Genomic DNA, 144,179 nt, shown 5'->3' on the forward strand with positions numbered 1-144,179 from the left:
ATAAATCAGAACCAACAAACCATAGATATCGATTAGTGGATTACAACTGAAATAGAAAGATAAGGGTTAGGGTTAAGGTTAGGGTTACAATTGGGTTTCAGTTAGGGTAAGGGTTGGGGTTGGGGTTGGGGTTAGAGTTATTGCTGTGGCTAGTGTTGTAGTTGGATTAGGGTTAGGTTAGGGCAGTGCTTCTCAATTATTTTCTGTCATGCCCCCCCTAGGAAGAAGAAAACATTTCGCGCCCCCCGCGCGACTGTAAATAGCATTTTCGCACCCCCCGCGCTCTAAGCTTTGGAAACTCTCGCCTTTCCTTACCACGGAGCCTTGGAAACTCTCCAGACAGAGACGCATCCTTGAAGCCTGGGTTTCGCTTCTCTCCGCCGGGGCCCCGCCTTACTCCCCACCCATTTAGCCGGCACTAGATCCGGTTCCCGTACGGCTCCAGCGGCCGATAAAGGTTCTGGGTCGGAGGCCTGATAAATGGGCGCTGCCACTGGCCGCGGGAGGAGCAGTCGCCTTGTTGTGGCTGCCCGAGATGGATAGGCTTGAGTAGCGACTGTGAGGGCCGGTCGGAAGAAGGAGAAAGAGAAGGGGCGGCTGAGGGAAGAGAGACGCAGGCTGGCTCAGCAATCCTGACGGGCAAACGAGCCCCCCTTAACGGAGCCTCGCGCCCCCCCTGGGGGGCGCGCCCCACTATTTGAGAAACACTGGGTTATGGTAAGGTTAAGGTTCACAGATATATTACGCTGATACATTCACACATCCTAAATTCTTGGGAAGAATTTGATGTGTATGAAGGCTAACACCAGCTAATGAACTGGCAGCTGTGACTTCACATTGTTGTGAACAGACAATAATAGTATTATGGGAACAACATAGGGAAGCAGTGGTGTGATCCTGCCAGTTTAACTACTGGTTCAGTGTTCGCACGCTTCACACGTGCCCGCACCTGACATGCGCTCTGTAAAACTTCACAAAACTTACCTTCCATGTTACTTCTGGGGAGTAACACAGCTGAGGCATGGCAATCCTTCCTGCCACGTGAATCAGCTGAGAGGATATTGGTAAGTAAAGCGCAGGGGCAAGGGAGCAGGCCAACCTGATCATTGGAGCGAACCAGTTTGTTCCCCAGCTAATTGTCAGAGCTCCCAGTTTGCCCAAATCGGTCCGAACTGGCTGAATTCCACCCCTGTAGGGAGGGCATCCTATATCTTGACTAATTCCCAGAGATAGTGAATGTTTAACTGGGAAAGAAGCTTATCAGTTCAACAACAAAATATTTTAACATTATGGAATGTTAAAATTAGAGGTTATGTTTCCCAAAATCTGTGTGACCTGCCTTACAGAACTGACTAATGATGATGCATTTAGCATTGCATTTTTAAAAGAGTTGACAAGCTGATCATTCTCACTCACTAATTTATTAAAAAGCCTGTTTTAGTCAAAGGTAACTTTATCACATCAGATATGCCAATGGGAGGGAATATTTGTAGCTTAGGTGTTGTAGCTTAAGTGTAGCTTAAGGTTTAAGTGTGGGGTCTGTGGCTCTCCCCTAGTATCAGATATAATTGCAGAGCAGATAAGTTGCATAATTAATGAAACCGGGAAGTCCTGGGTAGTTCTAAAGTTCAATTTATTATGCAGTTCACTTGTATACCCATAAAATGCACTCACAACAGCATTTGGACAGGAAGCCAGCTGTGCCAAAACACCTGGTGCCAACCTTTCTAGCATCAAGCGTTGGTTGAAAACATAAAAAAAAGCTCACCTTCTCACCTTTTTATTCCCAGTCCTCCACTGTTCCTGCCTGCCCTCTGTTTATTTGACCTTTGCCTATAGAGAGACTGTAGAGAATTCAAAAGCTTACCAGTATCATTTTAACTACAGAGTCCTGGAAGAAAACTACTCTAATTTTATGGAATTGGGGCAAATTAAAATCAGAGATAAAATCCAATAGTTTACATTTTAAAAGCTTGGGGCAGTAGAAAAATCTTCAGTTGCTATCTGTATGTATACAGAGATAGTGCTATGGGAGCTTTCTAAACACAATCTCTAAATAATCTTTTTCCAGGTGGATTCCATCTTTTATAGAGAAAATTAATTCAACTGTTAACATTACTTACATTCATCATTTACAGAATTCTTTCAATGGCTTTGGTTTTATGGGAAATTCTCCTAATCCATATTTTTTTTTCATATGCTCTGCTCTCAGATGCTGTTTATTGTATTTCAAACAATTAATTGCCTTTTTTTTTTAGATTTTTTTTAAAAAAATCTAAACCTTTCTTTTTTTTTATGTTGCTTTCTTCTCCTTAAAGATAAAAATAGGAAATGCGACTAAAAAAGAAAGTAAGATTAAAAAGGATGGTGATTGATGTAAATTAAGGATAAGCCACTATATATATCAGGGTACAAATGCTGAAATACAGTACTATAGTTGAAAAAGAAACACAATGTATCTCACCATAGTAATCAGTCTGTGACAAGAACCTCTGTATTTATTGAGCATATTGTCCAGGTGCAAACCATTAACAGACAACTTTAAAGTCCTTCCCTAAGATCATTTATCTTAAAAATCAGTTTGGGACTGGATAGCTCTTCAAAAAGAGACCTACCTCATGTAGAGTAGAAATCTATTATTGTTAACTGAAGGTAACATAAATCTTTTTTTGGTGTGGTTTAGTTTGATGTTGTTGTTTTTGGTTGGACTGCAGGTAGCTTTGTACAGCATAAAATAGGCTTTTACAGAAAAAAAACATTCAAGTTAACAATATAATTTTTGTATGAAAATTTATTGGAGAATGATGAAGGTGTGAAAGAAAATAAGGTTTAATTTAGGGCATGTCCTGATGATAGAAACGTCTAAAGTTTGTTAACCCAAGTAATTTAAGCTAAATTATTTAAAAGCCTGTTTTGTGCTCTCTTCCTGCATGGAAAAAGAGATGTCAGGTAAATTATCTGAGGTCAGAGTCAGAAGAAAAAGAAAAGATAAGCAATGGAAGACAGAAAATATTAAATAACCAGCATGGAATATATGTGATGTGAAGAATTACAAAGTAAGTCTTAAATGAAAAGAAAAATGCAAAATTCTTCTGCTAACTAACTGCATATCTATTTCCTTTAGTTATCAATATTTTTAGAGGTGCGCAAAGAGGAAGTCCAATAACTTCTCGATAACTTGCTCAAGTCCAACTTCTCGATAACTTGCTTCCTAACATCATCTCCCTTTATTTATTTATCAGTACAATTACAAAACACACACACACACACACACACACACACATATATATATATATATGTGTGTGTGTGTGTGTGTGTGTGTGTGTGTTTTATTTATATATATAAAATGGCTGTGTGTGTATATGTTCCAGCATAACTCTGGAATCCCTCAAGCAATTTCAACCAAACTTGGTACACAGATGACTTACTCTCTGGAAAAAAAATACTGTGGGAGTAAGACACCTTACCTAACCTCAGGGTGTGTATTCTGTTAAGATATAGCCTGTTGTGCCTTAAAATGGCTTTTACTGTACTGCCGTAAAATGGTTTCTACTGTACAGTGCAATGGAGTTGCCATGGTAATGGCTTCATAGTACTCTACAAAGGGGCTCCCCTACCAGAGGGGATACGTTTGGTCTGGATATTTCCCCCCTATAAATAAATACCCAAGCAATGATGGATTATCAGCTAGTATCACATAAAACTGCTTTCTCTCCTTGTAGAATTCATTCTACTGTCCTTCAGTTCTCTTTTAGTATATAAGCATTTGCCTTGGATCCAACTTTCATATACTTGCATTTGGTTTGGTCTCATTCTATACTTCATATGAATAAGACCTAAGTGGACAGCATTTCTTTCTCCTTCAGCATAATCTGTCCTTAGTTTCTGTTACTTGCAAAAGAAGCGATGTATCAAAACATGGTGAAATGTGAATTATTCCAAGGTTGACACGGTCAAGCTCTTGGTCTGCTAGATTTTTCTAGTCTTTCATACAAGGAACGCAATAAGATTAATCTTGCCTACATGCTATTAAATCAGGTCAAACAAAAGTGAAAATTAATTAGTTTCTCTTCCAAATTGTTGTGTGTCCTAATTTTTCTCACCTATTACAGATAGGAATAAGATCAGCTGAACACTAGGAGGCTACTTGTAACCATAGGCCTAAAGTGCCATTTAGTGGACAGAATTCCCTCATCCTATGCTGAGCAAAGTAATGAAATAAAAGGTAAAGAATAAGTAAAAACAAAATGCATGTTGTCAATTACATATTGTGTGTCTGACTTTGTGAATAATCTCATGGTAACAGATAAACCAAACTTTGGTTACGGAAATGAACACTTAGATCATCTAAAAAGGATACTCAGCCATGAAACTGGATGCCGGGATAATCTCTGGATTGTAATCCAAATTAAGGGTAAAAGTGAGATAGTGTTGGATACTTACTCTCAACTATCAGGCTATAAGTATAAATATTTTAAATTATGTAATTGCCCTTGGTCCTAAACATGTCTGCCTCATCAATGGGAAGGTGTTCTTCAAATGATGTTCTCGTTAGTAAGATAGGAATGTATTCCTATCCATCGTGATAGATCTCCATGCTCGTCCTGGAGATTCCTTGGGACTGTATCTTTGCCATCTTGTGTCTTCCCAACAAAGCATACCATTTCATAAAATGTGGACACTGAAGATACATTGCAACTCTTCTATGCCCTCACTAGAGCCCAAGCTAGATACCCAAATGTGACAATGTATTATGACAGCATAAATGCCACACTGGATAGTATCCAGTTGGCGATCATATTAAAGGGGAACAAACATTGGAATAGAGTATGGCTGAGGTAATATTGCTTGCATGGAGTCTTGGATCAATTAAAGGGCACCAGGAGTCTTGGACCTGCATGTTTACCTCTGTGGAAAGTAATTTTTGCTGCAATATTGGCTGCCCGCAGAACCAGTTTTCAGTGCAAAAGATGCTTTGCTTACTTTCATAAGGTGATGGCTGTGCATGGAAATAACAGCAAATTATCTTGCAAGTCAACAGTGGGGATATCTATAGATTATGGTGCATAGGACCACAACGCTTAGGGCAAAAAAATGTCAACTTGTGTACATAGGGCATTACTGTCAGCCAAATAACCAAATAACCACAATTGAATAACCAAAATCTTTTGGAAGAGTTAGGTCTCATGAGATCTTGCTGATTTAGGCCATTGGACAGGGTGGATCCACCAGAAATAAAGGAGTGACAAATATAGACAGGAAAGTTGCATAGGCAAACAGAAAAGCAATCAAAACCACTCCGTTTAAGAGATTTTCCCCCCACAGTTTCTATTTGGTGCAGTGACTAAAGTAAAGAGTCGAAAGAAAATATAGAGAGTGAGAAGTTTCTGTCATCAAAGTTAAAACGTCCAAATATTGTCTGGGGTATGCAATGTTCAAAAACACACATACACAACAAAGACACAGACACATATGACAGTAAACAAAATCACATCATGTATAGAAAAATCCCACTCTAAGGTGATATCATCTAGGCGGGATGTCCAATGTCCCATCTGGCTCGAGTGTTTGCGGAAAGACACGCTGCTGAATTGGAGAGATGACAGATCCGTAAAGATCAGACAGAAGGTCAACTGTGCTTGATAGCAAGACAAAGAGAAAAGTCATGATAGTTGATGACTCACTGCTACAAGGTAATAATCCAGCCCCCTCAGCTTAGGAAGTATGTTGTCTGCCAGGAACAAGTTTTAATTTATTTATTTCTTTATTTATTATTTATTTATTTCTTTAGATTTCTAAACCGCCCCCTCTCCCAAAAAGGGACTCGGGGAGGTGTACAGTCAAATAAAATGCAGATAAAATACATGAATAACAATATAAATAATATAAAACAATTGAATACTAAACATTTAGGTGGAGGAGATGAGACTGTACAAGAAATAAATATGCTATGGAAACCCTAAAAAACATCCCCAATTAAAATACCCAAACCTAGTTAAAATATATCCCCGGGAGGCAAAACTAAGAGAGTGCCAGGCCAGCTAATTGAAACAGGTGAGTCTTTAATTTTTGACGGAAGGAGCGGAGGTCGGTGGTGGTTCTGATATCGGGGGGGAGGTCATTCCAGAGGGTTGGGCCCATCACAGAGAAGGACCTACTCCTAGGTGTCGCCCGCTGGCATTGCCTAGCGGACGGCACCAGGAGGAGTCCCTCCCTGTGTGAGCGGATTGGTCGTAGGGACGTGTGTGGTAGGATGCGATCCTGCAGATAACTAGGTCCTATGCCATGGAGCGCTTTAAAGATGGTAATCAATACCTTGAAACGCACCCGAAAGGCCACAGGTAGCCAGTGCAGCTCGCGCAGGAGGGGTGTTACGTGGGAGTATCGTGTACTCCCCATGATGACCCGCGCGGCTGCGTTCTGGACTAGCTGCAGTCTCCGGATGCGTCCCAAGGGAAGCCCCATGTAGAAGGCATTGCAGTAGTCCAGGCGAGACGTCACCAGCACATGAGTGACCGTGCGCAGGGCACTCCGGTCCAGTAGGGGGCGCAATTGGCGCACCAGGCGGACCTGGTGGAACGCCCCCCTTGCCACGGCTGCCACATGGTCCTCCATTGACAGCCGGGCATCAAGGAGGACGCCCAAATTGCCCGCCCGTTCCACAGGGGACAGTTGTTCGCCCCTTATGGCCAGCGATGGTGTCAGCTGGCTGAACCGAGGTGCCGGTAGCCACAGCCACTCGGTCTTGGAGGGGTTGAGTTTGAGTCTGTTGTCCCCCATCCAGACCCCGACGGCTTCCAAACACCGGGACATCACTTCGACAGCCTCGTTGGGGTGGTTTGGGGTTGAAATGTACAGCTGAGTATCATCAGCGTACAGGTGGTACTCAACCCCAAAACCACGGATGATCTCACCCAGCGGCTTCACATATGCGTTGAACAGGAGAGGTGAGAGGACCGACCCCTGTGGCACCCCACAAGTGAGTGGCCTCAGGGTCGACCTCTGCCCCCCTGTCAACACACATTGCTTCCGGTCGGAGAGGTAGGAGCCGAACCACCGCAAAACGGTGCCTCCGACTCCCATCCCCTCTAACCGGCGCAATAAGATACCATGGTTGATGGTATCAAAAGCCGCCGAGAGGTCTAATAGGACCAGGATAGAGGAACAACCCCTATCTCTGGCCCTCCAAAGATCATCAACCAACGCGACCAAGGCTGCCTCTGTGCTGTGCCCGGGTCGGAAGCCGGACTGGCGTGGGTCTAGATAATCGGATTCGTCCAGGTGTCGTGGAAACTGCTGCGCCACCACATTCTCAACAACCTTCGCCAAAAAGGGGAGGTTGGAGACTGGACGGTAATTAGCTAGCTCCATTGGGTCGAGCGAAGGCCTCTTGAGCAAGGGTCTCACCACCGCCTCTTTCAAGGCGGTTGGTAAGTCTCCCTCACCCAATGAGGCGTTCACCAGGCCCAGAAGCCAGCCTCGTGTCACCTCCCAGGCTGCCAGTACCAGCCAGGAGGGACACGGGTCCATTGAACATGTAGTGGGCCGCAGCCGTCCACGCAACCTGTCCAAATCCTCGGGGGCAACAGTCAAACTCCTCCCAGAATGGCCTCTCAAGACTCGCTGTTGGCGGCTCGTCTGGTCCACTGACGGAGGTCCATCCGCTCCGGATCTGAGCAATTTTGTCCTGCAGATATTCCCCAAACTCCTCTGCTCTTCCCTGTAAGGGTGCCCCCCGCGTCCCCTGCGATAAAAGGGAGCGGGTCACCCGAAACAGGGCGGCAGGGCGGTTATCCGCGGATGCAATAAGGGCGGCACAATGCCTACGCTTGGCCACTCTTATTGCCACAAGGTAAGTCCGCAAATAGGCTCTTACCTGTGTTCGGTCAGATTCGGAGCGTGAGGACCTCCACCTGCTCTCTAGACGTCTCCTGTGGCGCTTCATCACCCTTAGCTCCTCAGTAAACCAAGGAGCCCGGGTGGATCGATGCCGCAGGAGAGGTCACAAAGGCGCAACCCGGTCCAAGGCCCCAGTCGTCGCCTTATTCCAGGCAGTCACTAGGTCCTCGGAGCGGGAGCGGGACAGGGCTACAGGTATTGGCCCAAGCTCCGTCTGGAATCTATCCGATTCCATCAGGTGCCTGGGGCGGTACCAGCTTGTAGAGTCTGGTTCCGCCTCCTCGCGGTGGGGGATAGCGCCAGGGAAGGCCAGCCGGAGGGATGAGTGATCTGACCATGACAGGGGCGTGATGACTAAGTCCCCTATTCCCAGATCACTCGTCCACTGTTCAGATACAAAAATGAGGTCCAGTGTGTGGCCCCCTTCGTGAGTGGGGCCCTGAACTAATTGGGTCAGGTCCATGGCCGTCATGGAAGCCATGAACTCCCGAGCCACCTCGGAAGCCGCTCCCGTCGACGGCAAGTTGAAGTCCCCCATGACCAAGAGTCTTATAATGATATAAGAGTACAAATTCCAATAATCTATCATGTCCCCTGACAATTATTTCTTACTGCTGATGTTGGTAGGGACAAACAATGCCAACAAAGAATAGCTATCATAGTATCACTACAAACTCTGAAGCTCAAAATGTTGGGGCTTCAGCTGCTTTTCTTATCTACCCATCCCGTTCATTGAAGAGGAAAGAATACCACACCCAGCCAGTGTCTTTGCAAGGGATGGGGACAGAGAGATTTTGTTTCTGAGGCAATGGCCTCATGACTGTTTACACAGAGTTATGCCTCACAAATAGTGATAGAAATATATCTGACCCAAGAATGAATGAGGGAAATTAGAAGGAGACGGTGGTAGAAACAAACATCTTGGTAAAGAGCTTGTTGATCAGAAAGGTCGGCAGCTCGAACCCTTAGTGTTGCGTAACGTAGTGAGCTCCCGTTACTTGTCCCAGGTTCTGCCAACCTAGCAGTTCAAAAGCATGTACAAATGCAAGTAGAAAAATAGGAACCACCTTTGGTGGGAAGGTAACAGCGTTTAGTCATGCTGGTCACATAACCACGGAGACATCTTCGGACAGCGCTGGCTCTTCGGCTTTGAAATAGAAATGAGCACCTCCCCCTAGAATCGGGAACAATTAGCACATATGTGCGAGGGGAACCTTTACCTTTACCTTTTTAAGAGTCAAAAAATGAAGATGTTAATGAAATCAGAAAAAAATGCCCATGTATGTTTATAGCCCTCATTGTCTATACATGAATGCCCAGAATATGGGAAATAAGCAAGATGTGCTTGATCAATCCAAGCAGAAGGGCTTCCTTGACTGAAGTGTAGCAATTTAAAATACACCTTGCTGAAAAGCATCAGAAACAATTGCCTGGGAGGAGCTGGTTCCATTGCTGCTCAGAAGTTGAAATGAATGATCGGGCAATGTTATATAGAGTAGGAGTTAAAAGAAACGGCAGAGTTCTTCCATCAACTATCACCCTTCCAAGGAAGCATATGTAGATCATGACTTCTAAAAGCAAATTATGCATCTTTCAAAGAGGCATGAAGTTGTATGGAGTGTGTGTGTGTGTGGGGGGGGGGGTGTATTTCAATTTTCCTAAGAACTGTTAGAAGGCAAACTCTGCCAACGATAATCTTAAGAAATCCGCCCGCTTTCAAAAAAGAAAGAAGCCGCTATGTTAAAAGAAAAGCTTATTAAAGATCTGCAAAGGATATATGCTGGAAATAGAGACGGGTTACAAAGGAAGAATACAGATATTCTACAGAACTGTAGAATAGATGAAGGAAAGCAGACGCTCAGAAGGAGCTGAGGTGAGTGAAGGATGCCGAGAATAATAAAAAAGGACTTCCTTAGATATAAAGGTAGTCCTTCACTTACATTCATTTAGTGACCATTCAAAGTTACAACATCATTGAAAAAGTGACGTATGACCATTTTTCACACTTACGACCGTTGTAGCAACCCCATGATCATGTGATCAAAATTCAGATGCATGACCATGGGTTCATATTTTATGACAGTTGCAGTGTCCCCGGGGTCATGGGATCACCTTTTGTGACCTTCCGACAAGCAAAGCTAATGGAGAAACCAGATTCGCTTAACAACCGTGTCACTAATTTAACAACTGCAATGATTGACTTAACATCTGTGGCAAGAAAGATCTTGAAAATGGGGCAAACTCTCCTAGCAACTATCTTGCTTAGCAACAGAAAGTTTGGGCTCAATTGTGGTCATACGTTGAGGACTACCTGTATTCCAAATAAAAGAGGTATTTGGCAGATCAGCTGCTACAGGAAAAAAGCAAAATGTTGAGAGGCAACTGTCAAGCCTGCAGCCGGTTCCTATTGGGATCTTTGGTCTGCCACACTAATATTCTATTCTACTATGCTGTTTCATTAGTGGGGAATTGGGAGGGGGAATAGTAAGGAGTAGAATGTGTTGCTGTCAAAAGAAAATTCCTTTCTAGAATCCAAGCTCATCCTTTTTCTCTACACCTCTGCACCTGACTGGAACTGGATGGGTGGAACTGCCAACATGGCAGTGGAAGATTGGACCATGTGATGGACCTGTGGGGGTGTGGCAAGATCATGAACTCTCAACTGGGTGGGGGAAACCCAGGAAGCTCAGATTTGGGTTTCCCCAGATGTGCCAACATGACTCTCTTAATAAATTGAAACTTAGAGCAATACTTTGCCTTGGACTCTTGATTTAATTTTGGATGTTATTTGGAATGCTGACAGCAACATCGGTAGAACTACAGAAGTAGTAAACGTTGTTTCCTCCAACAAAAACCAGGCATTTTACTTAAGGGACTAGTAGGATGATTGATTGAACCTGGAGATTTATAGAAATGCAATAAGGGACCATGGTATTTACTTACAGTAGAAGGAATTCAGGTGCAGATTAATTGCATCCTAAGGGACTGAAGGAATTAGAAGGTGGTAATGTATAGTTGAACTCTTACATGTTATTTTTGAGAAATCTTTTGAGAACAGATGAAGTGCCAGATGACTGGAGATGAGCAAATATTATCTCTAGGTTGCTTTCTCTCTCAATAATTTGCTAAAATAATGAAGATACCCAGTTCAAATGAGACTTGTGTGCGAAACTTGAAAAAGTAAACTATGGTACATTTTAGCTGTGAGCTGTTGAAGAAATTGAATTTAACCTGGTTCACACTAAAAACTAAAAAGCAGGAAAAACATGCTTTATAAGCCATAATGGCTAGGTACATAGTATTTACAGCTTATTATGCTGGCCAAATTATTGTTTCTTAATACTTACCCCCATACCTCAGCATAGGCACTACACTTTTTTGTGATGATGTTCATTTTAATTTCCACAGAAAAATTAAAATGAAGACATGTGGAGCAAGTTTTGAAAAGCAAGAAAAGTTAAGAAGCAATAATACAAGCGCTGAAAAACAGAACTCCAGTCACAAACCAGAAGGTGTTCAAAGTTCTTGAATAACAGGAATCATTTCACAAGAGACTTTACAAGAGATGCATCCACATGACTTGTATGATAAAGTGCATATACATTTCACCAATTGTAGGCTGAAGCGTTTAGAACTTGTGGCAAAAAAATATAAATTCTTCCCTTCATGTGCCATTGCAAAAGTTAATAGTCATCTGGACCATTGCTCTGATTGGGTTGGATAATGTCAGGTCCTGGGGGAATCAGGAGATTCAGGCAGTTCAACCAAGTATGTTGATTTATTGTAAGCTTGAGTTCTCTACAAGAATCTGACCAACTGTCAGTCAAGAGAAATGAGCGGGAGATAAGAGAGGCATTCAAGGTGGGCTGGACTTAGATCTCTTGCGGGAGCGCAGGGACTTGTGGTTAGCCTGGTCATCTCCTAAAGATAGTGTGTCACAATAAAAAAAAATCTTCATATAATCCTGGAGGACAAAAACAGATGCTTTTTCTTAAATCCCCCAATCTTCACAGAACTGCATTGGGAGGACTGCAGGCCCTGCAAAATAGGGTGTGGAGCTGGAGAGATAAAGAAATAAATACACAAAACATACCAGATTGCTTTCTCATCCAATGGGATGCTTTTACTAATTTTATTTTTTGTCTCCAACAACAGAAAGAATCCTTCAATTTGTGATTAGGCAATTCTAAATTTGGTGCATTATTCTACATAATAGATGGATCGGCTCCAAGACAGAATGTCTGTTCAAATGCAATTGGACAGAAAACAATTGGTTTTATACTGAGGGACTTAGAGAAACTACTTGTATTAAGAATAAAAGACATTGTAAACTGTCTTATATTCCAAAATAAGACTTTGAAAACCAGCTTAAATTTCAACTCTCATTATTTTATTACTGTTTTGGCTACATTCTCTACAATTTCAGCAGCATTTTGAAGAGACAGTTAATGTATCCTTATGTACAACAAAAACAAAATGGCTTGCAACATCAGAAACAAGAGCCACATTTTAACTGTACAATATTAAATGAAAAACCTGTGGTAATACAGCCTCCCTTTCTGCGACATGGACAAAGTTACATACAAGTATTCAGCATTATGAATATGACAAGAGGAATCTTGTATGGAAGAGAGATACTGCATTTGGAGAAAGGGGGGGAAAAAAACCTTACCATACAAGGCAGTTAGAAAATGTTTCACATTTCAAAATATCTGTACAAGCCACAAGAGACATCTCTTCAGAGGAACATCTTCCCACCTTGTAGACAGTACTTCCAGAAACCGAGAATAACCATAAACAACTTCTACATCTAGTATCCACGTGCTCCAGTTCAGGAAACTTGACTTGAACTGAACTGTATAGTTCCAACACAGATTGGTTTGACATGCCTTGATTGTTAATGAATTATCTACTTTCAGTCTCTCTAGGACTTTCAGCTGACTTGCACCTTAAGGAGGTTGTTTTGATTTTTTTTGTTTTGTTTTTGTTTTTTGCAAAAGCAAAAGCAACATCATTTAGCAGCAATTAAAAGCGCCTTCAATGAGACTTAAAAAAAATACAATATCCAATTAGAAAAAGCCATACTTTTAAACATTTGTACAGAAATAAGTTGCTGAATTTTTTTTTTTAAACTGAAAATATGACATCTGTACAATACATTTACAATAAAATTAGAAGGGAATTTGTCATTATCCTGCATAGAAACATTAAACATGACCAATTTGCTTTTGGTTACATACACGGCCTTGTAAATCCACCACAAAAAGCCTGGATAGCAGATAATCAGTTGACAACTCTGCTAAGTATCAAAATGCCACTTAAATAGTTGAGCTAGTTTCAAACTAGATTTTGCTCCCACTGGAACTGTTATTTTTATCCCTTTGAAAATACAGTCATTCAATCAACGAACACATTTTTAAAAACTTCGCACCAGCCCTACCCCCGCCCCACCCTGATATTAAATCCCTTCTATCCACTGAAATTAAGAAACAAAGCTGTGTCACTCAACTTGACTTTGGTTTTTGAAATGTTGACTTCTTGGGAAGAAAGATTCTTTTATTTAGCTTTTTTCTTTATCTTGTCCAGGCACTGAGTTGTTGTTCTGTGCTCCATTTTCTTCTTTATTGAAATAATGAAAACTACCCCTCTTTATAAGAACTCTCCAGTATCAACCAAAAGGTTTGTTTTTTTAAAGTAAAAAGATTATTTACAGTATTCCCTCCCTAGAAGTCCAAACACACATTTTCTTCAGTCTCAATAACACAGTACATCTGGTTGGGAGGCAGCGGGCAATGCTGTCCTTCCAAGTTTTCAAAGTGAACATTTAAAATAAAGGTACCCTTCTCAGATCATGATCCAGTCTCCTCAGAGAAACGACTTTTCTTTGAAGGGCCACAGTATAAAGACACCATCGTTCAATTTGTCCTGCTGTGTAAACAACGCTAACAGGATGCTTTCAAATGAAAGTCCACTGCAGCTAAATCTCATGAGGGTGTCAAGCGAACCATCTTGGTGAAGAAGCTTCAGTAAGGAATAATGCTTGATATAGGTGGTGTGGGAGAGGCTGCCAGTCCAGTCATATGCAAGTTTCCTGAAGAGTTTGATCTTCTCATGTGTGGAAGTAGGTAAGCATCGTTAGCTAGCTGATGGACATCAAACCTATCCTCCTTACGGTATGCCAAGCAACGCCTGATAAAGGCCTAGAAGGGGGACAAACAAACAGCATGGTGTGGAATTAAATGCAGTTTGCTGAAGAATGTCAACCAACAGAATATATCCCTCCTTTTTCTTCCGCCTCCCAAACGTGTCCTAGAGGCTGGGTCACCTCAATTTGAAGACTATATAGGTGAAAATCCCACTATTCTAGTGGAAACCCATTCATGTAAATGTTGAAGTAACATAACATCAAATTTGAAATCTCCGATTCAAATTTCAGTTTACATTGAATTTAGCAGATGTTTTCAACAAGCCACGCTTGGCTAGATTTGTTCAGCACCCTCTAACAAATTCAAAACTTGTGTTTCATTTATAGTCAACTATAATATGTTAAGTAATCAAGAGATGCTAATTATAAATAACATTTTCCCACTGAAGTATTATTAAAAACATACAAGCCAGCCATAAATGAATTGCTCAACAATGTTGTATTAGGAATTTTTAATAGCCACATTACAATAGTGGGAGTAACACTGTTCTAAAATCTACTAAATTCTAATTTAAGAGTAAACCATTGTAAAGAGATGGGAAATCAAAATCAGCTACTGAGGGGCATAATATTGTACTGCCAATTAATTTTTTAAACTTTTAATTCTATGTCATTTCTCCCTGTTTTTCCTTTTAAATGTTTTAAACTTGTTATTGGAAATATGTAGATAATGCTCAACAAGGCAGAAATTACTTACTTCTCCCCATCATCATTTACATAATAATCTTCAATGAAAATATAGAAAGCAAATTCAGAATAGCAATAAAGATTGTACGAAAAATGTATATTAGTATATTATATTAGTGTGCGTCTAAATTAGAAATTTAACTAGATTTCTAATTTATAGAAATCTCTTTGATTCAGGAGCAAAAGTCTCACTTTCTTAAACCCTTCTGGGTACAATTCATTTGATCTTGGGCAAGTGACTCTCTCTCAGTCCAATTCACCTCACAGGGTTGTTGTTATGGGGAAAATAGGAGGAAGGAGTGTTGGATACGTTCACCACCTTGAGTTATTTATAATAATAATAAAGAAGAATATAAAGCAATAAACAAGCAAATTTAAGAGGGATCTTGGGGATGGCAGGAAAGAACAAAGGCACTTGATAAGTCACTTTTTATAATTTAAAAACACCTTAAAGTATTTTGATTTAAAAGCAAAAATCTTAGCAAAATTGTCAATAGTTTGGATGCTTTTTATTTATTTATTTATTTTATTTCTTAGATTTTTAGACCGCCCCTCTCCCAAAAAGGGACTCGGGGCGGTGTACAGTCAATATAATAAAATCATTCATAATAATTAAATACATTTAAACTACATTTAAGATACATTTGGAGGGGGAAATAGGCTGTACTAAGAAATAAATAATTCTAATCTTAAAACATCACAATTAAAACCCCAAACCCTAAAATAAAATAAATCCCTGGGAGGTAAAACTAAGAAAGTGCCAGGCCAGCTGATTGAAACAGGTGAGTCTTTAACTTTTGCCGGAAGGAACGGAGGTCGGTGGTAGTTCGAATGTCTGGGGGGAGGTCATTCCAGAGGGTTGGGCCCATCACAGAGAAGGATCTACTCCTAGGTGTCGCCCGCTGGCATTGACTAGCAGACGGCACCAGGAGGAGCCCCTCTCTGTGTGAGCGAATAGGTCGCAGGGACGTGTGTGGTAGGATGCGATCCTGCAGGTAACTAGGTCCTCTGCCATGGAGCGCTTTAAAGATGGTGATCAATACCTTGAAACGCACCCGAAAGGCCACAGGTAGCCAGTGCAGCTCGCGCAGGAGAGGTGTTACGTGGGAGTAACGTGTACTTCCCATAATAACCCGCGCGGCTGCGTTCTGAACTAGCTGCAGTCTCCGGATGCGTCCCAAGGGAAGCCCCATGTAGAGGGCATTGCAGTAGTCCAGGCGAGACGTCACCAGCGCATGAGTGACCGTGCGCAGGGCACTCCGGTCCAGTAGGGGGCGCAATTGGCGCACCAGGCGAACCTGGTGGAACGCCCCCCTTGCCACGGCTGCCACATGGTCCTCCATTGACAGCCGGGCATCAAGGAGGACGCCCAAATTGCGCGCCCGCTCCACAGGGGACAATTGTTCGCCCCCTATGGCCAGCGATGGAGTCAGCTGGCTGAACCGAGGTGCCGGTAACCACAGCCACTCGGTCTTGGAGGGGTTGAGTTTGAGTCTGTTGTCCCCCATCCAGACCCCGACGGCTTCCAAACACCGGGACATCACTTCGACAGCCTCGTTGGGGTGGTTTGGGGCTGAAATATACAGCTGAGTATCATCAGCGTAAAGATGGTACTCAACCCCAAAACCACGGATGAAATAGTAACGGAAGAAGGATTTTCAGGGATTAAAAAAGGATATGAAAGAAGTTAAGACTGAAAAATTTGTAGGACAACTAGCTGAAAATGTAAAAACAATTAATGACAAAGTAGAAGTTCTCAAAAAGTAAGACAGAAGTCGTAACTAGAGAGGTGGAGAAAGATTTAGACAACTTGGCACAACTGGAACTGAGGGGAAAAGATTTTTGTTTAAGCTTTAGAACAGATCTGGGGATTCTATGGCCCATAGGCAACATCTGGTCTTTTGGTTGCTTCTGAGACCCACAATAATTCAAGATGATCATGGGTAAGATATCAGAAAGAAAAAAATTGTTACATTTCTGACTTTTTAGATTGGGATGCAGATGACACAGAAACAGTGATTGATAAGATTTACAGGATCAATATGAGACTTGCAAAATTAAGTAATGTTTCAAAGTATGTATATGTTGCCATGAAGACAACTAATGCTTTGCAATAATATTATAATACTCGATTGAAGATTGAGAATGGTAACACAGATGTACTTAAGGAAATTCCAATTAGAATACTATGTAAAAATAATAATTTTGGGGGTATGTGTGTGTTTCTGGTGTGATTTATAGTGAACCAATCTTCAAAGGAGTGGATATAGCATTGTGGCAGAAATCGACACCCAGAAGGCCAACACCGAACAATGAAATATCTCTGAATAAAGGAGAGATTGTAAGATAACCCACTTGTTATCTCACAGTGGCTCCTCATAGGTAATCAGTGGGAGGAACAATTTTTGCATTTTGCTTGCTAGCTGAGCAGCTGGGAAGCAAGAGATACAAGTTATAGAAAAAAAGAGAATTGTGATGTAATCTTGGATAGGTTTGATTAGAATTGCGCTATAGCTGCCAAAAGGAAGATTGGAAGCAATTTAGCTATATTTTCTTCTCATGTTTTCTGTTGTTTCTCCTATCTCCTTTTTTCATAGTTCATTTTTCCGTCTTCACTTTTACTATATCATATTTTGCTTTCTTTGAACATATTTATTATCAATGTAAAGACTGTTTTATTACATGCAGGTCTCCTGTAGTGATTAAGAACTGAATTTTCTTGGTTCAAAAACCCTGTTTCTTCTAAAACTGAAAGGTTTGATTCATTAAGAGGTTCTGTAATCATGCTCCCTTTTATTCGTACTATTATTATCTCCAGAATTCCTCTCCTGCAAAAATCTATCCAATAAGTACAACTATTCAGCGATTTGAACACTTGTAATATACATAGAACACTTTGCTTGCTGAGATGGGATAATGTAAGTGTGTAGTAAACCTAACTCCAGATATCAGCCTGTCACTTTAGATTATGATCATTCTGGATTAGTAAATTTCCAAATTTAGCATTCACAATACTTTATGTGTTCTTAGATGTGGAAGGTTGTTGGTTATATAGAGTATTACCAATTTTGTCAGGAGCAAAGAAACTACAGAAGGAAAGAATGGAAGTATGAATTAGGGTAGATAATAAACTACAGTGAAAAGGATGACATAGTTGGAAAGAAGCAGCGCTATATAATAACAAAATATTTAATCCAAGCCCAGGAAGCACCAGGCAAGCCCAGTCTTGCTAAGCTCACAGAACGTGTTTAACTTGGATGGGACTACAAACAAAAATAGTGTACCTGAAGACATTCTTCTGTGGAAAGTAGAGAGAAAATGCAATATTCTCCCTTCATGTGAAGAAGATAAAGAGGCCATTAATATGGAAAATTAAGCTAAGTAAGGAGGAATTCTATGAATAAGTTTTCACTTGCCTCCACACAAGGACTAATGGTTAAACAAGCCGAAACAAACTTTCTGTTTAGTCAGAAATTATGGCTAAACCAACCAGAATGCCATGGCTGATTTCTTTCCCAACCAACACCATTAAAACAAGCCATTTCATTAGGTTAGTTTGGAAGAAATAGATAAAACTTGTCCAGAACTATTTATATAAGCACCCCAATTAGATAAAACAAATTTTAGGTTGTATAATCCCTTATTCCTTTTTCAGGAGATTTGTAATTTCTTTTAAATCAGCAATGTTTGAAATAATCTATGATTAAATTTTAAATTAAAATTTTAAATTAAATTAAAGTTTATAATGCACTGCTCAAAGCTGGCTTGTCGGGAAAGGGGTAGTGTTCATTTTAAACCACGTTTGATTTAGCATTACATGATGCATAGTTCACAATAGCAAATATAATTTTAAAACAGATGAAAGTGATACTGTACTTTAGGATTTAGGACAATATAACCGTACTTTAGGATTTTCTTCTAAAATTGACAAATCGGCTTATCTGGTTAAGACTTCTGCAATTATTGATGTTCAAAGTATATTTAATGTCACTCATCTTTAGTTACATTTATTTTCTATTCAACAGGATCGATGTTTCAGGATTCCAGAGAATAATTTTCAGTATCTGATAATTTTCTCCAGCATCTGATAATAGATTTACATAAATTGGGGAATTCTCAGTCATCCAGGTCATTGTTGTCCCAAAGGTGCTTTTTCAAGAGGCAACTGGACTTTTTGTTTTTTCTTTGAGGACGTACAAACCTCCAGGTGGCCTCAACATCTCTCTAAAACAAGGGTATCGAAGTGGCAGCCCATGGGCAGGATGCATCATGCGCAGGCCGTGCCTACCCCAGCTCTGCAGGGGAAAAAGTCATGATATATCATGTGACGGCAATGTTTGACACCCGTACTCTAAAAGAATGGAAATCACCAGTTGTCTGTAAGGAGTATAAATCCTTCCATGCCCCACCAACCAGTCAGAGCTGAAGAAGCTTCTTGGATGAGAAGTGAAATGTCTTCAAAGCAAAAACAGAAATCCAGTTGCCTCTTGGGAAAAAAAGCACCTTTGGGACATAAATTAGGGAAACACAGAAACTGTTTGAAAAAAATTGCGTTTGGTTTTAAATGTATGAATTCCCACGTGAAATTTTAAAAAAATTCTTACAAAAATTAAAATACATTTGGTTTGTAGTTAGCTTTAAATGTTTTGTCTGACTGAACCTCTTGTGCCAGGATATGTTACATTCTACCAGAATTGATGGTTGAAACTCTTTACCTTGGCTTCATTGCTCACAACAGGCTTTACTGGGAATTGTACTTCAGTGGCTTTTAATATTGTGTTTTCTTGAAGTATATCTTGTTGTGATTGGTTATGGCCAAATGGCTGGAAAGAAGTAAAACATTCAGTTCATTATACCAAACATCCACATATTTATTTTAAAAAGATACCTTATTTTTTAAAATCTAAAATTGTGCTATTCTAAAATATTCTAAAGCATTTTAGAACAACGAGAAATGAAATCAGGTATAAGTTGATGGAGAGCATGATTGTTGTTAAAGCATTGGGCTAGAAACTGAGACATTGTGAGTTCTAGTTCCACCTTAGGCATAAAGCCAGCTGGGTGGCCTTTGGCCAGTCAACTCTCTCAGCTCTAGGAAGGAGGCAGTAAATTACTTGAATTTTTTTATGCCAGGGATTTGACCAGGCAGTCTCTTGAGATTTGGACACAATTGAACCGAAGGGGGGGAAAAAGTGTACTTGCCTGTACATATTTGATTAATGGAAGTATGATAGTCAAACTTTTCTGTACGGAAAATTGCAGCTACTGTACATGCTTACCTTTCGGCCATATAGACACTGGAAAAAGATTACTCCAACTGACCACACATCCACCTTGTTAGAAATTTTTGGTGGTTCTTTTCCTACAACAAAGCACTCTGGAGGCAAATACCTGAACGAAAACAAGGGGAAAAAAATCATTCAGGGTAAACAGGCATATGCTGTCCACCAGAATACTGATTTTTTTTTTAAAAAAAAAACCTAGTCAAAATGGTTAAGCACAAACATAAAAACTAAGTTATTTATTTATTATGTTTATATTAAGACTTTATTAAAAGCTTTCAGGATCTAATATTGTTAATCTAAACCTTTATTTCAATTATTATGAGTAGAAATATTATTATTTCAGTCAGAATATAGAAAAACAAACAAAAATATAGTATATATAAAATATATACAAATGCAAATACAAATGCATTTATATAAAAATGCAAAATCATTGCCTCATAAGCTTGTCATACTAGTAAGAAACAAACTGTCTTAAAATTAAAACATTCAAAATTTGCATCTTAGGATCAGTTATATCTTTCTTCTCTGATTTGTGAACGACACTACTACATAAAATTGTGCTACTTTTATGCATATCTCAATATCCAAGCTATAAAGTAAAATGAAGCAAGCAATTAGTTACCCAAATAAGTTATGAAATGTGGCAATTCGTATGGGGAACTAATACTATACTATTTGTTGCAAAGCTAACAGTACAGAGCATTGGAGCACAAGGTTTACTAACTCTACGGCTCCAGATCCACAAGGGTAGACTCTCTTAATTGAATTGAAATTTCCTGTTTTCTACACAGCATTGCAGAGGGTCAGGCATTTCATCTTACTAATGAGTGTGCTCTTCTATGTGTAGGAGTTGTTAAAAGACATAAACATACTAAGTTGCTTTATGTCAGCAATTTATTTCTTCGAAAGCAATTCAGAAGCAAAGAGGCCTATTTGGTGCTCTGAATCACTGACTTAATCCCGTTTAAAAGCCGTGTGAATGAGCTTAATGGTGGCACCATGAAGGAAAGCCAGTGTTTAAGGAACCACATTCGTATGGCTAGGCTTAATTTTAACAAACATAAGCAAACAGTCCAAATCCTTAGCTCTATTTTCAATAGTCTGGACATGGTATTCGGGGTCTTGAAAATAGTTCTTACAATTTAGATTGGACCAACAGGGGGGTTAGAATATAAATCACACTGGGCTCCACAGAAAACTATGTTAGGTTGCAGGAATGTACTGTATGAGCCACCTCTAGGTGAAAGTAAATTCAGTACTAGGGCACGGATGTACTGTACATTTTGAGTCACATATTTGGTGTTTCAGACTCTAGAATGAAGAAAAACATTTCCCAGATGTTTGAACTTTTGGACCTGTACAATATCTTGTTCATTTACAGACCAGTGATGCTGATGACATTTAAAGGTAAGGGTTCCCCCGCACATGTGTGCTAGTTGTTTCTGGTTCTAGAGGGTGGTGCTCATCTTAGTTTCAAAGCCGAAGAGTCAGCGCTGTCCGAAGACGTCTCCATGGTCATGTGGTCGGCATGACTAAACGCTGAAGGCGCACGGAACTCTGTTACCTTCCCAACAAAGCGGCCCCTATTTTTCTACTTGCATTTTTATGTGCTTTCGAACTGCTAGGTTGGCAGAAGCTGGGACAAGTAACGGGAGCTCACTCCGTTACGCGGCACTAGGGATTTGAACTGCTAAACTGTCAACCTATTAATCGATAAGCTCAGTGTCTTAGCCACTGAGCCACCGCATCCCTGACATTTAGGTCTCTACAAAAAGGAGCATACTGATCTTGAATTATTAATCTTCATCTAAATATCTGTATATTGTGTAAAACCATTAAACTCTCTCCTCAAAGTAATTTCTGTTCTATAACAAATGATATCATCTGTAAGGAATATGATTACAGCATATTTAATAGCTATTTTAGCAGAACGAAAATCCCATCCTTTAAATTTTTCTAGCGTACAAAGGCAAAACGCACCTGTTTTACTCGTCTCAGTGCAGGGAGGACAAATAAGGATATATCATAATATCTTATTACAAGCATTGGTTTCTAGTTCTGAATTAGCAAGCAAGCTCAATTAACTCAGAGAGTAAATTTACTGAATTGTAACAAATTATGGTAGACCAAACTAGAAATTGAATTGATAAAGATAATTCAAAACCCAGATTGGAAGTTGACAAGATACACAATTGAGATGAATACAAGCCATTCTGAATGTTCACAAATTACAACTTTATAGATCAAGTACATTTAAAACATGGCACACATTCATGCATTTGCAATCATGATACTTCCCCTCCCCCCCCCCATTATGGAAAATGGCTTTGCCTGTACATGTCATTTATGCACAGCTTACAATGTTCTATAACCTCAATACAATGCTGCTTTAAGGGTCTGGAAAAAACAACAATCCTGTCCTTCATATGCTCTTGTTTGTTGCAAAGCATTTTTCCCGAAGTATCTGCAGAGTACTAATACTGTTGAAACTTTGATAATTTCAACAGTGAAACATTAATGATCACAATTCACAAATCAAATGTATCTCCTTTGCCTTCCCTTTAGAACCAATTACATTTAAGAAATATACAGCAATAGCACTTATGTACCGCTTCATAGTACTTTCACAGCCCTCTCTAAGCGGTTTAGAGAGTCACCACATTGCCCCCCAAAAATCTGGATCTTCATTTTACCCAACTCGGAAGGATGGAAGGTTGAGTCAACCTTGAGCCGGTGAGGATCGAACTCCTGGCAGTCAGCAGAACTAGCCTGCCATACTGCATTTTAATCACAGCTCTATGTAAAAAGAAGGTGGCTGTCTTTCAGCCCAAATATATACTGTGTTTTCCCGAAAATAAGACAGGGTCTTATTTTCTTTTGGGTGGGGTGGGGGGCTTTTTGGTCTGGGGTTGCCGGGTGGCTGCTCTCTTGTGAGTGGGTGCCCAAAGAGCTGGGCACAGCCGCAGGGCAAACGGCTGAGTTGCACTGTCGCAGCAGCGCAACAAAGCCATCATGAGGTGACCACACTCATGAGCAGCCCCCCGGCAACCCCCCTTTCTAGCCGGGCAGAGCGCCACTCACTGACCCAGTAATATCCCAAAGGTGGTAAGCCGCGGGGTGCTCTGCCCAGCTGGAAAGAGAGGTTGCCTCCAGCTTGCGTGCCTCCCAGCCTCACCATGCACAGCTCTCCCTGCAGGACTGGGCCAGGGTGCCGTTGCCGGCATGGCCCCGCTGTCACTGCCGCAGCCCTGCTGTCGCCGCCATGCTGCGAGCATAACCGGATTCCAAACTCCGGAGATCCACTGCCGAGTCTTCCGGCAGCAGCCGCTCTGGGACTACACTCTATGGTTGTGGGCTGGCTACAGGAAGACTCTCTGTCCCACCAGAGTCTTCCAACAGCCAGCCCACAACAATAGAGCGTAGTCCCAGTGCGGCCGCTGCTGGAAGACTTGGCAGTGGATTTCCGGAGTTTGGACGCCTGTTATGATTGGAGAATAGCGGCAGCGGGGCCATGGCGGCAGCGGCGCCTCCCTGGCTCAGCCCTGCAGGGAGAGCTGGGCATGGTGAGGGTGGGAGGGAGGCATGCGAGCTGGAGGCAGAACAAGTGCTCGCGCAACCTCTCTTCCCAGCCGGGCAGAGCGCCACGCGGCTTAGCGCCTTTGGGATATTACTGGGTCGGTGAGTGGCGCTCTGCCCGGCTGGAAACGGGTGTTTCCGGGCAGCTGCTTGTGAGAGCAGCTGCCCAGCAACCCCCCGCTCCAGCTGGGCACAACGCCACCCACCAACCTAGCGGTATCCCAAAGACATCAAGCAATGTGAGCGCCTTTGCCCCCTCTCCCCCAGCTCCTGCAGCTTTACGCCTTCGGGATATCGCTAAGTTGGTGAGTGGCGCTCTGTCTGGCTGGAACGGGGGTTGTCCAGGGGGCTTATTATTGGGGGAGGGCATATAGTTTTGCCCACGGGAAAAATATGGCATGGTCTTATTATCAGGACATGTTGTAATTTCAGAGAAACACGGTATGTGGAATATTAGAATGTCTTCAGTGAATATTTCTCTGTTTGTATTTGCATATCAGGTTTTTTAATTCAACATGATGAAAGATAAATTCTGTACCATTAAGATATGAACTGAATTAGGCACGATACCAATCTCTTTAGTATAATTGTAGGGCAGCTGTACATAAACTTTGTTATTCATGAGAATAACTAAGATGTCATTTTAATTTTTTAATTTTTTTTGTTTAATAAAAGGAAAGAAAAGTTTGCAGAATGGAAAGTAATATACCAGTAAGTCCCAGCTCCTTGTGAAGTTAGGTCCATTCCATCAACACCATAGCTATCATCATCCATTATTTTAGACAGGCCAAAATCTGTGATTTTTATTTCTCCACATGCTGTTCCATCAACCAAAAGGATGTTTCCTATCAAAAGAAGAAAATTGGAACAACTTTTGAAGCAGCCACATGAACTCTAAAAGATGTGGGTATTTGAATGATTCAAAGAGAGGTGCTTTGTTCATAGTTCTGCAAATCATGAAACACATTTGTAGTCTTTGTTCAACCCTAAAAACTAGTACATTCTCAATGCGTATACACATTTGCTTAGCTACTTTGCTTCATTGGTGGACCCACGAAAAGTATTGTCTACACTTACACAGACCCACAGAGTAGCTTTCAAAGCAACCAATGAGTTTTACAACTTCAGTGTATCGCTTATTCTGTGATACTCCACTTTCAATTGCATTGCACAGCCCTAAAAATTTTACAGAACTGAAATATTTAACAGGCATGTTATAAATCACAAACTATTCATAGATCTATCCCATGTAGCAAACTATTCATTTGAAAGACAATTTATTTACTTTATTTATTAAATTTATGTGCTGCCCATCTCACCTGTCAGACGATGCTGGATGACTTACATCTGGGAAAAAGATAAAGTTCCCATATCTCAAACATCTTAAGTTCCTATATTTCAAGTCACAGAATGCATGCAAACTTAGTTATTTACCACTAAGCCTATAAAACTTTATATAAGAATTAGTATACATTTCATAAATTCAAATCCAAATTATGGATTTTTAAATAAATAAAGCACTTTTGGGTATTGTAACAATGTCATGCTATTTGTACTGAATTTTATCGTTTTCGTGTATTAAGCATTTCATAGAAAAACAAAAGTTTCAAGAACTGGAAAACAATGCCTGCAATTATATTTGCATTATAATTTTGTTACATTTCAGTTTTTCTTGATTGACTAAGCTCTGTAGCTGCTCTATTTTGTTATTTCTATTTGTACATTACATTGAGTATCCACTAAGAAGCAATCCAAAACTAAAGCAACAAAATAAAATTATTTCCTGCCTATTCAAAAACAAAAAGAAAATTATGTTTCTACACAGTGGAAGCAAATTAGGCTATTGTTATTTTATATTCCAGAATAAAACTCTAATGTTGAGTATATTACATAATAAAATAAGTAATATATGAAATAAATAAATATACATATACACATACATACATACATACATATATAAAATTTTCGTAGATTTTCATGGGTGTAGGTATGCTGGTCTTGTTGTATTTGGGTCTTTTCCCAGGTAAGATTGAGATTGTCTCGGCAACGTTTCAGCGAGGTCTCACTCACCATCTTCAGGCTGGAGTTTTTGTCTTAAAGCGTGGTCGGAGCTGCTGTCTTTCTATAAATCTTGGTGGGGGTGTGTGGAGTGCTGGCATTGTTTCAGTAAGTGGATTGATTGGCTGTTTCCAGACATCTGGAAACCAACCCTAGTCAACAAACGAGCCCCACCCACTACCCAGGCCCTTACAACACAAAACAACGGACACACAGCCAGCACCAATGAGCACCAATCTACCAATCATGATACAGCCACACAGCCAATCAACCCACTTACTGAAACGCCAGCACTCCACACACCCCCCACCAAGATTTATAGAAAGACGGCAGCTCCGACCACGCTTTAAGCCGAAAACCCCAAACTGAAGATGGCGAGTGAGACCTCGCTGAAATGTTGCCAAGACAATCTCAATCTTACACGGGAAAAGACCCGAATACAAAAAGCCCGAAAATAAGACAGGGTCTTATTTTCTTTTGCCCCACGAAATATGGCCTTGGGCTTATTATAGGGTTGGGCCTATTATTTTCTGGGGCAGGTGAGAAGCAAGGTGCGCCTTTTACCTTTCCAGCTCCGTTGTGTTCCTCGCTGTTGTGCTCAGGGAAGCGGCTGGTAAAAAAAAAAAACCTTCTCACGAGTTCAATCAAACTTCTTGAAGTCGCGAGAAGGTTTTTTTTTTTACCAGGTGCTTCCCTGAACACAATGGCGAGGAACGCGACGGAGCTGGAAAGGTAAGAGGTGCGCATCGCGGCCCAACACCGCTCACCTCGCTCCAATGATAAAGGCAGCCTGCCTGGTTCCCTTCCCCGCCGTCCCTTTAGCGAGGGGTGGCAGGTGGGGGGGGAGAAGCAAGGCACGCCTCTTACCTTTCCAGGTCTCTTGCATTCCTCTTCCTTTCGCCCATTGAATCCCCTTGTAAAAAAAGCCTCATGAGTTCAACTCGCGAGGGTTTTTTTACAAAGGGATTCAATGGGCAAAAGGGAGAGGAACGCAGCTAGCCCGTGCATCTCGCTTCTCTTCACCCACCTGCCACCCCTCGCTAAAGGGACGGCAGGGAAGGGAACCAGGCAGCTGCCTTTACCATTGGGGTGAGGTGGGCGGTACTGGGCCACGAGGCACGCCTCTTACCTTTCCAGGTCTGTTGCATTCCTCACCTTTTCGCCCATTGAATCACCTTGTAAACAAAACCTCGCGAGTTGAACTCATGGTTTTTTTAACAAGGGGATTCAATGGGCGAAAGGGCGAGGAACGCAACAGACCTGGAAAGGTAAGAGGCGTGCCTCGCTTCCCCCCCCCCCCACCTGCCACCCCTCGCTAAAGGGACGGCGGGGAAGGAAACCAGGCAGGCTGCCTTTACCATTGGAGTGGGCAGTGTTTTTTTGCGCGAGAAGGAACAGGCGGGAGGGGGTGATCGCATTGCTGGCCTGCTTTTTTGCGGCGGGCTCTTTTTGTGTGGGAGGGAAGGGCGGTAGGTGGAAGTACTTTGCTTCGCCTGCCGCTGTTTTTGCGGCGAGCCCTCTTTTTGCCCCAGAAGCTGTACCAGTAGGTGGTACAGTGGTAATGGCGGGGGGCGGTTGTGCATGGGTTTAAATAGTTGGGGGCAGGCTTATTTTCGGGGAGGGCTTATTATGGTGCATGCTCTGAAAAGCCTGATTGGGCTTATTAGCAGAGCATGTCTTATTTTTGGGGAAACAGGGCATATATAGTAATTCAAATTAGGTCATAATTTCAACAATGTTATATTTAGCAGCCCCTTCCAATGTTTCTATGTGGTAAGTTGGGTTGAGGGAATGATAGAACCAAGGTGAGACTCCATCTGCCTCTTCTTTTCCTAGTCTAACACTTTAAGCCCTGTCTTATGCCATTTTTAAACAAGGCAAACCTGATGGATTTAATAAGGACAAAAATAGAAAATTCCCTTGTTAATAAGCACGAAGCGAATGATATATTTTACAAAAATAAAGGAAGTTAATATTTTTGACTTACCTGGTTTAAGATCATAATGTATAATGGGCGGTTTAATTTCATTGAGATATCGCAGTGCATTTACAATCTGCATTACAATGGACCTAGCTTCCTTCTCTGTCATTAGTTTATGTTGTTTGAGATAGAAATCCAAATCATTGCCTTCACAATATTCTAACACTGTACAAAACCTACAAGAGTAGAAACGAAGATATATTTAAGCATAAAATAAAAATATGAAATAAACTGGATATTAAAAATATTAATATAATTCAAATTGCTCTTAAACAAAGAGGTATTATTTTATATACTTACGTATCTGTATCCAAGGAGAAGTAATCATAAAGTTTTACTATCCGTGGATGGTCCAACTCTTTGTGTATTCTGTACTCTCTGCAGGCATGCCTTTTGAAAAAAACAGGAATCATTAATCATAAATACCGGAGTATCATTTTAACTTGCCACAAGTAAGGTTTTAAAAAATGCTTACTTGTGATAGTTTTCCTTTTTCTCATCTCTCCAGCTTTTGTTAAGTTGATGTATCTTCACAGCAGCATATCTTTGCTCATAAAGATCAAATGCCTGCAAGACCCGTTAGATGACATTAGTAAACAGAAAAATACTGTTAAAGGTTCAAGGAAGCAGCTCCTAACACTTCCCTGTACCATATGAGTCTCTAGACTTTATTAATTAAAACATGTAAAATGGAGATAAGTTGAATTTGGAATGTTGAAAGAGCTCTGGAGATATTTTCTTCCAGTAATTATAATGGGGAAGAGGTTGACAATTTGCCATTTTTGTGTGCGTGTGCTATGATGATTCATCATAATTATAGGGCTCGTTTTGTAAACTGCTTTGCAACTATGATACCCCCCCTTTAATAACACTGTAATACCTTGCATGGGGTAGAGTAGAGGCGACATTATATTATTATTATTATTATTATTATTATTATTATTATTATTATTATTATTATTATTATTATTATTATTATTATTATTATTATGTATTTTGTTAAGCATGTATTAGACTATGTGTGTGTGTGTGTGTGTGTGTGTGTGTGTGTGTGTGTTGTATTTGTACTGATAAATAAATAAAGGGAGACTAGTATAGATCTATTTCGAGCTAATTAGCTCTCATCAGCTAGCCATACCCTTACTGGGATTTGAACCTGGGCTGTATTATATATTAGGCAGGAGTCTTAGCCACTAAGCCACAGGCTCTCCTCCTTATCAGTTGAGCCAGGGAAATTTAGGCATACCAGGGGTTATAACACAAATACATACATACATACATACATACATACATACATACATACACACACACACACACACACACACACAATGATTTTGGATACATGAAATGGATATGAATAAAAAGGAACATTAGGGACGGTAGGCATGTTGGTGCGCTTATACACCAACATGCCTACCCTTACAGGCCTCTTAGGAATGGGGTGAGGTCGACAGTAGACAGTCTAAGGTTAAAGTTTTGGGAGTTTGAGGAAGAAACCACAAAGTCAGGCATTGACCATTCTGTTGCAGAAGTCATATTTTCTGCAGTCAAGTTTGGAGCGGTTTACCTTAAGTTTGTATCTATTGTGTGCTTGTGTATTGTTGTATTGTTGTGGTTGAAGTAGTTAATTATATGATTAAAAATATGTTTAATTACCATCAATTGCATGTTTCATCTGAGATCATATACAATCTTAACTATAATTAACTGAACCAAGATAATTTTATAATCCATGGTCCAAAACTTAACAAACCACAGCTCTATACCATTGATAAGAGTAGCAGAAACAGCAGGAAATGAAAGTAAAAAGTTTTGAAGCATCTCAAAATAGTGCTAGAAGAAATATATTGCTTTAAACGTATTAACAATGCCTTAGGAGGATTTCTTTAGAAGCGTGTTGGCAATCAATGTATACTTATAACACAAAAAAAGGGAAGAGGTTACCTTATATACTTCACTAAATCCACCTCGACCAAGTAAATGAAGTAACAAGTATCTCTCATTTAATGTTGGATGGTCTTTGAACCTTAAAAAAATTAAGCACAAACGTGGTTTATAGACAGAGCTTTAAAGGCAGAGCTTTAAAGTTAGTGCTAACTACAGTAAGTGTTTAAACAAGCAAGGGGAAGAAAAGAAAAAGTTGAAGAAAGGTACTTATTGCAGATGTACTTATTTTCATCTGTATAATGCAGGGAGTCTAAGATGGATCACATTAGTATGCACCTGCCTGTGCCCCCGTTTAAAAATAAGAAGGAATCATAAGTTATGCAACAAATGGCATCTGGTAGGAGCCATTGATCTGGCTACTACAGAGGCAGATGGGGATCAGAGCCATTATGCTATGAGCTCAATCAGAAGACTGGCATTTAAGACACTATGGAAGGGACCTCAAATAACTGCTTCATGAATTGCTTCTACTTTTATCCAGAGATCCATGAATGGGGATTTTACAATATCCTTCTCCTGCCACGCCCACCAAGCCCACCCACAGAACTGGTAGTAAAACATTTTGAATCCCACCACTGGTACAATACCTGTAGGTTTGACTCTTTATGCTTAAAAAAAAACCCCTCAGCTAATCATTGCTATGGGTCATCCTTTCCACAAAAAGAACAGGATGCATATCTGTGGAATATAGTTTTGTCCACAGTCTCCTTTGCAGCCTCGAATACCTGATGACATTTGGGAGTGCTCTGCATGAAATTGGAGGAACTTAATCCAGTCCTTGCATGAAAGGAGGAGCCATTCCCACCAAAATCAAACACAGATGGTCAAATGCCAAATCAGTTTGGCAGCAAACAAGGACTATCTGAAAATAAGATATTATTTTCTACTACTTCAGAGGACTCTTGAGATGCATAAAAAGAAATAGGAAGCTTTTTTTTTTAATTACTATGAACTACCACACAAACTTTCAGGATACAAAGAATTTAATGGGGTAGGGATATTAGAAAGGGAAAAGGAATGAATTGGCTTGTTAAATCTCCTAATAGCGAATTTTCAAGTATCTTGAAGGAAGGAGGGTTGCGAGGTAAGAAAAGTCTGCTCCCTGCACTATTTAGAGATATTTTTAAGATGGTAAGAATGCAAATAAACAAGAGCACATTTTCCACTTTTCAAAATCATCATTAATAAGTGTATTCTGCTTTTTTAAGAAAAAAAAATCTCAGAATTATCTAAGGAAGTTAATATATATTTTGTGTTATTTTATGTTTACTTCAAGAAAAACAAGAGTGAAAAAGAAAGCCAAAAACTGGCTAAGTAGAATAACAGTATCTTTTGCTTATTTTTGTGTGACATTTTTCCAGAGCCAGTAAACATTGAGAAAATGGAATATGGAACATTAAAATCTAGAACCTTACTGAGAATTATCTTCGTTGTTTATTCTTTTGAGTTCTCGTATATGAAGATTTCTAACTCTTTCCAAACGTTCAAGTTCTGCTTGTATTTCAGCTTCTTCCTGCAGAATATGTTCAAAAATGAACAAGGAAAAAAAAACAATATTTTATCCACATCTCAACTGCAGTGGTGATAAAATAAAGCAACAAACTACTACTTTCATTTATTGGACCCATTTTTTTTTTACTGATCCCAATTAATAACTTTCAACCAATTTTGAGCACAAACTAACAGCAATATGGACTAGAGGAGAGCTAATGTTCCTCAAAAAAAGGTGAGAGAAAGTAGGACAAAGGTACAACAGACACATCTGCATTGATATTCAGGAAGATTCTTTTTTTAATATATATATATATATATATTATATATATATTATTTTTGAATAAACACAACGGACAAAACACAACAAACACTGTCCATTTCACGGTACAACGGTGATGGTGAACCTATGGCATGCATGGTGGCACGCAGAGCCCTTTCTGTGGGCCGCCAAACGTCACCCCAGCCCAGTTCCATTGCGCATGTGTGTGCGCCTCCTGCCGACCAGCTGGTCTTTTTTTCTAATATTTTTTTTCATTTTTGAATAACACAAACAAAATCATCTTCCATTACAAATTGTAAAAAGTGTATCAATTTATTACAAAGAGCTTTCGTGCATCCCTTCCACAGTAATCACCTACAATTCGTATCAAGTTATATATTTTAAATCAAATATATTTATATATATTACTATCATCATACCTCAGTCTTCATATGACTATAATTGTTTTTACGTCCCTTTATGTAAAATATTCCAAAATTTAAAGCAAGACCACATGGCATTCTGTTATCTATTTTCAATATCATCCAGCAACATTACATCTTTATAACACTTTCTAAATAAAAATTAATTATGTTTAATAACAAGGTTTCTAAACCTCCTTTCTTAATCACTGTTTACAATTTATATCCAATTTCCCTTTTATCATGTCAATACAAATATTACATTATTATCATTATCAATCATTTATTTAACAATATCTGTCATCATTTCATTTCATTTTATTTTTGGTCTTAGTTTAACTAAATTTAACTTACTTTTTAAAAAATATTATAAGCTTTGTTACATAACAGTTTCTAAACTTCCTTTTATGATCACCATTTAGAATTTATACCAAATTTCCTCTTATGAAACCAATACATATGTGTACATTATCATTATCAATTATTTATCTAACTATATCCATTATCACTTGATGTTTAACATAAAGCTCTAATTTTAACTAAATTTGACTAATATTTTGTTATTAGTTTTCATATCTTAACCTGTGTCTTTCCAGTAATAGTGCAGTCTTATGTCTTTTGCCATTTGTAGAATTAGTCTTCTGTTTATTTCCTTAATCAAATTTGTGTGGACTTCTCTTCGCAACTTGTTGCTTTTTACATATCTTGTAAAATCTCGAGACCCTCCGTCAGCTTCTTTAATCAGCTTATCTTTGGTTATTAGTAGTGCTTTTGTCAAAGTTTCTCTCCTTGAATCCATCAATTCTTCTCTTTTTTCTTCTTCTATACCTTGAAATCTGGGGTAGAGCTCCTTTCCATATATCTTCCCTTTCCATATTCCACTCGTTCCATTTCCAACCACACTCAGTTCACTGTCAGTATCCACAATTATCTTGCCTCTTTGTTCATTTCTCCCATGGGTTATTAGGACTCTAACCTCCACTTTTTCCATTTGTTGTATATCTTCAACTTTTCCATCGAATTTCACTGCATTACAATCTATATTTTCCAATCTCTTCTCAATTCTCTGTTTCTAATAATTTTTGAATTTCAAACATAATCTGTTGTAATGTTATGGTTTCTTTTTGGTGCTGTGCCATTCTTCCAACTAGTAAACACTGCCACTGTAGTTTCAAAACAAGGTTTTGTTTTCACTTCTCTCCAGCTGCCAAAGAAGCATCCAAAAAGCACCTGCATAAACAACCCATGCTCTTCTCCTTATCTCTTCTATAAACAAGCTGAAACCTTTGAAGTGCAAAGTCAAAATGATCAAAGAGAAAAAAGAGAAAGCAATATTTCCAGGACTCAACCTCCAAGTGGCAGTGCAACTTCTTTTCCCTCTGATATTACTACCCTATTTATATTCCTTTATGTTCTTTTATTCCAAGCTTAAAAGAAAAAAAAATTCTTAAATGGAGCAAAATAAAGAGAAAAAACCCATCCAAACCAATATTATAAAAATAAAGAGAAAGATTTAATCCATAGGTAAAAAAAGAAATAGAAGAAGAAAAACCAATACTTTCACTTTAAAAAGTAGGAAATATTTGCAAAACTTCCATCCATAAAAGAAAATGAAAAAAAGGATAACACACTGTCCAATACAGCTTAATTTTGCCACTTATTTTCTTTTCTTTACAAGTTTAATTTAGTTTTGATTTTTTTTTTTGAGCAGTCTCTTTTATAACAATAAAATTTCCTCACCAGATGGACACACTTTCTCTTTCTGCCTCCCGTTGCGGAGCTGTCCCAACTTCAGCAGCTTTTGGCTGCGCTTTTGTCACCAGCAAGAAGAGATTCTCTTGGATCAATCAGGGACTTTGTGATGTCCCTGAGATCAACAAGACGTACTCTTTCCTGTCACCGTCTCTTCGGGACGGTTTAGGTCCAAAAGGACCGTCCAGCGGCAAAAAAACCTGACTGCGATCTCGGAGCTCCGAAATCGCACGTCGTACCGTTGCGACGTCAGCGCCTGTCGATATTCAGAAAGATTCTAAAGTAGATAATACTAAATGGTTCTGTCAGGAACAAAACCTTGTCTTATCTTGTTTTTGATCAAGTAAATTCCTTCATTGATTGCCAAACTTCTTACCAAATTCATATGATATACTGATTAGCAAACTAATGAAGCAGGTTGACATTAAAATAAATGGATATAGACATTTTAGAAAAATATATTTATATTTTACATAAACACACACACACAATCATGTGTTTCATATTTACATTAAACGGGAACAAAAATGGAATGAAGTAATTTATTAATTACTTGGAGGAGGTGGTTGAAACCCTTTCAGTCTAATTTACAGATGGCATAAATTTTGGTGGCATAGCTAATTTATTGAAAGACAGAAATAAAATTCAAAATTGTAGTATCACCAAATAAATAGATTAGAGAGAAGAGTTATAAATAAAACAAAAATCAAATAAATGTAAATAGCAACTAATGCAAAATTAATTTAGGAAACAAAAATCAAATGCATGGGCATAGGATAGGGGATGCCTAATAGTAAATTACAAAAAATATGAAAAATTAAAAATATGACTATAAAAAAAGGCCAAACCAGTTTTAATTATATCAAGAGAAGCAAACTAGTTTCTGATTTCTGGGAAATGAAATAAGCATTCTACTTCAGTGGTCCCAATCTTTGCAGTTTGTGGCCCAGGTGTGGGGGGAGAGAGAGGGGAACTGGGTCACGTGAGTGGCAGGCCAGTGCACACGCAGCCCTTGTGTGAGTGGTGGGTTGGCCCACTCTCATGGCCCAATTCCAAATAGGCCACAGCCTGGCAGTTGGGGACCCCTGTTCTATTTTATTCTATCTTGATCATTCCTTCTCTGCCTATGAGCTCTGAATATTCTATTCAGTTGTCAGGATGAAACTTGCAAAAGGATTCAGACAAACAGATCTAGAAGTTAAACTACCTGATAAGAAAGTGAAGAAACTGAGAATGTTGATAAGGAAAGAATGAGAGGGGATATGATAACACTTTTTAAATAACTGATAGTATGTTACATAAAGGAAGCCCAAGACTTTTGGAGAACATGGAGTAATGGATTTATCTGGAGAAAGCTAAATTGCAACAGATTGTTAGAAAACATTTTCTAACAATAAAAACAGTTTTACTTTTGAACAAATTACAGAGAAAGAGTAGGCACTTGCTCACTGGGTGTGTTCAAGCAGATGTCAGACAGCATCTGTCAGGAATATTTTAATTTAGATAGCTGCATTGAACAAGAAGTTGTATTGAATAGCTTAAATCATTCTTTCCAGTTCTGTGGCTTTTTTCATAGTACAAAAATATAAATTAAACTGAATTGCAGCTAGTTTCAAACCTAAGTAAATGAAAAGCTTCCCTAACTGACTAATCAAAATTAGTCCTACTCATTGGGCATGACAAGGAAATATATACATTGCTATATGTGCCAATTTCTCCAGCATGTTTCTCATTTACAATCTTGGTATGACACAATGGATAATAAGTATCTACTTTGGACATCAATCCAAATAATACTGTAATAATCAATCCAAAAAACACTCTTTGCTTCAAATTGATCAAGATTTCTTCAAGAAATTAAAAATTAACCACTTTTAAACAATGAAAAAAGTAATGGATCTCTTTTAACTATTTTGATCTACATTTTCTTTGGATGTTGCTGATCTTAAAGAGCTCAGATAATATAAAAATGTAACATTAGTGGGAAACCTTTTATTCTTTCCACAAGCAAGGATACTATGATGGCCACAACTTTGAGGCCAGGTTATAAGTACCATTCATTAAGCATCATTGTAACTTTGAATAGTTGCTGAATAAGTGCTTGCTAACTACTATCTGCAGAGCAACGCATATATCTAATGTCAACAATATAGACTACATTCGTATCTAGACAGAAAACATTTATGCTCTATAATATTAAGTAGAGAGAAAAGGGTTCCAGTTATTCTGCAATTTAGAATCTTAAGCAGCTGTGCCTTATCTAGGAATGGGAAGAAGGAGATGTATGTACCCAAGCCTGCTATCACCAACTGTAAATAATCATGCCAGCTCTGCTAAGAAATGTGACTAGGAATTGAAAAGAAAATACAAGTGAATGCTAAAGAAATCCTTGCTTTTCTGAGTCTTTTGTATAAAATCTTGAGAAACTACAGTCAACCCCTATGACAAACTGTTTTGTGTTTTTCAATGACGTACTATGTTCATACCCATCCTTTATTTATCTAATTTCATGTATTCAAGTACCAATTCTCCTATTTGAAAATATTCATATTAAGGATGATTTGTGTTATTTATCATTCTTAGTTCTGAATATTCCAAAATGTTATTCTAACATTAAAGATCAGTAGTTCTTAAACTGGGGAAATTATCTCCCAAGGGTAATTTTGGCATATCCTAGGAGTAATGGAGCAATTGGAGTTGAAGATTCAGTATGGGACTGCTGCTACCGAGATGTTTGTATAAAACAACAGAGCCTGCTTGGCATTTTTGGAGACCAGCAAAGGCGGTAAATGGATCAAACAGTTTAGGAACTACTATCCTAGGTAGCTGCACCAATCCTGTCTGCCAGCTCATGGAACACTATAGCAACTATTAAAATGGATACCTTATGCTTCTTTATCTGTATCCAAATTTTCAAACATGCTCTGGAGGCCTAGAATATCTATAGCACAATTGGAATATGCATTCAAGTTAGAGGACAGGAAACCAAAAGAAAAAATGCAAACCGAAGCCCATTCAAACAACATAGCATATAGTTTTATATCAGGGACTATGGACACAGGTGTACAATCATCATCATATCAATGGTACAAAAATAACAAAGGAATCCAGTATGATTGGTTAAATTCTGCAAAACGTTTCATAATTTATTTTAAATATTGAAGGCACTTTAACCATATTTATCCATGTGTAGTGATACAAAACAGCAGAGAAAAAGAGGAAAATGAAAACGAATCCAAAAATGTTTCATTTTGTTTTGTTTTGTGCATATTGCTGGTTTGTTTGTTTGTTAATTCAAACTGATTATGACTAATAAAAGACTGATTAAATGAATTTTGGGGAAAAATGTGAGTTAGTATGTTCAAAAGAAAAAGAAGTGTAATCTAACATGGATTTCAAAACCATATCTTTTCTTTGAATTGTGGAACACATATTTTGAGGAAAATGTAGCTTTTTAAATTATTTAACGAAATCAGGTATCTGTGAAACACTGCAGGTTGGTTTGGTGACATTTATTTTTATTTGTCTATGTTCACTATACAGAGTCCTATGGATAATTGTGTTTTGTTGATACTTTTACAAGCATTTAAAATGAAATAACGATTACATGCACAACATGGAATGAAGGGAACAACTGATTTTCTAGAAAGGAACAAAAACACGGGAGATGGAAGTTTAATAGAGTGGTTTCTTGTGTGATTATAGGACTTCAAAATAATGAAAACTAAGAGAGGGTTAGGAAAAATTGAATACATTACATACCTTTTTGAGATGTCCTAATCTAAGCTTGAAAATTTCTTCTTGTTCATGATATTCTGCTAGTGTTAGCCTACAAGGGTAAATACAAGTAATACAATTTTAAAAATCAAATGGAAAATAATTGCATATAAAGACAAATTGCTCTTCTAAATATAAAGAAGCCTGTGCATGACTTGAAAATGATAGGTAACAAAGCTTGTGCTTTGATCTGATACAAATTAAGCACCTCCATGCAATTCATTAAAATAGTTTGACATTTTACAGACTTTGGTGTGGTTCTGCAATTGTTTTAGGAAATCTGCTTACTGAAGTTCAAGCAGTTTATAAAGCAGACGTAACTTTTGTTAGGTTCACTTAGAACCTTGACAGTGAACCTGTGGCATATGGAGCCATATCTGCCAACATGCAAGCCGTCAGCTCCAGCGCGCATATGTACACTGGTCAACTAATTTTCAGTCTTCCAGAGGGCCAGGGGAGGGCGAAAACAGCCTCCCCAGGCTTCAGGAAAGCCTCTGGAGCCTGGAGAGGTTGAAACACTGGCCCAACAGGCCAACCGGAAGTTCGCTTCCAAATAGAATGTAGAATAGAATATAGATCGTTTCCAAACTCCCAGTTGGCCCGTTGGCCCTGTTTTTCGTCCTCCCCAAGCTACGGAAGCTTTCCTGAAGCCTGGGGAAGGCGGAAACGGCCTCTCCTGCTCCCCCCGGAGGAAATACCAAGCTCAGCTTGGAGGAGATTAGTGCGGCGTGCGTGGGAGGGGGGGTGTTATGCACACATGTACATGTGGGGGCGTGTTTTCCATTATAGGTTCCAACATGTGCGTGCGCCCTTGCAATTTTGGCACCCAACAACAAAAAGGTTAGCCGTCACTGACCTAGAACACTGAAAAAGATCAGTGTGTTTTAACAAACTTGAGACAGCTATGCATTCTCCCCCCCGCCAAATCAATATTGAAGTGTACCCAGCCCCATTTTTCAGACTTTGCAGAAACAATTGCATTCTAAATAAGCAAGAGTTGAATATAGAATTCAAGCATCTGAGAATCCAAATTATTTTCCCTTTTCTCTCTCTGTCCTTCTCCCTTTCTCCCTCCCTTCCCTCCCCCCCCTTTCTCTCTCCAATACTGAGAAGTGGTACTGGAGTTCTAATAATGGTGACACTAGAATTTTAATCTAATCTAGAAGTGATCCTGGAAATCCAATAATACTGAAGATCTAATAATGTGGGATTACCCATTAAGAAGTATGCTTTATTTGAACACTAAACCACTGATTACCCTAAAAATAGTAGTTCCAAAGAGGTTACACTTTACAGATCAGGAACAAGATTTTAAGACTCGTCCAGAATAAAATCCTTCTATGAATTTGTTTTTAAAAGTATATTCAGATCTTGTATTTAACTGTATAAACATAATTCATCCACCATTAAAATCTAGTCCAAGTTATGCATTTCCTTAAATATGGGTAAAAATTTTATTACACATCTGCCACAAAATGATCATGTAGGAAACAAGTTCTTTTTCACAGGGGGTGGGAGAAGCTACAATTAGCATGATCAAAAGAATTAGTTCCTAGTCTCTTTGAGGTTTATGGGGAACTGGTACCGTTAATACTAATGAATTCCCACGCAGAGCTGAGTCCTGCTTTATCTATTTATACTGTATGTATTGACACATGCACATGTGGGGTATTATGTGTGTCAACAATACCAAAACTCTGGGCATGACCAGGTGATCAAACACCTTTCCTTTTCTAGAGCTTGTTAAAGGAGGGAGGGGGTCACTTTGATCTCTCGCTTATGCCTGCCATTTGGCATTGCTGACCCTGCCACAGATGCCCCTGTATACATCCATTTGTTTTTAAGTAAATGTTCTGAGCTTACAATTGTGGCAAATTGGGCCTAACAAATGGATCATTTTCTGCTCCATTGACGGCTTTGTTTTTCCTCTGTTTAGGCTCTGAATTGGCAGAAGGTGCTTGAGAATTATTGGTAGCTGGAGGTTTCCGTTTTGCAAGAAGTTTCCTTTGTCTTTCAATATCTTCTCTTTGTTGGTTTACCCACTCCTGTTGCCTGCAAATCAAAATATCGCCTTTAAACTGCAGAACTTCTAAAGAACAAGTTACATGTTTTATTAACTTCTGGCTTACTTGTTGCTTTTGGTTTATTGCAACCAGGCAGACTAATTACTTATAGACCTGCTATATTGTGGATTTGAGATCTTTTAACAAAAGACCAGCAAGTTATTTATAGACAATCACCAATCTGAAATCTGTGATCTACGTTTATAATAATCTTTATGGAAAGTGGTCAATACTCTCCTTTTGAATTACTCAACTAATGTTTGGTAGGTAGGTAGGTAGGTAGGTGGGTGGGTGGGTGGGGGAGGGAAGGAAGGAAGGAAGGAAGGAAGGAAGGAAGGAAGGAAGGAAGGAAGGAAGGAAGGAAGGAAGGTTGATTAAGTACTCTGTTTCTTTCATTTTCAAAACAGAATAATAATACTGTGTATAAAACTAGTCACAGCACTAGCTGTTTGAACTAATATAAATCAACCACTCCGGGGAACTGATGATTACTAGCAATTTAAAAACAAAACATTGACTAACTTTACAAGATTCTGAAATGCAAAGCCATCTGTCCACTGTTCAGTAAACGAAGCACCATGTCGAACAGTTGTAAAATGCCCAAGGCGTAATCTGTCTTGCATACTTTTTTCTCTGCTTGCCAGCTTTTCTTGCGTGCTCTAAAGAAACCAAAATATCCAAGAGGTGTGACTTAACTGTTTCTGAAAAGGCAATTTTATCTACTAATAAAATATAATCTAGATATGTTCCTGTGACATTTTTAAGGCATTTTGTAATGTTATACAATTATTTTTATTTTTCCTAAAACATTGACTTTAATGCTTTTATTTATTGTGTACGACTCAGCAATCTTTGTTCAAGCATTATTCAATATTTTCTTAGATTAGAAACAACAGCTTGCTTCTACCACTTAATATATCAGCTGAAATCACCAAGCTAAACAGAATATCCTGTTTCAGTAACACAAGTGCCATAGTACAGGGTCACACATTTTTTGAAAAACTTCAAAATCAGAATTGTTAAAAAATAATGGACTTCGCCACAATATGGCTGTCACAGGATACCCATTTATTCAGTCAAGGTAGCCACAAGTTTTATTCAATGATTGGAAACTGCTCCACCTATCAGCTGCCCTGATATTAGAGCATCTGACTGACTATGACAGAAAAGTGGAGAGCTCTCACAAGGTGTCAATCACAGCAATTCTGTCAGTATTTTGATCTAAGGATTCTCTTACTAACTCATTTTTGATTGAACTATTTCTGGTCCCATTCTCTATTTATAAGGTCAAAGCAAAGTTTCCTTTCTATAACATTCTAAATACAAATAAAATACAACCCAACTTACTTTTTCAATTAAAAGTTTCTTGCTCATTGAAATGCATTTATTTAATCTTTCTTTATATTTTTCAAGTAACTTTTGTTGTTCATCTATTTGCCGTCGTAAATCACAATTAGCCTAAGAATTAAATGAAAGTATGTACATATTTTGAATACAGATTATAAATTGCATATAAATAAAAGTACAGTTGTATCTCCTCTTGAAAACCTTGGCATTTATTTATAAAATAATTTGCAGCAGAAGTGAGGCTAAAGAATTAATTTTAAGCATATGGAAACGTGGGAGGACAATATATTTAGAACATGATAAGCAAATTTTATGCCATTTTGTTTTTGTATTTTGAGTCAAACACAACTATATAAGTTACCATTTTAAAACACGTATAATTTCTCCTACTCCATTAATTTAGCACAGGTAACCCAATATTTCTATTAATCTTATTATCACATTTACCCTGAGCAAATCATCTATACGACCTTCTTTTTTTTCCAAGTCTTGATTTTTATTACTTTCAAGTGCAGTTAATTTCAACATTGTGAGATCAGTCTGTATTAAAAAAAAATGGGGGTGGGGGAAGAGAGATGGGAGAATGTAAAAACCCAGCGAATTAAATGCATATCACAACAGACCATTCTAAGTAATTATTGGCCTCTTTAACCTAAGCAAAAGAACAATTTCCCTTAGGAAGACAAGAGAAAAAATGAGCACTGTATAAATTTCTGTGGTTTTATTCAGAAAGCACTGACTGATGCTTAGCTTATCCCTATGTATTAAAAACTACAAGCCTTAAAATTTACAAGAGAAAGTCCAAAACCTTCCAAACCCAAGGAAAAGAAAGGGCAATCTGTCTCCCGACACCCTATTAGTGCAAATGTATCTTAATGGTTTTTGTTACTCGAACAACCAATAAACAAATTAATGTGCCACAAATGATTTGGGTCCACAAAAAAGTCAGCTCAAGGTTCAGTCAAAAATTTAACTTTAACAGAAATTCCAGAGATTAAAAAAAATGCCAATGTACTTAATGAAGAGGATCCAAGATAAAATGTCCATTGACATAGATTTTTAGGTCTAATCTTTACCAAAAACGAAACGGCCTTGTAATCAGAGCTGGGTATGCTGTACAGACTCTGAAGGAAGGAGGCAAGTCAACATGATGCCATGACGCTCAATCCTAATCAATTGAGCCAACCCAGGATTATCATGATTGATGGCATCAAAAGTTGCCAAGAGGTCAAGTAGAGTAAGGATGGATGCACTATCCCCATCCTGCCCATACTAGAGGTTATCCAAAAGCATGGCCAATGCCATTTTCATCCTATACTCAGGTCTGATTCCTGACTGAAATGACTCAGATACTGTTTCCTCCAAGGTCCTCTGAAGTTGTACAATCATCTTCTCTACCGCCTTCTGCCCAGCCCCCAAAAGGGAGATGAGATTCTGGACAAAACTGTCTAGTATTGGTGGGATCTAGCTATGGCTTCTAGACGAGGGCGTGAACGGAGGACTCTTGAAGAGGTAAAGTAACAATCCCCTTCCTTAATGAAAAAATAATCAGTCCCAGAATCCACTCACACAACATCCCCCAGGTTGCTTTAACAAGCCAGGAGGGATATAGATCTAGAGAGCAGGTGGCTGAGCTCACAGTCCTGAGGACCCTGTCCACTTCCTCAGGTCCAACAGGTTCAAACCATTCCCAGATAACTGGGCAAGATTCCACCCTAGGAATCTCCTCTGGATCTGTAATAAGACTAGCATCCAACAGGGAATAAATCCAAATGTCTTTATCTGACAGATGCTGTGGAGGTTCCTCCACGGATTGAATTGCTGGGGATATCCCTTGTTAAGAGGTTCTCCTTTTTACCCAAGAGCATTTGTCTCACTTGAAACAGGGTTGCAGGACAGCAATCTGCAGATGCTATAAAGGCAGAGAAATTCTGAGACTTCACCACATTAACGACCAGGTAAGCGTTAACAGTGGCTCTAACTCATCTTCGATGAGTCTGTTCCTGGTTTTTGTTACTGTGAATAGATAATCCTGATAGAAATGACCAGAATTTTTTCACTCCCTTTCTTCCATTTCATTCATCACCTGATGTTTCCAGCTCTGAGTCGTGGAAACTTAAATCCCAAAGCAAATGTTTTGAAATATTTTCAATATTTTTAAAATAAATATCTCCTAGCAGATCACTTGATATTACAGTGGAGAAGGTTGAAACACGGACGTTAAGAATGCTTTGTTTCTAGGTATCGCCAGCATTTCACTGCACCAGGTGCTTCACTTTAGATATGGAGACCTACAGATTCATTGCAAAGGCGCTTTCAGAAATATGGAGATAGAAGTGGAGAAAAAAAGGTGAATGAAACTAATCAATGCCTTCATTTATTCATTTACTTAGCACTAAATAGATACTGAGAATTCAAGATAACACACCTGAGTGATTTTAAACGATAACTGTTTGGGTTGTATAACAGGGTGGTCCCCAAAAGACAATGCCGTAGGGGAGGGGCTGTTTTGCCGAACCTAGATATACAAACAGAATTTATCATATTATCAGAACACTGGAATAAATCTTTATAAATATTTGCATTAGGGTTTTCAATGGGTCAATGGGTGACAATTACACAACAGGCAAGAATTTTATTTTTCATTCTCTAAATATAAAGGTATCCATGATACACCAGGATCCATGAGATATTAATGCAAAGTGGGGGGTTTTTAATCAATAAAAATAAAGCATCTTAGAAACAGCACAGAAGATCAAGAAATTTACTTTATTTTTCTTGAATATAATCACTCCTGAAGAAAAAAAACACTTTACAGATCGCTATATAAATGTAATAACCCTGCCATGAAAGTTCCAAACACTGTTGGACAATGGCTTTCCCCATGGTACTGTTTTTTGTACAATAGCTGGTTGACTTACATTTCCCCTACTATCAAGGGACACAATGGAAAAAAACACTTGAGAGCATCTGCTAGTTTCAAATTCTTCCAGTAGCAACTATCGTCCATTACAGCAAGTAGAAATTGTGTTAAGTTTCAGTAAGCAATGCAGCAACTTCAAGTAGCTAAAACGGATGTGGGATGAAAGGCATTTACCACACAATAATCAGGAAACCTTATTATTGCTATTGATGAACTAGGTTGATTTGTCTATTTTTAGCTGTCTGAAGCTTTATGTAACCGCAACCCAAGGGACAGATAAGGACATCCAGAGAATTCACCAAAGAATAAGTGCTTGTCACTTTGCTAGATTGTTGGCGAGAAAGGATGCACTATCCATGGATACAGATATAGATGGTAACAATTTGTATGATTTTAAAATTTCTCCTGTTCATTAAAGTAGCTTGTCTAATTTCAGGCTTCTGGATGAATCTGAAAGAAAGCTAATGGTGCTCTAAGTAATTGGTAAAATATATAGTGAAATATAGTTTTCTTTTATGATAATAATGAAAGAGGAAATCTTTTATCAGTGCTGAATAAAATAACCAGGACAAGAAAAAAAATGGGATGGGGATTCTTCTCAGTGAATGTTTTTCCCCAAGTAAAACTGGAAACCACAATTATTATTTTTTAAATGGATACTTTCTCTTATATATAAGTGATATAAATGCAAAGAGTGTTTACCTCCCCTGGATATTGCAGCTTCTCTCTCTGAATTTTCAGTTTTTTTATTTTTTAATAGTTTATCAATGTTTTCCCCCAGTTGATGAAGCAAAAGTAATCACAAATTTCCTTGGTTAAAAAATGCTTTCATCTTCCAAGATTGTGCCACTGTGAAGTAGCAGTAGGACTCAATGGACCGCATTTGAACGTTCAGGACTTTAAATTTATTTAGGCTATGGAACAACATCTAGCATATCAGTTTATTTTTAGACTTCTTTCTTTACATTTCCTTGCAATGCCCCTTCATAATATGATTTTGGCATTTCTTATAAGCATTGAAACTTGCAAGTATCTCTAGCTAACTTCAGACCATCATAAACAAAGGAAATTAATTCTATTTCTGTACAGGTTTATTGCCAAGCAATTGGTCAGTAAAGACATAAAACAACAGGATAAACAATTTTCCCCAAACAACATAATATAAAAACAGTCTCTGTAATACTAGGTGCACGAGACATTCTGTATTGGATGCTGACTAATGATGTCTATAGATTACACTTACAGAAGAAGGGGCGGAATGTGAATTTTGAGGAGAACGAATGGCAGGAGGCATTCCTCTCACTGGACTAGACCCATTTCCACCTTGATACTAAGAGAGAGAGAAAAAAGATGCATATTTACTGAAGCATCAGATGATGGCAAACAATCAACTCTTATCTATTTATAATTCCCTATTTAAGGTAAAATGGTTGCTTTCCATGTATTGTTAGCTTTATTCTTAATATGATTATTAGATTATTGATGTTAATTTCTGCAAAAAGTAACACTAACAACAATAATGTGATCTGACAGCTTTGTACAACAGTTTTTGTTTTTTTTTTATCTTCACTTTTGCTAAATTCGGAGTGCTACTAAATTCTAGGCATGCCTAAACTATACATAGTAAAAGTATTAAAAGAAATTGTTTTGAGGAAACAAATATCTTCTCAAGAGATGTTAATAACCTGCCTTGTAAGGTTTTTTGTTTCTTTGATTTAGGTCTGACTCCAGAGTGACACTGGGCATTTCACTATATAACAGATATTATAAAGTACAATATAGGCAACCAGAAGCAACATAAACAAAGAAGTAATTATATATTGACATATAAATATGTATCAAAACACTTCTCACAAGGCGCCTCAGAGAGATCCTAGCTCAGGGCTTGAGGTTGAAACCAAATCTTTAAGGTCCTCTGGAATGCCATCTGTTCCAGTTCTTGCATTATGTAACATTTATTTATTTCTGTTTGTTTGTTTAAATCTGTATGGCTGCCCACTAGCTCTCATTGACTCTGGGTGGCTTACAAAAATAAAAACCCAATCTACAAACAGTATAAAAAACAACCCCCCCTATCCCTCCAGCGACAAAATCAGTCAGACAAGCCACTTGATAGGCTCCATTTCACTCCACCCCCAGGCCCATTGACAAAACCAGGTCTTCAGGGGCTTGGAAAAGAGTGTCAAAGTGGAGGGCAATTTAATCTCTGCAGGAATGTTGCAAAGGGAGGCAGCCACCACAGAGAAGGTCCTTCTTCTAGGTCCTACCAGATGTACCTTCTAAGGAGAAGGGACCTGCAACATTCCTTGCCTTACTGCTCCGGTGAGTCAGGTACTATTATTAAATAGTACAAAGGAGAAAGCTTTCGTTGCGGGCTGCAGGAGGAGGCTCAGGCACGCTGCTGGGGCGCCCGGCACACCCGAAGCCCGGGAACCAGTCCGGAGCATCTGGCCCGCAGGGAGGAGGGCAAGCTGCCCCACGGGGCTCCCCCTGCCTGCTGAGGACAGTAACAGGCTGTCCTACAGGGCGCAGCACTCAATTTAATTAATTTAGAGAATCCAATAAGTCAAATTGTATTTTTAGATGCAGAAGAAATAAGTCTCACTAGGAACCAAGCACAGTGCTTTGGACCAGACTGAGAGGAAACTGGGAACCAACAGGAGAAGCTGAAGGTTAAGAAGTTTTCTCTCAGTCTAATGGACCAATCAGGCTGTGTTAAACCCTCACGTGACCCCTCCCTCTACTCTACTCTAAAATAAAATGGAAGAAATTGCCAGAGATCAATGGCTACATAATGCATAAGGTTGAAGTAGAAGAGTTTTATCCACATTCTCTGCAAATCCCGTATTGGTAGGTTTCCCGTAAATACTCCCGTTAGAAATTTTTACTTTAGACCACATGTATAGTTTAAAACTCAAGAGTGGCTTATCAAACTTTCCATGGGCTCAACTTTATCACTGCTAGCATATGTGAGCCATCCAATGAACAAGCTTTTAGTTCTATGCCTTCAATTCATGTATGTTGAAAGGGCACCAATAGCACAAAATCAGAACTGTATGGTTAAAAACCCGAACACAAATTTGCCTTTCGGAAGCTTGCTATAGCTCAAGAAAGCCTTATTAAAATTAATATCAGATGTCCCATTTAAATTTTCTTTGAACACTACTGGGTAAATCAAGACCTATAATTTTTCATATCAAGTACCATCTGGATATGAAATAAGCACAATTAAAACATAGCTGAATTTTAATTACTAATAATATCATTCTACAGGAACACTGGATCCATCAATAGGAATATATTCCTTATATTCCTACTGATTTCAAAGTAGATACAGAGGGAAGGGAGTGGGAGAGAAAGATGAAAGGGAAACCACGTAGTGCAAAGGGAAGTCTGGTTATATACTATTGGATTCAGCCCAACACTATTAGGCTATCAATGACTAAATTGAAAAGTAAGCCATACATTTTTAATACACGCTCCTCTCTTAATGTGGGCACAGGAAGTTAACAGGAACATTTAGGTATGCTAATACTTTCTGTCAAACCATTTGTATATCAAGTCTTGGTAAAGCTGGAGGTTTCTAATGAATTTCATGCAGACAGTTGTGTTAATTTAGCCAGCTTCTCCACCAAACATCCATAGGTTGGATGCCTAATACAACTTCAGATTATTATTGTTTTCTCAGCTTGGGTAAGAGAGATGTTAGGGTTAGGGCGAGTTCTATCTGTATGAAAAATGTTGTGCCATAATTAAATCAAAGAGAAGCTGTATTTTTATCACCAGGAACCATAGCTTTTCAGGTGAGAAAATAATAATAATACAACTTGAACCCCAAATTGCTATAAGGACCTGGTTTTAAACAGGATAAAAAATGTAAGAAAATACCAACTTTTGGGAGAGAAAACTGAGAACATGTAGTGAAAGGGAAGGCATCAACAATCCCCAGGAACAATACACAAGCTCCTAAACTGTTATTCTAGCATAACATCTAGAATAACATCCAAGTTTAAAAAAAAAACCTCATTATGTACGGTCATTAAGATTGATAGGATCCTTGATTAATGTTTGCACGCTGGGATTACTGAAATAGAAAAGTAAAACTAAAACTACAAAAGTCTCTACAGCTTGCCTTTCATATTTTTATGCAGAAAAGATTGTCTATAATTAACATACATGATGAAAAGAAGACCATTAAGGAAGTTTGTTATCTTTTTCCAGCTTCCATAGTTGACTTAAAAATAGAGTGGAAGTAGATTTGATAATCTTTTTAATACAATCAGCATAAAACAACAAACTTTTAATCCTCCTTTTAATATTTGCTATTCAGACCAAAACAAACTAGAAGGTAGGTTCAAAATTGGCTACAATTCCTAATATACCTCTCAACTATGGAGCTGAATAATACAATTTGTGGTTCAGAATACCCAATCCACTCTCATCTGTTTTAGCATTATGTTGTAAGAAAGCCTTGGTTTTTAGCTTGCCTGTTTGAAAGCCAAAAAATAATTTCACAATTTTGGATTGTGAATGAAGATAAGCTAATTGAAAGAACCCCAAACAATTATTTGCACTAAGGGCTCCACTGCTATTATAAACAATAATGGAGTGCAATCAATTACATGCTTAATTATGGAAAAGTCATTAAAATGTACCAAGCAGATATCCTGAAAAAGAATGGGGGTGGAAGATATATACATTATTATTTAAATTCAAAGACACAACTCTAGGTAGCTTCAATAAACAAAAAACAAAAGATAAAGAACAAAAAATAAATAGCCCTTAAATAATCAGTAACTTAAAATTATTGTCTTATGATGGGAGATCCAACCATTTTGACTCCAATATACAAGGCTGGGCTTAAAAGATATTCTAATGGCCAAAAGAATTGGGAATCAATTGTATGTTGGTGGAGCAGACTGTTCTAGAGCAGGGGTCCCAAACCCCAGGTCCGTAGCCTGGTGTTGGACCGTGGTCCATTTAGAACTAGGCCATGGAAGTGGTGGGCGAATGCGTACAAAGCTGCATTTGTGAAACCATTCCCTCCCCCCCCCCAGTCCACTGTAGCGATTCACTTAACAACTGTGGCAAGAAAGGGTTACAACAACTGTATTGCTTAGCAATGGAAATATTGGGGTTAATTGTGGTTGTTAAGTCGAGGACTATCTACTGTGCTTACCGTTCTCTGATATGGCACAATAAATGTTAATAATGAAAAAATTTAGTCAGAAGGCAATAGTTTGAAGCCAGCAGGCAATGGTTTGGATTGATACTACTTAAAATAATAGGTATAATTTTGTATTCTAGGCACTTACTGCACATGAATATTTATGTCTGGTATGAAACCATATTACGAGCTCCATTTTTAAACTACTTTTTAAAAATAGATACCAGGCCATTTCCTATCAAATGAAGTACACTTTAATGTATGAATACGTTTTAATCAGAATCAAAATAAAAGATCATATCAACAAAATCATTTATATTAAAATTGAACTTACCTCAAAATAGTCACTAATTTTGTGCCCACGTCCCCCAATGTTTTTCCCTGAAACAAAGTCAAGATTAAGAAAAAACAGTGGGGAAAAAATTAAAAAAAAACATAAACAATGTCACTTATATTTCCTAAATGGTTCCTTACAGCATATTCTTTTAATTTCGCAAGTATTTAAATAAAATTTGCCTAAACATATCTTTTTGAGAAAGGGAAGCATGAGAAACAATCCAGTGCAGAAAACAAAAGAGCAATTCATGACTAGAATTTTTATATGGAGTCACTTACTGTTATTATATCTTCTAGTTATAATAATTATATTTAGCTTTTATTCATATTATTTTTTCAAACTGATTCTATGATTTTTCTATGATTCTAAATATATTTAGCAGAATCAATTTAGGAAGCAAAGAAAATGTCTTATCAACATTTCACTAGCTGAGGAAATTAGCAGCATGAAGAAAATAGATTAGTTATTTATTGTTATAGGTCTTACAACACTAAAACTTTGTAGTTTTAAAATATTTACCAATTATAAAATTAAAAATGTCTAATCAAAGTCCTTAATTTGAAAACATTTTATTCTGATACTAAGGAGTTCCCTTAAAAGGCCTGAAAGTCTATAAAGTAAGAACAATCTTTACTAAATACCATCATAATAAGCTTTTTTCCTAAGTTTTTATTTTGTCTCACAAAATATTTAAAACATGTGAAGGAAAAATATGAGCACAATGTTAATAATTTACCTGGCAACCATAAAAGTATAGAGCCTTTCAAACAATTACCGTATTTTTCGCCCTATAAGACGCACTTTTTTACTCCAAAAAAGAGGGTGAAAATCTGGGTGCGTCTTATAGGCCGAATGTAGCCACCTGGGCAGTGGTGGGTTTCTGCTGGTTGGTCAATGAACCTGGAAGCCCCGCCCCTGTAACTCACTCGCAAGTCCATGGCGTTTTTTTGCATCGGGGCTCGTCCTTCTTTTTAAGCAGGCAGCTATCAGAGAGAAGAAGGCAGCGCTTGTGCAGCCGAAGATCGCCTGCTTAAAGATCGCCTGCTTAAAAAGAAGCCTCGTCCTTCTTTTTAAGCAGGCAGCTATCAGAGAGAAGAAGGCAGCGCGGCTTTTGCAGCCGAAGATAGCCTGCTTAAAGATCGCCTGCTTAAAGATCGCCTGCTTAAAAAGAAGCCTCGTCCTTCTTTTTAAGCAGGCAGCTATCAGAGAGAAGAAGGCAGCGCGGCTTTTGCAGCCGAAGATCGCCTGCTTAAAGATCGCCTGCTTAAAAAGAAGCCTCGTCCTTCTTTTTAAGCAGGCAGCTATCAGAGAGAAAAAGGCAGCGAGGCTTCTTTTTAAGCAGGATCTTTAAGCAGGCGATCTTTAAGGGAGAGATTCTCTCTCTTCCTCCCCCCCCCCCCGTTTCTCCCCCCCCCTTCCTTCCTCCTCCTTTTCCTCTTTCCCAGTTTTTCACGCTGAGCCATCAGAGGGAGAGAGAGACAGATTGAAGGGTGCAAAGAGATGGGGGCCTCCCATTTTGAGAAGCCTCCCTTAGCAAAAGATCGCTGAGAGGAGGAACTGGAGGATTCCCCACCCCACTCAGTGCTGTTTTCAATGGGAGGATTCCCCACCTCACTTTTTCCTTCCCAAAAGATCCCTGAGAGGAGGAAAGCAAGGATTCCCCACCCCACTCAGCGCTGTTTTCAATGGGAGGCTTTTCCCCCTCTCAGCTCTTTCACTTCCCAAAATATCTCTGAGAGGAGGAAAGGGAGGATTCCCCACCCCACTTTTTCCTTCCCAAAAGATCCCTGAGAGGAGGAAAGCAAGGATTCCCCACCCCACTCAGCGCTGTTTTCAATGGGAGGCTTTTCCCCCTCTCAGCTCTTTAACTTCCCAAAAGATCTCTGAGAGGGGGAAAGGGAGGATTCCCCACCTCACTTTTTCCTTCCCAAAAGATCCCTGAGAGGAGGAAAGCAAGGATTCCCCACCCCACTCAGCGCTGTTTTCAATGGGAGGCTTTTCCCCCTCTCAGCTCTTTAACTTCCCAAAAGATCTCTAAGAGGGGGAAAGGGAGGATTCCCCACCTCACTCAGCGCTGTTTTCAATGGGAGGCTTTCCCCTCTCTCAGCTCTTTCACTTCCCAAAAGATCTCTGAGAGGGGGAAAGGGAGGATTCCCCACCCCACTCTGGCTTGGAGCCCATCTCCGAGGGGGGGAGGGAGGGATCCCCCTCGCGTTCCTCATCTTCCCGGATGGGCTGGTAAGGGGACAGAAAAGGTTGTTCTCCAGTTGGGACGGAGAGAGGGACAGACAGACAGAGACACACACACACACAGAGAGGGACACACACACACACACACACACACACAGAGTGAGTGATTGAGTGAGTGACAGACAGACACACACACGTACACACAGAGTGACAGACAGAGAGGAAGGGAGGAGAGAGAAACACAGAGAGAGGGGGGGAGGGGGGAGAGTGAGAGACAGACAGACACACACATACAGAGTGACAGATGGAAGAGGGAGGAGAGAGAGAGACAGAGATACAGAGACAGACAGACAGACACACAGAAAGAATGACAGAGAGAGCCAGAGAGGGGGGAGGGAGAGAGAGACAAAGAGCTACACAGAGAGAGAGAGACAGCCAGACAGACACACAGAGAAACAGAAAGAGAAAGAGAAAGAAAGGTAGAAAGAATGAAAAAAGAAAAGAAAAAAAAAGAAAGTGGGAGAGAGAGATGAAAGAAACAAACAAAGGAAGAAAACTTATGACCACAATTGAGCCCAAAATTGAGTGGCAATTGAGCCCCAAAATCTTTTTTTTTCTAGATTTTCCTCCTTTAAAAGTGCGTCTTATATTCCGGAGCGTCTTATAGGGCAAAAAATACGGTATCTTGTTCAAAATACTGTTAGCATCAATAACTTACTAACAACTCTAATAGATATCATTTTTGTTATAATATTAATTAATTAGAGGGGTGTTTGTTTTTGGCAGCTATGAAATGTGGATAATAATTAAAGGAACCACAAAACAGAAAGAGACTCACCATAATCTCTAATACTTCAAAAAGTTGAACCTTTACTGAAATTAGCATTCTGATCAACTGGCAACATTCATACTATCAAATTGATTCCATAGTAATATATTTTACCTTGACTACTTTCACTCTGGTTTTCTGCTTTCCTTTTTCTACCCCTTGAAGACTCCAATTGTTTTTTCTCAGGAGTCTGGCAAAAAAAAATATTAAAACATGTTTTTAAACAAATAAGAAGAGTTAGCAATTAATCTACATACTGTGTATCTGTACCAAAAAGAAGCAAAAAAGCATAATTTATTTCTATAACTCACATATTACTTTCGTAACACAAAACTATGTAATTACCTATTTACCATATGTGAGTAATTACATATTTACCAAGATTACATCATTGTATTAGAACACAGAATTTATCTCAGATAATTTAAACAAAAAAATAAAATGTTTGTATAGAAATACTGAATATATCCTTAAATATTGTCCTCTAAACAAATACATGTACTCTGTTATTTTAAAAAAACCCATTAAGGGCCTTTCCACAGAGTTCATTTAAAGTCCTTTCTGTTTGTTAATGAAATTATACATTAACTTTGACCAAGGAAAGAAAAAGTGGAAATATACCATATGGCAAAGTATGAAGCACCAGAATAGAGGTATTGCCAACATACAGACTGCACCACAGATATCAAACCACAAAGTAATGAAGGCATGAATAACTGTCCCTGAGAACCCCAGCTCTAAAAGTGGACATAATAGGCAGACCAGCTTGGAAATAAGCAGAGTGTTCCATAGCCACAGCCTCTACCTGGTGCTCCAATAGGAGCCATGAATCTATGAGAAACTTTGTCAGAGTTTTGGCAGCGTGACAAGTATTATGTATAAACCCAGGAGCATAACACAGCACAGAGTCTTTATGCAATTAACAGTGGTTTATATACAACTATATACAGACATATACATGCAGGAGATAAATTCCCTTACCATTTACTACAGACACAAGGAGAGAACTGAATACAGCAGAAGAAACACCCTCTAATGACCACCTATATATAGACTCCTCTTAAAACAGTAAATGACTTGTGTGGACCCCACCATCTGAGTCTTAAAAGGGTTGTACCATAGCTGCAATGAATCAGCCTCATTGCATCAGGCTTGCTGATTACAGCTTACAACCTTTCAGCAGATGGCAGCTATTAAATCCTCATTACCTTGACAACCCTCACGTTATGCACTTGTCCCTTTGAGAAGTAAGATACAACCCTTTTAGAGCCAGATACAAGCAAACTTACTAGATGAACAGCAACCAACTTTTTGGGAGTTAGTTACAGCTTCATATTTTACAGTTTCTAGATCAGGGGTGTCAAACTCAATGTCAACCCTGAAGTTGGCCAAGCTGTGACCATTTTCTTTTTGGTAGTTTTTTCTAGGGAGGTTTCTCTTCTCACTACTTCAGGGCTGAAACATCCTGGAGGGAAGGGGCCAGGGAGAAGGGTGTAGAGATAGCCGGGGTGTTGTAGCCTAAATAAAATTCTTTCCCCTAGGAATCAAGGACATTGGTGCAGGTGTTTGAAAGGTGGAGACAGGTCACCTAGCCACTGGACTGTATGCTGACTGGACCATGTGACTGGAGACTCTGGGGGGAAGTGACAAAGTTTTATTTTAATTGGGTGTAAAATTGGTGGGAACTTAGAGCTGGTTCTTCACCAGGAATGTGCTAATTTGATATGTCCCAATAAAATGTTATTTGAGGAATTTGTCTGCCTCGGAATTCTTAATGAATGTATTACTTGGAACCTTGGCACTCAATTCATTGAGGGCCGCAACAGGGCTGTGATTGACCTCGGGGGGCAGGGCAGGCATGGTTGACTGGGTGGCTATAGCCAACTGGGTGGGCATGGCCAGCTTGACGCCACTCACGGAGAGTGGCCAACTGGGTGGACATGACCGACTGAGTGGGTGTGACCAGCGTGATGCCACTCCCCAAACTGCTGGCATGTTTCCTCTTCGCATTGGATAGATCGGGCCGAAGCGACATGGGCTTACATTTTACATTTACATTTATATTTTCCAGGACGGTCCTGTGGGCAAGATCTGATCTGGCCCACGGACCTTGTGTTCGACACCCCTGTTCTAGATAATAAATCGAGATCTACTGTATTTCCTCCTTGGCCTACGATAGAGATATAATACAGGGTACCATCAGCGAACTAAGAATATCTCACCCTAAACTGATGGACAAGCTATCTCAGCATTTTAATATAGTTTTAAAAAAACACAGAGAACAAAAAAATGAAACTCTATAGAAGCTCATATAGGAGCAGCCAAGATCTTGTTCATTCATCCATCATTACCACTGTTTGAACTGTCCACTCAGGTAAGAGTAATCACTATAAAATTATGCCAATTTCAGCCCTTGCAGCTGATCCAGAAGAATACTATGATTGATGGTACTGAATGCCAATGAGAAATCTAATACCAAAATAGCTGTACTTCCTTTATTTAAGTCTTGACAGAGAACATCAACAAAAGGGAGCCATGTGCCTTCCATCCCACCTTCAGGTCTGAAAGCAGCAAATCAGGGTAATCCTTCTCTCACCCAGCACTCCTGTATCTGCATTCCAACCACCTTTTGCAAAATCTTCCCTAAAAGGCATTCCAAACATTGCATATATTGCCCAAGTCAGTCAGATATTTATATGGTCTCTTCCTGAAGGAGTACACCACCGCACCTTTCAAGTCTATAATATTCCTCTCTTAAAGAATCATTAATCATGTCCCAAATCCAATCATTCTCTCAACTTTCATTGCTTGACAGAACCAGGTGGCAGGTTTCCAGCCCACCGTTCACTAAATTCATAGTTCATCATGGAATCACCCAAGGAGTCAAGGAGAGGGCACAACTGGAGGCGGTATGTGAAGCTGTGTCAGATTTTATTTACTTAAAAGGTTTATATGGCTTCCATACAATTAAGACCATCAAGGCAACATAGCACTCTCATGCTGGTAGACAACTGTAGAGAATTAAGTAAGATGATCTTGACAGACCTAAACAAGAACAATTACCAAGGCAAAATGATTAAACTATTTTTTTAAGTCCAGAGTAAAGAAATAACATTCACAAGCAATTCAGGCAGGCACCTCTCAAATTCACTGGAGTAGAAGAAAAGTGATATGTATACCATAATCAGACTTGCACGATTCTATTCTAACAGCCAATCACAGTAGGAGTAGTTCTATTCCTCTGGTACAGTTTTCCTGGTCTGGTATACCTTACTTGGGCTCAACTCCTATCCTGGACAAGTGGGGGGGGGGGGGGGAGATTGTCTCCACATTTCAGAGGTCAACCATTATTCATGACAGAACTGCTACTGAGTTGTAGTCCCACCTTAGGCATGAAAGCCTGCTGGGTGACTTTTGTTGACCCCAACTCTCTCAGCCCAACTCATCTCAGAGGAGAAGAAAATTTTGTAGGTATATTTGCCTCCTTGAATTACTTATAAAAATATTAAAGGCAGTGTTAGATCTACTATCATACCACTTCAGCCAGCTTCGCTTTGATGGCAGCCTGCCATAAAGTATGGGAGGGAGGAAATAGAAAAGATGAATGGTAGGAACTAGAAGTGCCAACCAAAGACAATGACTGAATGATCCAAAGATATAGGCATGGGAATGGAATGTGATCGGAATGCGAACCAAAGAGGCACCAAACTTTTAAAACACCATCCAAAACCACCAGTTTGAACATTATTGAACATTAGCGCGGGGGCGGGGGCGAGAGAAGGGGAAAACTATCAGCTTTATGTGGGAATCCTCAGATCTGGCTTTGCATACACTGTAACCACTTGGCTTTAGTAAAAGTATACCGTTTGCTATGAACAGAGTTGAGGGCCCTTTCTTTCCTAAATCCCCAAGCTGGGACAGGTCTAACAGGCAGGATAAAAATAATCTTTTAAAAAATCCCCAAGTGCTGACTGGAACATAGGAGTTCCTTAAAATAAATCAAAGCCCTCCCAAGGCAAATAGAACTGGTTCCATTCTTCAAATGCAGTCCTTATCTACAGTTAATTTGCAGACAGTTTGAACATAATCATAAGTCATCAGAAAATTAATGTTCTTGCCATTTTAAAATTACTACTCTGGTTTGAATCTCAATGCTTCAACTCATAGAACTTTTTCTATCAGCTGAACTGGGATAAAGGGTGGTTGTCTCTTTTTCTACAACTTCACCAACAACATCAACATCTATTCCTACAGGATTTGGGAATTTGTCAGAACAAATCTGGAATAAAGAAACAGGAAGAAGAAAGTCTACCAAGGAAAGCAGCCTGATTTCTAAATCATGAAGATACAGGATATAATACCTTGTTTGCAGTTTTAGAAATGTGAAAATAAAGTTCCCTATAGTTAATAGGTTGAAAAAAAGTGTCAAATTATCACAACAGAAATGCAGGTATACAAAAGAACAGACCTCTCTTATTTACAACTCTTAAGGATAAAATGTTATCAATTTAAAATAAAATTTTCAGATATTTGATCAGATTGGATTGTATCCATAACAGTACCCTGAATAAATCAACAATCTTGTAAGCAACATATCCTTTTATTTACCTAATAGGTTAAAACAAGCTTAAGATATATGGCTTATTAATCTTATTCTCTCCACATGCTGTATGTGTATATTCTCTTTTACCTAACTATTAAGAAAATTTGAATGGCTCATAATTTCCAAAAATTTCATTTGCTTAAAAAAAATTATCAGTTCATTCACAATGAAACAATACATCATTTTGAAATAATCTTCCTGTAAGTGCATGAATTCTGACAGGATGTGCATCAGTTTTCTCCGTATCTTTAATGCAAATATTCTAATTATAATTAGCTAGGAAACCCTCCTAAATGTGTCGATCTTTTACTGAACTTAGTAATATAAATGACAGGTTAGAAATTCTCACTTAAGTATTTTAACTACTTCATACCTCAGATTCTTTGTCACTTAGAGATCCCAAGCTACCAAAACTGTGGTTGGAACTCTCATTATTAGTTGAAGCCTAAAGAATAAATAAAAGAAATAAATGTGTAAAATTGCTAATTATAAATCAAATTACTAATAAATCAATTACTAATAGATTTCATGGTTTGAAAAATGCACGATTATACACACATACTTTGGTTATCGCATATGTAGTGTTGTGGAACAAAAAGTAACAATTGCAACTGTTTACAGAGGATTATGTGAGAAATAAGATTTCAATCTGTCAAATTTAGTTAATTTATGTTTTACACTATTTTTCATTACAGAAGGAAAATTGTGTACAATAATGATAATAGATATAATGAAATATCATTTACTAACAATAAAAAACTAAGAGTTTAAAACCAACAATTAAAAATAAGCAAACAATTACGTCAACGAATACAATAATTTAAGGGCTAAGTAAATAAAAACATTTTAAGTTTCTTGTGAAGAACACTCCATAATAAGAGCAAGCTTAGTCTCACTGGAATTTTATCCAATAAGTTGGGCAGCAACTAATTGGATAAAATTCTCAACAATCACCCGTGGTTTGGCCAGCAGTGAAGTCTGCAACACACCAAAATGGTGCAAAAATGAGCACACACCCAATAATGCCTTGATAGAAAACCCCACTCTGACATATTTTGTACAGTTTCCCATTATTTGACGCAAGTATGAAAGTGTGGCATTTGTGTTACGATGTTCAAATTATTTCATTATCTGCTCACTTTACTACCGTCCTACAGAAACCAATGAAGATCACCAGATATCACACTTGCTCCTGTAGAGGAAGTAAATGTCTGAATGTGCTTCCTTTATCAACATCATGCAGCTGATCCAGGATGCCATGGTTAATAGTATTAAAAGCTGCTGAAATTATTTTAAAAAATACTAAGATCACAATCTTCTTACCCTCCTCCACTAAAGTGAGGTGTTGTTCACTGCATCATTTTGATTGATAAAGTGCTTCTAAATAATAAGACCTGATAATAGCAATAGTACTTAGATTTATATACTGCTTCATAGTGCTTTGCAGACTACTTTAAGTGGGTCCTCATTTTACCGACTTTGGAAGGATGGAACGCTGAGTCAACTTGAGCCGCGTCAGGATCGAACTCCTGGTTGTGAGCAGAATTAGCTTGCAATACTGCATTCTAACCACTGTGCCACCATGGTTCAGAGTTAGTTGCAATCACACACACAACTGCACACAATCCATATTAATTGTAATGCAAAGTATAAACCCTCTGAATTTATTTTGAATACAGTAGTCCACATTCCTTTTTACCTTGGCTCCAACGCTACAGCTTCCCGTACTTCCAGTACTGCCACTCACAACTCCAGTAAATCTAGCCTCTAACAGTTCTTGCCTTCTTGGATCCAGGCTATGAAGCTCATCCATTGCACCTATAAAACAGGTTTAATTTATTACACAACTGCAAATGATTTTATGTAATCATGAACTACTATTTCCCCCCAAATTTAAATGAAATTTTGCATTATGTAGTCCTCCTCCAGAAATACCTTTTTCCAGTAAAAATGCATGTGTTAAATGCAGAACACAAAGTTTAAGAAAAGAAAAGGATGCAAACTGGAAATTAGGAAATTCATAATAATATAAAATTCAGTAATTTATAAATCTTCAAATATATCAACAGTGGGAAGTAGGCAGTTGAACCAAGAAAAGCAAGACTATAGAAAAGGTAAGTACATTATCTGCATCTTCCTCTTTTGCAGAAGATGTAGTAGAGATCTCTAGTCACACAAATAATAATTGTTTTTTAATCAAAGAACTCCAAGGGCTTGAGGTAAATAACGTTTATAAATTCTAGAATTTACTGACAAATTGAAAACAAAATGGACCCAGATGGAATTTATTCATAGTTCTAAAAGCATTCAAACACAAAATTGCTGATCTAACAATTGTTCAAAATATATTTTTGAGAACTAGAAAGTGATTAATATGTCAAATTTTAAAAAAGGAATCCAGGAAATTACAGGCTGTTTAGCTTAAAATAGCTTTTTCATTGTGATTCACCTAGGCCCACTGTGCTCTATGCATTATGCACAAGTCTACAATTGGAGGCCCCACAAATTAATGACCCTCCCAAAAATCATGGAACACATCCCTAAACTCCAAATGTAATTTTAATGTGAAGAAAAAGAAAAATGAATAAAACATGAGAAACAATTCAAGATTAGCTAAATTTAAATAATGCAATGTCGTATATCTCCCATACTTCCAACTTAGATCTATACCTCAATACAGCAGTCTTACCTCTAGTTTCAAAAACTTACAACTTCAATCATATGTTTTCAAAGGAACAGAAGCAGATTGCTGATTTTTAATTTAGCAAGCTAACAAGACCTACAACCATCTATTCTCAAGGTATAATGGAAGTTTAACTTTTATTGACAAATATATACCCTTTTAAGCCAAATACTTCCATATATCTTAATTTTAGTGTTAAAAATACAATAAAGCCATCCACTTCAGTTTTAGAAAAGAGCATCATATCTATTAGTGTCCCACTATAAAAGTATCACTGCATCTGAAGCACTTAGGAGAATTGACAATAATTTAAAACACCAACAATATTAGTACTACTCTATTTTCACTAGGTACTTGCAAGTTTCTAAAGTTTATTATTGCAATTGAATTGTTATTTAATATCCAGAATAATGAATATTTGTTTTACAGAAAGCTCTTTCAAACATTTCAACATCTAATTATTGTCTTAAGGTCACAGATCTTCACTGGAACACTCAATATTGTTTGTACTAAATTTTCACACCACAACACTTTGATTTAAAAAAAGTTCATGTCTTATTTTTTTTAATTTATACACACAAAGCCAAGATTAAAATACACAAAACGTTTTCTATCTCACCTGTAACTATGCCAAAGCCTGCTACCCTGCCTGCCCCCCCCCCTCTCTCACACACACAGAATATAGCCCTGTACCAAATAGCTATTTGAACAATTATACTTATTTGTTTTTAATGCATGCTAGAATTATATTTTAACTTTCTCCCATGGGATCAAAACAATGTACACGGCATTCCTTTCCTAATTTTTTCTCTACAATTCAGAATAAGGTTGGGCTAAAGATAAGTGACTTTGAAACTCACTTTGTGTAAGTCTCATATATTCGATAAATTCAAGAAACACGAACCAATTCAGAAAGGCATATTTAATGCTATTTAAGGGGGAAAATAATATTAAAAACTTTCCCAGGCTATCCTAAAGCAAGTGAATTAAAATTGAGTCTCATTGAAATGTTTCCTTCTCACAGCCCACCTCTCAATTAAGCTGCCTCTTTAAACAGCTACTGAACGTGTTCTCTCATCCCTGCTTTCCACCATCTCTCACACCTAATGTGCTTCCATGGCTTATTACATGCCATCAGATGGATGTTAATTTTTAGTAATCACACATAGGCCTTTGTCGGCAGTCTGGCCCTTTAGATTTTTTAATAGTACACTCATTGTCATAGTAAACAAGCCCACCCACCTTGCTACTGGTCATCCTTCTCTTTCCTTCCACCTTTCCCAGCATTTTGAATTTCTAAGGGAGTTAAATTTAGATCTCACCAACCCCAGACCAACATCCAGTCTGGCAGGCTGGGGATGCCTTCAGTTCTGCCAGCTGAGGAATGCAGGCTGGCAAGGCACCGAAGACTTTTCTGCCATGATGCCCACAATTTGGAATATTCTCCAACTGGAGATTATATTGTCCCTGTCCTTTCATAAGATCTTGAAGGCCTGGCTTTGGGCTCAGTTCTATGGTCTCCAATAGGTAAATGGAGCTGTCTACTGGCTATGTGGGTGACAGCTTTCTCAGCTGCTGTAATATTATCTTGAGTGCTCATAGTTTCCTGATTGAAATTATGGTTAATGTCCATTTGTTACGAAATTAAGGAATTTTTGCCATGTCTTCTGCTGGTTGGCATGAGCACCCTAGACCAAGTCAAGTCCAAAAACACTAGAAAATTCCTTAATTGGCTGTTTTAAGACTGGTGGACTTCAATTCTCAGAATTCTGGGAGTTGAAGTCCACCAGTCTTAAGAGCCAATTTTGCAGATCCCTGGGCTAATATGATTGATGCCCTTGGTGGACTTCAATTCTCAGAATTCTGGGAGTTGAAGTCCACAAGTCTTCAAGCTGTCAGGTTTGAAGACCCCTTGGGGTTTTTTCCCTAAAAGGTTAGGGATGCAAGGATCTTGTAACTTGACAGTTTTAAGACTTGCGTGCTTCAAATGCCAGTTTATTGAAACTAAAAACAGTGTACCATCCTATGTATTTTCGGTTTTAAAAATGTGGCTCTCAAAATAAATTTCAATCGTGGTTTTGGCGAGATTTGGCTCAGTTGAAAAAAAAAGGTTGCCCACCACTGCACTAGACCAACAATCAAGAACTAAACAATACACCCATTAAGGAACTACCAACTCAGACAAACAAGCTAACAGTAAACAACAGCCTAATCAAAGAACCACTGAAACCACTCCCACCAATGCTGAAAGAACAAATCACTAGTGTATAAAATGAGAGCAAAACCTACTCCCTTCTAGCACTGAAGTTACTGGTGGTAATGAAATATCTACAAGAAAACCACCACATTCAGAAAGCATAAAGGATTCCACAATTATATTACATTAGCTTTATTTACCAATAGCACTATTGCCCTATAGCACTTTATAGCACTCTCTGGGTGGTTTACAATGTAAGCATTATTTGTATACTGCCTCCAACAATCTGTGTCCTCATTTTACCAACCTTAGAAACTAAGTCAACCTTGAGCCCCATCAGGATCAAACCCAGACTGTGCGCAGAGTTTGCCTGAAATACTACACTTTAACTACTGTGGTTAAACATATTTAAATGTTAATTAAATAACGTTTAAATGTTACCAAGATCTATCTGAAAGACAGCACTGCATTCTATATCATTGTTACAGGCTTAGAAGAAATAATTATTGAATGCTATGGTTCAAATGAGAAGTATCTCCGTTCAATCAATTTTCTTCCAATCAGGATTTCTTCTCATTTCAAACACCCACAATCACTGAAATGCAAGGCTCTAATAAATGAATCAATACTGCTTTATTTTTATGTATCTTCATGAAGCTTCATATGTATCATTTCTTCTTCTGAAGCCTTCTAACCTTTGAATGTCAAAAATAAGTAATATTGTTCAGAATGCATCCTACATATTCCAGAATCCTATTTTTAATTACTGCTTTTGTGTGTTAATTTTCAGCTAAATTTCAGCATTCCATGTATAAAAATTATTCTATCTGTCAGTATTTTCTAAACACTATGGCTTCTTTCAAGAGATAATATGACTAAACCTAAATATGAAACATTTCTTATCAAATCAAGGTCAACATGAACATGAAACACAATGAGGTATCAGATTATAGTACTTGAATATTGTTTTAAATGAGTTTCCCCTAAATATTCACTTGCTGTAATAAAATTGCAGAAAGTTGTGTTACAAAATAAATCCACTTTAATATATGGTTAACGCATCAGACTAAAAATTGTGAGGTTGAGAATTCTAGTCCCACCTAGAATCAGTCAGATGTTGACCTTGGGCCACTCACATTTTCTCAATCCTAGGAAGGAGACAATGATAAAGCATTTCTGAAAAACCTTGCCAAAAAAACTTTAGGAACTAATCCAGGTGGTCATTAGAAGTCAAAAGCCGAATTGAAAGCACCAATAAACTGTATATTTATATATCATATCTATATAAAAATTAGCACATGCATGAAGCTTGATACATTACAAAAATGTTAAACTCCTCCTAACACTGTCCCAGCAATCTGAATAAGTAGCTGAGAATTATATCAATTTTCACAAGATGCTAATTTAGCTACTATAATATTATTACTCTAGGCTGTGCAAATATTCTGTGTACACATCATGCAACAAATGGAATAGTCCATGCTCAAACCCAAGCAGTGCATTTGGTCTGTATGTGGCCTAAAACATGTGTTTTATCCAGGCTTGAACGAAAAATACACACAGGAGACAATGGAGAAAAAGTAATGGTAAGTACAATGACGTCACATACCTGAACAGACATGAAGGAAACGAAAACACTCAGAAGGTTGTGGGTTACGTATGCGATGCTTGAATTTAAGCACTGCAATGGCGGCTCAAGAGAAAGAAGATATTGCTTATCCTCCATTTTCAAATTTAGTAAAAATTATATATTTTCTTAATTAATTTTTCATCAAAAGTCAATAGTAGCTGATTGAAGGCTGTTTGTCCTTTATAAAAACCGTACATTTTTGTGTCTTTATCATATCTAGATTGCATTTGCAATTGAGGCCACCATAACTTAAAACCCTGGTCTTCAAGCTCTTGTTTAGATTTTAATTTCCCTTCAGTGTCCAAAATGTCTTTTTACGTCACAATTTTTTCAAACTTCACCAGACTTGGCTATGTAAACGCTTCCATCATTGACAGCCATTCTGGAATTCTCAAATAGATCTTAAGTTTTATTTTTTCCCATACAAATAATAGTGAGTTTCTTATGTAGTGATTTGAAAGTATCTGTGAATTTTATTCTTCTTATACCATAAGAAGGCATGTCATCCCAGTAGAAGATATTGTCAAGGCAGGGACGAGGAACAGGTGGGACAATCAATTACGCTATAGTGGAATTCAAGCATGGACACTAAGCAAAGGTCATGCAAAAGATGCAAAGGCCATATAAAAACAGCAAGGAGAAAGAAGTGATGTGCATCAGTCTTGTGCTAATCGCCGTGTTAAGACTCCTCTGGATTTTGATTCAGCTGAAAGCTGGAACCACCAAACGCCTTGGCTTTCAGTTTCCTGGATTGTGACCCAGTTGGAATAGCTGCCTTCACAATGTTTATTCTGTACACAAATAAACAATTTTTTCATGGACAAAACTATTTTACTGAACTTCAATTCAATAATTCTTAATTTAGCAAAAGTTCATTCTGCAGTGCTTTTGTGCAATTACAAAAGAACATTCTAGTGCTTACTGCTTACCTATATCCCAGGGGTGGGTTCCAGATCCCGTTGCAATTGGTACGCTGTGATGGGGCTAGGTTTCCACCACGTGCACGGGTACTGCACATGCATGCGCACCCACCGCCCTGTGACACTCCAGCTGCTTGGCGGAGCGCCACGCAGGAACCGTATGCTGCATGCACGTGCACAAATGGCCCATTTGGGTCAAATACAGGTAAGGAACGCGGGTGGGCGAGCCCTCCAAAGCATCGTACCAGAATGGTGTCTACTGCTCCCAGCAGGCACTGGTACGCCCGTACCGGGGCATACCGGCCGGAACCCACCACTGCTATATCCTCAAACAATCTCTCATCCTCGTTGATAAACGATCTTCGAAACCTATGGAGTAGTATAACGATCCATCAGAACTGCCTGCCAGATCAGCTATATCCAAATCAAAGGTGAAAAGGTATTTTATCATTATGCTTTATGTCCACAGGACCTTAAAGAGCGAACTGTCTCTCTGAAAGAGCAACTTATTTATAGCATTTTTTTATCCTGCTCTTCAGGCAGAAGTACTCTCAGAGCAGCTTATATAAAAATCAATGAAAAAAACTAATTCCTACCAACGGGGATATTATTTTAAGAAACATGACACAAAAAGTAAGAGAGATGAGGGAGGAGGAGAAAAATAACAAATCCAGGTTACAAAGGGAAATGTTAGTTCTTAAATAATGCCAGCTGTTTATAGTTCAGGGAGAGGCCAAGCCTGAGGGAGGTGCTGTATCTGCAAGACTGAAGAAGTCTTTCCCTTCCCAAGTGATTCTCTCCCTCTGAAACTAAAACTGTTATAGCTGCTGTGTACTGTAACAAGTGGATGTTGTTTCGATTTTCACAATAAACCACTAATATTCACAACACATGGTGTTTTTCCTGTCAGGATTTGCAACATTAATAGTTTTAATGTACAAAATATAGCTTATGAGTACAACAATCTTTCTTGGATTAATCCTCCTGATACTTTGTTTTACTTAGCTGAAAATACAAATGATCTGCAAACTCTAGGAACCAAAGTGAAGGAGTACAGCGAAATGGCCCTAATATTAAATATTTAAAAAATATGGAACTCATGACAACAAATACGCCAATCAACTTTAGAATTGAGAAGGAAGATACTGAAGTGGGGGATAGTTTCTGCCTTTTACATAAACTTTCAACAATATAGGAATCAGCAGTCAAGACACATGCCACAAATTAGCACTTGGTAGAGTAGCAAAGTTGATCTTGAAAAATATATTCAGATACCATGAATAATATAGTCAGATACCATACCTACAAAAATCAGAATCATGCAGGGAATGGTTTTCCCTATGACATTCTATGAAAGCAAAAGACGGACCCTGATGTAGCAGGATAGAAAGAGTATTAAAACTTTTAAATATAAACAACTTTTAAATATAAAAATGTATGGAGGAAGCAGATCTGGATCTTTTCCAGTCAAGACTCAGATAGGTTTATAATACCAACATTGGTTATGTTTATGGGTAACCTCTAGATAGATATGGAGCATCCATCCTTGCCCTTCTAGATTGATACCTCTTTGATGACCTGGCATTTTAACACTGGGACCTGCTCTTGAAGAATACTGAAAAGCTTCAACTGCAGAAGGTGGTCTTGTACAATCTTGGAGGCTTTGAAGTTTTCCCATATAACACTACTGCTGTGAGGTACTGTAGCTCACAGCAGAGGTCACTAACTGTTGGTCCCTGGACCACTGGTGGTCCGTAAGAAAAGTTTTGTGGTCCAAAGAAAAAGTATTTATATTTTTTATATTGCACTAAAACAGAGATCCTGAAACTACAGCCCCTGGGTCGGATATGTGCAATGAACTCTTGTTTTGCTGCAGTCTCCCCTCTCAGGGTCTTTTTGTGCAGATTGGAGGGGGTCAAAAATTCCAACTTGGGGGCTGCTTCAGCCTCCTGGTGTGGGGCTTTGAGCGAAGGCTGGAGGGAAGCGCTGCTGGTGGCGAACAGACAGAGGATTTTGTTCCAGTGGGAGGGGAGGGGCAAGGCTGGCGAGATGCCCCTTGATGTGAGTGACATCAAGTTGGCCACGCCCACCCAGCTGGTCATTAAGCAGATCATATTAGTGGTCCGTGGGATTTACAATTATTAATTTAGTGGTCCCTGAGGTCCGAAAGGTTGGTGACACCTGGCTCACAGCATGCTTCTTGATAGAGTTCCAGATTTTGGTTATTATTCTGAAAGGCTTACATGGTATGAACCTGGCTACTTTCAAGTCTTTTTCTCTGGATGTGTCTGCACATTCCTTCAAATCTAACAGCGAAGATACCTACACGGGCCCGTCTCTGAAAATAGTGTGATCTTGAGATAGGCTTATCAGCATGCAGATTTGTTGAAATTATCATTGTTTGCATGAGAAATTCCACAGATGCTTTCTCCACCAAAATGAACAGATATGAGGATTTCTAACATTCTCAATGGTAAAGTTCACGTATAAATCTATTTATTTTTATACAGTTTATACAACATGAAGCTTCTTTCTACTGATTCAATTTTACTTGGGGCCTAAGAGCTGCTGGACAGCATACAAATGTAATCAATAATTCATTCACAGATTTATTCTGAGCTAATGATTATTGAATTCAGATGTCACTACATTTTCTAGATTTAATTTTTTTAAATTAAGTTCTTTGACCACATCACATATATAAAACTGATACAAAAACACAACTAGATACAAAGAAAACAATAGAACATGTATATTTTCTAGACATGGATAAAATTATGTTTAATGCTTTTGCCAGCTTTCATACACAATTTTCAAGTATAATGAGCATTTAATCTCACGTAAGAGAACAAGATTTAAAGATCATAGTAATTTTTGTTTTAACTATACAAATAATTGGTACAGTTTTCTTAGTAGTAATTGTTCTGAAAAATTTGTGTTCTTATTCACCAAGGATTATCACAGCAACCTTTTTAAAGTTGTGACAATTTCTGTTCTTACATTCGGAAAATCTTAGCAAGCTTCTTTGCAACTAGCTGATTCAAAACGAGATTTATATTGAATTATGTACATACAAGCTTCAACCTATTTTCATTGTAACATTTTTAAATGCATGTTATTGATACATACATATTAAAATTTTCTGAAATCTGATTCATAACCAGATAATGTAGATAGAAATGGAATTTTAAAGCTTACTGTATTATTTTGGAACGTTTCCTAGCCATAGAGACTGAATCATATGTTTGTGCAGTTGTAGAATATTGTCCCAGAACAGCTTGAGCATAAATCCTTGTTTTCTGCTTTCATATCATTTGCAATATGAAATATTCCAATGTTCATTATTCAGAAAAATACTTTTTTTTCACAAGAACAGCTAAATAAGCCCCCTAAGGTGCTCCATCTCTAAGTACAGCTGATAATGTCCTAAAGCTACTGCTGTTGGGACTGAAGAAAGAAAGCTACTAATATTTTCACTAAGGATAAGGATATTTTCCATGACCCACAAAGCTAAACATTGACCTAGGTTCAATCCATGACCTTCACCATTATTTTTGTATGTAAGATTTGGTTCCTTGCACTCTCTTCACAGCTGGTTATATCAGGAATGAGAGAAATGAAACAATTATCGTACAGACTGTAAATAATTACTGCTGCATTAACTTACAAGAAAAGAAATGTAATTCCATTCTTGGAATACCAAACAGTATATTGTATTCTTTACTGAACAAAGTTTAGTGCTTCAAATACCAAACGGCATTTAAAAGTGAGTTCTCCTGTGCTCAGCAGCGTATTCCAAGCTAAGGAAGGATTAAATATTAAAAAGAATCAGTGTAGACATTTTAAATTTTGAATTGTAGAAGCAAATTTCTATTTGCCCTCCCTCCAAATAAGATACAAATTTAAAATGATAGGTACTATACTGGCATCTAGTTTTCAAATAACCATTTTTCCTATTTTTATATATAATATCGTGTTTTAACAGCCTTCCTATTGTTTTCATGATTTTGAATAGAAATGAATTTATTGTTTATATCCCTTTCCCTTGAGACAAAAAAAAAAAAATAGAAACTGTGGTGGAATGTAGTCTGGCTTCCCAGGAGGGAGGGGCGGAATTCGAGAGGACCAAGAGAGGGCAAAGTTTTGGTAGTCTGGTTGGGAGAAAAAGAGTTAAGATAGTTCTTCTCTAGAAGTCTCAGAGTGTATCTTTAATGTAGTATCGTGTTTCCCCGAAAATAAGACAAGGTCTTATTTTCTTGTGACACCCGAAATACGCGCTTGGCCTTATTTTCAGCGAGGTCTTATTATTTTTGAAGTGCAGGAGGCGGCAAGTGCGGTCACCTTGTGACTGCTGCTGCGTTGCAATATTTTCAGCAAGAGCTTATTTTGGGGAGATGACTTATTTTAGCACATGCGCTCAAAACCCTGATTGGACTTATTAACCGGGGAGATCTTATTTTTAGGGAAACAGGATAGTTGCTTTAATTTGGCAAGGTTTCTGTCTATAGGTGAGGAATAAGGGAAACTGCTTAGAAATAACTGCATGTCTTTGTTTCGTGGAGCCTGAGCAAACCACAAATAGTAACCAATATCAGTCTTTTATGATGACATGTATCGTCATATTCCTTAGCACAATTAACAGCTTACCTCATATTCTGAATCAAGAAAGCTTCTAGATAATGTTTTAAGGTGACTCTTAAACAGACTGAGTTATAGCATCCTAACCATGATGAAAACCATATTTGTGAAGAAATTAGTAGTAATAAGAGATAAAGAGGAAACCAAGAAAAAAACATGTAAGAAAATTAAGATAGAATAAATAGTAACATTGTGAGCTTTTTAATTTCTTTCCAAGTATAAAAGCAAGCATGGGAAACGTTACATCCTGACTCCTACTAGCTAGAGTAGCATTTGAAGGAGATAGTCAGTCACCTAACATTGAGTCTTGTTTATCATTAATATATCCCTTTTCATCATAGATAGGGCAATAGGATAATGTCCTCCACATAGTGATACCACCAGGCAGAGGCAATTCCAATAAATATTTACAAAATCTCCCTTCAAAGTATGTGGTGGCAGATGGTCTGCCAGTAAAGAAAGGTAAAATCCTTCTTCAAAGAAATGCTGGAAATGGTGACCCAATACTAGGAGAGGCTTCTATTTTTCTTTTAATGGCATCAAGATGAAAACTTTCAAATCATACCATCATCTCGACAGGTATCCCATTCAAACAAGTTTATCTCTGATGTACAGCTTTAAAACTAAGCTCTCCTAAAGGGGGAAGGGAGCCTTTGAAGTCTAAATCAGGACCAGGGCACAGACTAAAGTTTACTGATATCCAACTAGGATTCCATCTAGGGCATAGGATGCATCTTTTTGAAAACTACAAATATATTCCTTATTGGAAATTGGTCTATGTTCATTAGCTTGAATTACATTGATTTGTTGAATTGGTTTTGGCAACTATGACTAGATCATCACCCAGCTCCGTACTTCCGGAGACCTACATTCCGAGCCCTGGACAATGACTTCCAGCAGCAAAGATTCTTTCCAGCCCGAGCTGATAGGCAGTCTGACAGGTCTTCCTTTTGTGACAGGTCTAGATTCCACAGGGCAAACGGCCCTTTCGTGAAGCTGGCGGCCATCCTTTCCACAGGGGCAAGTGACTCGCAAGCAAGTCCTCCCATACGCCTAGCCTTATTCGCAGACCTATGGGAGAACATCACTATGGACTCCTGAGTCAATACAGTACGATTTGGCCTCAGACTAGAATGACTCTCCACCCCCCCGAACCACTTAAGAATCTTTCCTGCCTCCAAGAACAAAATAAAACGTGGACTTATGAGGACCGCAATCCAACACCTGTTGGAGAGTCAGGCCATTGAGGTAGTTCCAGAGGTCTGGAAGAGGGGGTTCTACTCCAACCTATTTGTGGTTCCGAAGAGTTAGGGGGGGTTGGAGGGCAATTCTAGATCTCAAAAATCTAAACACCTATTTGATCTACAATAGGTTCAATATGTCTTCTCTGCGATCAATCCTGGAAGGCCTCAGGGAGGGAGACCACCTGACCTCCAAAGACCTAACAGAGGCATATCTGCACATCATTTTTCTTCCGGAACACAGGAGGTTCCCTCCGGTTTTCTTATGCAGGGGTTTTCACTACCAATACAGGGCCCTGCCCTTGATTTAGATGAAGGTCCAGAAGTTCTCATATGTAGATTTTCCTTCATATTATTACTGATTTTTTTTCCTTGAACAATGTTTTCTCACTTTGTACAAACTACTATATCTTAGTTTGTTATGTTTGTTATTAATATTCATGAACATCTGTGAAGGAAATCAAAGGGAATCAGCTGATTGTTAAAGGGGAAAATGGCTAAATAAATAGCTTTCCTGGATGTAGTTCACTGCTGGTGAAGAAACTGGTACAAACCTTAGAAACCAAAATAGTTATAAAAAGTCCTAAACAGCTTGAGATCAGGATGCCTGAAAAAAAAAACCTTTCCCCATATAAATCTTGTATACCACCCACTTAAAAATAAACTATACATTGACTGTTCTACAATATAAACGTATGCCAAGATAATTTTATTCACCTTGGCATCTACCTGAAATCCTTGCATAATGCAATTGAACTTCTGTTATGTCTGCTTTTAATGTTTTCATCTTACTTTATTTATATTTGTGTAATTCGAATTCAATATTCCTCTCAAAACTGCATGACCAGTAATAAAATGTACATTAAAACATACCAGACAACCCATGCCCCACTGAATCGTTTCAGAGATATTTCCTTACCTAAATGACCAAAGACAGGCAAACAAGCAGTCGGAGTAACTTCCAATTTCCTGCCAGCTTCCCCATTGAATTTCATTTGCATGGAGCATCAGAAATCTTTCCTTCCTTCCTTCCTTCCCTTTCCGCATTTACTTTGCTTGTGAAAAACATGCAAGGAAAAAAATCAGTGGGGAAGCCAACAGGAAAAACAAGTTCAAAGCCAGCAGGCAGGTAAATGACTACTACTGGGCGGGGGAGCAGAGAGATGGTATACATCAGGAAGGATACATATGGCCCTGTGAGAGATGTCACATGGGTCAGGAAAGATGCATGAGGGTGCATGAAAAGTGCCTTGCAGATTAGGGACAGATGGGCTGCAAATGTCAGGAAGGTTGCCTAGGGATACCTGAGACTGGGTTTTTTAAGGTTTTGTAAGAGTCAAGGACAGCGCACAAGAGAACAATTTGCATCAGGGAGGGGACACAAGCGGTCAGGCAGCATGGATTACAAAGCCTTTCACGGGTATGAGAGAGGTGACATATAGATCAGAAAGGGGGTGTGTGCGTGCAGGGATGCACTAGAGATGCCAGGCAGCTCAGGGAGAATACATAGGGTGATGCAGATCAGAAAAGGTGCATGAGTGTTCAAGAGGTATCATGCAGATCAAAGGAATGATTGAGAGGTAGTGTAGGATAGGAAGATAAACAATGTTCTCCAGTGTTGGTTACAGGACGGTCCAGGAATGGAATTATCATGTCTTTATCTGCCCAGAGACTGAATCATAATTGTAGACATGCCGCTCTGACTCTCTCCTTGTCTCCAGTTTCGACTCAGTCTGGCCCGAGAGAGGACATTTTTCTTGGCTCAGGACAGTTCCTTTATTCCCGGAACCTTCTACAATCTTCAGAGAGTGGATAGCTTAAATAGAGTTGGTTAGTGGTGGTCATGCATCAATAGCCACCTGCAGCCTAGGAGCACCATCAGTGCCGCTCCGTGAGGTACTTAGCAAGCCGACACCATGTGGAGCGTCCAGACAACTTTCCACAACTAAGATTTACAATGCCACATGGACTACCTTTGTTAAGTGGTGCCAAGTGACTCACATGGACCCAACAAGGGCCTCTGTCCCGCAAATTCTAGAATTTCTCCAGGATGGCCTGGATAGGAGTCACTATCACAAAACTATCTGCAGGAAGGTGGCAGCACTGTCCACTGTGCTACCAGGTAACGGACGGCAGAGTTTGGCCCAGCACCCTATCATTAAAGAGATTCATCAAGCAGGCGGCCAATCTTAATCCCCGGTGATCCATAGATTTCCCACCTGGGACTTGACCACGGTTCTACAGGCTCTCACTGAGGAGCCTTTCGAACCTTTGAAAACTGTTAGCCTTCAGTTCCCCATGCTCAAGGTAGTGTTATTGGTAGCTATAACATCAGCTAGGTGTATTTCTGAGCTGGGAGCTCTTTCTGTCAGGGCGGACATTTATATATTCCACCTGAATACAGTGGTACTCTGCCTGGACCCATCCTTTATTTCAAAGGTCAATTCTCCTTTTCACAAAGCTCAGATCATCATCCTTCCTCACTTTTGCCCAGGATCTTCCCATGATAGGGAACAGATATAGCATAGACTAGATGTTAACAGGGCGCTCAGTATCTATATAAAGCAGAATGCTTCTCTCAGGAGAACAGAGACTCTTTTTGTCTCCTTACAAGATTCCAGCTTGGGTTCTAGGGTCACCTATGGTGATAGGTCGTTGGCTGAGGACATCCTACGAGGCTCAGGGATTGTCAGCGCCAAGTGGGATTATAGCCCTCTCTACCAGGACACAGCAACTTCTGCAGTGTGAGCCACTCAAGCCCCTATTACGGATATCTGCAGGGCAGCCACCTGGGCTTCACCATCGCCCTTCATAAGGGGCTATAGGCTGGACATGTTTGCGTCTGCAAAGGTATCTTCAGTCAAAGGGTACTTCAAAGAGTGCACACTACATCGGGAACTCCAGACCAGTCAGTTCCCTCCCCTTAGGACACCAGCTTTGGTATGTCCCATTTCTGGACCCTCCTGCAACCAACACTGGAGAAGAAATGTTAGTCCTACCTGACATGTTTTTTCTCAGTGGGTTGCAGGAGAGTCTGAACCCAGCCTTTAGTCAGTTGGTCTGTAGTTTGGCCCGATGGGGGAGGTTTTTTCTTCTTCTACCAGGTCTTTTTTACATAGCTGTGACCTAGTCGAAACTGAAGTGAAGGAGAGAATCTGAGAGGCGTGGCTACAATTATGATTCAGTCTCTGGGCAGATAAAGACATGATAATCCCATTCCTGGACCCTCCTGCAACCCACTGAGAAGCAACATGTCAGGTAGGACCAACGTTTCTTCCCTCGCTCCCTCTTCCTCCTTCTCCTCCCAGAAGACAGGTAAGCAACTACAGTTGGGCAGGAAAAAAGGAATTTTATGAGTGGTTGGAAAACATCACAGAAAATTAAAATTGATCATGTATTGCAGCTGGCAAAGAGCATTGAAGCCACAACTTTCCCAAATTTCATTTCTTCAGGAAGAATGAATCCCAACATTCTATAAGTCGGCCAATTTGAGGTACCTTTGTTGACAAAGTTTTGCCTTATTATGCACTGCTTCCCCCAGTTTAAGATTATGGACCGGATAATTTTAGGTAATACTACACAGATACAGTAATTTCCATGTATTGTTACTATTGTTCATCTACCTATATCTCAAAAATGTTTTTTAAGGATTCAGGTCAAAGCAAGCTTCAAAGTATTCATCATATGAAAACCTAATTATAGTGTAATTTAGTTTTAATAAATATTATCTAAATCAGAAAATTATTTACCCAGTTTAATTACTTCAATAGAACATTAACAATAAACACTGTTCTTCCTAAAAAATCAAGTAAGAATTGATCCTTCAAAATCTTGTCCCGTTTTTTATTATCTAGTTTTTAAAACAAAACAAAAAAAGGATTTAAATACGTTGATAGCAATGTAATCGTATGCCATTCAGATCAAATAAGACCAATTGTCCCCAAAATAGAACACATTCTCTCATATACAGTAATCAGGGTTAAATTTTTATTTAGTTCTGACTCCAGGTTCTCTTCACTTATAATCCCCAAATTTATTCTATAATGGAAAGGTATCCTAGATAGAACACACAAAAGATTAATTATGGAGTAATTTCAATTTTTTTTTAGTATGCCAAAGACTGTTTACACTGACTGGACAACAATTCCAGAAGGCACTGAGATGCAGTTTCTTCCAGTTACCCATTCTATGATAACTATCTCTTTCACCCACAGACATCTCTACTGGAACAGGTAACTTTACCAAGCAAACATTTGCATGATGAATATGCTGTTGTCTATAACGATAACAAGAGGCCAGTGATTCTATTACATCTTTTGTGACAAAGAAAACAACTAATTTCGATTTGCTGTTTTCTCAGAACTACACAGATAACTTAGTGAAACCAAATCACTACATGTTTCTCCCAAGTTGTAAAAATTTTATACGGAATTCTGGGCAAGCCAGTACAAGCTTGACTATAAGAAGGTTTATATTAACCTGCAAAAGCACTTATTATTTGCCAGCTTTGGAAAGCATGGAGCTGGAGTGATATATTTCACATACTATGTCTCATAGGAGAAGCCGCTGATTAATATTTATGTTCTTTGATCTTTGAAAGACGTATTTCCAAAGGAAATAATTGTAACACAGGGTAGCAATGGTTAGGAATGTTAGATATCTCAAAGTTAACTGTGTTATACCTTTTCTTGGCTGTGTGTCAGGCAGCAATCTAGTATTGGCTTCTTCCAGATTTAGCCATTCGTTAACACCTTCAATACTGCAGTAATTATCATACCGTGTTTCCCCGAAAATAAGACAGGGTCTTATTTTCTTTTGCCCCATGAAATATGGCCTTGGGCTTATTATAGGGGAGGGCTTATTATTTCTGGGGCACGAAGCTGAAAAGGTAAGAGGCGTACCTCACAGCCCAACACCGCCCACCTCGCCCCAATGATAAAGGCAGCCTGCCTGGTTCCCTTCCCCGCCATCCCTTTAGTGAGGGGTGGGAGGGGTGGGGGGGAGAAGCGAGATGCGTGTCCTAGCGCTACCAGAGACTGACAGCTCCATCGCGTTCCTCGCCTTTTCGCTCATTGAATCCCCTTGTAAAAAAAATCTCGCGAGTTGAATTCATGAGGTTTTTTTACAAGGGGATTCAATGGGCGAAAGGGCGAGGAACGCGACAGAGCTGGAAAGGTAGGAGGCACACCTCGCTTCCCCCCCCCACCTACCATCCCTCGTTAAAGGGACGGCAGGGAAGGGAACCAGGCAGGCTGCCTTTACCATTGGGGCAAAGTGGGCAGTGATGGGCCGCGAGGCATGCCTCTTACCTTTCCAGCTACGTCGCGTTCCTCGCCATTGTATTCAGGGAAGCCCCTGGTTTAAAAAAAAAACCTTCTCGCGATTTCAAGATGTTTGATTGAACTCGCGAGAAGGGTTTCTTTTTTCACCAGCTGCTTCCCTGAGCACAATGGCGAAGAACACAAGGAAGGGAACCAGGCAGGCTGCCTTTGCCATTGGGGTGGGCAGTGTTTTTTTGCGCAAGAAGGAACAGGCGGGAGGGGGTGATCACATTGCTGGCCTGCTGCTGTTTTTGCGGCAAGCCCTCTTTTTGCCCCGGAAACTGTACCGGTAGGTGGTACAGTGTTAATGGCGGGGACCAGTTGCGCATGCGCTTAAATAGTTGGGGCGGGCTTATTTTCAGGGGAGGGCTTATTATGGCGCATGCTCTGAAAAGCCGATTGGGCTTATTAGCAGGGCATGTCTTATTTTCGGGGAAACACGGTAGATAACTAATGAGATTTCTCTCTCGTTTTTCTCTGAATTTTTTGTTAATTTTTTCTTTTCCAAGCAGAAAGATTTATTTGATCAGCATATCCCACATTAAAAAAAGGCATCAGCGAATGCCTGATGAGCTCTTACATATTCTTATATTGTAGAGCATCAATGCAGCTACTATACAGGTATTCCTCAACTTACAGTTCATTTAGTGACCGTTTGAAGTTACGACACTGAAAAAGGGACTTGTGACCATTTTTCACACTTACACGGTTGCAACATCCCCATGGTCAAGTGATCAGACCAGGGTTGAAATGCTCTGAAGTCTGCTACTGGTTCGCTTCGTGCACATGCGCACCACAGATGCTAAGAAGCCTTTTCTGAATCTGTAAAGGTAAGTAGACTCAGCGGGGGGGGGGGAGCTGTGCTGCGCGATTTAGATTTGCTTTGGTGCGGCACAGCTGACTGTCGCAGTTGCTCATCAGAACTTTTTTTTACTTTTTTAAAGCATTTTTTTACTACCAGTTCGCCCAAAAGAAAGAAATAAAATCAAGAAGATAAATCATGTGTGTTACATACATTTTGGATACCCAACTACAATTTTCTTCTTGCTCTAGTGTCTTCTTCATCCATTTCCAAAATTTAATCAATCAATTAATTAATTTATATTGCCGCCTATTCACTCAAGGTGATTCAACGAGGCTTAGAGAATATGAACCTTCATTTAAAATAATCAAACTAATAAAAAGAATCAAATAAGTATATAATACAATAAAATCACCCCCCACAATAACTATTTAATTTATTGTTAAATAAACAAAACTGAACATTACAATAATAGTATTCTTTTTGAATGTTTCAACTGCTTATCAAGAAGTTTCTAACATAATGTATAGAATAAAAAAGAGCACTAGGATTTCAAATCTCCAAAACAGCATTATAAAATTTATGGAAGCCATCAAGAAAAAGCAAATCCTGGTATCTTGATATGATTTAACTGAGACTCAACTTTGATCCATGATATGGTGCTCTAAAATGTCCTAGTGGATTTATTCAATCCTTCCTTAACTTTTGGTTTTCACTCAATCATGATTTACTGAAATATTAAGATTAGCACTAGCTACAACTTGTCAAGTTTTCAAATGACATTTCATGTAACCATTTTAAATATGGATAGCAAAAGCTATACTTAACCTTCACCTAAAAGAAGACAGCAGCATTCTAGGGAAGCTTCCTGAAGAAACTACAATCTGATATCAAAACATTTCTATTTCTATAGGCAGAATTCAATTTAAACATTTTGCATATACACATTTTTGATGCATAGCCTTATCCTACTGCATTGATTTCCATGTTCTTTACTTCTTCCTGTTGCTTTCCAGTGTTGAATTTTAAATTATAAGTTCCTCAAGACAAGCCTGTATTTTTACTGATTCTGTAAACATATTCTATAGTACAGCAGCATTTAAAGCGATCAGATTATTAAATATATCTTCAAATGATCTAAGGGTACACAATAAAATGTTGACTTTAAGAATTTAAGTAAGCAACATAAAAAACTTCAAAAATGCTGTACACTAACCTCAGGGTCTGATGGCATTCACCATGCACCTTGCTCTATTGTTCTGAAAATCATGCAAACCAGGATAAATGTAACATTGTGTATTAAAATAGCACACCTATAGCCAACTATCACAAAGATAAATTCCCTTCACTGAAATTTGCACTGGGTAATAGAGTTTAATGTGCTGACATCACAATGTTCTTTTATGACATTCATATCTTTTTGCTCTTTCAGGATTCACCAAATATTCAGTAGTCAGAACTAGGTCTATTAAACAATTCAAGAAACGGTAATACAAACCGTACCACTAACTAAAAAGTTAATTGCCAAAAATTTCTTATTATGGCATACATTTTTAGACTCTAGCGGAGTTGCATTAGATGAGTGAAATGTCTATCTTAAAGTATAATCTTTCTTTGATTAGGAGCCACAGAGTGACAGACGGAGCAGCATCAGCAATATAACTGCAACTTTAGAGGAAGATAACTTTCTGTTGGGTCAGGTTGCTGGTCTTACTCAGAATTTAAGATTAAACTCCACAAAGTCAGACATAAGAATTAATTCCAATTCAATACTTTTCACATATATATGTTAAAATAGAAGACATTATTATCAAATCTACAGAAGTCATAGACCTAGGTATATTAAATCATTATTTAATCCTGATGTACTGTATAACCCATAATTAGTTGAGTTTATTGCATGTTACACCTTGTTTGGTTTACAGTATTATATGAATCAAGATTAAATATTTCAGATTATATTTTTTCCTAATCATTCTAACTACTTGTCCTCAATTGTTCCCTATATCTGACATGCTTTTTCTTTTTCTTTCTTTCTTTTCCTGTCCATGAGTTCTCTACTATTCTATATCAGTATCTGGGACCCTACAAAAGTTTTGGGTCACAGCTCCCCAAATCATGCTAAAAGTTACAATCTAACAGAAGCATACACACAAGTCCATATCTGTCATGAAGTTTTGATAAGTCTATTACAAGCAGCAGCAGCAGCAGCAATAGTCTTCCCATTGTTAAAATTGGACACAGAGAAAGAGGGAGAGAGAAAATAGACAGATACCTTTAAATTATAAATCTGAATATTATTATAATCACTATGAGTACAATGGATTACCACTGAGTCAATCCTGGAACAAATAAAGACTGGTTCTTCTTTTTTAGGGATGCTCAACAAGCAGGAACATATTGTGATGCAAGCAAATGATGGACTAGAAAGTTTGGTAAAGATTAGCAAGGTTCAATTCATTGACTAATAGAGTATGCTGGAAAATGGAACCATAATAGCATTTAAAATATAACAAAGTTCAATAGATTAGATATATTGAAAGTAATAAAATCAGATATACTGCAAACATGTGTTAACTTGAATAGAACATTTATAAACATAAAGGAAAAATACTGATTTAAATGTAGATACAATCCACCAGTTTCTACAACAATCAAGATATCAATATTGTTTGTACCAATAATCCAATATCTTTGGTGATGCAATTTGAGTATCAATTGTACTGCAAAATGTATGGCGGATTAAAAATATTTGTTTCACATGAAGTACACATCCAAAATGTCAGAGCCAAAGTCTCCCGTTCTCTTTTATAGCACAATAGCTCCTCTTCCATGGTCTGGCTAGGTGTTTCTGTAACATCTTATATGTCCATATAAGAAATTATTTACTTTGGCCCTAATTGGCACAACTGTTGGCAGACATATAAACATCACAACTAAAAGCCAACTGGTTTCTGTTCAGATTCAGAGGTAGAACCTGTCTCACAAATGCTATTAAAATGTCCATGGTACAAACCTAAATAACAATCAAGTTTAATACTTCCAATTGTTAACAACTCTAGTTGCCATTGTGACTAGGAGGCTGATTATCTTTGTTCTGAGTGACTTCTCTTCAGGAATTTCTAAGAAACTTCTAAGAATATTGTAAAAATTTTAGCAACAGCTATAGATATTAGAAACCCTCTGGTTCTTCCTTCATGCTATTAATTGTTAGCTGCTAATTGCTTTAGGATTTTCTTGCAATTTTAAAATTTCTTTTTATAGCGATTTTGTTCTATACTGGTCTTTTACTGTGTTTGGTTTCGGATCATAAATAAACGTTGCACGGAGATATTAAGAGATTTTAATATCCTACCATATTAAGTTATGCAAAAATATTAAGCAACATAATCAATCTGAAATCTCACAGTAGTTTTATCCATATTTATTTCTAAACAATCCCCAATGAATAAAATTAAATTTCTGCGCAGATATAAACATAGCTAAGTCATCAAGATTTTCAAGAATCAAGAATTGCTAAATATTGGGTAAAATGATGCTTTTTGTAATAGGAAAATATATCATAAATTAAAATATATATTTAAATTAAATACATTAATTGAAAAGTGACTGCATTTTGTAAGGCATAACATAAGAATATCAGAAAACATATGGCCTAATTATATTAAGATGTTCAACCTGTAATTAAGGACCATAGGTAGTCTGCAATGATCCAAGAGGGAGAGGGGGGAGATAATATAATACAGAAAGCAATACGATCTGTAGACTGTAATATATTTATGCTAAATTCTTGCTTTTTTTCTTAAGCTCGTTAAAAATGGTTTCTTGTAAGTAAAATTTGTAATGAATCCATTTAATGCTTAATACTAATGACTATTATCCTTGTGAACTAATTCTGCAGTGTTTTGAGGTACTGAATTCTCCCAGGACAAAAAAAAATAAGTTCAGCATATTGTATCTATGAAGAGTGAAAATATCTGCATACTTTCCCTCCATGCATGGCAACCACTGAAACTAAAAACATAATAGTCCCAATTTGTGTTCTTTTAACTAAGCAAATATCATCAACCAACCTAGCAAGCTTTCTTCACTTGGAACAAAGTTTAAGAGGGCAATAATCAAGAAGTTAAGCAACCTATGATTTGTTCATGTCTACCAATATTGGGAGAAATAAGCAGAGAGACAGTAGTCCTCAGGTCAAGGCAGGCATCATTCTAACACCACTGCTCAGCTTCATGAGCTTTGAGTGAATAATAAAAGTCCATTAAGTTGTAATAAGAATGGGAAGAAAAAGCTACAGTTTGACCTTCTTTAGGTATAAGAATATGGAAGCATAAGGCACTTATCATCCATACAGGAAATGGGCAATTAACTGTTTAGTTTGGCTTTATACTTGTTTGCAACAAAGCTAATTATCAAACCAAACTATGTATGAAAGACTTCAAATGATTCCCAAACAGGAGCTTGATTTAGGCAAGTAAAAATTATTTTTAAAGTCTATAAATTATTGCCAAGTCCTGTCTGGGGAGACTACCATTGTGCTAGAAGATGCATCTATCATGTTAGAATTGTAGCATTCTCCGGTGCACTGCTTGGAGTGTCCAATCAAGGGTTAAATTCTGTCCCACTGCCCAAGGACTGGATTGAAAATCTTTGGCCACGCCCTCTGGCTTCTTCCATCCTGTTTTTCAATTCAGTCCAAAGCCCATCGGATGTATTTACAGCCTGAGCTGAAAGAATTTCAAATACTATTTTCCTTAGCATAGCTCTATTGTTTTAACATCCTTTTTAGTTAGTTAGCCTTCCTTGCTTTGCCATCTCGTTTGCCTTGCTCAGAAAAGCCAGATTCGCTCCGGACGGAGCGGCGTGCTTCTTAGTCTCCCAGGAGGTCCGTCATCTCCACAGTGCTGCCGCCCAGCTGATCTTCACTGGTGGGACTGTCCGAAGCTTTGGCGGTCCGTCTGGCATTCGGGAGGCACATCTAGCGACTCCAGCGGCCGCACGGCAAAGAGATCGAACAGGAGCGGCCATCCATCTGCCGAAGCCATGCCACATGTCTCTCGCTGGCCGCAGCCATCTTGGAGGTGCTTTTTTTCCAGCCGAATTGCCACTCATTGCTGCCAGAGCTCCAGGACCCAGTGGATCCACTTCTCCTTCCTGCAGCAAGCTTCGGGCAGTGCTTGGGCGTTTGGAGGCCTTGGCAGCTGCCATCCTCCACGGGCCTTTCCCCCTACCAGTAGCAAGTTCCACCTGCGATCCCAACAGTCCTGCCCCTCTTCCTGACTACAGCGCCTCAGCCTGAGTGAGTGCATGGGAGGAATTCACCATCTGCCTCCAGGCCTACAATTTCCTCAGACTCGGCTGTCGGTATCTTGGGCAGCATGGATATGGATTCCATTGCCAAAGCTCCTGAGCAACGGCCCTCCACCGGGGTGGATAGGCCCTATAGCAGAAGGGCAGGCAGGGAGGCCAGGGAAGCTACAAGGGGGATTGGCAGACGCCCTTACTCCAGGAAGTAGGTCAGGATAAGGTGGATGCCAGGCACCAAAAAGCCCTAGAGAAGCAATTTGAGAGGGTGCAAAGGCAAATCATCACAGTGGCTCAGGTCCATCGTGCGGACCCACCTGAGTCCCCGGGGAGCCAGGGCCTTTCCCAACCAGCCCCTTCACCATCCTCCTGAAGGGGAGAACCACAGGAGTTCTCCTCAGATCAATCATATGGAGGGTCCAGGTCCCCTTCCCCTTCTATTGATGTGGGTGCAGATCTGTTTGACTGTGGGGTAGTGGAAGAAGAGAATTCTCCCCCTCCCCCTGCGCCCTGTAGGCCGGCCTCACGTTCTACTTCCAGGGCAGGGAACCGCCCAGTGGAAGACCTGGGACCATCTTTCTCAGCCGAAATGAGGGAGGTGATTGCTTCCGCAATATCCCAGGGCAATATCCCAGGGCACTGCCCAGAGCCTCAAGGAACGTGCTGGAAAATCAGGCCAGGTGCACAAGAGCAAGTCTAAGACTCCCAGCCTTCCTCGCCTCCCCACTCCGCGGTTAGTGCTGAATCAGTCTCGGTGGGGGAGGATCTGGCTGAACCAGATCTGTCTGAGGATGAGGGTTTGGTAACTGATAAGCCAGCCTTTACTAGGTTGTTCAAGCCTTCATTATTTAAGTCTATATTACACAAGGCAAAAATCATTACTCACCAAGAGGCGACTCCCACCATTACTCAGGAGTCTACCGACCCTGCTGACCCCAGTGGGGGGTTGTTTGACGAGACCATTCAAGCTCAAGACCTGATGCCTGCGCCCAAGTTATTCAAGGATGTTGTGCAACATCAGTGGGTGCATCCAGGGACCTGGGCGACCCCGGGGGGTAATGATAAGCAGCTTTATGCCATAGAGTCTGGCATGGAAGATCTTCTCAAATTACCGGAGGTCGATGCTCTGGTGGCAGCCCTGACCTCTAATTCCATCCTTCCCCCAGATCTCTTGGAAGGGCTCAAGGCGGAAGATAAGAGAACGGAAAGGGCTTGTCATAAGACCCACCAGGCTGCGGCATGGGGCCGTTAGGGCTTCCACCTTGGCCTCTTTCTTTAGCAGGGCTCTATTGCCTGGTTGCATCAACTGCTCACCCATATTCCCTAGGGTGATACCAGGCAATGGTTCCTCCTTCCATCGCAGAGAGCCAATGCCAGCAACTCCAGGGCCCGCGTTCACCCATCACCGAAAGTACTACGCTCCCTCAGGTGGTGGCAAACGCCAGCACTGATGAAGGGCTCGTTGTTCTGAGAACCCGAGCGCGTGATCCTCACGTCAGATGCCAGCATCTTCGGGTGGGGCGCTCACCTCTGCAACAAGGTAGTGCAGGGCAGGTGGTCCGCCAACGAGCTCGCCCACAACATCAACTGGCTGGAGTTGAGGGTGGTCCGCCTTGCTCTGCGCAAGTTCCAGTCAGACCTGCAGGGGCGCCATGTGTTTGTCCGGACAGACAATGTGGCGGTGAAGGCGCACATCAATTGCCAATGCGGCACCAGATCCAGCGCATTGATGGCGGAGGCGAAGGCGCTCAGACGGTGGGCAGAGTGTCATGTAAGTTCCATAAGAGCGGAACACATATCGAGGATAAACAACGTTCGGGCAGATTGGTTAGGCAGGGCCACTCTGGATCAGTCGGAGTGGCGCCTCCATCCGAACCCACTCAACTGTCAACTGTCTCAGATTCGGCACCCCACTAATCGACTTTTTTGCCACCCCAGAGAACACCCAACTGCCCCGCTTTTTCACCAGGTACAGCTCGCCCCAGGCGGAAGGGGTAGATGCACTCAACTGCCCTTGGCCCATGGGCCTGCTTTACGCTTTCCCGCCATTGCCTCTACTTCCTCGAGTCATCAGGAAGATTTTGCTGGAACAAGCGGAAGTGCTGCTGGTGGCCCCTTACTGTCCACGGAGATCTTGGTTTGCCAACCTCACCAACCTCTCAGTCAGCCAGCCTTGGAGAATTTCTCAGGAATTGGTCTCCCTCATCCAGGGGGTCATACAACACCCAGAGCCCCAGTGGCTCAATCTGACCGCCTGGCACTTGAGGGGGATCTCCTAGCTCAAGCCAAATTCTCGAGGCAGGTCATTCATACCATCCAGGCGGCCTGGCATCCTTCCACCACCAGGATCTACGGAGCCACATAGTCTGCGTTCTCCACCTGATGCAGCTCACATCACCTAGAGCCACTTTCTGTGTCTCTCCCTCAAGTACTGGACTTCCTCCAAGAGGGATTCGATAAAGGACTAGTTCCAAACACCTTACGACGCCAAGTCGCTGCACTGGCCACTGTAATATCTGTAGACTCTTCCCAATTGCTCAGCCGTAACCCCAGCGTACTGGCCTTCCTTAAGGGCGCATTGAACCTGCGGCCGCAAGTGATCCATCGATACCCATCCTGGGACCTTGCTGTTGTTCTCAGGGCTCTCTCAGAACCACCCTTTGAACCTCTCTGATCTTCTTCCATCAGGCACCTTTCCTTCAAGACGGCCTTCCTCGTCGCCATTACATTGGCGAGGAGGGTGTCAGAACTGGCAGCCCTGTCAGTCAGGGAGGATTTGTGCCTCATCGATAGAGACAGGGTCATTCTCCAGCTGGACCCGCCGTTTAGCCCGAAGATCAATTCCTACTTTCACAGGGCCCAGGAGCTCATTCTCCCAAACTTTTGCCTGAGACCCACGCATCCTAGAGAACATCATTGGCATATCCTCGACGTGCAGAGAGCATTAAAGTGGTACATCAAGCGTACATCCACCTTCCGACGCTCGGAGGTCTTATTTGTATCGTTTCAACTGGCGGCCATGGGCCGGAAAGTTTCATCTTCCACCATCAGCCATTGGCTTAAAGCTTGTATTTCCCTGGCCTACGAGCACCAGGGTAGGTCTGCACCTCCCAGACTGACAGCGCACTCAACCTAAAGTGCAGCGACTACTGCAGCCTGGGCTACCCAGCCTCGATTGAGGAGATATGCAAAGCCGCGACTTGGGCGACGCCATCCTTATTTGTTAGGCACTACAAGCTGGACAAACATGCCTCTGCAGATGCTGTCTTCGGAAGACGTGTCTTGCAGAGTGTGGTTTCTGCCGAATCTTGACATGGATTGTGGACCTCATTGGAGGCACCCGCCCTAGTGACATTTTGCTTGGGCATGTCCCTTGCTTGGACACTCCAAGCAGTGCACCAGAGAATGACCATTGGCTTACCTGGAGGGTCGTTCTCGGTGCACTGCAGGAGTGTCCAACCCCACCCTGGGGTATTATTTCCAGGATGTCCTGCTTTTCCATGTGAGGATCCTTTGCCAGGTGGACATTCGTCTCAGATGGACCATGCCTTCATTGAAAATCTGAGGATGGAAGGAGCCAGAGGGCGTGGCCAAAGATTTTCAATCCAGTCCTTGGGCAGTGGAACAGAATTTAACCCTTGCTTGGACACTCCTGCAGTGCACCAACAACGACCCTTCAGGTAAGCCAATGGTCAATCTGTGAAAAGAAATAATTACAGGATATATTTTAAATGTAAATGACTATACCCATGTTTTTCATTAAGAAAAAAATATGAAAATATGCTATTCTGCAGATTCACTCTGTATACCACAATTAGCCAAAATTGTTTTGAGAGTCCATTCTGAGTTCCAAATGTCATTATAATTGTTCATAATTCAAATTATGCAGCATTGTATCAATGAACTTGATTCAGATTTAAGTATAAGCGAAGACACTAACTATTCTATATTCTAGAACTTTTATTTGACAGGCAATCTAAACAGGTATGTGTTTGTTTACAAAAAAGCAACCTGAAAAACAATTTATAGAATTTAGTGAGATATGTTTTAATAGTTTAAAGAGAAAACCATATGCCAAAGATATAGAAAGATTTTTCCATAAAAGTGATCATGCAAGTAGATTCACGTGCTGTATAACTTGGGTTTTCAAGCTAAATAACAATGGACTGACACACAACAAACAATATACTAAACCATTAAATATTATTTACAAATCACATTGGTTGGGATCACAAGACTCTAAATCAAAACCAAGTTATATATCAGCTTAGTGCAATGTATGATTCAACCAACATCTTGCTTAAATGGGTTTTGCCAATTCCTGATAACAAATTAAAGGGATTCCTGTGACTCCATACATGGATTATGAGGTGACTACTGCAATATAGTTTAATAAAGAAATTTATCTAGTACTCACAACACAATAAAAATGTCATAGTTTAAATTCAAGATAAAAATATTTTTAAACATTCTAAGATGCACTGATCATTTTAGTGTTATGGGGTTTTGAATGTCAGTTATAACTTTACAATAACAATAGTTAAACCTTTCAACCAATAAATATATATCAGACCCCAAAGCAAACCACAGCTTACCACGGTTCATTAATCCCCCCTCTTTTTTCTGATCAGAACTCCAAAAAACTTTGCTTTGCCTGCACTCTTTTTTTGCAAATGTCTTTCCTTTGCAAGTATCAACTAATGTAGCCTGTGATGGACTGGTTGGCTGAAGCCACTTGACAATTTGGATAAGGACAGACTTGTTCTTCCCTCCATTCCCTTTGTTTACAAAACAAAACCATTGCATGTCCATGGGGAATGAAAATAAAGTAGGAGCAGCAAAGTCTTCAGATACTCATGCAATCTACGTGGATTTCCCAGTGGACTAGTGATTGCTTAACCTCAAATTACTATTACTCCTGATTTAGTTGACACACCCAAATAATCAACATACAATAAGGTTATACACTATGGTTAAGAAAAAGTAAGTAAATCACAATCTAATCTGAGCGTGAGGTTCATATACCATAATAAGGCTAACTAAAAGCATTGTCTAGCTTATAGTGTGACCTTTGATTACAGGATACAATTCAGATACCACATCCTAGTCATTCAAAAGGACCCTGCAGTTATACCATTTTGCCATGTACCTGTGAACACAATCTGCGGTTCTAGTATTACAACATGTGGCCAGCTTCTAATTTCCAAACCAGGCTTGAAATACAGGGCATTACATTAAAAAATGTAAAGTCAAAAATTATCTGTTTTCCTGCAACTTAAATCAATTATTTTATATTCTGCACTCCAGGGCAAGAGAAACAGTCTTGTCTTTCTTTTATATAACATTATTTCAAAGATTTAGGAGTGCTATCACATTCTGCTCAGTCATTGTTTCTCAAATTAAAACTTGCTCAGTTCCAATCTCTCTTCATAACACTTGTCATTTAGTCTTATAATTATCCTAGCTGCCCCTCTTCTGCATCTATTCCAGCCTGAGTCATTAAAATATGATGCCCAAAACAAAAATGATTAAATATGTAATATGCAAATCTAACTGTAATACAATATAGAGGAACAATTACTTCTTCTAATTTAGAAGTTTGTTTTTTGATCCAAAGTCAAATTGTTTTGATCTTTTTTGCAGTCACCTCACACTGCTGGCTTATATTTATATTGCAATCAACTATGATTTCAATAGTATTTCTCTCATATCATTACTAAAACAGGTTACTTTCTCTTTTGTACTTGCACATTTGCTTTGTTTCTTAAGTAAAGAATTATGCATGTGTCTCTTTTTAATTTCATTATGTTACTTTCAGCTTTTTCTATAAGCTATCACAATAATTTTAAATTGTATTAGTTACAGAAATGAGTGGCAAGTACAAACAGAATAAGTGCAACATATTCTATATGGAAATGTCCTTGAAAACCATGCAGAAATAACACCTGGTCCAGTATAAAGAAGTGCAAATAATTTTGGGTGCCCCATGTCTGCCCATGTTGCACTGCTGCTGCACAAGCTGCAGTTGTTTTTCAGTTTCTTTCTGGGTGCAATTCAAGGTACTAATTATCACTTTTAAAATTTGTGGGATCATTTCTTCCCTGAGGTTACCTGCCATTCTACCAGATCAGGTAGTATGGTCCCTGGTCCTTTTTCTTATATCCTTATACAATATTGTTGTTTTATAATATTGTAAGCCAGTGATGGCTAACCTTTTTGTTGTTTTTGCCTGCACCATACCCATAATGTAATGTAAGAGCTATCCCCCCATGCATACGCCCCCCGCCTCTGAGTATGCGCCCCCCCCTTGTACATTTTTGGCTTCCAGGTTGGTGCAGGAGGCCTTCCAGGCCCAAAATGCGGTTCAAGGAGCCCCCACTCGCACTGCATTTTGGGGGTTCGCGTGGCACCCCCATGCCTTGTTTTGGGCCTGGGAGGCCTACTGCACCAACCTGGAAGCCAAAACGGGAGCCGGAGTGACATGCGAACCCCCAAAATGCAATGCGAGCACCCCGCTGCGCCTGCAGACCACCCTTGTACATGCGCGCCCATGTCCCCCGCATGCACCCCGCCCCCTGCAACTGCACGGCAGAGACCTTAAGACCAGCTGGTCAGAGATGAAAGGAGCTGACGTCGCGACGGTACAACGTGCAACCTCAGAGCTCCGAGATAACAGTTGATACTTTTGCCGCTGGGCGGTCCATTTGGACCTAAACTGTCCCGAAGAGACAGTGACAGGGATGCACGAAAGTTCTTTGTAACCAATTGACATACTTTCTACAATTTGTAATGGAATATGATTTTATGTTTATTCAAAAATAAAATTTAAAAGGACCAGCTGGTCGGCAGGAGGCACACACACATGCGCAATGGAACTGGACTGGGGCAACGGCTGGCGGCCCACAGAGAGAGCTCTGCGTGCCACCTGTAGCATGCATGCCATAGGTTCACTATCACCGTTGTACAGTGAAATGGACAGCATATAAATTTAATAAATAATAAATGTTACCATCTAGCAAAAACTAGACACAATGTGCCTGCTTGGTAATGTTCCCTGCCCTTTGGAACACCATTCTCTTTGAGATCTGGGCCTTCTGATAAACCCTCAAGGCCTGTTTTTTCTTACAAGTACTAGGATACTCTATGGCTGAAGTGCAGAAAAATCATTTATAGATATTGTGATATTGTGTTGTTGCATTAGGAGTTTTAGGCTAGTTCTATGCTTTTATTATTGTTTGTAAATTGACCAAGATTATGCTGCATAATAGCAGTTATATAAATTTTAATACATTTTAAAATCACAATCCATAACATAAAATATCAAATAAATGTGCAACCCGTTTTCATCAAAAATAAATAAATAACATTCAGCCTTCTCATGGTACTATGGGTATCACTGAACCAGAAGATTCACAACAATAAAAACAATATGGCTGTCTTAGATAAATACAGATATATGATAAAAGAAATACTGTCCCTTACTAATGAGCATTAAGAGAAATGTTCTAGTGGTAAGAGATAATAAATACTGGCACACTCTGCCTAAAACAATGAAAACCGCATGTATGTACACAGCAATTATGCCAAAATGACATGTATGTGGATATGTCATCATGTAAAACCAACTCATGTACTTATATCCTGATTTCTAAATTGTCATTTACGTTTTTGTATGTTCACCTCCATACAAATGACCATAGAAAATAATTCCGCCCTGCAGAAGACTTTCAAAAAAGGGGATGGATAAACCAATAGAGAAGGTTCAATTGATTCCTGCTCAGGACTAGGTGAGCCATAAAGACAAGTTAAATGGATGCATTCTATAATTTTGTAGTATAAGATACAGCAGTTCTTATGACAACTTATAGGTTATAAATACCTGCTGATACTGTTGGCCAAGCATAATACATAGCCTCAACTGACCACATTCCTTTAAAAACAGTAGCACTAATTTTTGAGTAATCAGCATGGGATTAATATATAAGTATAAGTATAATCTTTATTGTCATTGTACTTAAATGCAATGAAATTGGTTGTATATATATTAAGAGATTGTCCGTCAGAATCCCAATTCTGACATTCAGTGAGAAAGTGGCCCATTTTGGACAGCATGATTTCCTTTTCTTCACAATCAAGAAATTAGTGTGGAAATAAAGCTCTCTGAAAGGAAAATCATTCAGATACATACCTTCAACTAACGCCCTCACAAAACATATCTAAATCATACAAAAATGCATGATTTTGAGGTACTTTAAAGGTGAGGACAAGAAGCAGTTTACCACTCATTTACCACTTCCCATTATACCTCTAAATGCTTCCCACAAGAAAACTTCCTTCAAAAATCAGATAAAAAAAATACCAGGATTAAAAAAACTATCATTGAAAGACATCCAGTGACATGCCAACAGAGTTGCAGGCCCTAGTCAAAAATGTACTGCATTCATAAAATTGTATGCTTTGTATTTTCAACACAATTATGTCACTTTTTAAAATACTACCTCTTTCTCAAAGTCTGGTATTTTACAATACTCTAAATCTTTACTTCTGCAGTTAGTGAAATATTTCATATTTGTTAAGTATCCCAATGACCTTCTTAGCAAATTGCATCTTCCAATCAAATATTTAATGATTTTTAGAAATCCTGAAGTAAAAGCTAGGCTTTATATGTATGTTCATTTTTGTTGAACATAGTCCTCGAATTACGACCACAAACAAAATGTATGTTGCTGAGCAAGAAAGTTATATGAGTTTTGCCTCATTTTGTGACATTTCTTGCCACAGTTGTTAAGTGAATCACTGCAATTAAATTAGTAACAAAGTTATTAAGTGAATCTGGCTTTCCCATTGCTTTTGCTTGTCAGAATGTTGCAAAAGGTGACCATATGATCCGTGACACTCCAACTCTCATAAATGTGAGTCAGTTGCCAAGCATCTGAATTTTGATCACGTGACCATGGGGATGCTGCAATGGTTGCGTGAAAAATGGTCATGTCACTTTTTAGCACTGTTGTAATCTCAAATGGTCACTACACGAATAGTTGTAAGTTGAGGACTGCCTGTATGTTTGTTTTATATTCATTACTTCAAATGCTTGAAGAGTGAATGCAGAGAGTTTAGAGGGTTATTGTCAGAGAACAACGAGAAAGAATTACAGTTTAAAAGCATGCTGCCCAACTTTAAAAATGACCCAGTAAAGGCAGGCAATTATTTTAGTTCAATGGCCACTTCCTCTGGAAGTGATCTATTGAGGATAGCATGTCAACAGTGGGTGAGGCCGAAGCAAGCAGTGGGCAGGGCCTAAGATAAAAGTTGGGGTTATCTATTTCTAAACCTCCTTTCTGTTTCTCATGTCCATTTGTTTCTTTTAAATATTTTATTCTGATTTTCTCTGTATCCCCCACCCACCCCACCAATCTGCAAGTTAGGACAAGATGCTCTTTTTATTGCCAAAGCATGAAATGACTGTTTGTAGAGAACTTTTGAATTTAGGCCAACATTATTACCGTACACTTACACCTATCCATGCAACCTGTTTTATGTTAATGAGTTTTATTATACATTGGTTATTGACCACAGTTAAAAAAAAACAATTTTTATTTCTTCTTCTAGTACAAGGCCTTTGTTAAATTAATCTGAGACCTCCATATGGTCTTAGTTCTGTTGATTGTTCACCCTGCTCTACAGTGTCACTTTTCTTTCCATAACGTTTATTATTTAAATGAAAGATGCAAGGGGAACTCATAGGTTTATAACAAGCACTAAAGGTCAGATGAGGGTGGATTAAAGTTCTCATGTGACATGGAAATTATCTTTGTATCTCTAAAGTAATATTTCTAGCTCCCAATGCCAGAGATAAACTTTAATGCCAGTAAATTGTCTTCTGAAAGAGTTACTGAAGCAATTAACTATCCATGATGGCCTTGCAAGTTGAATTAACAAAATGAGAAAACCAACATCTCAGCACAGTAGATAAATATTAGGTACAGCAAGTACTGCAAATAGGAAATGCAGCCAGAAAATGGGTAAGGTCTATTTATGTATTTCAAACAATATAAACAAGTAGTTAGACAGGTTTATTGATCTAAAAATAAAGACTGACCCAATATTAAAGATTACTATACATATTAATGGAGTTAACCAGTTATCCAACTGTGTGTTAGCAGCAGCTTAATAAACCTGGTTCAAACTGATACCTGATATTGTATAACTTTAGCTTTGCAAAGTTTAATTTTCCCAAAGAAACCAGAAAGAACCAAATGTCATACCATTCATGATATAAACCAAACAATTTCAGGTATTTTCTATACCACCTTCATTTCAAACAGCGCTTAGCATTTTCAGCTTCCTATCTAGGAACGTGTGCAAAAATGACATAATTCATACACGTCTAAATGGGGGAACAAGATAGATACTTCCACCATGTATGGCCAGGATTCTAATTATTTTCAGGTCAGACCTTTTAAGATGCTATTGACAAAAAAAATTCTTTATCATGTAAATGTATTTTGAACTGGAAATATCTACGGTAGTTTCTCAAAAACAATGTAATATTTCTCATATTTAAAGTTTATGTACTTCTCAGGAACTGCTTATTTTAGAAACACACATATACAACACAACACAAACAAAAGGCAAAAAAGGCACTGAATTCACTGGAGTAAGCACTGTGGTCAGAGAGCCATCAAAATCCAAAAATCATGAATATGCAGTATTCATTCTTCCAGTATACCATATGTTGTTGAATCAAAGTTCCTTTATATCCCCTGCTCACCAACATTTTAAGTAAAATTAATCATTTCATAAAGCAGTATAATTGCTACATCTTGTGGCAACACAGTTTAATGCAAGAAAGAAGGGGGGGAATGGACAAACAATAAAAAAGACTTGTTTGCACATAACCTTCATACAGATATTCCCTGCAAACACCCACAACACCCTGCTCTCTCACTGTCGTTCTGCTAAGAGAGGGTGGGGGAAGGAAAAGAGGGAGGGAAGAAAGGGGAAAAAATCGTCTAAGATGCAATGGAGAAAAGGGGGAAAGTTGCAGTTATTCTGCGCCCCGGATTTTAAACCCATCTCCCTTCACTTCTGCGAGAAACCTACGGCTGAAAAAAGTCTCTTCCCTGTATCAATAAGTGCGTCGATCTTTGTCTCTTTTCCACCATCCTGCACCTCCATGATGCCAGAACGATTCGGCCCTTTTTTTCCCCCATTTAAGCAACAGCCACGTTCATCACCATTATCACCATCAGCGGAGGAAAAGGGGGGGGGGGGAAGAGCCGCCTTTTTTTTTTAATTTGCAACAAGAAATAATTAACTACGGGGGAGGGGGGGTTTAAAGAAATTTGCAAAATTATTTCCCTTTTGTTAAAAAAAAATAAAGAAATCAGTTTAAAAACAAAGAGGAGGAAGGTTAGCCATCGAAGAGGCTTATTTGTCAAGGAACTGTTGGGAGGCATTAAAATCTACCTTCTTCCTAACAAGCACTGAAAAGTGAGAGGGGGGGGAGGAATTAAGTCGACCCCGAGGGGTGGGAGTCTGGAATAAATGGCTACATTAGGGCTGGAGTTTTCCCGAGGAGGCTGCCTTGGAGGGAGGAAGGGGGGGGAGCAGAGTCTAGACCTTCCACCCTCTGATGCAGAAGGAAGACATTTCTCGCCTCTTCTCGCTGCCCTCATCGCGCACTCGGCCTCGACAAGCCAGGCGCTGGCCCTCAGGCGGCGGCGGCGCCTGCCGAGGTTGCTGATGCTATTGACACCGCCGTGCCCCTCCCTCCCTAAGGGCCCATTCCCCACATCAGCCAGTCAGTCATCTTCCTCCTCCTCGCCTCCCCTTCCCCGCCGCGGAAGCGGAGCGCTTCCTCGCCTTCCCTCCCGTCTATTTACCTTCCTTGAGCGGCGTGTTGTTATGGAGCAGGGAGGCCGCCGCTGAGGCCGCCACGGCCGCCGCTGCTGCTGCCGCCGCTGCCGCCGCCGCCGCCGCGGAGCAGCCCTGCAGGCTCGGTGGGGACGTGGAGAGCCGGGACCAAGATGGCGGCCCCTCCAAACTTCCACTGCTACTTTGGACACTCATCAAGCTACTTTCTTGGAGCCCGGCGGCAGCCGCCGGGGGCAGCAGCACTTGGGGAAGAGGCGGCGCGGCGGCGGAGACGCGACCAGCAATCCGGCCGCCACTGCCACCGCCGCCGCCGCGGTCATGGCCGGGAGTGGGACGGAGGAAGCGGGAAGCGGGGATCCCCGGGCGCGGGAACACGGCGGCGGGGCTGCGGGGGAGGCCGCCGCGCGTTCGGGCAGGAGCTCCCGTGTCGCCCGACAGGCGGCCGAGGAAAGGCGGCGTCGGCGGCTCAGGCCGGAGCAACCTGCCCACACCTCTGCAGTGCGTCGCCTCGGAGCAGCCTCCGATGTAGAAGACGGAGGAGAATCCTCTCTCCACCTAACCTTCTCCCCTGCTAGGGAGCGGGAGGCAGGGAGGGGTCATGCGCAGAGACGACCGCGGGCTGGCAAATGGTGAGGGAACGGCGACGCCGGCGTGCCGCTCTCGCTGCTGCTGCTGCTGCTGCTGCTGTGCATCTCGGCGGTAGCGCTGGCGGCCCCTCCAGCTCGCCTGGGAGAAGGACGGCGCACGCAGTCGGCTGGGGCACCTGCTCCTCCCCCCTGCTCCTCCATACAGCAGGCCGTCGCGCCGCCCTGCGACGCGCCCTCTTTGGCCTGGTGGAGAGCGGCTCGGCGGCTGAGACGGTCCCGCAGTGCCTGGCCTGGCTCGCCTCCCACCCGGCGTGCGTCGCACTCTTTCCGTTCAGCCGCCGCAGGCGAAGCCGCTTCCTTGCTTGGATCCACCGGAGGAGTCGGTCGCCGTGTTGCCCGCGCGGCTCTCCCTGCGGGCAACTTTGGCAACGAGTTTTCCATAAAATGTGGCCGCCGCCCCCCTCACTCCCCCACCAGGGTGTTCAAAGTTGCTGTCCACATGGAGGAGAAAGTGCGTTCCAAGAAGGGATGGGGGGGACAAATCATTTTTTTTTAAATAAACACAAAAGCAGCGATGGGGAATCTGCCTTTCCAGAGATTGAATTGCTTTGCTGTTGGGTGGGACTTGATGTCCAGCAATTTCTGGAGGGCCCCACATTAAAAAAAAAAAGGGATTGTACGAATTAAAAGTAGATCGATCCATGAGTGGAGTGGCTATGTTCAGGAGCAGTATACCGTTGAATGCCATATGCTATGATCAATAAAAGCAGGCTGCCATTTCCTCTTTTTTCTGACCACCTAAAAATCTGTATGACAACTGCTAGGAACAGCATGCTTAATTAGATTTTGGGGCCTAGTTGGACAACAATTAGGATCATCTTGACACATCTTAACACACTGCCACCAACTATCTCAATAGTTATTTAGATGTATAGATATTATTCAGCCAACCTTTCACCTGATAATTTAGAAATCACTGCCGGATGACTGAACAATCTGGCTGATTTTGATAGGGCAAATATGATTCTCAATCGCATTGTTCTGCAATAATTAACTTGGAACAACAGGCACTTTTGCACTTTCATAATTCAGATTTTTACTAATTTCTGTGCCTATGTTGAAATGGGAAGATTTATTTATGTGCAAAAATTGACATTTTTCCTGTACCTCTTAAAACCACCGAATTCAACAGAAAATGGAACAAAAGGAGCTGAGAGTATTTCAGGGGGATTCTTTTGATAGAATCATAAAAAATAATTACATGCTCATAAGATTTTGCTGAGTGACTTAAAAATAGTAATTAATATCCCTGGTAAACATTACATTGCATTACATAAGTAAGAAATATTAGGGACCACTATGCAAAATATTCTTTCTCTAAAGCTCTCTTGCTCTGTCAAGCTTCAAGTGGCAGAAGGAGAAGTAATGTAACATGGGTGCCTTCTGGTCCCAAACCATATACAGGCAGTCCTTAACTTACAACCACAATTGAGCCCAAAATTTATGTTGCTAACTGACAAATTTGTTAAGTGAGTTTTGCTCTATTTTACGACTTTCCTTGCCACATTTTGTTAAGTGAATCACTGCAGTTATTAAATTATAAAACTGTTGTTAATTGAACCAGGGGTTTCCCATTGATTTTGCTTGTCAGAAGGTCACAAAAAGTTATCAAATGACCTTGGGATACAGCAATGGTCATAAATGTGAACCAGTTGTCAAGCATCTGAATGTAAATCTCATGACCATGGGGATGCTGCAAAGTGTAAACAATGGTCATAAGTTACTTTTTTCAGTGCCATTGCAACTTGAACAGTCACTAAATGAACTGTTGTAAGTCGAGGACTACCTGTAGTTCAAAGATGTTTGAACTGTATTCCCCAAGATATTTTTTCACAGAGCCTGCCGGCTAGGGCAAGTTCAATTATCATACCTCATTTGGATGTTTAAATATGAGATGAGATTCCATCCAAAGTTACGTGGTGGACTTACGTTCACAAATCTTCAAAATATAATTCCTCTCATTCCCTGTGCAGTCTCGATGTGCACTCCAAATAAGCTCCCAAGAGTCGCCTGAACGATATGTGTGTCTTCAGGGAAGAGAAGGAAAAAATAATAATTGCTCTACCAGTGAAATCCATTATGCTGTTAGAAAGAGAGTTAAATTGGATTTAAAAGCAGACCACTAGGTCACACAGATAGTTGGTTTATTTATGAGCCATGAAACTAGGGCTACCTGATTTGGGATACAAAAATCTGAATGGCTATTTTCTTCGCCATCATCTAACTGTCATCCAGGTTTTTGCAGCCCAGATTAGTAGCAATCCAATCCCATTAACATTGCCACATTTTAGATCAACTGCAGTTTTTGAACAGTCTTGATATGATAATATATAGCAATAAAAGAGCTGCTGGTTCAATTCTACAGAGGAATTATTTAGTCTGTCATCTGCACCTCTATAACTGTCTGGTTTAGCTCTGTAACCAAACAAGACAGATACAGACTTCAACTGATAATTAGAACTGCAGAAAAAACCATTGCTTCCAACCTGCCTTCCATTGAGGACTGTACATTGCACGAATGAAAAAAGGGCTGGGAAAATATCTACAGACCCTCACATCCTGGATATAAATTGTTTCAACGTCTACCCTCAAAACGACGCTATAGGGCACTGCACACCAGAACAACTAGACACAAGGACAGTTTTTTCCTGTATGCCATCACTCTGCTAAACAACTAATTCCCACAACAAACTATTTACTAAGACTGTATTACTATTATTCTCATCCTTCCTATTATCTATCTCCTCCCACTTATGACTATAACTACGTTGCTTGTATTTTTACAATTTATATTGTTTGTTTCCTATTATGATTTGATTGCTTATTAGTAACATGACTATCACTAAAAGTTGTATCTTATGGTTCTTGATGAATGTATTTTTTCTTTTTTCCTTTTATGTGCACTGAGAGCATATGCCCCAAAGACAAATTTCTTGTGTATCTCATCACATTTGGCCAATAAAGAATTCTATTCTGTTCTGTTCTATTCTATTCTATTATATAATCTAGTCTAAATACTACTAGTGTAGAGATGAGTAAAGTAAGAGAAGTCTCAACTGATGTACAAGCTACTGATGTTTTTTAAATATCCAAAGCAAAGCTTTGCCACTTATCACCTAGATAATAACAGCTGTTAAAACAAATTATAGGGCACGCAGTCTGTAAAATTACCTTGATTGTAAACCTGTAGATTCTACAACATGTTTGCGATTTGTTGTCCACAATTTGCTTTTTGATCCTGTTACATATATTAATTTTCAGATAGATTTGCCTTCTTTTTGTACAATCAGCATGAATCCGTGCCCATGCTCCCATACAAGTAGCCCAGTCTCCCATGTTGAGATAGAAATATCCACTTTTCCAGATACTTGGATGACCTACTAAATGAATCCATTCTAAGGACTTCCACAACTTGCTAAACTGCTAACTCCTATTGATTTCCAATATCATCCTGTCTGCTATATTTAGAGCCTTCTATAAGGCCTATAACAAGGTCTTCCATTAAATCCTTATTGACAACATGGTAAAATGTGGTCAAAACAAAATTAGTTTTAGGTGGCTTTGGCTCAACCTGCCAAAAGTTCTCAGATCAAATAGATTCTGTCCTTTTCATAAATGACAGGTGTGGGTATAGAGGTGATGTTTATTAAATGTGCAGATTAAGCAAAGCTGGACGGAAATGGTTACTTGGGAAACTATTGACAAGTTGAAGAATTCACTAATAGAATACATTCATTTGTCATAACAGGTTAAAAAACCCTGTCATGCTATGTCTAGGAATAAATAAATTTAATATGCAGAAAACTAGCATTTCTCATTGCCCAGAAGATATTTTCATGGAAATATTCATGGAAAATATTTTCTTTAGTTCTGGATGCAACTTTAGGATTTGGATATATTCCTGAATATTAAAATGGGTCAAAGCCATGATCTTTAATACATCATTTGTACGACACTATTTTCTTGTGATATTGTTTGCTTTAAAATTTGCTCCAGAAGTTTTTTTTATAGAAAAGTACAATATAGGATGAAGTTCCAGCTGTGAGAATAAATATATTCTGGTAGAAGCTAAAGTAAAGAAGAATATGATCAGATGTTATGACAAACTCTAGAGAGTTTGAGCAGACATTGAAATTTAAAAAGCAGTAATGTACATTCAGAATGAAAAAGACTCACCTACTTGGAGGAAATAATACTTGGAAAATGGGATGCAAATTGATCTAGTGAGAATAAGAGTAATCTGGAACACATCACTCCCAGCAAGTGGATATATTGAAATCCTGCCAAAGCACATAATAACTTTAGAATTCTCATTTAAAGAAAGAAAAGAACAAAAAACTAAATAAGAGGATGGATGCAAGGCTTTTGCAAAGCTAAAAAAGTTGTTTGAAACAACTGCCACTCTTAGGCAATTTGATAGCAATAGCAGATAGATCAAATTGTCCTTTGTCCTTTAAAAATAGTTTTCGAATAACATTCGTGTATAAATGATTATTGGAAGTTTGTAACATGCATAGAAATGTCACAAAGATGGAAACATGGACAACTGATTTCATCCTCAGCCTATGGATGGGAAAAGCGATACATTTGTGTAGTCACCTTTTTATATATTCAAGTTTGAAAATGGCCAGAGAAGCCTTTGGTAACTATGGTAAGAAAATGCCTACCTAGCATTTGTCTCAGATTTCACATAAATGTGTTCTCGGTTATAGTAGCTGAATTTTAATCCTGGTAAAGTTTGATAATTGTGGAACTTTGCCCAGTGAAGTTGATCAAATTAATTGATTGTTACATATAATGTCCATGACTAAACTACTCCGTCATATTTCAAGTAGGTTTAAATTTGTTTAGAGTCACCACTCTAGCTAGCCAGTGTATTGTCTTTATGTTCTGTTTTATTATGCATTGTAAATATTGGTAAAATCTTTAGTTAACAGACGATAGGGTGGGTGAGTTTCAATATGTTACATCCCAAATTGCTAATGAAAACAAGATGATATGATTCAGGAGGGTCATCAGGACCTGGTGGTCGCGTGGAATAATGCGACTACCGGGGCCTTGAACCGGGTGGCGCCTTTGCGGCCTCTCCGGCGGCAACGATCCACCCTGGCCCCTTGGTTTACCGAGGAGCTGAGGGTGATGAAATGCCGCAAGAGACGTCTAGAGAGTCGTTGGAGATCCTCTCGTTCCGAACTTGACCGAACACAAGCACGAGCCCATTTAAGGACGTACCTTGTGGCATTGAGAGTGGCCAAACGCCAATATTGTGCCACTCTCATTGCATCCGCAGAGAACCGCCCTGCCGCCCTGTTTCGGGTGTCCCGCTCCCTCTTGTTTCAGAGGCCGCGGGAGGCCCCTCTACAGGGCAGAGCAGAGGAATTTGGGAAATATCTGCAGGATAAAATCGCTCAAATCCGGAAGGATTGGGTCCCTGTTAGTGGTCCAATGGAGACGTCCGTGGCGAGTCTTGTGGAATCGACCTGGGAGGAGTTTGACTTGGTTGCCATCGAGGATTTGGACAGAATGCGTGGACGACTGCGACCCACCACATGTTTATTGGACCGGTGCCCCTCCTGGCTTGTACTGGCATCCTGGGAGGTTACACGAGACTGGCTCCTGGACCTAGTGAACGCTTCGTTGAGCGAGGGGTCTCTCCCGGCCGCTTTGAAAGAGGCGGTGGTGAGACCCTTGCTCAAGAAGCCTTCCCTGGATCCTTTGGAGCTGGCCAATTATCGTCCTGTCTCCAACCTTCCCTTTTTGGCGAAGGTTGTAGAGAGTGTGGTGGCTTACCAGTTTCCACGGCATCTGGAGGAAAATGATTATCTAGACCCGCGCCAGTCCGGCTTCCGCCCCGGTCACAGCACAGAGACGGCCTTGGTCGCGTTGGTGGATGATCTCTGGAGGGCCAGAGATAGAGGTTGTTCCTCTATCCTGGTCCTATTAGACCTCTCGGCGGCTTTTGATACCATCGACCATGGTATCCTGCTGCGCCGGCTGGAGGGGTTGGGGGTCCGGGGCACCATTTTGCGGTGGTTTGGCTCCTACCTTTCTGGCCGGACGCAGCGTGTGTTGGCAGGGGAGGAGAGGTCGACCCTACGCCCCCTTACTTGTGGGGTACCACAGGGGTCGGTCCTCTCGCCACTCCTGTTCAACACATATATGAAGCCGCTGGGTGAGATCATCCATGGTTTCGGGGTGGGATACCATCTGTACGCTGATGATACTCAGCTGTACTTTTCCACCCCGAACCACCCCAACAAGGCCATCGAAGTGATGTCCCGGTGTGTGGAAGCGGTACAGATCTGGATGGATGACAACCGACTCAAACTCAACCCCTCCAAGACGGAGTGGCTGTGGGTACCGGCTCCCCGGTTCAGCCAATTAATTCCATCATTGGCCATCGGGGGCATTCAACTTGCCCCCGTGGAGCGGGCGCGCAATTTGGGCGTCCTCCTGGATGCCCGGCTGTCCATGGATGACCATGTGACAGCCGTGGCAAGGGGGGCGTTCCACCAGGTTCGCCTGGTGCGCCAATTGCGCCCCCTACTGGACCGGGACGCCTTACGCACAGTCACTCATGCGCTGGTGACGTCTCGCTTGGACTACTGTAACGCTCTCTACATGGGGCTTCCCTTGAAATGCACCCGGAGGCTACAGTTGGTCCAGAACGCAGCCGCGCGGGTAATTATGGGGAGTACTAGGTACTCCCATGTGACACCGTTCCTGCGCGAGCTGCACTGGCTTCCTGTGGTCTATTGGGTGCGTTTCAAGGTTTTGATAACAATCTTTAAAGCGCTCCATGGCTCAGGACCTAGTTACTTGCGGGATCGTATTCTGCCCCATACATCCCTGCGACCAATCCGCTCGCACAGAGAGGGCCTCCTCCAGGTGCCGTCCACCAGACAGTGTCGAGGGGCGGCGCCTAGGAGTAGAGCCTTCTCTGTGGCGGGCCCAGCCCTGTGGAATGACCTCCCTCCGGATATTAGGAATACCTCTGACCTCAGCTCCTTTCGTATAAAGCTCAAGACCCACCTATTCCAAGTAGCTGGCCTGGCTCAACTTTGATCTAACTATATCGCTCCTGACGGGTTTTTATTTGGGTATTTTAATTGCATTCAATTACTTGGGGGTTTCTAAACATTGTATTTTATTGTTTTTATTCATTAGCCGACCTCCTCCTTGTACATGTCTTGGTATATGTTTTTGTAATATATATGTCTTGTCTACATATTTATTTCATATGTTTTATTGTACGCCGCCCCGAGTCCTTCGGGAGAGGGTGCGGCTAAGAAATAAATATTTATTATTATTATTATTATTATTATTATTATTATTATTATTATTATTATTATTATTATTATTATTATTATTAAAAAATACGAAAGGGAAACTCAGAAAGTCTTATACTGGTCAAACATTAGTACTGAATTTGAACATGTTCATTAATGTAAAATATGCTGAATAAATCAACCCTAGAACAAAAAAACCCAACTGTTAGTATGTGATGCAATATAATAACCATTGTATAGAATGATTGATTATATTTGCTCTAGCAGAAAGCAGTGTTCTAGATTATTTTTCTTACTATATCAAGATCACAGTGAGATTCTAATTACAGGTTAGAATAAGATATTCAGGCATGTTTTTCCTTAAACCTGGGATACCTTACAAAATTGCTTTAGAGAAACTATAAATTAAGGATGTCACCGTGTTCCTCTTCACCTGACCCACTTGATTGGGAGGTTAACCTGTTGTAGAAAGAAGAAGAAGGGGTTGATTGATGTATCCACTATCCCCACAGAAGTTAGATTTTCCTTCAAATAGACACAGTTTCTTTGAGGTTAAAGTAATTCCCCACTCCACTGAATAGCTATCATACAGACACGTGTTTAAGGAATTAACTCGTTCTTCCTGCTTGGGAAATCAAGACAGTATCCTAGAGAGGCCTTATAACAATGGGAAATAAGAGCATAATCTCTACTGTTATTGTGATTTTTGCCTCCCTTAACCTGCCTAGTGGGGAGGGTGGAAAATGGACAGCAATGGATGGAAACAGAAAGGATCCACAATTGTGACAGTATTTTGAAGTTCTTCTAGAAAAAGAAAATACAATCAAGACAGATCGTATCAAAGGCATGTGAGCCAGAAAGCAATGGTTTCCTAGGATTCCTTAGGATAGCTAGGAGCACTATAAAAGTGGCCAGCATTCAGAATCCAGGTATTGGGACTTAAAATGCCTGTTTACAAAGGTGAGTGAGTTAATTGGGAAAGGAGTGGCTGTATCATTGTGCCAAGGGGGGAAAAAACCACTGAGTGCAAGATTTCTGTAGCCTAATAGGCTTATCGAAAACAGAGTAAAAAAATCTTTTTTAATAATTCTGCAAAAAGTTACTGCTTTAAAGGAATAACATTAGCTTTAATATATATTCATATAAAGAGGAAGGGGGTGGGAGAGCTCAGTTGCAATGATATATAGCTCAAAACCTTTTTGAAAAAAATCAGGGCAGATAGAAACAGATGAAATGCTTTATGGATATAGGATGATAAATTGGGTGAAACAAAAATAATCCTTTGATAATTGTTCTGAAGTATTTTCATGCATTAAAAACCCATCTATATTTGTATTTTCAGAGGCAATTCCTGATTCAAAAAGCAGATGTGTTTTGTGAAGATCGTTCCTTAAACTCATGAGGTACTAATCAGAATGATGCTTCGTTGATATAACAAAGGTATTTGTAACTTATTCCTGAGGAATGTGAGACCTGAAGAAGCAACAACAAACTGGATGAGAGGCCTAAAAAAGGGTGAAATTGTTAGAAACCAGTGTTGATTGGTTCCACAGAGATCAAGCTCAATAGGCAGAGTAGAATACTAATTACTGAGTACTACTACTGTGAGGTTTACTTTTTTATAGGAAAGATAAAAATAGTACCCTATCCCTTTAAAACTTGAACATATAATGTATTAATGGGAATTGATTGAGACTGGTTTCAGAATTTAGCTGATTCTTGAGAGGCTGTTAGAGAGCAAAATCAACATATATACTATATGCAGTGTAAACTTTATAATAAATAAGGTTATTTCTTTTAAAAACTCAAATATAGTGCTGTTGCTTCTTAGGAAAACAGTACAACATACAAAAAACCAACAAAGCGGAAAGGAAGCAAATTTTAACTAAGCATTAGGGAAAATGTATTAATATTGAGCACTGTTTGACAGTCTAGAAAGTGCAAAATTTTCCTTTACTTTTTAGATACTTAAGCAGTGATTAATTACCCAGCTGCCAGGGATCACTTTCTCCGACTGGGTTCATACGTTTTGCTAAGCTTATACCACATAAACCACATTATGGCTTTCACATGAATTCAGTTTCTTTCTCTTTTTCCCTATAGTGTTTTTTTTTAATTTTTCAAAAGCCTTCACATTAAGACAACCTCTAAAACAAGGGAATTATCTCTATATAGTTCTCATGATTAACCCTCAAGGGAATCTGCTAATATCTGCCACTGATTAACTCCTTGTGAGAAAATATCAACTGCTGGCTATTAACAATCAGTCTTCCAAACAACTATAACATTTTGCACATATTCTCAGAAATTAAGTTCTTTTACAACAAAGAGCTTTTCCTGAGCTTGCGGCAGGAACATCAAGGACAAGCCTCAAATGGCTTAATTGTTTTTATTGCAGTAACAAGAAGTCCCAATAATAAAGCAATTCAGCTACTGCCAAATCCAGCTCAGTATATATAACAATCTCAGGGTTTAAATCTCAGACTATTTTTCCCCTGCTCTTGGTAATGTGTTTCCTTCTTTCTTGACATGGAAGCCACCTGCATTGTGTTTTGAAATGAACTGGTCTTAGGCTCTTCATTAGAGCCTCATTAACTTAAGCCTTCACAATGTTGTTTCATCTGCTAAAGTTGCACGTTCAGGGTTTAAATGCAGAAAGAAAGGAAGTAATTGTAAGCTAGAGGGGCTGCAATTTGGATAGCTGAGAGCAGAGGAAACACATCCCATGGAGGAAAATATGGGTAGTAGAGTAAAAATGCAAATGTGGACATCTCCCAACTGTTGGACTCAACTCCTGATGACTTCATAGGCTTATCTAGCCAGTTTCCTTGAAAACAGTACAAAAGTAATTGGCCATTGCCTTCATCCAGGATATCTAACTTTCTGTTCTTGTTCAAGGTGTGGCATTTCCTGACAGTGTCCCTTTCAACCTGAATAACCTGAACTTATTTGGCTTCTGACTCCGGACATGGTAAGATGTTGGGATACAAGATTGGCTCTGGACTGCTATCATCAAAAGCTGGAAAGAGCTCTTGTTTACCTATGTGAGATATATTACAAATTAATAGATTGGTAGAAGGGAGAGGAAAACGTACCTATACATTTGTGTGATTATGCGTGGGATAATAGTTTGTGTGTGACTAGTATGTTCAGAGGAGATTAATGACATATATGCAGATATGTTACAGGCAGGTCTTTTTAATAAATAGCCTTTTCAGATTCTCCCCCTTTTAAAACCAACTTCTAGTCACTATTTACACATACTTATTCAGCCACAGTTTATGGGGAGAGGCAAACACCCTAGAATTATTTGCATTGGCTGGATTTGGCAATTTTAGATTGACAAGGTGGAGAAACTTATATTTATAAGTTTATATCTTTTCAAGGTGGTTTTTTTTAATAAAAAAACACTCCAAAATTGCCTTTTTATGTAATTGTCCAACAGAAGTGTAGTGCCTTTATAGAAACCTCCCTACTATTGTAATAAAAAGGGAAACCCACCCTAAAATGTAGCCCCACCTATAACTGAATCAAAAGATGCCCCTACTTTGTCACACAGTTCAGAACTGCATTAACCTAAAACCTGATAGGAGGTGCTATTTTATATGTGGGTTGAATGGAAAGTAATCAATGGTGGGATTTAGCCAGTTCGCACCACTTCGGGAGAACTAGTTGTTAATTTTCTGAGCAGGTTAGTGAACTGGTTGTTGGAAGAAGCAGAGTTTTGTTACTTGTATCATCTGTCAACCTTTCAGGATAAACTTGGCCAGGAAACTGATACCACAACAAATACCAGAACTCTACTTTATTGATACAAGCTATAATAAAAGAGTATTGAAGGCTGTTTTGCGAGCTATCAAAATGCAGTAAAGAAATTCCTCAACTTTATAGCATAACAATTGCTGATGAATTTCAGATCTTGAAGGTTTCATTTCTGCTATCAGCATTCAAGGAATATATCTTATCAAAATCTTCCAATATTGAACAACATCAATGAAGTATAAGTAGTTCTTCATTTACAACCAGTCACTTAGCAACTGAAGTTACAACAGACCTCCAAAAACGATTTATGACCTGGTTCCAATGGCTGTTGCCACTCCATGTAGTCCCATGACCTCATTTAGGATATTTGGCAATCTGCCTTCATTTATACCTGTTTGCAGTATCCTATGGCCCCATGACTGTAATGTTTTTGCACAAACTAGCATATACTTCCAGTTTTCAGCAAAAATGCCCCAACAATTGGCTTGCTTAATGACTGCCACAAAAAACGGTTGTAAAGACAGATTGGTTGTATGATGACTTTGCAATCATCATGACTTAATGATCATAATGGCAGGGTTTATTATGGTCCTAAGTCGAGGACTATCTGTAAGCCATACTTTCCTGTGAAAAACCAAGCTTTCTAAAACTTCCCTTTTGAGTGAGCCACCAATTCTTAATCAGTTTACCAAACTTTTTCATGTCAAACTCATTGGCTTGTCACAAATTATCTACTTCATTCTTGATCATGTAATCAGGTCACCATCTTTATATTTTTGGGTCCAGGAAAACAGTATTCATGTCGTCATGCTCATCCCCATAAACCATTTGCATTCATGGGTGAATTTCAATTGGAGGAATCACTTTGGTTATCAATTCAATTGCAGTATGTCGCTTAAGGTTACGCTGACAAGCACTCACTGTGAGTTTCCATGTCACAAACAATAGCAACACAATGTTTTATCATAGCATTTTTTTGCCAGCTGAAGTAAAAACAGATGTAAAAGACTCCTCAAAGGTTCTACCTAGTGCATCAGTTGGCAATGTATAACATCAAGGGCATTGCTTTTCATTCAGCCCTTATCTGGTGATTAATCTGTATGGATGCCCAAGAAGATTGAGATACATGTAATAGCAAATTGGAAGCAAGCAAGATGTACTTTTCAGCATTTGATTTTCTTTAGCATGTGTTAATAAACTGATGTCAGTCTTCAGCAATTAGTTAACTCCTCAAGTCTGTAAGATATATATATTTTAGCTTATCTTGGAAGCATCTTGTGACATCCCCTCCATGCTCCCCTCAGCATATTTTGGGCCTAGCAGGCCTGCCTGAAGCCCCTGGGACCAAAAACTGGGCACCCGGTGGGCGGGCCCTGCCTCCTGCACATGCACACTGTGTCTCGTGCAGGTCCGTGCGGGCCCCCCCACACACATGCGCGTCTCCTGCAGGCATGGTAGAGACCAAAAACCAGCTGGCTAGCGAGAGGCACATGCACATGTGCAATGGAGCGGAGCTGGGGCAACAGCTCGCGTGCCCGCAGAGAGGGCTCCACATACCACCTGTGGCATGCATGCCATAGGTTCACCATCACGGATCTATTTGAATTGTTAATAATGCAGTTTTGGACCACTATATTTTTCACACAAACCGATTTTACAGACAAAAACATAGACACATAAGTAACAAATTAGGATATTTTTCAAAGCATCCAAGTTTTTCAGCAATTATATCTTCTCATTCTTTGTTTCAATCAATTATTGTATTATCACAAAAAAGTATAAGAGGGTTTTCCTCAATTCATGGGTAATTAAAATCTTGGTATAGGTAACTACCCTTATGAGACCCAGTTTGGTGTAATGGTTAAAACACCAGTTTAGAATTTAGGAGATGAGTTCTACTCCCATTTTAGGCACAAAGCCAGTTCCTCTCTCTCAGCCCTAGGGAGTAGCAAATCACTACCAAAAGTCTTACCAGGGACTTGTCCAAGCAATCGCCAGGAATCAAGGTTGACTTGAAGGCATCAAAAAACCCACCATCGCTCCATCTTTTATGCTCTTTGGTGGTGTTATTATTGACTTGTAATTCCAAATCATATTAATGCATCTTCTGTAGGCATTCATGCCTTATTTGAATATTGAGTTGTTGCTGTTATTTGTCATTCTATTTTACTTTGAACAATTTCCTCATATCACTGTCTTCCAAAATTGTTCAAAATTGTTACAAGTGAAAAGGTTTACAGGAACAACAAAAGAAGTTTATCATGATAAGCATTGTTACCAAGACGTATAGAAAGCTTTATGAAATAACTTATCTGCAAAATTATATCTCACATCATTGGTAAACTCATGGTAAAACACCAGATTTAATATGAAAGCAGAAACAGTTACTTTAGAGATGCTGGTTGTATTTTAACAGCTACAGCCATTAGTCCTAAATTGCAAGTCTTAAAGGAAGATAATAATGTCTTGAATTCTCCAGAGTTTGTAATCTGAGTTGGAATTAGATCTAATAGATTCACACTAGCTGTGTTTTCATCACACACTAAGCCAAAAAGCTCAGTTTAAAAGTATGTATACTGTTATTTTACTACCATCTCATCATTAACTGCCATTGGTTCAGATTTTGATAAGGTAGTAAAGCTAAACTTACCATATTCTCAAAATATGGAGCAACTACAGTTTTTGCTTTATGGGAAACAGAATTTGGAATCTAAGTTTATGGAACATATAAATTCTGAAAAACCAGACTGGTTGCTCTTCATTTTACTGAAGTAATAGCCCTAAAACTCTGAATTACAAATAGTTAAAATGGTGATGTGCATGTGCTTGTTAACTGGACTGTGGGGCATATTTCATAATATATGCAAAGCTACTTTTAGGCCAAATTGTGAGTGAACAGGGTGAAAAAATTAAAAAAGGATATATTCACTTACCTTCCCTCCCTTCCAGGAAATAAAAACCTTCACAATTGATGGTTGTTATAAAAACTCTTTAATCTAATCCCTAAATAGACTTTAAACACAGGTTAATTACTAAAAAATGCTTTTTGCTGCTTTGGCTGAGTTCACCGAAATTGTGAGTTTGTGTCCTCACCTGAAGACCTTTTAAATTAGAATCAAAAAACATATTTTTAGTGTGTGTGTTTTAGCCCCTTCTCCCTTTAAATTTCAAGACCCTTTATTTTGGGAGAATAATTCTAGCTGGAAGATAATATATAACAATTATAAAAAGACGGATAATAGAATTCTATAAAATAAAACAGATGGAGCTATGCCTTATCTAAGTTTGGAAATGAATCCGCCTAAAGGAAACCAGGAGAGATTTCTTTGAGGTGAATTAGGATCATTTGATTCCTCAATACGCCTTCTTTGAGTGTTGTGTTGTCTTGATTTAGAATGTGGCCTGAAGTTCACTCTTCTGTATAAACAACAACAACACAGAGATGGTTTAATGTTCAGTATAGGTCCCAATCTTTTTCTTTTTTCCCCAGATATCAAATGTTGAGTGAATTCATCAACTTAATTTGGCACTGTTTTTTTTTTTTATCTAGGCAAACCATTCCATGAATATTTCATAACATTTTTTCTTATAACTCCCAAATAGCTGTGCTTTGGAATGTCAAGTGTTTTATTGTCTGTAAAATATTGCTAAATGCTTTCCAAGAATTCCAACTAACAATTAAATTCTAATTCAGCTTCCTGCCGAAATTGGGAAGCCTACAAAAGAGAAAAATTTTGTATGCATACATATATGTTATGTATACATGTATGTGTATGCACAACAGGCATTTGTCATGTTTTTGTACTTACTGGATTCATAGTCCAAATGACAGTAAAAGAGAGATACCTAACTCAAAAGAAAAGATCTGTGTCCATAAAACTATGTTTTTCCAGAGGGACAATACAAATCTGCTTTTCATTATTTGTGTAATAGAAACTTTATATGAATAAGAATTCTGGTCACCTTTAGAAATTGGCACACTGAAATTCTACAAATGGCTTCAGCCCAATCTGATTTCTTTCTGCCAGCAGGAATAATCTAAAAAATCCTCAAATTCAAGCAAGAAGTATCTATTTTTGGATTAATTTGCCTCTTGCTTCTTCATGCTAGCTTTGAACTAAATTTGGTTCATTTTGTTATTTCACTCTTATTTCCCTTCCAGAAATTAGTTCTAGAGTTCTTTTTGTTATAAATTAAATTGTGGAATTGTTTATGTAGAGACTGGAAATTACCTGATTCCATATATTAATTTAAGAACTTTCCTGGAATAATATACAAATTTAAAAAAAGCAAAACAGAATCAATCAGAAGCCTGGAGACTGCCCCAGTATCAATTTTGTGAATGCATTATGGATGCGCAAGATTATAGTAGATAGCTGATAACCTGGCATTGCCCGGGTATTTATTTATAGGGGGAAAATGTCCAGACCAAATGTAATTTGTAATGTTGGATTTTTCCCCTTGCCAGACGGAGCCCCATACTGTGAAGCTATTACCATGGCAACGCCACTGCGCTGTACAGTAGAATCTATTTTACAGCAATACGGTAGAATCCATTTTAAGCTACAACATGCTGTATCTTAACAGAACACATACCCCGAGAGGTTTTAGGGGTGTCTTATCCCCACAATATTTATTTCCAGAGAGTAAGTCAACTGTGTACCAAGTTTGGTTGAAATTGCTCAAGGCGTTCCAGAGTTATGCTGGAACATACACACTCACAGAGAGAGCCATTTTTATATAGATAGATTCAGGGAGGCTTGCGTAATAAATAGCAAAATCTTCCTAAAGTGCCAAAGTATGGTGGGAGGAAAAAATATATATCCAAAGGGAAAAATATATTACCACACATTGTATAAATTGAAAGATGCTATTTGAAAAGAAAACCAAAAAATGTATAGGGTGAGGCACTGAGCATTGCAAGACTTCAGAAGACATCTGTTAGCAACTTTTTCAACTAATATCCATATTCTACTAGAACTCTCATTCCCATAACATTTAATTGGGTATAGAAGTGCATCATAGGGCAACAATTTTTGAACCAAAGTGCCTCAAACGAGCTAGCTTACAGAATGTGCCCAAAACCCGGGATCCATGACTCCTGTGGAATTTAAAATTGGCAAACACTTTATGACCTAAAATTATCATTAGACAGATTATGACCTAATACAAAATGCCATAATTTCCTACGCTGTGTATGTGCTATACAGTTCAACACGGACTATTTTCAAGGCAGATGCATCTCTGAACATATCCCAACTTTTCCAGGGAAGACAGCACATCAGAAGTCCTGTCATTTTTCAAAGCATTGAGGGACCTGGTAAGGAAATATCTCTGAAAGAATGACTGAGCAGATCATGAGTTGTCTAATTTGATTAAAAGCCATAAGCTTTTGTGAGTTGCAGCTTAGTTATTTATTACATATGCAAGGGACATGTGAGACAGATTACAAGTGCTTTATCCATGTCTTTTAATACAATTTGATAATTTTAAAAAAAAGTGCTACCAGACTCCTGATGTCTTACTATCAGAGACTAACACAGAATTCCTCCCACAACAATTTATATTGCTAAAGAAAAGAAAATGCATCGTTAAAAAGGAATAGGGTGTAGGCTTGCTTAATGTGTTTGTATATATTCATTTATAAGGATGCACCTGGACAAACATTTAACAATAATTAGCATAATTAAAAAATTAAATATAAAATACCAATCTAAGTTGGGTAAGAGTGTGTTTAGTTAATTGGCTACCTAGGTTATATCGTTTGATAGAAATTTCAAGAAGGTAGATTTCCCTCCTAATAGTACTTTATTGTAAAATCCCATTTGTCCCAGATAGTCCTTCAAATATAGGATGTTTTCATGCACAAGACTATTTTCTGATATGCATTCACATTCAAAAGACCACTTCCAGTAAAATGGGACATATTGCCATCACAGTCAAAGCAGTGCATGGTTCGCAAGGATATATATTTCATAACTGAACAGTTTTTGATATTTGTTACAATGGGCTTTTCTTTTCTTTTTCTCTGGGACCATTTTCCTTTAAAACTCTCTGTAGGAAAACAAAAATTAAAATCATGTTTAAAAGGTAGAAAATACATTAAAGAAGTTTTCCTAACCAAATTATTTTAGAATTTTAGGCAGACAATGCAAAATATTAAATGGGATCATAATTAGATCCAGATAAGAGCATATTTAAAATCTAGTAAGCTGTGACCATTGTTTTTTTCCCCCAAAAACATCTTTGGAGAAAAATAGGCTGGCTTTCATTTTCCATAATTCTTTGACTTAGAAAAAAAAATACCTTGTGAAAATTATTCCCCCCTCCCAATTAATTTTAAGATGAATAGATTTAGAATTTAAATCATGAGATAATGTTTCAGTGTTGGAAGGAAAAAATCGTCATTGAGAGTCTGTTTACCTAGGAAAAAGCTTAATTAGAGTCATTTGGATAGCTTTCTCTTAATAAGCAATAAAGAATTGAATTGTGAAGAACTCATATTCAAATTTACTTAGAGAAGTCATTTCTAAAAACAAGGCATTTTAAAATAAAATATATTCCTGGGTAAACTAGATAGGAGACATGACTAGATGAACAAAATCTACTTTATTATAAGTTTACATTAACAGAATCTTGCAAATCTGAAGGTACAAACTCCTTCCTGCCCCCACTTTTGATGGGCAGATCAATTAGGGTGGGTCCTTCCTAAATTTCTTCCTGTGAAAGTTAAGTGACTGCAGGCTCCTCCCTCTCTCATCTTGATTGTTCCCTAGGCAGCATCGTTGTTTTCCTCATCCCCCAAGGTCTTCCACACATTCCATTATACTTTTCCTGTGATGGATCAAATTAAAGGCATATCCAAACTGGCATTCTGTTTCTATAAAACCAATCAAATGCAAATGGAAGTAGTAACTATGGATACTCAGACCACACAAATCAAATAAATTATTTGCATTTTGGTGAAACCCCTTCACAGTGGCGACATATTCCCTACAAAATAATTTTACAAATCTTTCATACCTAACAATTTCAACAAGTCAAGAAAATAAAACTGTCGGATTGAAACATCTCAGAACTATAATGCAAATCTTACAATAAGGTAATTAGTCCAGAAGGAATTGGTGTTGTTTTTTTAACCTTTAAAATCTTTTGAGTCTTATATGGTTATTTCAAGGCATCTTTTACCATATCTACCTGATTATATAGTATGGTAATTGAAAGGGACTAGTATCTCATATTCCATAAGGGCGTTTCCTGCAATAGGTTCACCCTTCTGGAATTAATTGCCATTTGAGCCCATTAAGTTTCATCCTTATAGAAAGGACGAATATAAGAAATCTGGATAGGAATGAATGGATGAAAGAATGAATACCTAAGCTTCTCTTGACTTGTTTTTATACTAACAGTTCTGCGGTATAATTATGCTAGTGTTCTTTCATTGGACATTTGTTTTTCATTATTTATCAGGAAATCACCAAGGAAAACTGAGGCTGTAGGTTAATTAAATGATCCAAAAACTATCCTGCAAAAAAAACCAATGGCAAGCCATTTCCATATAGTTAAGCTACTAAAAACAAAGCTCCCAAAACATGGGGGGGAAAACCAATAGTAAAGAGGTATAAAACTCTCTTTACTACAATTGATTGCGTCTTCAAATGTTTGTAGCCCAAAGCTGGAGATTTTCATATTGATGCCCAAAAAAATCTAACAATGATTTTTTTCTAACATTCAATCATCAAGAGTCGAGGTTGTGTGAAAGAAGATTGGACTTTGATGTTAATTATTAGTTATTTAGTAAGATACTGGACTGCCAACATGTAAACAATTGTTAACAATTGCTAGTGTATAATGGGATTGTAGGCTTAATTATGGTTTGAAAACTTGGTTAGAGATTTGTATAGCCTTCCACAATTCTACGTGGTGTTCCTATATATTGTATAACATTTATGCTAGGTTTTGGCCTGTTGAGGTGTTATACAGTCATGAGGTTAGACATTCTAGGGAGACTGAAAAAAAAAGGGAATAGAAACAATTGATGTCTCTGACTTGACCCCACTTGATTAGGATTCAGAAAAATACCAAAAACATACTTCTATATTGGTAGTCCTTTTGTTTAGTGACCATTCTAAGTTACAATGCCAGTGAAAAAAATGATTTATGACCAGTTTTCACACTTAGGACTGTGGAAGCAGGGACGTGCGGTCAGGGGAGGCAGGGGAGACAGAGCATCACCGCTCTCATCATGAAAAGAAAAAAAAAGGGAAAAGGGAAAAGGCACACGTGGTCCGATTCCCTGCCTTCCTGAGTCAACATGAAGGGGACCGCGGAGCGTGCTCCGCCGGCTCGCGCTCCACGGTCCCCTTCATGTTGGCTCAGGGAGGCGGGGAATGGGACCACGTGTGCAGGAGGCTGAGGCTGCCTCAGCCTCCTGCACATGTGGTCCCACTCCCCGCCTTCCTGATGACGTCACCAGCCTCACCAGCCATAAACTTCACCGCATGTCACTGTGTGGAAGAAATATCCAGGTCCAGTTCCAAGCTGGGAGATAGGCACTGGAGACAAAATGGAGGCTGGAAGCTGTTCAGAAAGATGGTTTAATGATGAAGCAGAATCACATAGATGGTCCCGGGCAGCTGACCACATGGAGTTGAGAGTGGGGGGAATTTATAACTTGGGATTTGCACTTGAACTTCTTGTTCCTGTGCAAGAACCTGTATTCTATTGGCTGTTGTCAGACTCCCAAGAGGCCATGCACAAATCCTAGGAGTTTGTCTGAGCTAAGTTTGGTTGAGGTTTGGGCTAATGCAATGAAGAAGCTTGTTGGGCAATTCCTATTGTGGCTGAGGGCTAACCCTACCTTGTTTAGACCTTGCTGCAGGGAATTTCAAAATAACATGTCTTGAATGGATTTCTGCCTGCAGTATTTACCTGCAGTATTTTGCCTATGAATAGAGCTACCTAGGATAACTCTTCTATTAAGAAAGGTGGGAGCTATTAAGAGAGAATCTGCTTTCTGCCTCTAAAAAAAATGCTTTGCCAATTGTCATTCAGGGAAATATAATATTCTGCCTTTTTAATACTTCCTAAAGCATTTCATTCTTCTAGGAAGAGGGGTGGATGCTAACTTTCTACAGGACCATTGCAGCTTCCCCATGGTCATGTGATCAAAATTGGGGCGCTGGGAAACTGGCATGTATTTATGACAGCTGCAATGTCCTGTAGTCATGTGATTATCATCTGTAACCTTCTGACAAGCAATCAGTAAGGGAAGTCAGATTTGTTTTAACAACCGCATGATTCACCTAATAACTGCAGTGAGTTACTTAACAACTTTGGCAAAAAAATGGTAGTAAAATTGGGCACAATTCAGCAACTGTCTTGCTTAGCAAATTTTGGGCTCCATTGTAGTTGTAAGTCGAGGACTATCTATAATAAGATTCTAGATAAGAACCAAAGGCAATAAAAATGAAGCAAGCAAAACAGTTGACCATGACCTATGTAAACTGAGCCTTACATCCACAGTGATTCAAAGCTGCAGACATTTTTTTGCAGCTCCCCCCCTCCCCTCCCCCCACTGGTTGTGTCTGCAGGGGTATGTATTAAAAAAAAAGTTGGCACATGTGACATTGTGATGGAAGACCTTCCCTTTTTCTACTGCCACCAGTAGCCTCCCACCGTCTAGTACGATCACACAGTTGGCCTCCTCAGGGTGCCGTCGGCCAGACAGTGTCGGCTAGCGACCCCCAGGGGGAGAGCCTTCTCTGTGGGAGCGCCTTCCCTCTGGAATGAGCTGCCCCGGGGAGCTTCGCATAATCCCCGACCTCCGGTCCTTCCGACGCGTCCTAAAAAGTTGGCTTTTCCAGCAAGCCGGCCTGGCCTGAACAAAATAAAATAAATGATTGATGGAATTGTTAATTTTTAATCTAGTTTTTAAAATGTTATTGTTCATATTAATTGGGTTTGTTTTGGGATACTCTTATCTAATTTCTTTTTTAACTTTTGTAATATGTGTTTTTTTTTAATGTGGTACGCCGCCCTGAGTCCTTTGGGAGAAGGGCGGCATATAAATCCAATAAACAACAAACAAAAAAACATGCACTGCATGCTTGTAAAAAGGGGTGGGGTTTTTACCACAATGCTGCCATCACCACTTTGCCTTTTTTTAAATTCCCTACTCCCCCTGAATTAATGGATTCGTTCATTGCCTGGTGCTTACTAGCTTTGAAGCTGAGCAGTTGTCCAGTGTTTACATAACTACTAATTCTAACCTGAGATCTGTTGGCTCTCAGCCTGTTCCTCCTACCAAGCCATTTTTCTTGCGTAAAACCTGGTTCCAGTGTTTACCATCAATGCAAAGCACTGCCAGCAAGAAAAGCGGAGTTATTTTGCACCTTCTAATATTGCTACTCATTCCAGCTTCTTTACTCCTATTATGAATTAAAAGCTTTTCCTCCAGACTTTTTTTTTTCCATGTGGGTGCTATTATTCACCTTCCTATCTAGAATTCTTTAGTGGTATATTGAACTTTGGGTGTTAACTACAAAGACAGTATGTAAACACCAGCCTTTATCATTGTCAGGATGAGCAGCATAATTTAAAGGGAAGATTTCTATTAGCATTTACAGAATTGAGGCTCTGTTAAAACATAGGTATTCCATATGATGCCTGCCCTTGACTGAGTGCAAAAATCTGTAGATAAAGAAATATCGATGGCATTTACCGTTATTTCTTGTTGATGGTGTAGATGCTTCCAGTTATTTTTTCGCATCCCAGAGTGGCAATTAAACCTCCAGTTATTGTTGTGTACATGGGGAAGCAAATATGCGGTCTTAAGGGAATAATAATAAGAGGATTGATAATAAGCACTCCTTGTTCACATAAACACCCTTGTCAGAAGTTAATAACACCTGACATATAATAACAGTTTTATAATATAAAAAAGCCCAAGAAAGAGAAAAAATGTATATAAAAGGTTGTAAAAAAAAATCAGAAATAAAGTAAAAATTGAGAACATTCTAGCTGTTTTCACAAATCATACGAGTGACAAGTTAAATAATCAAATTACATATTCTTGCATAAAACACTAAACTTAATGAAAGATCACAGCAAACCGTAGCTTGATTTCTTAGTCTTATACCTGAATAATGTTATCTCCTTGTCAAAATTACCTACTTAAATCATGGACACATGCTCAGTATAGTTAAAACTCACTCTCTCTCTCTCTCTCTCTCTCTCTCTCTCTCTCTCTCTCTCTCTCTCTCTGTGTGTGTGTGTGTGTGTGTGTGTTTCTATTTCTTGTTTCTGTTTCTCGCTCTCTCTGTTTCTTTCTCACTGCCTCCCTGTCTCTTTCTCTCTGTGTGTGTTCTGTCAAAAAGCTCCTTGGAAAATATATCTTTAGCATGTATTATACCAGTCACATGATATAGATGTTATTTTTCCCTTTTTGCTGTAAAAATACGGGGAGGAAAGGAAATAGTAATAGAAATAAGAATGAAACAAATAAGAAAATAAAGGGACCTGCACCAGAGGTGGATTCCTACCAGTTAGGACCGGTTCAGCCGAGTAGGTAGTAACTCAGCCTGCCATGGCCCCAAACCGCCGTCTTGTTTTTTGCTTCTGCACATGCGCATAAGCTTTTTTTTAGTATTGTGCATGCACACATTGCACACATCAAGCATGCGCACGAAGCGCGTCCCTGAGTGAACCGGCAGTAGCAGCGGCCAGAACGCACCCCTGACCTGCATGTTTATCACAATTCTAGGCTTTCATTTTGAAAGCTAAAAGAAGAGCCTGTAATTTGAGACATATTTATAAAAACACTTTTAGCGTGGTTCTGACAGTTAACAATAGTCCTTCCCAACATACTCTTTTATGTGGACCACTACGTGGTCATCAAAAACATCTGATAACAAGTGAATAAGCAGGAGTTGGTAGTGTAGTTCTTGTGGGCACCATGGCAGAAGGAACTCACCAAGAGTTGGAATTCCTTTACAAACCCTTGCAGGATCTTGAGCAACACCACCCAAAATCTTCCTCAAGATTTGACAATATCATGAAATATTGCTACTTCAGACACAAGCTAGTTGCAATGTATGTATGTATCAGTGGTGGGTTCCGGATCGCGTTCCAACCAGTACGGTTGGAACGGGCCTGGCGTTGCCCACATGGACGTGAGCAGTGTGTGCACGCGTCATACCTGCCGTAGATGCCTCTACAAGCCTGTGTGACGCTCCAGCTGCTCGGCGGAGCGTTGCGCAGGCGCTGTGCCTGCATAGAAATGCCGAAGGCTTTAAAAGACAGGTAAGGAGCTCAGGTGTGCGGGTAGGGCCTCCGGAGCACCATACCAGAACGGTACCCGGTGCTCCGGGCAGGTTCTGGTACGCCCGTACTGGGGCGTACCACCTGCAACCCACCACTGGTATGTATGTATGTATGTATGTATGTATGTATGTATGTATGTATGTATGTATGTATGTATGTACGTATTATAGCTCAGGGTTGAAATGAGAGGTCCTTGGTGCTCTCTAAGCTTGGTTGTTTTCTTGCAGAGGTTTCATTACTCAAACTAAGTAACATTATCGGTGTTAGTCAAGCACTGATGATGTTTCCTAGTTTGGGAAATGAAACCTCTGCAAGAAAACAACCAAGCTCAGAGAGCACCAAGGATCCCTCAAAAGCTAGTTCTTTCTTTCTTTTTTTTCAAATTTTCACTTGTACCAACAATTATGGCACTTGCAGTAGCTGTCATGAGAGCATAAGCTGGGACATACTGATCAGTAAGAGAGCAAAATCTGTTCACTGTCTCTGTAATATAAGCACATGCATGATTTTCTTTCTGAATGAGTGGTAAATGCAACACTGTGTGTTTGTAAATTTGGATGAATTCATTCTGATTATCTCGTTGATGGTTAATTTATTCGAATCTGAGATTTTCCGAATCCCTTAATATAACATGCAAATTCTATTCCTGTGCATGAATAGAGAAGCAACAAGAAGAAACTGGATTAAGGGAAATTATCTCTGACTTGCAACATGAAGTATTTATATATCTGGAAAGGTGATTTTAAATGGCTTAAGGATGTAAATGCAACTCCAGTAAATTGGGCAGTGTCATGTGGCATCTATTAAGTCCCAACTCTACTACTACTCTTATTATCTTGCTGGAGAAAACAATGACCTATTGCTCCTCTGCATGTAGAAAAATAGGCCCCCGTTTTCTCCCGCAAGAGAAAAAGTCCAAATACAGGTCCATTTGAGGGAAAGAGACGGCCTCACTTGATGTCCTGTGGCGCAGTCATTCCCCATCTGTAGTTGAAGGCGATTAAGTTATCGTGGACTTGTATACAGCTTTCATTATGCAAAATAAATCAAAGGTCTTGAAAAATCCTGGCCTTTGATCCTCCTTAATCGTAGGGTCGATGGGGTGGAAGGTGATTGTATGCAGTTCTATATTCACAGAAGACCTAGATCTTTTTAGTGAGCAGAATGACACTTGTGGCCATGAGGGTCTTTGCTCAGGTCCATCTAGTGTGCTAGTTGCACCTATTCCTAGAGTAAGAGGTCCTTCAGGCAGTCATTCATGCCTTGGTGACCTCACAAGTGGATCTCACGGATGGACTGCTGTAATGCACTCTACATGGGGGCTGCTTTGGATACCGCTCAGAAACCACAGCAAGCAGTGATAGGCATACTGTGTGGCATTATTCCTTTTTAAGCTTCTAGATGCAATTAAAGGTGTTGATTATCACCTATAAATCCTTCATGGCATAGGGCCTCGGTACAAAAGACCGTTTTTCTCTGTCCTCCCCCTACAAATTGTGCTGCAAGACCCTGCAATTAACAGTATAATCTGTCGGGACCTAAGAAGTACATCTTCTCTGTCATGGTGCTTGCCTTGTGGAACATAAACTCCCCAGAGAGCCAGGCAATTTCTAGCCTGCAACTGTTTTACACATCTTTGAAAACCTGGTTTTGGTCCCAGGAATGATTGTTGAGCCTCCGTTAGTTTTCTTTTGATGTGTTGGATTGCCTGTTCTAGATGTACTTATTTTTTTTCCTCTCATTCGGTTGCTCCCTGCTTTTGTGAGGTAAGCCATTCAGAGTCATTGAGAGTTGACTGGCCTCTATAACCAATAATTCCTTCCTTTCTCATTAAATCTAATTTACCACATCGTCAATTAATGAGGTCTCTCAAAGCTTTTCAATAGAATGTAAAATCAAAATAACAGATTTTAGAAACGCCGTTAAATTTAAACTGTTTAACGAATAGTGCCTCAGACACTAATTTAAAGAGGTGGGATAATAGGTTTCTAACCTCTGATATTTTCCTACATCTTCCCTCTTTTTTCTCTTTCTTTTCTTATCCCTCAGAAATCTATTTGGCGGGAAAACACATATGGTCCAGCCTCACATGACTGAACAACTATCCTGCCTTGCTTTTCTTAAGCTGCCCTAAAGGTTGGGATGGGATGTCCTCATTTAGGCCAGGGTTAAAGCAAGATCTGACTCTAAAAGTGGAAGGGAGCAGGGCATCGACTCAACCTTCGTCCAAGAATCTCCGAAAAGTCTGAAAGAATAACTGCACAATGATAACATGAGGAGTTTCCCCCCTTGAAAGCACCCTGCATCACATAGTTTAATCACTACTAGGTGGCATTGAACTCGGCTGTCGCAGAACTGCAGGAGAATCTAGTGTCAAATATTCCCTGTGTCTGCTTTGTTGTCGTTGAAGAACAATAAAGCTCCTGGCTGGCTTGTCCTTCAAGCCTTTTGTGACAGTTGCTGTCAGAGGTCCTAATTAAACAAGATCTCTCTACATACGCAAACCAATTTCCTTTAGCTGCAGAATGTAAAGGTTAACTATATTCTTAAGCACCGTATTCAGACCCCTTCTTAGGTAGAGAAGAAATCTATTAATACATGTTGTATCAAATGTTGAATCCACCTGGAATCCCAGCTAAGGTAAGATGGTCATTACAGCTACAAGCGAATGACTAAGGAAATGTGTCGCATTCAGTTCAGAGTCCTGCACGACTGCCCTATTATGCTGCATTGAAATGTATTACATGCCAACTAGTTTCCAAGGGTTACTCTTTCATTTGGGGGAAAGGACTGCAGAGGTTCAATCCGTACAGCAATCGCCAACATCTAAAATGGATTCAGTAAACCCAATTAAACGAAAAGGACCACTCTCTCTAAATGCAAATTATTCAGGCTTTATTTGAGCTCTTTTAAAATTAGTTCTAGAATCCCTTTTCTCACTGATTAATGGGAATATAGAAAAAGTGCAGAATTTGTGTTTCTAGGGATGGGAGGGGGAGGAGGGTGTTAGATCATCCTGCTGTTGCTACATTATACCAGACTTTTATCAGCTGCAGTTTTATAAGCTGTGATGGCCCTTTTTTTTTGCAAGATCATTCCTCAGCAAAGGAAGAAAAAGGAAAGGAAGGACAGCTTAAAATACTACTGCATTACCAGATTTATGTTTGTTTGTTTGCATATTTATTTATATATCCTGCCTTCATTATTTTTTTATAAATAACTCAAGGATATGACCACATCTAGTATTTCTTCTTTTCTCAAAAACAGCAATCTGTGAAGTAGGTTGGACTGGCCCAAAGTAACTCAACCTAAATTAGGACTAGAACTCACATCGCCTGGTTTCTAGCCTGGTGCCTTAACCACTAGACCAAACTGGCTTTTCAATGGATTCTTATGCCCATACGGATCTGTTTCATACCTCACATTAAACTGTAATAAGTTTTCTTTGGTTTTACATTAGCATATTGTATTGTCCTTTTTGTGGTTTATAACTCTTGGTTTAAGGCTTACTACAGTGTCATATTCCAGCCAACTGTGTGTTAAGCAAATTGATTACCCAAACTATAGATTAGTGTGATATATGAATCCAACAGTAATTTTACACTATATACAGTAGTTGGATTTGCACATCATCCTAAACCACAAGTTGAAATTATACCATATTTCACTGTGTAAAGCATAATAAACTGGTACATGTCGAAGATATAGGCCATTCATTATAATCTGAAATGCCTGGGACAACACAACGTACTAAGCCAAGTCAAACAAACCATCTTAGGACTTTACAGTTAGTAGGCTTCAATCTCTCAATCCGTTAGGATCAGGACCTGTCTGACCTCATAATTGGGATATATGTTAGGATGAGATCATTCCCTTTTGTTATTTTATTATTTAAGTCTAGATAATTAGTGAATTGGATTCTTTGGAAAATACATTACCTTCATGTTGAAATTAATTATAGTTGTCATAGCCAAGGAGCCCCAGAGTTATCATCTAAAGCAGGGGTGTCAAAACTCATGGTGTCACGTTGATGTCACGTGACATATCAGGACTTTTCCCCCCTTCGCTAAATCAGGCGTGGGCGTGGCCAGAGCATGACGCATCCAACCCGCAGCCCTGATCTAAAGCATATGGATGGTACCCAGAGGTGGGTTCCCAATTTTTTTACTACCAGTTTGGCAACACTCCTGTGCACGCTTGTGAGTGCGCACGCGCAACACTTCTGTGTATGTGCAGAAGCATCCAGGTGGGTGGGCAGAGCCTTCTACCACTGCTACTACCAGTTCGGCCGATCCAGCAACCCACCTCTGATGGTACCAGTTTAGGAAAAACTGCTCTGGGGCTATAGTAGCTATTGTAGAGACTCCTGAGGTCTACAGTGAAGAATCAGCTAGGACTGCACACCTCACTCTTTCTTCCAGTTGGGATCCTTTATTGATGCTTTGTATTTTTAATGGTTGGAAAGGTATCTTGATCAACCCAGTGGTTCCTTTTCATTAAGCCCTATAGTTGTCAAACTACACTTTGTCAGATGTTTTTGGTAAAGCAAGCAGTATATCAATTGATGCAATGACTGGAATGAAATGCTGGGAAGGAATCCTTAAGAAGCTTGCTGCTAGAGAGAAACTATCAGTAGATCCTCCTTCTCAGCTGCCCATCAAAATTCATAACACCCTAGGCTGGCCTCAAAAAAATTGCTTGCAGATAGAGTGCACAAGTTTTTATATCCCACTTCCTGGAAGTGAAGCTTCAATAATAACATTTTTCATTCCTTATTGTGGCTTTTCTCTGATGCTTATGCTCTTCTGGTTTAACTGAAGTTTCTGATTTGGCTTTTAATTTTGTAAACTTGGGGTGTCTTGTGGTTATAAAAACAAATGGGATAGAAAGGTTGAAAATCAATATCGTTGATGGCTTAGCTAGAAGGGCTTTTCCGTTTGCCAGGATTTGTCCATTCTTCCTTTTCTTATGCTTGTACATCTCAGATTTAGCAATACCAGTCATCCCACGCAGGCAACAGAAGGCGCTCTGTTTCTAGAAGTAGAAAGCAACAGCCCCATTGGTTTTTGCTTTTCTTTGTTCAATGGCATTGCTTCATACTCTTTTGGCACAGAGATATTTCAAGACAGCTCACTGGGTAAAATATGCCATGTACAGAACTTCATTAACCAAGACATTAATATCTCCACTGAGCTGCATAGATCAGCAGTAAAGAGATTGGAATTCAGCATGGAGAAATCGGCTCACATTTCAGCTCAAGGCAGTCTGCAAAAGGACTTCTTCGATACTTATAATGCCTGTCCTTGAGGATCCTGCATACGTTCTGTGAAGTATACATAAATCCAGTAAAATTCCTCAAGGATTTTGGCACAGGATTATGAGAGATGGCTTTCTTATTCTGAGCCTTTGATGCAGTGGTGGGTTTCAAAATGTTTTAGAACCTATTCTGTAGGTGTGGCCTATTTTGTGGGCATGGCTTAGCAGTCATGTGACCAGGTGGGAGTGACCAACTTGTAAAATGTGGTGAAACTCATTTAACAACACTTGCTTAGCAACCAAAATTTTGGGCTCAATTGTGATCATAAGTTCTCTTTCTTTTTCTTTCTTTTCTTTCCTTCTTTCTTTTTTGTGTCTCTCCCTATTTCTTTCCTTCCTTCCTTCCTTCCTTTCTCTGCCTCATTCTTTCTTCCTTCTTCTTTCTTGTGTCTCTCTCCCCCACTTACTTTTTCTTCCTTCCTTCTGTCTTTCTTGTGAGTCTCTCTCTCCCTCTTTCTTTCTTTCTTTCTTTCTTTCTTTCCTTCCTTCCTTCCTTCCATTCTCTTCCTCTTTCTTCCTTCCTTCTTTCTTTCTTGTGTCTCTCTCTCCAACTTTCTTTCTCTTTCCTTCTTTCTCTTTTTCTCTTTTTTTCTTTCTCTCTTTCTCTTTCTATCTTTGTCTCTCTTTTTTTCTCTCCCTCCCTCCCTTCCTTCCTTTCTTTCTCTCTTACTCTTTCTTTCCCACTCTTTCCCCTCCATCTCTCTCTCTCTCACACACACATACATACCTTTCAGTTGGCGAAAATTTCTTTTTTTTCTAAACGTTTTTTATTTTATTTTTAATTTTCAAAACAAACACAACACATAAAACCTTCCTTCTTTACATACTGTAGAAAGTATATCAGTTGGTTACAAAAGACTTTTGTGCATCTCTTCCACAGTCATCAAGCATGATTCATATTAACTCAAGTATTTTAACTCAGATATATTTATACATGTTACCATCATCATACCTCCATTTTCATTTGACTATAATTGTTTCATAAAATATACCAAGATTTAATACATAACCACATACTGGCATTTCATTTACTATTTCTAAAATCCTCCAATGACACTAAATCCTTATGTCCTATTCTAGCTAAACATCCATAATATTTAATAAAGTTTTCTAATCCTTCTTTCCAAATCACTGTTTACAATTTACATCCCATTTCCTTATGTTGTACCCATATACGTTATTATCATTATCCCTTCTTTATTTGACTATATCCTGCATCATATCATTTTCCCCCCTAATAATCAAGTGAATCTAACTTATTTTTTTTATCTTTCACGGGTACCATTCAATATTCATATCCAGTTATTACTTATCATAACACTACACGTTGTATACATTATTATCATTATCAATTATTTATTTAACTATATCTATTGTCACTAAATTTCACTAAGTTTAGCTAGTTTTAAATTATACTCTTCCATCTATCTACCTGTATCTTTCCAGTAGCAAAACAGTCTCATATCTTGTGCCATTTGTGGTGTCAGTCCTCTAATCATCTCCTTAATCAACTTTGTATGGACTCCTCTTAGCAACTCCTTGCTTATAAAATCTCTCATGTAATTTCGACGCCCTTCTTCTGTTTCCTTATCAGCTTATCTTTGATTGTCGGTAGTGTTATCAATAATATTGCTAATAAAATTTCTCTCTTTAAATCCATAAATTCTTTTGTTTTCTCTTCTGTATCTTGCCATCTGGGGTAGATTTCCCCTCCATTTAATTCCTCTTTCAGTATTCCACTCTTTCTCTTTTCAGAGACAAACCAATCACTATAAATATCAGCAATTTTAATTTCTTTATATTCATTTTCCTCTTAGATTTTTAGGATTTTAACCGCCACTTTTTCCATTTGATTAGCATCTTCAACTTCTTCATCATATTTTGCTGTTAGGTGAACTAAGTCTTCCAACTTCTTCTCTATCCTCTCACGTGTATCTGATAATTTCTGTATTTCTGAGAGTATCTTTTGCAGACTTCTTTCTGCTGTTGAAATTGTACCATTATCTCCAGCTAACAAACACTGCTGCTCTAGCTTAGAAGGTTTTAACAGGATTAAACATAGATTCACAATAACATTTCACCTTTCTCTGGTTAAAAATATACTTCAAAGGAACATTTGTGTGCTTTTCTTCTTATCATTCTCTATAAACAAGCTGTGAGACCTTGAAGTGCCAAGCCAGAATAATCAGTGAAAAAAAATAAAAGTGTTTCGTTTCCAATAAATAAACCTCCAGCCCGAGTAGCAGTGTTACAATCTTACAAGGGGAGGAGGCTGGCAAAGAAGCCTCATTTTCCCTGCCACCCGTGGCACTTCACTTGCTGCAGCTCAGACATTGAGGAGGAGGGAGTAGCGCTGTCTGGGTTTGAGGAAGGGCCATTCCTTCTGCTCAGCTTATGCACTTGAAAAGACCCCACTGTTCCACATCCACAGCTGATCCCTTCCTGGCCAAAAGGGTGCCTTTTCAGTCCCAGCAGGGCTTTTGGAAGAAAGTGGCTGAAGTGGCTTCACTCTCCTCCTCCTGCCAGCTGAAGGAAAAGCCTCAGGAGACAGGCTCTGCACGCTGCTCTGCCGTGCTGCCGCAGCCAATCCTCCACTGACCCCTAAAGAAGAAGCGTGGTGGATCCTCTTCTTTAGGGGTCAGCGGATGATCGGCTACAGCAGCCTGGTGGCCAGCTGGGAAAGCATCCCCAGGAGCTGAGCGGGCCAAGTGTGGTTTTGGAGGCTGCGCTTCCCGCCAGGAGCCCCTCCCCTTCTTACTGAACTTTTGGAGCTTCTCACCAACTTGCTCCCCCACCTCGGCCACCCAGGACAAGTAGAATATGCCTGAGGGTGTTTCACCTCACTGTGATCCGAGGGATGTTCTTGCTTTGGTAGGACATCTTCCCCTCGAGGCTGTGCCTGCAGTGCGTCTGAAGCAGTCCATCCCCCTCCCCAACTTCCTTCTCTTTGAGAAGCGATTTGCAAAGTCCCAGTTTTATAAGGCGCTTGTCAAAGAGAAGGAAGTGCGGGCTGCTTTCAACAGCTGAGTTCTGCTCCGGCAAAGGAAGTGGATGGGAGGGGCAAGCATGATGCGGACAGCTGGGGCGAGAGAGAGAGAGAGAGAGTGGTGAGCAGGCGGGCGGGGGAGCTAACAGGGGGGGCAGGCCAGAAGAGCCATTCCGGTATGGGGCCTCCAGAGGACTCGTACGCAAACACACGCTGGATTTCTGCCACCTGTACCCGTGTACCGGACCGGACCCCCTGAAACCCACCTCTGCTTTGATGGACAGATGATTTTTCTTTATTGGTGCAATGATGAATGGTGATCATGTAACAATGAGTCGGTTTTCTTTTAAGATACTTTCATTTATTTAAAGCCTAGCATACAGTATTTTGTTACGCTAGGTACATTCCATTAAGCAGGGCTAATTCACTGATTGGTGGGCTAAACTCTTTCTTCTTATAGCTGCTTTCTACACTTATATATACAATCTGTCAGTATTTGTTGTTTGGGTTTTGAAGGTTTAGCCTACGACTCATCATACATGCTGAACTGTCATTATTGATCTGTTGGATGACAAGTACAGTTATGTAATATAATAATGTTCCATTTTAGTGACATGCACTCATTTTTAATTTCACTGTAGAGAAGAAAGTATATATTTAGTTCCACCCTTGGTGAGCATAGCATTTTATTAATCCAGAAGACTAGGCTTCTGCCCTTGTGAAGCAGGAAGGAAGAGGGGCTTTTAATTGTATCAATCAATTGATTGTATGTGCATAGATTGTGAACTTTCTAATATCCAAAATATCTAAGACAAATAAACATATGGTCATCTTGTTTTCTATCATGTACTAGTATGCAGTTTATTTAGCTATGGTGATCTAAATTTTAGAACACTAACCCATTATTTAGAAAGCTGACGGCCTGGGTTCGAGACCCAAGTGCCATGCAACGGGGTAAACTCCCATTACCTACCTCAGCTCCTGCCAACCTAGCAGTTTGAAAGCATGCCAAGTAGATAAATAGATACCACTTCGGTGGGAAGGTCAATGCGTCCTATATTTTTCTGCTGGCCACATTATGTCAGAAACGTCTCTCAGACAATGCAAGCTCCCTCGGCTGAGAATCAGAGATGAGCTTTGGTTGGCCAAGATTGGACAGGGAAACCTTTAAAACTTTAAAACCCATTATGTAGTCAGGGTTATTCAACTAAGATTTTCTATTAATATATCAACTGTCATTTCTTCAAGATTTTGGCAAACTGAAGGCAAGATTTACAAGACTGCAGTATGTAGACAACTACAGAAGATATGACTCAGGCATAGTTGCGTCGATATCGTTCGTTATAACATTACCAGCCCTTAAATTCAGACTGATTCTTCTGAAAGTGCATTAATGTTTAAGAATGTCAGATGCACTATATAGAATCTTGATTTTACCATTCTTAATAAGAGTGAAAAGATGGGCCCTTAGGATTCTACAGAGGTTACACATATGGGATACATCCATTGCATGTATATAATTTAATAGTATTCCTGATCTTCAAATTATTCCTCCCAATACATCTTTGTCTGTGAAGACACATCACAATCCTAATCCATCATCAGATAAAGGTATTTTGCTATCTGACATCATTAAATGCTTATTACATCCAGGTAGTCCTCAACTTACAACTGGTTGTTTAGCAACCGTCTGAAATGTTGGGTACTTGGCAACCAGCCCAAATTTATTACCATCTGCAGCACCCCATAGTCACTTGACTGCATTTCACAATGGTTTTGCCAAAATCCCGCATTTACTTCGTTTTTTGGCAAGACCGGCCCATAGCAAACCACTTAAACATGGCATTTGCTTAACAACTGCTGCAAAAAAGGTCATAAAATTGTGTTCGTCACGTGGGTGACTTGCTTTATGGACGTCATGACTTGCAACCAGGCTGGGTGGTAAGTCCAGCACTTCAATTCTTTTATAGCTGAACAAACAGACTTTAACCCTGCAGCTTTATCCGAGGTTGAAGAGCTTAAAGATTGTTTCCTACCCTGTTCTTTCAATATGAGAAGAATTCCTCTAAATGCCATTCAGGATCCAACCTATCATAAACCATTGCTTTGTTTCTGAGATCAGAAAACGAAAATTTTGGAAGGCCTTTTACGTTGACCTCGGTGTAGTGTAATTTGTGCTGCAAAGGATGTAATAGAACAGGACCATGACATCCTTGTCAGCCTAAGAAACAACAGTGATATTCCGGCCAACCAATCCTGTGATGATATCATTTCTGCCAACAGTGAGAACTGATCAGAAAAAAAATGTGTACATCAGGAGCCATCTCAAAAGAAACACAGCATCCAACTTCAGAGAGTTGAAAGAGTGCAGGATCAGACTAAGTGGGAGCTACCAAACCTTGACTACAAAAATCTGAGCAACCATTCCAAGACAGTAATGAGATCCAGAACACTTTGTGCCTGTCTAGTGCAGGGGTCTCCAACCTTGGCAACTTTAAGACTTGTGAACTTCAACTCCCAGAATTCCTCAGCCAGCTTTGCTGTCCACAAGTTTTAAAGTTGCCACGGTTGGAGACCCCTAGCCTAGTGGCTGCTTTGCAGATTTAATGAGTCATATTGACTCACACATCTGATGAAGACATTCATCCTTCTTTAAATCACTAAGCAAGATATAATCATTACTGACCTTTAGTGTTTCCCCAGTCTTTGATCCTCGAGATATGTTGAAACAGCAACTTCACATATGCCAACTATCCTGGCTGAATAATTTTTTTAAAAAAATATTGAAACATGTTACAGGGACTAGGCTGAGAAGGGCGGCTCTTATTGGGCCCAAAAGCACTGATCTAGTTAGTGTTCAAAGCCAGTCAATGCAGCTGCCAAGGCAGGAAAATGTTTGTCATCAGAAGCCAAAATCATTTCTCCCGTTTGACTGCAAGGTTTGCCAAGTGCTTTTTCTATCTGGTAGTTTAAGTGTTAATGTTTTTTTTTTTTAAAAAAGGATATTTTTTTTGTATGTTTTAATACTTTTTATTAATATAAAGGTTATTGACAGCTGCTGGTTGGGATTTATTATATCACTGCCAAACATAAGGCTTTACATTTTTAGGAAGTGCATGCTAAAAATGCAGGGTATAAATTTACCCTCAAGGAAAACATTTGTTGCTGCATAAACAACATTATTCCAAACCCAGCAACCTTCCTTTTCATTTTCCCAGATGCCAACAAGAACTCCGATTGGGAATATTTATAATTCACAACCAGTACTGTATATCTTCCAACTTAAATGATAGCAAACTTTAATGAGATTGATTTAATAATGTTCGGTGTTTCTGTCACAGCCCCAGGGCGAAGCTCCAAGACATGGGTGGATCAGGTGTTGTGTCCACAGATTCAGCAATTGCAGCCATCACTGGTTTCTTTGCCATCCCTGATGCCTGAGAGGTCCCTTTTGGGCCGGCACCAATGCCCTTTTGGCACATAGGGGTGCCAGGAGGAGAGAAGACCGCCAGGGTCTGAGTCTCCTTTGCCTCATCAGAGTTAGCACCTTGTATGTGGCAAGCCGCTGATGTTTCAAGCAAAGATCCTTTGATCCATCACCGTTGATCAAGGACAGCTTCGGCTGTGTTCGCTCAGCGGCTGAGGATTTAAATCATGCAGGGACTGCCTTCCATTGCTGAAAGCAACCGGCATCCAGGCTCCTGACTTGTGCTCCTTACTTGACCCCTCAGCATGTTATTGACCAAGTATTTGGCTCTTCCTTCAGCACTTTCAAGGTTTTTTTGGGGGGGTGGGGGTGGGATGCTGGAGTATCCAGTGTGGCTTTACTTCTCCTCTTCAGCCACCAATAATCTGTGATGTACAGGCACGCTCTTCCTTTTCCTTTCCTGACTCTGCTCCTGTTTTTGTCTGCTCCTGCCTCTCTATATCCTACTCTTCTGCTTTCTCTCCCTCACCTCCTGCTCCAGTCAAGAATTCTCCTGCTATGTACCCAGCTCATGCCACATGTGTAAGCCTGGCAGGAACTAGGTAGACAACAACCAACTGTGTACACCACTGGCGCCAGCACTCTACTTGCGGGTCTCCCTGGCTCCCATGCTGCTGCATCTTCCAAAGCCCAAGCATTCCCAAGATGCTTCATCTCTAGCACCTCTGTTAGCCTTGTCTGCATTTGCTTGAATCTTGCATGCCTGCTGCATGGTATTTGTCCCCTCCATTGGAGCCAGGGCACCACGTGTCATTTTGGTGGCATGCTTAGAGACCGCAATGACAGTCTCTGGAGTCTGTGAGAAGACGACATGCTTTCCCGCTCTTTTTGGAGGCTCCAAGGCCACACAAGAGCATTCTCTGAAGTTTCTAGGCCTCGTGTGACCTACAGCAGTGATGGCGAATCTTTTCGGCACCGAGTGCCAAAAAGGTCTCACGGAAACGTTGTATACCCGTGCTCGTCAGGGCCACGCTCCGGAAAAGCCAAATTATTTGGTTCTAGAGCACATGCAAACACTGGTTTTTGGCAGTGCCGTATGCTCAAAGGACAGCTAATCGACACGCGTGCATGCGTGCCAGAAACCCGGGAGACAAAAGGCAAGGCTGGGCGTGACGGGTGACATGGCTTCGTGTGCCACTTTGAGCACAAGTGCCAAAGGTTCCCCATCATGGACTTAGAGCAACCTTATTTTTTCTGAGAGACAAAAACAGATTGAAAAATACTTACGATTTATAACTTTGTTATTTACTAAATTTACATGCCGTCCATCTCACTATCCAAAGTGACTCTTTGTTATGCTTTGTTTCTCTTCTGTCCAGGGGAAGGGGTGGAGGTGAGTGACCCACCAGCAGAGTCAAGTTAGGCATTTAAAAAAAGAATTCTGACACACCAAGTGCAAAAGAGTGGTCGTGACTAGCATGCAGTTCCTCTTAAGTACACATTAGTCACATAACTAAAGGACAGCAATCAGTAGGCCAGGGGGATTTAATTAAAGTTCAAAACTCATGGGTGATTCAGAAGCAAGTTTTAGATTACGACTTTCGTGGTCTTTCACCCCTGACCATCTGAAATGATTGGAGATTGGTCCTATGTACTTGAGGAAATCTGTCTTGCTATCCTCAAGTTAACTTTTGGCATGTCACTTTGCGTGATTGTTATAAGATTGCAGAATCGCATACTACCACAGCTACTCAGATGAAAAATTGTGTTTATACTTTAAGTATACTTAAAAGCTTACACTATTCTGTTCTCCACTGAAATTTTCAACTCTGCTATTCTATTCTATTCTATTCTATTCTATTCTATTCTATTCTATTCTATTCAGTTAATAGGTTTCTCAGGATGGAAAATTATCTTTATTGCTATCTAATGTACAAGAAAATAAGCACAATGTTATTACTTAATATATTATTCCTTATTAATGTACAATAGCTATCAGTACAGTAGACATCCATATGTCTTATAATCTACAAATATCAGAAATTGAAAACATGTTTTGGTTTAAAATATATTTGCAAAGGCCACAAACTAAACATTACTTTCAGGATATTTTACTCAATGTGCCCACATCGCGTTTTATTTGTTTATATTTATTTTGCCCTTCGTTCTTTTTTTAAAAAAAAAAAGATTTCAGGGCAAAGCAAAAACCAATACCCTAAATAAATAAAACTAATTAAAAATTGATTTACAACAAATTAAAATGCTTGGGTATTGATAGGGCTGTGTGATTTGGAGGACAGAAACAGCTTCACGATATTGTTAATAGTCAAGCCTGCTATTTCTTAAGTGTATACACAAATTCCAGTTCACTTTGTATTTTTCCCAGCAAAACGAAATATGTTCATGCAGATGTACAGGGAAATAGATGGCAGAGCTTCCAAAGAAGTCATGTGAGCGTGGGGAAAGGAAAGGGTTAATTTACTGATCAGAACAGCAGTGCTTTGAATGTCCTCCCACGTATTGCCAAGAACTTCTGACAAAAGACTGGGGCCTCCTTATTAGCTACATCAGATTTATTTTGAAAGTACTGTTGCCCAGAATGTCATGCATGACATTAGAACTGTTTTTATTAGGTATTTATAAAAGAACTGAAGCTATTGAGGGGTTTAAATTGGCAGGCACCAATGGCTGCAGTTAATGATGATGCTAAGATTGTGGTCAGATTTTACCAGCATCTGATAAAATTATAAGAAAAAAGATTTTTATTGAAAAGTCTTTCGGACTTTTTCATGATTGACACAGGACATCCGAAAAGGAAAACTCTAAACACGGTGTTTACAAGGAGTATCTATGTGCTCCCAGTTGTCAGCTGATACACTTTTCAAACTTCCTTTATATCCAAATCTCATTTATCATCAATTATTATTTTTTCTTTCTGTTTACTTGCAGACATTGAGCAAGCAGGTCTGGCACTTCAGTTAAGCCGGCCCAAAAGAATACACTGTGTATTTTACCTGTACATAAGATTTTTAAAAAAACAAAATTACACATATCAGTTAATATAAAAATACAAATCTACTTTGGAAGCTACTTGTAGATGCTGCTATGTGGATGCATGAAAATTGTAAGAGATCAGTACTGAATTTCTGTGCAGGATTTCGCCCTTTTAATGGGGTTTGGGTCCCGGCACGTTCACTTTTCCCAATCCTCTTCCTTAAAAAAACAACAAAAGCAAAATGCCACCAATGAGTTGAAAAGAGATTGACTCTTTCTGTCGCCCTGCGAATAGATGGAAATGGATAGAGCTTCATCCAGGTCATCAGAACACAAGATTTAAATCACGTAAGTGGCCCAAATTATTGCAAAATGCCAGTTTATGGGATTGTAAATTTGTACTCATATTAAATCTGTTGTTATGATTTATTAATGTCTGTTTCACCTGGCAGCAGCTCCGGGCTTCTACTGTATATGGTAGCCCTCCCAGCTTCACTACCCCACTATTTTAACTAAACAAGGAATCTTGAAATGCCTCTATAAAAAGCATGTGGCTCTGCATACGCATTTCAACCCCTCCCCTCCCCTCTCACTATGTCCCTTTGCTAAAGCAGTCAGTGTAGTGAAGCAACTGAAATGACATTCTCCTTCAACAAAAACAATGACAAGGGCAGTCTCTCTCCCACAAAGTCCATTCACACCTCTAAATTTCAATTTGTAGCATTTAAAGATGAATTAGTCCCATCTTCCCCCAAATGAGGGATCCTGCCATGTTTTTACTCCCTCAAACTTAGTTTTTTTTTTCCTGGAGTCTTCATTATAATTAACACACTTAAAAATATTGTAGGAGAGCTCTTTTAGCCAAAAATCAGAAGTAGTACAGGGCCATTTCCCCCCCAAACTCACACCTTTTATTAAAAGGCATACACTTTCCCATGAATGCTTGCATCTTTTAATAAAACGTGTTAGTCCAAGAAGGTGTTGCCAGAAACCTTCTGACATTTTAAAAGTGTGATTCGCAGTCCTCCAATTCACTGTTCTTCTGAGATACCTGTGACCTGAAACCAAAGGATACTATGTCAGATCAGGAGAGAAGAGGCTGTGCCTGTGATGGAGAACCTATGGCATCTATCCCAGAGGTTACACGCAGAGCCCTCTCTGTGGGCATGCATGCCATTGCCAGCTGCTCTTCTGGTTTCCGGTCATTACAAGTGCTGGAGCACCAGAAAATGGCATGAAAACAGCTCCAAAAATGCCCCAAAATGCCCTGAAAGTGGCCCATAAAACAGCCTGAAGATGCCCCCCAAAATGGCCTGAAAATGGCCCAACAAATGGCCACAAATGGCCAAAAAACAGGCATGCGCACATCAGCCAACTGGTCTTCGGGTTTCTGGTGCTCAGCGCGTGCGTGTTGCAATTTGGGCACTCAATGCCGAAAAGGTTGGCCACCAATGGGCTATGCCATCAAGTTCTGTAGCAGAAACTTCTTTGCCTCCTGAGTCACTAGAAATATAATAATATAAGTACTACAAGAAGATGATAGAGCTACTTTGACCACAAGGGGCATATTAACTTATTCCAAAATGATGCACTCTACAATGCTCAACAGACATGAGACAGAAAAATGTTCAACAGTTCCACCAGCAGGACTCCTAACTCCCAGTAAATGTTTGCTAATGTTGGCAAACTTGCAACTTTTGAACAATTCATAGAATTTTAGAGTTGGGGTTTATGTTGGTATTTGGGACCATAGAAGAATTCACATGATGATCACAAAAAGTTGCTGATCTTTGGACTGAGGTAACTATCAAATCTTAAAGTTATTCTTTGGGCTGTTTCAAATGTGTTGTGGTATCTACAGCAGGAGAGTAACAGCTACTAAGGCTACTGTAGTCATTCCAGAAACTGAGCCTCAACTTAACACAAGTTCTTTTTTCCTCTTTTGACATGGAGAGTAGGAGCAAGTCTATGTGCCCTTCTGGACTGTCTATGCCCTGACGTGAGTGCAAAAAGGAGCTGGTAAAGGTCTCAATAAAACATACTTTTTTTCAGGAATCCATGTGACAATCAGATCAAAGCTGTAGTGTTCTCATCCTTATCTGTTGCCCAGAAGGCAGGAACAAGCTTTAACTAGTATTACAGTCTTCTATTCACAATGCAGCAAATGAAGCATTAATGCTCAAGGCTGCTTAGGCTTTTAGAAATTCAGCATTCAAAAGGTCTGGCTTTAAGTAACTTGCTACCCTTTAATTCATATAGTAATTGTTTAATAATCATTTATGTAAGAGTCACACATCCCCTCTAGAAAGTCACAATTCTTTCACTCACTGACCCTACAACTAAGGAAGTAATTCCTAGAAAAGGTTGTGTATGCGCCATTTGAATTTCTTTTTAGAAACTCAGGTCAACCAATGCATAAAATTCAAATTCCAGTCATATAGGACTCAAAAACCTTGATTGCAGATACTTTCCTTTCTCCCTTTTCTCACAAGGTTTCATAGCTAATATTACATATTATAGAAGTATATATGAATTTGGTGCCACTTCAAAGTCTAAAAGAATAGTTCTTTATAAATAATAAATAATAATAATAATAAAGAAAACCCTTGCTAATTCAGAATCCCAAACAAACTATATAGCACGAGAAGAAGGATTTCTGACATGCCTGCTTAAAAACAGGAACATCATGCAAGTCAGCAGTCTTTCATGGTAAAGTTGATGCTAATGCATCACTCTCAAGAATTGAGAGCCATGACAGCTTAAAGAAGCAAGAAAATTCAGTATATCCTAAAGAAACATGGAAGACAGCTCTTGGAGAACATTCTCCTTGGCAATTTATAACACTACCAACCTATCACTGTGGTGATACATTGCACTAATGCAGATAAGCTTTATATCATAACAGCAGCTGAGAGATGTTATAAATTGCTAATGTGAAAGTCTTAACCATCTTTAGAAGAAAACGTGAATGATTAATCATCATGGCTGCTGCTTATTTATTTATTTATTTTGCAGATTTTTTTTTAAAAAAAGTTCTTTAATTGGTTTATCATTTTAAAATTGTAAGCTACCCAGAGACACTTGATTTGAGTTAGGCAGCTATAAAAATTGAATGAATGAATGAATGAATGAAGGAAGGAAGGAAGGAAGGAAGGAAGGAAGGAAGGAAGTAGAATAGGTACATTCCAATCCAATGTTGATATTAAATTAATTATATTTATTTTTTCTATTCATTACTTGTGTAAACAAATATTTCTACTCATCCAAAATTTATAGGAAAGAATATATTAGTAATTCATTATTTTTTTTAAAAAAAGATATTTCTGTTTATTAACCCTCCTGGTAAGGAAAATGAATCGCCACTCACAAGCTTTCTTGGTTGAACTGCTGTTTCTGTAATAACTGTGATTTAAAAGTAAAACTATTGCAAAATAAATGCGGGCAGAGGAGGAGGGAGTGCATGAGATTGAGTCTACTTCAGCGGCGGAATTAATAATAATAATAATAATTTTATTTGATTAGCCGCAACCCTCTCCCGAAGGACTCGGGGCGGCGTACAATCAAACAGATAAAAAATACACATAAGACAAACATATATACAAAAGAGCAGAGACATATACATATGTGCATGGAGGAGGATGGACTTAAGTGAAAGACAGTTAAAAATACAATTTAAAATCCCCTAATAAAATTACCAAATTAAAAAACCCATCAGGAGCGTTACTAAGTTATGGTCGAGCCAGGCCAGCTATTTGGAAAAGGTGGGTCTTGAGCTTGACACGGAAGGAGCGGAGGTCAGTAGTAGTCCTAATATCCGGGGGGAGGTCATTCCACAGGGCTGGGCCCGCCACAGAGAAGGCTCTGCTCCTAGGCGCCGCCCCATGGCACTGTCTGGTAGACGGCACCTGGAGAAGTCCCTCTCTGTGCGAGCGGATGGGTCGTAGGGATGTATGGGGCAGAATACGATCCCGCAGGTAACTAGGTCCTGAGCCATGGAGCGCTTTAAAGATCGTAATCAAAACCTTGAAACGCACTCGATAGACCACAGGAAGCCAGTGCAGCTCGCGCAGGAGAGGTGTCACATGGGAGTACTTGGTACTCCCCATAATCACCCGCGCGGCCGCATTCTGGACCAACTGCAGTCTCCGAGTGCATTTCAAGGGGAGCCCCATGTAGAGAGCGTTACAGTAGTCCAGGCGAGACGTCACCAGCGCATGGGTGACTGTGCGTAAGGCGTCCCGGTCCAATAGGGGGCGCAATTGGCGCACCAGGCGAACCTGGTGGAACGCCCCCCTGGCCACGGCTGTCACATGTTCATCCATGGACAGCCTGGCATCCAGGAGGACGCCCAAATTGCGCGCCCGCTCCACGGGGGCAAGTTGAATGCCCCCAATGGCCAGAGATGGAATTATCTGGTTGAACCGGGGGGCCGGAACCCACAGCCACTCCGTCTTGGAAGGGTTGAGCCTGAGTCGGTTGTCATCCATCCAGACCCGTACGGCTTCCACACACCGGGACATCACTTCGATGGCCTCGTTGGGGTGGTTCGGGGTGGAAATGTACAGCTGAGTATCATCAGCGTACAGATGATATCCCACCCCGAAACCACGGATGATCTCACCCAGCGGCTTCATGTATGTGTTGAACAGGAGCGGCGAGAGGACCGACCCCTGTGGCACCCCACAAGTAAGGGGGCTTAGGGTCGACCTCTGCCCCCCTGCCAACACACGTTGCGTCCGGCCGGAGAGGTAGGAGCCGAACCACCGCAAAACGGTGCCCCGGACCCCCAACCCCTCCAGTCGGTGCAACAGGATACCATGGTCGATGGTATCAAAAGCCGCCGAGAGGTCTAATAGGACCAGGATAGAGGAGCAACCCCTATCTCTGGCCCTCCAGAGATCGTCTACCAACGCGACCAAGGCCGTCTCAGTGCTGTGCCCAGGGCGAAAGCCGGACTGGCACGGGTCTAGATAATCATTCTCCTCCAGATGTCGTGGGAACTGAGAAGCCACCACACTCTCTACAACCTTCGCCAAAAGGGAAGGTTGGAGACAGGACGATAATTGGCCAGCTCCGTAGGGTCCAGGGAAGGCTTCTTGAGCAAGGGTCTCACCACCGCCTCTTTCAAGGCGGCCGGGAGAGACCCCTCACCCAACGAAGCGTTCACTAGGCCCAGGAGCCAGTCGCGTGTAACCTCCCAGGAAGCCAGTACAAGCCAGGAGGGACACGGGTCCAGCAAACATGTGGTAGGTCGCAGTCGTCCACGCAATCTGTCCAAATCCTCGATGGCAACCAAGTCAAACTCCTCCCAAAAAGGTTTCTCAAGACTCGCCACTGGCGTCTCGACTGGGCCACTGAAGGGGACCCAATCCTTCCGGATTTGAGCGAATTCACTTACTTTCCCTACCAGTTCGCAAATGTGAGCGTGCTCGTGTGCACACTCGCTTCCCTCACACGTGCCTTGTCTGTGCATGTACATCGCCTTGTACGCATGCGCAGTGCTTGTGCATTACATTGGGGTGGTGGGGCGGAGCCTCCCATAGCTGCCGCTACTGGTTCCCCCGAACTGGAGAGAACCAGATAAATACCAGCTCTGGTCTACTTCACCTATACTTGAATTTCATGTTTGTATCTGGATGCATGGAGCAAAGCAATAACTTTCCAACAGATCCATAATGTATTTTTAATATCATCCCAAAATTATTATTCCAAAGACTGCAAATAAAATTAACAAACCTGCCAGTGGTTTTCCCTCCGTTTTAATGTTCCAGACGATAGCAAGTCATTCTGAAACAAAAACTTGAACAGATGTCTACTAATTAGCTGCAGTACACATTTTAGAAACCACCAGTATATGTGTAGTGATTTTAATGGCAGCATTATTGATTCTGAAATAGTCTAACAATCCACTTTTAGTGTCTTGCTGTGCTAAATACAGTACTCAGTTATTAATTAGATTTCAAATCATTATCTAAAAGTGTTGCATTACTGGACAGCCCTCAAATCCACATAAATGATTCATCCAGATGGGAAGGTTATTTATTTTTCAACCACAGAATATATTTGTTAATTATAGAAATGCCAATTATTAGATACGGTAGAATAAAGTCATAAATCTGTAAGATCAGTCCAACTTGGAAAAATATTGCCTCTAAACATATACAGTTGTTTAATATAGTTATTACAGTTCAGGTCTGCCCAAAGGTATTCAACTTGAATAGGAAATTTTGGCCCAGTCTTTTCTTTCAGCTTAACCTATTCATGGGGTTATTGTTGTGGGCAAATATATATATTGCCTGGAGCTTGTAGGAGGAGAGGCAGAATATAAATCTAACACATAAATAACTGGATATTTTGGTAGCCATCAATTACTGGCTTGTATAGAGAAAATAAACATTTTCAAAACTGAAAACACAGTTTAGCAATAAACAAGGCTGATTAAGGAAGTTTTATTTTAGATATACAATTTCCCTAAAATCATCATGGCTAAATAGTTTTTTTTTTTAAATTAATTACTGTAATCTGTAGAATGCAGAGGAACAAAGTACAGAAATAACGTACACCTAAAGTAGGAGAACTAGAATTCGCTAGGAGTTCTCAGACTCTGTTCCAATGATCACAGCTAATAATTGCATGTTTATAATAATATTAATTGTAATAATAATGATAATTATATGTTTTAATTGGCTTCCAGATGAGGAGGGGGTATGGAAATTATACTATGCTACAACAGTAGAAAGTAAGCCTGATTTTTCATTTGTGGGGAAGCGCCTAGCGTACATATTGCATATTGCTTTGGTAAATAACCCTGACATTACATACACCGCTACTGAATTTTGGTGTTTTGCAATCAGTTTCAGAACACCACCTAAGAGTGCCCAAGAAGCTGTGAAAAGGGGGTGGAGGTAAGATGTGCTAAGCCTAATGGCCCCCCATGGTTGAATTAGCTCATAGGTAATACGATGAAAAAAAGGGACAAACTGCAAAAGGAGAAAGTTGTTATTATTTGGTCTTCAAGTTGCCATTTTTCCCAACTCCCATTAGCCTCAAATTATTTGTTCCAGTGGTCTGAATTGAGGCTGAAGGGAACAGAGAGTCAGCAACAACACAAAGGCATCAGCTGTCGTTTCTTTTCTTAAATTATAATGAGGAAAACTTTGAATATTCATGGTGCGCCAGAAGATTCAGGTATTTATTTTGCCTACCTGCAAAATTCAGGTTTGGCACAGAATTCTTTTTCACAAGCTTGGCCCTAAGCCAGCAGGAAGGAGATATAGCCTAAGTGGAGAATGCATTCTTTTTTGGACAAGAAAATCAGCATTTACCCCAGCTGTTTGGAAAACAAAGTAGGCAATTTCCTCAGAGCATGATGGTGAGAACAACTGGGCTTCTGATTGCAAATTCTGGCTGTTGCTGGTTTGGAAAAAAAAAACCATTTTTAATAAACACATCTTACCACAAAGTGACTAACGAAGCACTATTTTGATCAGTTCAAATTAGGAGAAGGAGATACGAATGGTAATACAAGAGAGCTTAAGTTTGTTTAACAGTCCAATCTCTCTCTTTAAAAAAAAAAATTGGAACACCAAAGATATCCATGAGTGCATCCACCCATCTACCCAATCTCCCAACATTTCAGTCCTTTATGTCCTAAAATGTATAGAGCAAAGAAAACAAAAGGCCAGGAGAATTTCCAGGCTCCCATTTTAGAAAGGATAAAGCAACACATCATCGTGTGCAAAAACAAAGCACCAGGCAGAATTGAAGAATGAGCACATCTATTACAGAGCCACCCATTAAAAAAACAAGGGGGAAAAAGACAAGAGATCTGAACTGATTGGAAGGTTTCCAATCACACAGAAATGATTAAGCTGCCTCCCTCCGGTGGCTTAGCTTGAGAACGTCTTCTGAGAGAGAGACATATCTGAGGTAGAAGATTAAAAAAATTAAATAAATATTATATTTCTGTGGACCAGGTTATTCTTTTTTTTCTTCAAAAACAAAGAATTACAACAATATTAGCTATTATTTTCCAACTAGCCTTCAGTAACTTGGAGTCAAGTTACTGAAGGCTAGTTGGAGTGAAGTAATTATTAGTATTGCTAATAATATTTCACCACACATCAAAGGAACTTCATGTTGTACCTTTTTCACTGTGGACCATCATCACCAGATAAAAAAGGACATAGCAATAGGGATACTAGCTCCTACTCCAACCTCTGGTTTTATAATTTTAAAGACAAGATGAAAGTAAAGTTTTGCTGAGACCTAAGAAAATGTGCCACCATGAGGCCAAGTGAGCTTCATAGGTTAGTACTACAAAGGGGTGAAATTCAGCAGGTTCTGACAGGTTGTGGAGAACCAGTAGCAGAAATTTTGAGTAGTTTGAAGAATTGCCAAATATCACCTGTGGCTGGCCCCAGAGTGGGGAGGGAATGGAGATTTTGCAGTATCCTTCCCTTGCCACTCCCACCAAGCCACGCCCAAAGAACCAGTAGTAAAAAAATTGCATTTCACCACTGGTACTACATATCAAAAGTCATTATAATCTCAGAGAGGTTGTATTCCCCAGTCTCAATGACTTAACTCTATAACCCTTTCCTTATTTTTTTGAAAGCAATTATTTTTCAAGATCAAGAAACCCATTCCACGAAGACATTGTCTTAGAAATGTATCCACCTACCCAAGTGAGGAAATGCCATACATTCTTCAAGAACCTCTGTTTATAAAGTATACATATCAGTTCCACTGCTCCTAAAGCAAAATCGTGGGAATAGAATACCCTATACCACCAGGCTTAAAATTTTGGGCTTGGACAACCTAGAACTACGCTGCCTATGGTTGGACTTAAGTGTAGTACACAAAATTGTCTGCTACAATGTCCTACCAGTCAGTGACTACTTCAGCTTCAACCACAATAATACAAGAGCGCACAACACATGCAAACTCAAGGTGAACTGCTCCAAACTTGATTGCAGAAAATATGACTTCAGCAACAGAGTGGTCAATGCCTGGAATGCACTACCTCACTCTCTTGTTACATCTTCAAATCCCCATAACTTTAACCTTAAACTGTCTACTATTGACCTCACCCCATTCCTAAGAGGTCTGTAAGGGGGGGGGGGGGTGCATAAGCACACCATCGTGCCTACCATCTCTGTCCTACTGCCCCTGTTTATTTGTACCCATTTCTTTCATACTCATGTTTATTCTTATGCCTATTATATTGTAAATGATTGACAAATAAAATAAATAAATAAAAATAAATAAAATAAATAAAATAAAATAAAATAAAATAAATAAAATAAATAAAATAAAATAAAATAATAAATAAAATAAAATAAATAAAATAATAAAATAAAATAAAATAAAATAATAAATAAAATAATAAATAAAATAAAAAAAATAAAATAAAAAAATAAAATAAAATAAAATAAAATAAATAAAATAAAAAAATAAAATAAAAAAATAAAATAAGAAATAAAATAAAATAAAATAAAATAAAATAAAATAATAAATACATACATACATACATACATACATACATAAATACATACATAAATACATAAATACATAAATAAATTAAGTGTTTAGGATAGGGCAAGAAAATTCCCCAAATAACAGCAGTTCCCTAATTGCTTTTGGGAAGCCAATTCTCTTTTTTAATATATATATATATATTACCCTTTTTATTAGTTTATAATATAAAATACAAACATACAGAAGCAAATAATAGGAAGAAAAGGGAAGGGGAAAATGGAGAAAAGAGAGAGAAAAGAAAGAGAAGGCATTGACTTCCGACTCCCTTTGGTGCAATAGAATAAGATAGTAACATCAAACCTCAACTTTTTATTTTTATGTGACAATATAAACTAGCCATTTCTATAACAACTAATCTACCTAATCAGTAAAACCCAAAATCAAAGTTTTATTGTTTTTCCACCTCAAGCACAAAGTCCAGAAATGGTTTCCAAATAGAAACAAAAGAAATTGTGGGTGTTTTTTTTCTTTAATCAAAGCAGTTGATTTAGCCATCTCTGCTAACTCCGTCAACTTTTGCAGCCATTCATCCACTGTGGGGAATTGAAGTGTCTAATTTTTGTGTGTAAAGTAGTCTCGGGAAGCAAATGCTCGGTGACAATAAATATGTACATAAAGGGAATTATGTAGATCAGTTCTTGGGACAAGTGGGAAAGAGGAAGTCAAAAAATAGACCAAAAGTGAAAAAAGCAGCATGGAGAATAGAAACTAGCATAAGAGGGAGCCTGCCTTGGCCATGGTGGTAACTTTCTCTTCTTTATTATCCCACATCTGATACTGAAGCAGTTCCACATTCTGCCTCAACATTAATCATCAATATGTGGAAACAGGGCAGGGCTCTTGACTCCAAGAACCTCTTACAATTAACACTACTGTGTGTGCGAGGAGGGGAATAATTCCAGAATAAGCAGTCCTATTTAGCAACATGGAAATAAAGATTGCTTGACCTAGTTTGCCATTCGTTGTGCTAAGAATTATTAGTGATATCAGTGTCAACTTTTGACCCAGAGTGATTATATTTGAAAATAAATGCAACTACAATGAGCTGAGTCATAGAGGCATCAAAGTGTTTCTTTCCTCGCTGCATGATGGTACATTGCTAATATTTGGAAGAACTCCAGAGAGAAGCAAATGTGTCTAAAAGTGCCAGAAAGCAAGTTTCTTCTTTGAACATATGAAGCGATTGTATGAACCACACCACTGGTGCCATGTAGCTTTGATTGGCAAATCAAAGCTCTTCAGACGGAACCTATCCTCAGAAGCCAGCAAGTAATGCTCCATCGAGTGCTAAGCATCTGCATGGAAGTGGATCTTAGTAATTGGAAGACAAGAGCTTTAAATCACCACGTGGCTTAGCAGATGAAAAGCAAATAAACCAGGGGAGGCTGTGAATTAAATTTTGCGGAAATAAAGGAACTATTTCAACAGTTTTACCTCAAGAGTCCAATTTAAGTTTCTTTCTGGCTCCCGATTTCTCAGAGGTATGGATGCTTGCAACATGCACACAAACTCCCCTACATACCACTTTCAAATAAGGATCAACATTTGTTATCAGCTACATCACCCATTTCAATAACTGGGAATATATAAGAACGGGAAAACTACATATATGTGTGTCAACTACATGACATTACTATAGAATGTACAAAAGAGAGTTTGATGTAGTGGTTAAGGCACCAGGCTAGAAACCAGAAGATCTTGAGTTCTAATCCTGTCTTAGGCAAACAAAAAACAGTTGGGTAACCTTGGGCCAGTCATTTTATCTCAGCCCTAGGAAAGGCACAGTGGCAAACCACTCCTGAAAAAACTTGCCAATAAAAACATAGGTATTATCCAAACAGTCACTAGGTATCAAGCATTCTTTTTCTAAATATACACATGGGGATGTACATACACACAAACACAAACACATACAAACACACACACACATTTGCATTGCAAAAGTCAGGTATCTTAAGCTGGAAAGGCAGACAAGATAATTCAAAGAATGCAAATTTTGCTTTTATGAATTTATTAAAAGCTCTGACACTTTTTCTCAATAACTAAGAACTGATTCAAGTCAGCAATACTCAAGACAACAAACCAACACCCTCACCCCCTCCCCAATAAGATTAGAAGGGCAGTTAAAATGTTTGGTACAATTCGACTATCTTGATAGCATCATGATTACAGGTGGGGAAGGGAAGCAGATGTGAAATGCTGAATAGGCAAAGCAACTGTTGTCTTCCAATACTCAGCCTTCCCTAAACACAGCAATCGAGATCAGATTATTTAATGCCGTTGTTATACCGACTGCCATCTCTGCCAGTGGGGACCTGAAAATCTACAAGAATTATTTTAAGATCAATGTCTTCCAACAACATTGCCTCAGAAGGATTCTTTGTATCCCGTATTGGGACCAGGTCACAAATGAGGAAATTCCACAGAGAAACAATTCCCAAAGACTCCCTGAGATAGTGACAGAATGAAGAATG

General features: G+C 39.5%; 1 protein-coding gene and 1 long non-coding RNA gene across 5 annotated transcripts; one reads left to right on the forward strand and one right to left on the reverse strand.

The window, feature by feature from the left end:
- Positions 1-12,267: 12,267 nt before the first annotated feature.
- Positions 12,268-98,312, reverse strand: TLK1 (tousled like kinase 1). Of its 4 annotated transcripts, XM_081971030.1 has the most exons (22): positions 98,244-98,312; positions 95,997-96,094; positions 58,504-58,622; positions 57,178-57,249; positions 52,316-52,391; positions 49,180-49,226; positions 44,922-45,008; positions 43,184-43,273; positions 41,203-41,295; positions 40,756-40,866; positions 39,931-40,067; positions 39,209-39,397; positions 37,331-37,397; positions 31,057-31,154; positions 29,639-29,720; positions 28,170-28,261; positions 27,995-28,084; positions 27,701-27,870; positions 24,365-24,500; positions 20,071-20,182; positions 19,507-19,614; positions 12,268-14,099 (listed from the first exon to the last, which is right to left on the reverse strand). In XM_081971030.1, the coding sequence occupies exons 3-22, from the start codon at positions 58,615-58,617 to the stop codon at positions 13,923-13,925; spliced, it is 2,148 nt and encodes a 715-aa protein (XP_081827156.1). In that variant the 5' UTR covers positions 58,618-58,622; positions 95,997-96,094; positions 98,244-98,312; the 3' UTR covers positions 12,268-13,922. The 4 variants fall into 4 exon arrangements, with proteins under 4 accessions (XP_081827156.1, XP_081827154.1, XP_081827155.1 ...); XM_081971028.1 differs by lacking the exons at positions 95,997-96,094; positions 98,244-98,312 and adding an exon at positions 93,429-94,060; XM_081971029.1 differs by lacking the exons at positions 95,997-96,094; positions 98,244-98,312 and adding an exon at positions 92,647-92,798.
- Positions 98,313-104,201: 5,889 nt separating this feature from the next.
- On the forward strand, positions 104,202-119,903 carry LOC309385051. Its single transcript, XR_014174149.1, has 3 exons — positions 104,202-104,327; positions 110,329-110,438; positions 119,492-119,903. It is a non-coding gene; the product is annotated as an uncharacterized lncRNA (long non-coding RNA).
- Positions 119,904-144,179: the final 24,276 nt, after the last annotated feature.

Source organism: Natrix helvetica (assembly GCF_964273705.1).
Source record: "Natrix helvetica genome assembly, chromosome: 1".
Classification (NCBI taxonomy): domain Eukaryota; kingdom Metazoa; phylum Chordata; class Lepidosauria; order Squamata; family Natricidae; genus Natrix; species Natrix helvetica.

Excerpts from the sequence above, each read along its gene's own strand:
- TLK1 (XM_081971028.1), bottom strand. The coding sequence starts at position 93,615 with ATGAGTGTCCAAAGTAGCAGTGGAAGTTTGGAGGGGCCGCCATCTTGG. Across the intron at positions 41,296-43,183 it reads TATCGTTTAAAATCACTCAG|ACTGATCTCACAATGTTGAA; the intron begins GTGTGTTATCTT and ends TTTTTAATACAG. Across the intron at positions 29,721-31,056 it reads AACAACGAAGATAATTCTCA|GTTCAAAGACCATCCAACAT; the intron begins GTAAGGTTCTAG and ends AATTTTTTTAAG.